This window comes from Myxocyprinus asiaticus, chromosome 4 (genome assembly GCF_019703515.2).
Source record: "Myxocyprinus asiaticus isolate MX2 ecotype Aquarium Trade chromosome 4, UBuf_Myxa_2, whole genome shotgun sequence".
In the NCBI taxonomy this organism is placed as follows: domain Eukaryota; kingdom Metazoa; phylum Chordata; class Actinopteri; order Cypriniformes; family Catostomidae; genus Myxocyprinus; species Myxocyprinus asiaticus.
Window position 1 is genome coordinate 38,926,202 of NC_059347.1, and position 110,116 is coordinate 39,036,317.

The window sequence follows — 110,116 nt, forward strand, 5'->3', positions numbered from 1 at the left end:
CCTCCTCGTGGTCGCGATTAGTGGTTTTCGCTCTCATTGGGGTGCATGGTAAATTGTACGTGGATTGCAGAGAGTAGCATGAGCGTCCACATGCAGAGTCTCCGCGGTGTCATGCACAATGAGCCACGCGATAAGATGCGCGGATTGACGGTCTCAGAAGTGGAGGAAACTGAGACTTGTCCTTCACCACCTGGATTGAGGTGAGTAACCGTGCCACCATGAGGACCTACTAAGTAGTGGGAATTGGGCATTCCAGTTTGGGAGAAAAAGGGATAAAAAAAAAAAAAAAAAAATCATAAATATGCAAAAATATCTGCATAATATAATGTGTAAAGCCACAGTTTATGCCTGGGTCAAAATTGACCCGGAACGCAATCGATGTAACAATTGTATAAAAATGGTTATATCTCTTACATAATTTCTTTTAAAAATCTGAAAAATAAATAATTATGCTAATTTTGGTAGTCTTGACAAAGTCACAAAGTTTGGTTCCTATACAAAAAACTATGTGGCATTAAAAAATTATAATTTACCTCTACCGGGTCAAAAAAGACCCGAACACAGTAGGAGGGTTAAGCTTCAGCTATTGAACTGCAAATGAAACTCAAATCAAAATCATTAATTTCCACCAAGTTTCAGAGTGCTCACTGACAAAAAGGAAGCAAAATAGTTTCATTGGTGATTTGGTGAGCATGTAAACAAACAAAAAGCCTCAGTGAGTGTTGTCTTTGAGGCTAAAAGTGAACTCAAATCCACAACATATCCATGGCTGTGCTCTTTCTCACAAAAAGACTGCATTGTGAGGAGATCTTCTCTGGTTCCTCTTAAACCTCTCTAAGTAACTACAGAAAGATCTACATGTACCAGCAGTCAAACCCGAATTTATCTGTGTCTAGCATTTCAATACAGAATAACATGTTGGTGGAGTGCAAGTGCAGAATGTTTTGAAGTGATGGGTGAGAAGTGAGCTGCAACTGATGAACTCTTAGATGGTATATTAAAGCCAGTTCTCTCTTCATTTAGTTTTTTCTTTCATTTATACTGAAAAGGCTTCTTGAAGTTGTCAAAGAATATGTGGGATTAAGGTAATTATAATGCATTCTGCTATAAAGATTTTTTTAAATGTTTTCTTTCCTTTTCCTCTCCTGAACACCATAGACAAGATTCCTATTAGAAATAATCACAACATAGCCATAGGAAATCATCTATAATATAGTTGAGAATATTTGTCTATAATCCCACTGTGTATTTTCAATGGTCTGTGCAGATGCCAGATGCCACAGTTTGTGCTGTTACTGCAGCCAAGATATAACATTACAGTGCCACCAGATGGGAAATAGAGTACATTACACTCACAAACTACATAACACACCACAGCATGTATGCAGATCAAGGAATGCAAAAGCAAGCCATTCTCATCAAAAACAAAGCAGCAAAGGCATATAGATAAATTAGAAGATAAATAATCTTTATTTGACATGTCTTTCATATATATATATATATATATATATATATATATATATATATATATATATATATATATATATATATATGTATCCACAATTAATATTACCAAGGTGTTAATGATAATTCTCAGTAGTGGGTGCAAAGCTCCAGCCAGTTTGTGCGCAGGCAGAAAGACAGCTGTCCAGTAAGAATGGATCATCTCACGACACACTGTACTCTAATGAGATTAGCTTTGGAGTTGTCAGAAGGGAAACTTCATTATAATCTTTTGTTTGCGTTCCTGATTGTCTACCATTTATGTTTTGTATGTTCTTGATTGCCTCTAAAATAGAGCAAAATAAATTGTTACAGCATCTCAGGAATTACAAAGAGAGCATTCGTAGTGAACAATCAAGTACGTTTCAGAATTAAAACATTCAGTATTTGATGAAAATCTCCTTCAATTTAAAATAGTATGTAGGAGAAGCACCAACACAGGAGTTCAAGAATGTCAAAAAATGTCAAAAAATATGATTCTTCTTTTCTTTTTCTTTTTTTTTTTTTTTTTTTTTTTTTAAATATTAATTGAAAATTAAAGTGGACATCCAACTTTCTGCAAAACACACAGACATTTCATATCTCTGGAGGCACAGTACCCACACCAAGCCCTTCAAGAGAACACCTTCATCATCCAGCCTTGATAACTGGACATCACTCTGTGTAAACCACGCAATGTTTTTTTTTCTGCCCCAGAACAAAAACAAATAAACAAACAAACAAACAAACAAAAACAAGCAAAAAAACTACAAATCCTAAGACCCAATTTAAGTTGCAAAAAATTACCATAATCAAATATTATCATTATTAGCACTCTATCACTCTTATCTTTATTTTACAACTTTTCAACTCCTTAACTAAATTTAAAAGACACAAAAACCCCTGCAACCTTTAAAAACAAACTGTAACAATGAATAAACAACCTCCACTATTCAAAAAAATATTCTCGATCCTCATTACTTGAGCGCAGGGAAAAAATTGTTTCAAGCTGTTCTCTTCCTGTTGAAGGCGTTAAATTAAAGCCATTATTGAAAAATTAAATATACTGTATATGTTATTAATTATAGTAACAAGTTTCCATGCAATCAGGTATTTATTTTTTCTTCTGTACAGAGTTCAAGAGATCAGTAGTTATTAGCAAGGCTGTACAAGCCCACACTTTCTATTGGTTCAGATGCTAGTGTGCGATGTAGACATGTTGAATGAGGGGCCTTACTGCCTTGTGTCAGTACGCTGACCCTAAAGTTATACTGTATGCGAATACATTAGAGAACAGTTCTGAATTAATTGCCATTGCAATAGCTGAAGATGTGAGAGCACACTGGACACAGAACTTGACATTAACTGAGTGCCAGGGGTGGTTCTAGAGGGGGGTCCCGAATTAAAGAGTGAGTTTTTTCCTGAAGCCTACAATCCCCCCCCCCCCCACAGTCGGACGATATAACACTCACGCACCACCATCCCCTGGTTGGACGGAATTTCGGTGCCACCACAGACTGATCACGGACCCTGACCCTGCCCGGCCCCCCCTGTAAAAAAAATCCTGGCACCGCCCCTGCTGAGTGCCTGTTTTAATTGGCATTTAAACTGCTCACATTTGTTAATGGCAAAACAGGTGACCGTAGTAAAGAGGAATGGGCTAGAATGGGCTTCCAAAATGGTCTATTTGTGACAGAAGGACAGTCACACCATTGTCACAATGTTACAATGAATAGCTTAAAGAAGAATCACAGCTAATAAGCGGACACAGACTCTCCACACAGCGGTTTTACCATGGCAAGCATAATGACACCAGGCACAGGCAGTTGGTTTGCCAATCTTTCTGAAAATTGCACACCAACATTTACCAACAGATCATGAAGGCATATCATACCCTTAACAGCAAAACTCACCAACTAAACCACCTGGGTTCTTTCAGTCGAATACATTATTATTACTTTCTTTTCTTTTTTTTAAAGTAGCGAAGTTCAAGATTGCACGAAAAGCACTAGCGGTGACGAGTCCTCCCTCAGTGGAAATGAAGTATTAAGTGACAATGTTCAATTAATGTTCCACTGTGTTAAGAAGAGGATGTTTATGATAATGATACTGACTGGAATTTTGAAATGGAGAATATGGGGGAAAAAAAAGGAAAAAGTCAAGTGGCAATGTACAGTAATAACCACAGAAGAAAGAAGCATACTAGGTACAGTTTAGGAGGGGGGTGGGGGGTGGGGTTGGGAAGCGTATGAAAGTACATTCAAGTAAGAGCCTTTTACTCCATTATGAGAGCGCATGTGTTTGTGTGTCTTTGTGTAAGAATGAGTCAGATAATGTTAAGCATCAAAGCTGTACCTACAAGCAATGCTGCAGACCTGGATTACTCTTCACATCAATAAAACAAATCCCTTCTTTCCTTTCTACCTCTCCACATCTCCTCAGAGTCCTCTTACTCTCTCACCTGCCACTGTTGTCCATTGATATTAATACTTCTGTGGCAGGTTGCACCATGTTGATGTACATGCAGTACATCATTTCTAGTGTTAAACTGGAGTTAATTAAAAAATAAAATAGAAGAGGTAAAGAGGAGAATTCTGGGATGGAACAATTCACCCGCTCCCTTTATAGTTTAGGACCAAATTACATAAATATGCTTTAACAGCCTCATCTCAGTAAAAAAAATAATATATATAATAATAATAATAATAATTACAGCTAAAATTAATTCCATAGGATTGTCATGAGCGTTTTGATGTTAACTAATGAACTTATTGTGTACGGATCAAAATTCTCAGGCTATCAGATCTGATTTAGGATATTCTACAATAGCATGCAGACTATGTCACACCTAGCTAAGTCTTGATCTAAATAAAAATGCAGGTTTTTATTCAAGTGCAATAGAAGCCTTGTGTAAACAGTTACCTAAATGAACCTTATGGCAAAGAGGAGGACCTCTCAGCATTGGTGGTGGCAACCATATTTGTACAGTGCACACACACATATCTCGCTGAGAGTGCATGAAGAGAAAATGGAAGAAAAGAGAGGAAGGAAAAGAGAAACTAGAGCAGACCACTCAAGAAACTGGCCATTCTGTCCAAACACAAACATTTACACACACATTACAAGATAGCTATCTCTATCCTTTTCCCCCCCTCAATGTTCATCTCCATTCTCTATCAATGAAAGTATATCCATGGCCAAATTATGATATCTTGGAGCCCAAAAGTCAAAGTCCAAAATCCTCAAATGTTTAACCCTCTTCTGTTCCCTCAAGTGCTCCAATTACTGCCCTAGTACAGTATGAACAGCAAGTATGAGAGAGCTGAAAAATGCCAACACACATACAAGCACAATCTCTCGCTCGCTCTCACACAAACACACACACTGTAACAAACTACAAGCCCTGCTTGTTTTTAGTGGTGGCTGGACATACAGCAAAGACACTGGAGGAGTGAAAACAAGGGGTGTGAGGATGAGTGTGTGAAGAGCATTCTTAAAAGCTTGGAGGAAAAGGTGGTGGTGGGGCGGGGTATGTTAATATGTGTATGGAGGAAGCTGTCCTAGAATTTCAGCTGCCGACTCTTCCTGTACCATTCTTCCTCTTCAACTGCAGACAAAAAAAAGAGAGGACTGTTACATAGTGTCTCCAGGATATTAAGATGAGATGCTCATTAAGCAATACTGAGACAACAGTTAAAGAAAGGTACCTTTTCAAAGATGAGAGGAGAAAGTTAAACTGCCAGACAAGAAACAGATCAGAAACAAACAGGAGAAATGACAGAGTCAACATAAGAGCATTAGAAATATTACTGAGACTGGAATAATAGAAATAGTCACATCAACATCGACAACAACAACAGTGACAAAATTTTGGCCAGGTAAAGAGAGGGAAAAATTTCTCTGTAAGCAGGCTGTACCTTCTAAATGGTGGCGGGAGATATACTTTAGTGCCTCATCCAATAGGATGACGGGAATTGAGATCTTGAGGACTACGATCCATTGGGACCAGCGTAGTGGAGTTACCTGGAAGATGAGCTGGGGAGCGGGAGACAAAAAAACAAAACAGTGAGAAATAAATTCACTTTAGTGTAAAAAATGAGTTAGCAAGAACACTCTGACATCTAACTGGTTTGCAATTGTTATCACACATTAAACTGGTTTAAATCAGCTCAAGTCACTTTACAGGGAATGATCAGGGATATTAGTCTCAATCACTATTCACTTTCATTGCATCTTTTTTTTTTCTCATACAATTAAAGTAACTGGTAACTGAAGCTTTCATTATACCATCTCCTTTTGTGTTTCATGGAAGAAAGAAAATCATACAGGTTTGAAACAACATGAGACAGAGTAAATAATAACAGAATTGTGTTTTTTTTTTTTTTTTTTGGTTAACTGTCCCTTTTAACCTGTCGCAATTACATAATCGCCTGATCACAATTACAGTACAAGATCTGATCATGATTATTTGAGATAAATATTTAGATTTTATATTAATATTTAGAATATTAGTATTCATGCCATTCTACACCTGTGCAATATTTACAAAGCCTTAAAGCAAAGCATCCAATTCATTGATGTTTTTAAGTTCAGTGTGAATAAATGACTTTTTAATGTGTCTGAGTATTAAACTTGCACTGAAACTGACATGAACAAAATAGACAATTAAACTGTTAATGGCAACTATTTGTATGTCAGTTAATTGCCAGGCGAAATCAAATGTTCGTGACTGCCCAATTGAGGCTTATTCCACTAAGTTATGAAAATATACAGCCCATTTGTGACATAAGTCAATCTAATGAGGGGAAAGAGACAAGTGCAGATGTTTTATATGCATTTCACTCACCGGTAGAGGCTCCACATACAGGATGAGGAAGTGTAGAGACAGTGAGAGGATTATAGCCCCCAGCAGCCATATATTCACCCAGGGTGGCATCCTCAACAGAGACTGATTCTCTGACAGGCTGAACGAGAAAGGAGTTGGACTCAGTCAGTGGCCTTGCAGCTAAAATGACTTAAGTGTGTAATTAGGTCTACTATTTTTAAGCATTTTAGGTAAATAACTCAGGAGCTGTCATACAACCAGCAAAGCTCTGCAGAGCTCATGACACATCTTAAAGATATTTTAAAGAAACATTAGCTACACATATTCAGAGTACACAAACTCCAATGATGCACCTTTGAGGCAGTACTATCACAATGGCAGCAGAACCTACCTGTTAAGAGAGTTGAACATCTCTATGGTAACAAGCACAGAGAGAGCCATGGTGGTGGGGTAGCGTGACTCAAAGACCTCACAGTCAATGCCCTTGAACATGGGGTTCTCATCTGTACACTGCATGAAGTGACTCTACAGAATAGAGAAAAGACAGTAAGACCATGTTTCTAGAGTCAAAGCAAAAAGGATAGTACTTAATTGAAGGAATTTAACTTTTATAACAACATATTAGAGGTCTCCTCCAATTAAATTTGATGCAGCATGGAACTAAATTTCTGATTTTATTTCTTTCAAACGGATATACTTCAGATTCAGATTTTGGGCCCTACTGTATTTTAAGAGCACTAGCGTTAAGCACAGCGCTATGCCAAAATCAAAAGCGCAAGTCAGTGGGCATGGCCATGAAATTTTGGTATTTTCGTGCATACATGAGCTAAGTCTAGGCGCATGGAGGTTTGGTGAAATTGCACGCGCAACACGCAAATGGGCAGGATTAATTGCAATTTAGTTCTGAGGTTTTCTCCGGTTATTATTCCATAGTCTGCATTCTATAATATAGTTCATTCCCTCAAGCACCAGTGATATAAACCAAGACAGCACATTCATAAGAAGTTGGTAGTGGAAATGGACGGTATGCAATGAATTAGAAGAATTAATTTTATGTTCTTTTGTGCATTAAAATGCATCCTTGATGATTGTCCGGACTATTTCTATGACAGTGACATGCTCCTTTTATAAGCACAGAAAATTTTAGATACTCCTCAGAATTTGGATGTAGGCTCCGTTAAATTACAGAGAATGTAAGTATTATTAATCATTTTCATTTACTGATACACAAATCATGGCTAGTATTAACAGTGATTGTATCGGCACGCACTTCACTTCTACCATTAAATTTTAATAAATTAAATTAATTTATTGAAACACGAAAAACGAAAATATAATCAGAATAACGAAGTGGTCAAAAAAATCATAGCCTACCAATTCCAAACATTTTACTCTCTCCAACTTCTTCCACCGGCCCGTTTTGCAGTGGCTTAAAAATCACTCTTTGACAACAAGTGGATAAATACCTTTAGACTTACAAATTAGACCATAAATACAATTGTAAATTTAAACATAATAATAATAATAATAATTGAAAAATAAACCATGACCTATAGATAGTTTAACAAAAATCTCATAAATTTTTTTTTTTCCATATAAGACTCGTATAAAACTCTGATTGTCAGGGACATAATTTGATGTTCCCCTATATTTTCAGAGTTTGGACATGAACTTTATTACCACCTGCTAGTGGAATCTCCAAACTGCAAATGCAGGAACTGAGTTTAAACTTTGCGCTATGTTAAGATGTGGTTTTCAAACGTCTTAGTGCAACAACCTATTTCTCAGGAAAATAGCAAATTGCACTTTGCGTCACTTCATTAACAAAAAATACACCCACAGATTGCGCGCATACACCCACAATAGCGCAAACGCTCCCACCCACGTCCACTTGCACTTTGCGCGGGCACGAAAATTGTGATTAGAATTAGCACTCTCACGAAAATTGGATAAGACGCTGTGCACAGGGGCAGATTATGACTAGCAAGGGCCCTGGGGCCAATTTTCTTTTGGCAAATTTTTAAATGAGCTATGAGTCTGTTTTGGGATGTTTGTAATTTCAAACTTCAGCTGTCAAAACTTTCACACAAGCCCTTTAAAGGTGTTGTAAATGATTTTAGCGTTCTGAAGCTTTCACGTGACTGAGCTGTTGAATAAGCCATGCCCCCTAATTCCAAAACCTGCCCTCCAAAGATTGGAGACCAAAACATTTTGAGACCAAAACCAAGCAAAAGAGCAGCATTGTTTATTCCCGTGGCTGTCAAATTCAACATTGGCACAATAGCACCCTCAACTGACAAACATTATGAATGTGAATGAACATCAATGACCAATATCCTCAATGATCTGCATCAAATACAACACTATGAGAGCAAGCAAAATGATTGACATGTGAAAAGCGTCAATGTTCACGGCCCACAGACACATTTTTGTTTGCTGTTTACAAAGTCTACAGCTGTCACAGAGACCGGTGAGATATCTGAGGAGACTTATTTCATTAATATCTTTAAGGGAGTAGGACATTTTTTTTGCATACTTTTCCATGAAAAAAAAAATCACTTACAGCACCTTTAATCTGCTTTAAGATGCCCTCATCTTTCTTTCTTACTGTTAAACCTGTAAAAATTACTAACTTCAAGCATTTAAAACTATTTTAAACTTTCAGACAAGATTTTGTCAGACCAACATTATAGTTTGTCTCAACAAACTTTATGTATCTAGTTTAATCAGTACTTTAATCAACCACACAAAGTAAAATATCAATGTTTCCTCTTTCTCAAAGTTATTTTTTGTAATGCAGGGCAAACATGCAATTGTAGCAATGAAGCAATGAAGAGTATAATAAATGTTTTTGTTCGACAGCCATTTTATACAAAGAATAAAGCTTTACCCTATAAAGATTAACATATGAAATAATAGTCAGAAAATTATATTTTTCAAACCTGTTTAAACATGTTTTTCGATAAAATACTGAAATTTGGCGCATGCTGAGTGACTCCAGCCAGGTCTCCTAAGCAACCAAATTGGGCTGGTTGTTAGGGAGGGTAGAGTCACATGGGGTAACCTCCTCATGGTCGCTATAATGTGGTTCTCGCTCTCGGTGGGGCACGAGGTGAGTTGTGCGTGGATGCCGTGGAGAATAGCGTGAAGCCTCCACACGCGCTATGTCTCAGCGGTAACACGCTCAACAAGCCACATGATAAGATGTGTGGATTGACGTTCTCAGACGCGGAGGCAACTGAGATTTGTCCTCCGCCACCCGGATTGAGGCGAGTCACTATGCCACCATGAGGACTTAGAGCGCATTGGGAATTGGCCATTCCAAATTGGGGAGAAAAGTGGAGAAAAAAAAATTATACTGAAATTTAAAGCACATGTTGCTTGAATTCAATAAATACATATTTTGAAATATCAGTAACAATATAAACTTTATTGTTAATTTTACTTTATCAAAATCAACAAAGATTTCAAATAAAAAACATGAGTGCATCAAAATATGAAGGTAGCTATTTTGGAAATTATGTTACAAGGTCTTCTACTTCCAGAAGAGCATGGAAACCTTCACCAGGTGGCTTTATATGATTAAAGGCTAAAAAAATGTCATTAGAAACAGGAAGGCAAAAGGGTCCTATAAGAGGGCTGGGGGCCCTCATAGTCACAGGGCCCTGTTGAGGGGGCCTTGTATAAGCTGTGGGGCCCACATATTTAAGCATATACAAACATTTGTTTTCAAAGTTGATGAGCCGCGAAACCTTGCAGCCCAGGGCCCCCCGGGTCCTTGGTTGCCAAGGGCCCCTGGGCACTGGCACCATTGGCCCGGTCCATAATTCACCTATGGTTGCGCACGGTTGTTGCGCGTAGCGCTGCACTTTACACGCTCAAGAAAATACAGCCCTAAATCTTTTAAGTCACCACTCAAAAGTGTTCAAAGAAGTCCTTGTTCTACACCAGATGTAGGTAGAGATGGTCAGTGTTAAAATCTTGTACAGTGAATGTCACATTCTTTATGGATAGTTTAAATAGTTCAATATTCAGGAAGTAAAGTTTTCATTTAATGTTAAGCAACAAAGACAAATTTGGCATTTAAATGTAATCACGAGAAGCATTCATTGGTGCTTTAAGATTTACTTTATGGTGCTTAAATCACAAAAATGATTCTGCAGTAAGTATATGCAACTGGTCATTTATTTATTTTTTACCTTCTTGTATGACGTTATTTAGAAGAAAAAACATTTTGTAAAACATGGTAAAAAATATTATTATTATTAAAATATACATTATTATTATAGTAAATAATAATAATAAAACACTCTGGCAAAAGGACTTGCAAAGCATATCTACAAAATTTGACTAACCATGACTTCACTCATAAGAAACAGAAAGGCTTCACCTCATAATACTTGATCTAATATATTGAGTATATCAGATGCAAGGGCAATAACAGGAAATCACTTGACCCACTGATGGCGATCATTGTGACCTCTGAGGACTGATCTGATATGTGAGAGAGCAGCTGTGTAGATCATCCTGTGAGACCTGAACTCCCTGACACTAAACAGCTGTATATTATTATTAAGAACAATATTAAGAATGTTATATTCAGAGAAAATCTCGGAGGATGATTTAAGCTTGTAGTTGCATCAGTCCTTGCTTTTTGTTAAAGGAATAGTTCACCTGAAAATACAAATCCTCTCATCATTTACTCACACTCATTTCATCCCAGATGTGGACGACTTTCTTTCTTCTGCAGAACACAAACAAAGATTTTTAGAAAATATCTCAGCTCTGTTGGTCCATTCAAAGCAAGGCAATGGTAGCCAATATCTTAAAGCTCCAAAAAGCACATTAAGGCAGCGTAAAAGTACTCCATACAACTCCAGTGGTCTCCATGTTTTCAGAAGCGTTATGATAGGTGTGGGTGAGAAAAAGATCAATATATAAGTCCTTTCTACAATAAATCTCCATTTTCACTTCCACATTCTTCTTCTTTTGTTTTTGGTGATTCACATTCTTCATGCATATCACCACCTACTGGGCGGGGAGGAGAATTTATAGTAAAAAGGGACTTAAATATTGATCTGTTTCTCACCCACACCTATCATATTGCTTCTAAAGACTGATTTAACCACTGGAGTAGTATGGATTACTTTTATGCTGAATTTATGTGCTTTTTGGAGCTTCAAAGTTTTGGCCACCATTCACTTGCATTGAATGGACCAACAGAGCTGAGATATTCTTCTAAAAATCTTTGTGTTCAGCAGAAGAAAGTCATATATATCTGGGATGGCATAAGGGTGAGTAAATGATGAAATTTCATTTTTGGGTGAACTGGTTGATATGATGCTGGAGGACGGATTAGAAGTATTAAAATATATGCTGACCAGGGTCGGAAATTAATGGGGGCTCGTGGCAAACATGCCACTGAATTGAGTTCCAACTTTTTATTAAGAACATCTTCTATAGTTACAAATACATCGCATTCTTCATTTGATTTTTTGCTATACAATATTTGTCGCGCGCCGTCCATTGTGCAGATGTCAGTGGTGGATCCTCACACCATCGTGTGCACAGATGGGCACTCCGCTAAATTTCTGTGACCGTTTGCTGCTCTCATTCATAATAAATTGTCCTACTGAATAACAAGGGACTTTAGTAACACTATTGCTCCCTGTGCTATACTTCCATGCCCATCTAATTTATGCTGCTATCTGTCTGAAAAGCCTCCTCACTTGCTAGAGGCCAAGTGCGGGTGGGATAGATGTTATATAGTAAGTTAATCAGGTATGAGAAATCACAAAATACAATGTAAACAAATGCTACAATATTAATAATAATATGAATATGTTAATTAATCTGGATATGTTAACCCTAATGTTAAATAAAACTTTAATAATAATATAATAATACTTACAGATTATTACCACTTTTACTTTTTTTTAGTTAAAACTCTGACTAATCACTAACCACTAAGTGAAATTTTTGACTTGCTTTATTCAGTTGGCATGAAGGACTTGATAACAGTTTTGTTTAATAAGCTCCTCATTCCAAATTTGGAAAAATGCTGTCATCTCCTCTGTGTCGTCGCATTATATTAGTTTTGTAGACTATGTTAACTTAACCAATATATTTGGAAACAGAAGAATGAGATAAAAAAAAAAGTGATTCTAGAATGTGTTTAATTTACAATTAAGCACATTATGCAGTGTAGAGTTCAGACAATATGTAATTATTGAAACATGCCTGATGACGTATCTGAAATATTCCCAAATTAAATTAGATTAAATCTAATCAAAATTGGAATCAAATTTAACCAAATTAAATTGGGAAATCAATGCTAATATCCAGCCCTACAATTTTTTTGGGTGATGTTGATTTAATTTTATTGGTAACAGCCTACAGTAGCTCATTATTCAGACTGAATTAATTGATTAAATTAAATATTTGACATAAAATGATGACAGAGATTTGAAGAAGAAAAAAAGACCTTAAAAAGAAAAAAAAAATGCAAATATTGCCCTCTAATGAAAAGTTAATTTCTTACCCTGATGCTGACAGTAATCGAAAGCATAATGTGTATAGTCTCAACTCACCAGCTGATAAAAAGACACCTGTGGCCCCTCCTCATCAAACAAATACCACCAGGTGGCAGCACTGACAGTTCCTAGACCCACGTATCCTACAAAAACAAGATTACATTTACTCCAGTGAGGTTTAATGTTTCAAAGAGGTGATTGCAAAATACTATTATAACAGTCAATAACAATAGTCAGGGCTATTACAATTTTTGACCATGAATTTCCATGAGTTTTCCATGAACGTTTCTGTTGTGTGTGATTACAGGATAAGGATTTTTAAAAATTATTCAAATTATGACCAATTCACCAATGAATAATTCAGACTGATCAGTAAATCTTATAAATACAATTTTACTAAAAAAGAACGATTTGTTCACAAATCGGACATCAGTACTGTTTGCAAGCAAGCTTTGCTCTACTCATGAGCAATATCTAGATGGGTCTTAGTGCATAGCATAACTAGAAAAATTTTAATTTGCTATAGAAATTTCAATGATTTTCAGATTTTATTAATTTACATTATTTTTCCAAGCCTGGAAGACACAATTTTAAAATTCACTGATATTTTTTAGGTTTTCCATGACCGTGGAAACCCTGAATAGTTGACACTAACAATGGGGATACTGTGCTCACCACCAATGGCCAGGTATCTGAAGAACAGCCAGCCAGAGATAAGAGACTCTTTAGGGTTTCGGGGAGGCTTGTCCATGATGTCCAGGTCTGGGGGGTTGAAGCCCAGGGCAGTGGCAGGTAGACCATCCGTCACCAGATTTACCCACAGCAGCTGGACAGGGATGAGAGCCTCAGGCAGACCGAGGATGGCTGTCAGGAAAATACTACGAGGAGGGACAGAGGAAACCCATGTGAGTGTGAAGATGGCTATGAAACTCAGGCTCTCCACTAATCAGGCTCTCACTCACCAGACAACCTCTCCCACATTGGAGGAGATGAGGTAACGGATAAACTGCTTCATGTTGTTGTAGATGGCTCGGCCCTCCTCTACCGCGGCCACAATGGTGGAGAAATTATCATCAGAGAGCACCATCTCTGAGGCTGACTTGGCTACAGCTGTGCCGGAGCCCATGGCTATGCCAATTTCAGCCTTTTTTAAGGCGGGGGCATCATTCACGCCATCACCAGTCTGAAGAAGGGAAAGAGAACGTAAGAAAGGCACATGTGTAAACAGACACTTAAGAGCATTTCACACTACACTTAAGAGAGGGTTGACATTTTAAAAACATGGGTTGAGGGCACTTTTTAAACCCTGGTTTAAATCAACGTTGACTTTACATTACAATGTTCATTGTAATATTAACCTTGAGTTCTGGAACCCAGCTCCAAAGGAACTGTGGTGCCAAAGGTTACAGTGTGAAACAATGCAATGCAAGGCCTTATTAAATATTAGAAACAGTTAAACTGTTAAACAGTGAACTTGTGCTATACTTCCATGTCCAATCCATGCATTAACCTCATAAATATGTAAATAAGAACATTAACCCAGAGTTTACAAATGTAGCGTGAACTTCACAAATCTGACTACCAAGGATTAATAAACCAGGGTAAAAAAGTATGAACAGTTTGGAGCAAGACAACCCAGGATAACCTTAACCCAAGTATAAGAATAATTCTGGGTTAACAGTTTTGTGTTTGAAAAGCCTGTTAGAGGACAAAGTATATTTAAGATGATAAAAGTGGGCTTTCAATAACAAAATGGAGCCAGCTTTGAATGAGAGTTTGCAGTTGATTGCGACATTGCTGGCATCTACTTTTTAGGAAGTGTTTTGACCGGGACTTGGAGACTGAGAGCATCTTGAGCATCTTGACATTTCCCAATGGTTCTGTAATTCTTCTTCTTCTTTTTTTTTTTTAAATCTAACATTGGCTATCACTGCCATAACCTTTATCACATTAAAGTTAAATTAATGTGTCAATTTTGACTTCATGTTTATTTTAAAGAAAGTTAGAATCCAAAAACAGTAAAATCTGATAATTTCTCATCTTATCTCATGTAAAATGCAATTTAGAAAGTTTGGGTGCTTTAACATAGGCTTGAGGGAGAATTATGAAACCAGCTGCTAACCACCGTCTCACCATAGCTGTGATCTCATCAAAGGACTGTAGATAAGCCACGATCTTTGACTTGTGGGCAGGCTCGACACGAGCGAAGCAGCGTGCCCTTTTCACAGCTTCTCGCTGGGCCTCTGGAGTCAAGTCATCAAACTCTCTGCCTGTGTAGGCCTTCCCTTCCACATCTTCGTCTTCACTGAAAATGCCGATGCGCCTGCAGATGGCCACAGCGGTGCCTTTGTTGTCTCCAGTGATCATGATGACACGTATACCTGCTTTCCTGCACAGCTTCACTGAGCCAATCACCTCCTTCCTGGGTGGGTCCAGCATGCCCACGCAGCCAACAAAGGTGAGATTTGACTAAACAGATGACCAAAATAGTGGCAGTTTATTTTGCATGCAAACCCAGACACGCACACTCACATACATGTACAGTGACACTTTATCTGCATTTAAAAATGTTCCGGTAATTGAATTAGATAACAAAAAAATAAGTAAAGAGGTATCTGCAGACAAATAATGCTAGGCCTTTTATCAGAAGTTACTTCACTTTCTGAGGCATTTTTTTGTAAATAACTGGTTCCTATGTCGATTGTAGTGAAATCAGTTTGGTGTCATGGCAAAGTTATCACAATTCATGTGATTAATTATGGACATGTTCCACTAAGTTTGACATCCAGAAAGTACAGTAGCCTATATCTTGTTTTATCATTTAAAACCTACAAACTTCTTTGTGTGAAATGTGTTGCTTGTTTACTTGTACAGTAATTTCTTTACCACACATGCCACTTTTTTTTTCTTTCTTGTTTTATAATGCCACAGATAATCATAATGTACATTATAACATACACAGTCCAATAAGTTTCAAAACAACCGGTAAGCTACTGTGGTAAACAATCCAGTGTACAGATGACTTCAATACAAAGTTTCTAAAACCAGATCCAAACTCTCTTTCTTACCTCGTACTCCGAGAACTTGACAGCGTTTTCCAGGTCCATTTTGTCATCAGCAGGGGGAGAATCTCGTGTGGCCAGAGCCAGGCAGCGCAGTGTGTCCCTGCCTGTCCCCCAGTCTCTGATAGTGCTCATCAGCTCATCCTTCACCGCTATGGTCAATGGAACCCGATCTTTGCCAATACGCACAAACTGACAGCGGTCAATCACACCCTCTGGAGCACCCTAAGCATGGAAGAGGAAAGGAAGGAGAAAGGAGAGAGAAGCAGGTGTGATGGATGCTGCAAAGCATATTTATTTTTATTACTACAGTGGTTCCAAAGGCATTTGAAAATTTTTGCTTAAGCCACATTTAAAATATCAGATAGTCATTGCATTAGAAAACAAAATATCAAACCAAGTAGCACCTGCAAACAAATAATGCAAAATCTTTTTCTCAAAACTAACTTCACTTCAAAATTCACTGCCAATTCTTACTGTTGCCAAGGTAATTATTATTGGATGTATGAAGTTCACACAGGTGTCCTTGTAAAGTAATCAAATGCGTAGCCACATTCCAGACAACCAGGATGTGTCTGAATACTTTAGTCTTAATTTTAAAATGTTTTGCTTGAAAAGTGTGTTTGTGCCATCTTGCTTTAAAATGAATGCCATTTGGTGTGATTTTTTGCTATATTATGTAATGATGTTCTTACAACTAAAATATTTGTCAAAAGTGTCTAAATACCTTTTGGGACTACTGTAGGTATAAGATGTTTTTGCATGTGTGGGTATGTTAAAAATACCTTGACAAACATTTTGCTCTGAGAGTTCGAGCCATTGGGAGTGCAATACACAGACATGGACTTCCTATCTCGGGAAAACTCCAGTGTGAACTTTTTCTGCATGAGCTGTCTGATAATCTGGGGGAAAGAAGGAACAAGAGAGAGATACATGAAGTATGTTAAATCAAATGAATGTGGAACACACTGTGAGTGAGCTGGGTAAAATGTAATTCTCAGCTTTTCTCTAGAGTTGCCTTTACACTGCACTGTTTGTTGTCACTGGTTAAGAACAAGTGATGGGAGAGAAGTCTTGATGCGTTCACGCACGCACATACAGGAATTGATAGGCTCTATGAATCACTGCACTTGTCTTCTGAAATGAGTTAAGCCTTTAACCATTCCTGATACCAGAGACAAATGCAAAAATTAGAGCAATGGCTTACATTTTTCAGATAGATACATTTTTCAAAGCTGTAGTCGTAGTGTTACTAGTCTCCAACAATTTGTTTGTGAAATCAAAGGCACAGCTTTTGTTACAAATTTATCGGCTTTGAAACATTATTGTCAGACTTAAAATCAGCTGTGTGGAGAGGTGTTCCTGTAATTATGTATAACCTGCTTGTGTGTGTGTGTGTGTGTGTGTGTGTGTGTGTGTGTGTGTGATTACTATGATGCAAAAACGTTATTTAGCCTTTTTACTTGTTCGCTATCTGTCAGTTATTGAAGGTCTGCATCCATGTCACTTAGAAATATTGCTGTCTGGTGGACATGTTGGATGGATCGGTGTGGAGGACCGACTAGTTGCTCAGACAACTCACTACCACTACCAATATTTATAATATAGATTTTCACAAACCTAGTGGGTTTGAAACTGGCATTCATCATTTCCTATGACCCTCCACTTTTGTTAATAATAAAATAGAAAAAAGCACCCCCAAAAATTTAAAAAGCAGATTTAATTTTCACTGATGTAAGGGTATTGTTTTGCCACTAGGTGGAAACCACCCCCAGCACATCAGGAATGAGAGTATTTACACTGCTCTATCTACATGTTCTTGTTCTATCTGTGTTGCTTCCTCTTTCTATAGCAGTCTCTTCTTTTAAAAAAAAATTGGAATCAGATAACGCTTTCATTTACCCGACAGATGTTTAGATAAGCAATATATGCAAGGGAGAAAACCAGTGACTCCTCTTAACATTCAAAGCTAAAATCAGATCGCTCCCAGCTCCTCTGAGAATAACATGACGTCACCCCTCAACAGGGTTCCTGTGTTCTGTCCTCCATAGCTTTATTAAAAACATCTAACTGCCCTTTCATCCATCCATCCATGCACCCATCCAACCATCTGTCATCTTTGAAAGGTTGCCCCCAATACATACTGTACTGACCATAGAAATTAAATGTCTATTTTTCTTTTCCATGGAGCAGTTAAGTCTTGGATCAGTGTGGAAATTTTAGTTAACCTCTTCATAAACTCGCCTACTTATCTAAATATTATGCTTTGCCTCTGGGAGTCTGTGTCATTGAAGTTTTATTTTTATTTTTGAGGAGGAAAATTTAGGGGTCTAAAAGCCAGCGATGCTGGTCATTCACTCTTACAGAGGAAATTGCTTCCCAAAGGGAAAAAGGGAGAATGGGTCAAGACAAGTCCACTGTTCCTAGTCGACTGTCTCTGCTTCTCCCCCGGCAATACTGTGGGACATCTGACTGGTTTATATAAACATTCACAAGTGCACATATAAATGCATACCCACAAACATACAGAGCCAGTGGGCACTGAAACAACAGTGCCTGCAGGGTGGCACTGTGCTGCAGGTCTTGCTCTGAATTACAGTTTTACTTCATGTTTGCTTTTCTTTTTGTTTAGATGTACTTTTACTCTATGTTGTTTTGTATGCTTTGTAAAATGCTTTTAGCTCTGGAAAAGTGCTATATAATGTAGTAGTAGTAGTACAGTACTGTAGTAACATGATCTCAACTTGGCCGACCCGCTCCATGTAGAGAAAAAAACGTTTTGTTGGCCAATGATATGACTGTAGCCTTCATCTTGTGTGTGTACATCATTTTCATCACATTTAATCATTTATGTCTAAAACTTTTGAAATTATGAAAATAATACTGGGTGCACCTTTAATGCAGACTCTGATTTACTGTTCACTTACATCTTAAACTTGTCCCCTTCTGCCTTTCAGAAAACACATATAAAAGGATACCATCTCTTTCCATTTCATTTAAATATCCTGCCTTTCTGTTATGCACCACAGGCTTTGGTATCTCTCACATTTCTCACCAAAAGCCATCCCCCCCACCCACCCCCACTTACCGAGTTGCATGCTGAAGCTCTGTCCACTTTGCTGTGTCCAGAGAGGTCGGTTTTAAACACATTCATCTTCTCCACCAGCGTTGTGAGTGCAGTTTCTGTGGCCTCTCCCACTTTCTCATACACTCCTTTGGCCTGCAGGACAGTGTTAGCACAAAAGGACCAAAAATAAATATTCAGTCTCTCATTAGCACAAACAACACAAAGTACACAGCAATTACACAATGCTTTATCATACAAGGCTGGAGTTACGCATTCGTTATCACACAAAAGCAACATACCATCTAAAAACACTGGCATATAGTCACGCAGCACCAAATAGTTTATTTATGGCAGTGTACTGTTCCTCATGGACATACTGTGCACACAGAGAGCAGTGGAGAAGAGAGAAACTGCTTTTTGATTGCCCATATGGAAACAAATGTATGAAAATAACAGATAATTTGAAAAGGACTGTGAAAGGATGTCTAGTGAAAACTGAAAATAATTCAGGCCCCTGTCAGTCTCAGCATGGCCAGTAATTGGCCAATCTACAGACCCTCCGTGTGAGTTTGTGCGTGTAACTTACGGCAGCAAGGAAATCCAACCTCATCCAACTCTGACTGCAGCAACAAAACATAGCTAATATCCTCTTGAAAACTTCTATACAGTTAATATCTTTAAAGCGTGTCTGCACCTAAAGATAAACAATCAGCTAGTATGTTAAATGGACAGCCACTCTAACGTTGTAACACTACATTCAAATAAATGGCTCCAGTTTTAACATAGATAAAGTTTTATTTGATTCTCTGAAATTCACAGTTTACTTTATGGGTGCTGGTCACTCTTCTGAAATATTTACATTATTCCAGGAAGCAGACTGCCATGTTAATGGAACATGGCATTACATTACCTGCGTGAAGTTGGCCCCCCACCCAATGCAAAACGTCGGCAAAATAGTCTCAATCGTTTGTGCTGGTTTGTGCTGTAAAAATTTTCGTTTGTGTTGCTTCAGTTTTTTAGATATTAAAATAATATTTATAGGTCATTCTGAGGTCACTCAGCCCCCCCCCCCCACCTGCTCCAAATTCACCCAAAATAGGCTCAATATTTTGTGCTTCGTTTGTGCTGGTTTGTGCCGGTAAAAGTTTCATTTGTGCTGCTTCGGTTTTTTAAATATTAGACACTGAATCACAGGCGAATTATAAAGGCTGATATTTATTGAATACAATACTGACAGAATAAAATAGATCACTTAATGGTCACAAAAATCAAATATAGGTTAGTAGCAGTCTCGGTCATTCTGATTACTATATATTAGGCTACTATATTATATATTTCTAAAATAGGTCTATCTTGTTTTGTGTGTAGTCAGTACGATTTATGAGCAGTGAGCATTTTATTTCAGGTTTGTCATTTCAATCTCTTACCAAAATGTTGGATGAAGATGTTTTAATACAACAACAACTCCTTCTTATCAATGTTTTTGTAGTCGCTATGGTGTTTATTAAAAAAACTTATTGGTGTTCAGACAGCAGCAGCTCAATATTCATCTGGTGTCTGTCGGACTCTTTTTCTGTCACTCACTTTCGCTGAGCTCTGGGCACGAGAACAAAAGCGCAAATCTCCTCGATGTGAACACACTTTTAGAGTCGAATTGCCGAAGTCATTCTGTCAAGACTTATCATCACATCATTTGTTCAATAAACAATTATCTTTACTTCATTCACTGGTCTTTCCTGATTGAACTTTATTTATTTACATGGAGTATCATCTGCTACACTTCACTGCCACCACTAGGTGCAAGTGACACTTCTATTCAAGATGCTCTTGTGGAAATTAGTGTAGAGTTAGTAGAGAAAAAGTCGATATAAATCAAACTACAAAAGTCGTTACTAAATCAAATTTCTGGCCAATGTAAGTACAATGTTTTAACACTGTCAGTTACTATATTATTTGTTAACTTCAAGAATAATGGTACAACATTCAAGAGAGCTAAGATTGTCAATGTTTTTTGAACAGAAAACTCATTGCTAATACTAATATATGCTAATTACAGTTGCACATGTGACCCATGTTAGTTTTTTGAATACATTGTGCATCTAGGGGTCAACATTACCATATTGGTCCTAATATAAGATATATTATCCTTATATATTATTACTATATTATATTATCCTTATATTCGGACCAATACAGTAATACATGAAAACAAGTTTATACTGAACATGACATTTTTTGAGACAGGATTGTTTAAGTGGGTAATTATGTTTTGCTTATGCCAGATGCCCAAGAAACCAGCAGTAGACAGAGATTCCATTTTCACTGTCCTGTGTTCATCAAAATAGGCCATAGTCCAAAATGGCAACATAGCTACTCCTAATCAGAGCATCTGGACAGAGCTTAGTAAGCAGCTAGAAAACAAGATCACTGCAAAGGCTCTATACACTTTTGTTAAATTAAATAGACACAACATCTGGACTGCTTTAGGGTTTACTCGTGAATGTGATCATGAAACAAATGGCAGTAGTGATGACACTGATTTTGTGCCAGGGTCCCTTTCACCCAGACCAAAAGATTGCTGGACTTTTGATCTTGAAGTTCCATTTCAGAAATTGATTGAATTCATGCCTGAAATGGTTAAATACAACAAGTTCTCTAAAACACAAAAAAGGGAATACACAATTTTAAGCCTGGCATCTGGACACATGTGATAAATCATGACATGTTTTTAAGTTTAAGTTTTTAAATGTCCATTATTTGTGTTAATGGATGTTCGATAGTACACAGTAATTACATTTCAAAAGTAAAATCATTTTGGCTTGATTCTTAATTCATTGAGTCACGAGTTTCCACATACATATATATATATATATATACATACATATATACATATACATACATACATATATATATATACACACACACATATACACATATACATATATATATATATATATATATTCACACATATACATATATATACATATATATATATAAAATACTAGTCAAAAGTTTGAAAACATTAAGATTTTTTAATGTTTCTGAAAGAAGTCTCTTCTGCTCACCAAGGCTGCATATATTTGATCAAAAATACAGTAAAACAGTAATATTGTGCAATATTATTCCAATGTAAAACAGTTGTTTTCTATCTGAATATATAGTAAAATGTAATTTATTCCTGTGATCAAAGCTGAATTTTCAGCATCATTACTTCAGTCTTCAGTGTCACACTATCCTTCAGAATTCATCCTAGTATGCTGATTTGCTGCTCAAGAAACATTCATTATTATTATCAGTTGAAAACTGTTGTGCTGATTTTTTTTTCTTTTCGTGGAAACCATGATACACAACCATTCAAAGGTTTGGGGTAAGTCATTTATATATATATATATATATATATATATATATATATATATATATATAAAATAATACTTTTATTCATCAAGGACACATTAAATTTATCAAAAGAGACAGTAAAGACATTTATATTGTTAAAAAGATTTCTATTTCAAATAAATGCTGTTCTTTTTACCTTTCTATTCATCAAAGAATCCACACAAAAAATGTATCACAGTTTACACAAAAATATTAAGCATGCAAAAATGGTTTTCAACATTGATTAAAAAATAAGAACCATTCTTAATAATTGAGCACCAATAATAATTGATAATAGTTGAGCACAAAATCAACATTTTACTATGATTTCTGAAGGATCATGTGACATTGAAGACTGGAGTTTTGTTTTTTTATTTATTTATTTATTTTTTATTATTATGCCAGTCAAATTACAAACAATGAACATGACAATAGTCATTCCAACACATAGTATAAAATATAGAGCATATATAGACTACAAATAGAAAAAAGAATATACAGTATAATCTATAAAATAAACAATACAAGTAAAATAAAGAAAAACAAAAACGAAATTAAAAACAAACAAACAAACCATTGAAAACTGGAGTAATGATGCTGAAAATCAATTTTTTGAAAATAAAAAAAAAACAGAAAACAGCTATTTTAAAGTGTATTGTTTCACAATATTACTGTTTTTACTGTATTTTTTTATCAAATAAATACAGCCTTGGTGAGATTAAGAGACTTCTTTCAAAAACATTTAAAAATCTTAATGTTTCCAAACTTTTGACCTGTACTATATAGGCCTTACACACACACACACACACACACACACACACAAACAGCCTATGTATGTATAAACACAGAGCTACAGCAAACAGATTATGGTGCCTGTATTTATGACAATGTTAATATTACTACTGTTATTCACATAACTACATACAGTAACAAGTAAAAACACTTACCTTGGAGTTTGTTACATTCCACACATCCTGTGATCCGCTGTGTCCGTTAAAAGTTGAAAACGCACAGTGGATAGGTAACAGTTAAGTGAATGCGACTATTTATGTGATTTGGTTTGCCATTTGGATCTTACCGCGTTACTTCAACTGTATTGTTAAAAAAAAGACAGTCGCAAAAATGAAACTTTTACTGGCACAAACCAGCACAAACGAAGCACAAACGATTGAGCTTATTTTGGGTGAATTTGGAGCATGTGGGGGGGCTGGTGACGTCATCGCCTATAATTCAATGTCTAATACTTTAAAAACCGAAGCAGCACAAATGAAACTTTTACCGGCACAAACCAGCACAAACGAAGCACAAACAAACGAGACTATTTGGGGTGAATTTGGAGCATGTGGGGGGGCTGAGAGACCACAGAATGACCTATAAATATTATTTTAATATCTAAAAAACCGAAGCAGCACAAACAAAAAATTTTACAGCACAAACCAGCACAAATGATTGAGTCTATTTTGCCGACATTTTGCGTTGGGTGGGGGGCCAACTTCACGCAGGTCATTACATTTACATTTAAAAAAAACAACATGGTTAAATTCAATACATAGTTTAATGTCCTTTCGCTTTAAAAGACTTGCTTAATATGGTTGTCTTTAACACATTACCTCTCTAGAGATGTTCTTTCAAAGATAAGAGTGCTTTCAACAACAAAACAAGCTTTAAAATGCATCTTTGGCTTGTCCTAACCTGCACTGTCCTTTACCCTACCTGACAACCACGGAATGCACATGATATTACGCAATTCAGTAACCATGATACCACAGCAATGGCACAGAGGTGAGAAATACAAGCCAAACACGCAAAACAAGTGAACTAAAAAGCTGTCTATGCCTGAGGAACAAATGGTTCACACTTTAGCAATGAGAGGAGGACAGACTCAACAACACTAAATTAGACACTTTGTTCAACTCAAAAGGGTAAATATGGTATCGGAGTCTTGAAAACAAGAGAAACGGGGAGAGAGTTATACACAAATCCACACGCACACTGCTGACCTCATTATAGTCCAGTGAGGAATCATTGCACAGAGAGCAGATAGTAGCCAGCTCCACTAGACCATCATAGTCTCCACACTGCACTGGCCTATCTGCTTTCAGCCTAAGGGAAAGAAAGTTAATACAAGAGTAATGGAAATTATTATGTTGGATACAAACTAAGTATCCAGAATGAGTGTTAGATTATTTATGGGAGGTAAACTTGACACAAACAGAAGCAGGGCTATCAAATATTTTCACATGTTTTAGAGAAGATCAAGGCCTCTGAGTGTGTGTGTGTTCTTACACTTGTCCCTCTGGAGCATAGGTTGAGCCAGTGATGGTGAACTCATGCAGGGAGCAGCTGGTGTCATCAGCCTTATTAACCACAAACATCTAAAAGAGACAGAATGGGGAACAAGGCAGAGAGACAGCATGAGTAAGATACAGAGTCCAGATAATAACATACTATAGGATTTCCACTTCTTTTGACCAATTCATTTCCATGACTTTTACTTTACTGAATAATTTTTAATTAAACAATAATTTGTTTAATTTTTAAACATAATTTCATATAGGATGTACTCACAAATAGCAATTTCTTGCCAATGAAATATTTTAGAGAATTTAACTCACTTTTCCAGACCATGAAATCACAATATTAATTTTAAAATTTCCTTCCAGACATTGGAAACCCATAAAGAAAAACATATTTTTCCCTCAGTTTACCAATTAAAAGTGGTTGTTATTGTAATTATCTTATTGTATTTCTGCAAAAATAAAACTTCACAAAAGTGACAAAGGAAACAATGTCTAGAGAGGAATAAGCAAACTTTCTTGAAGGTATCTGAAGGAAAAAAATGATAAACCCAGAATAAACCCAAAACATTTCTGGCTCCACACAATCTGCTCTGGGTTTTCCTCATCCTCCAGCCAATCAGATGCAGAGCAATGATGTCAAGTCACACTGGAGGTTGGTAAGTTCCTATGTTTAGTGGCCTGGCACGAGCTCTTCCCTGTCTGAACCAACACACACTAGACAACTGCCAACAGGCAACACTCACAACAATAAACTACTATCTGCCTTAAATTTCTGCTCATGTTTCACTTGACCAAATAAAATCAGATGAGGTGAAAGTGTGCAAACAGTCATTTTGCCCATGTTTCAGCTGAAAATTTCCCAGCTTACAATAAACAATACTTTTGAACAACAAGGGTAGGTAGAGAGTTCAGCCCGACACATCAGACCAAACACATAATGCAATGCGCCAGTGCTTTTTAACATGTTTGGGAGCCTTTGCTATGACATTCATTTCACTGAAATAAGCCAGTGTGAGCAGTGCCAGCCCTAGGGGAGTTTCAGCAGAGAGAAGGGAGATCTTATTTCCTTGCTGTCCCCTTTCTACAGTAAGCGGGCATAGGGGTAGATGAAGCAGGTGGATGGTGGAATGGAACTGATAAAGCCAAATTGGCGAAGAGCATCGATCATAAGCCCCAACTTTTTGTACAGATGACAGCTTTGAAATGGAGTTGTGTGTGGTGGGAATGAGAGAACAGCACAGCAAAATGTTATCTTGATCTTGTAAGGCAGCGTAATGTTTCTTATGCAGTAGGTGGAGTTGCTGAAATATGCTTTATCATGGTGAATATGATGGTTTTGGACAGCATCTTAAAAGCTGTTGTGGTCAAGCTCAATAGCCATAGGGATGGTAAAACACACACAGAAAACAAACAGAAAGGCTGTTCCATATTGGATATCACATCTAAGCGTATTCAGCGGGAGATGTGGATGTAAACATGGACACAGCACACGAAAGTGAAATCCACATGTTTATAAAAGAACTGTCTGCAAAATAATGCAAAACCAACACGTCTTTATATCGCATTGTGTAGGGCTAAACAATCCATCTTAATAAAATCAGAATCAAGATATGACCTTATGTGAATATTAAACTGCAAAGTGCTGTGATTTAATTAAACAATATGCACATGCACCCGCTACTCTTGCGCAGCTCTGTTCTGTTTCCCCCGGCTGCGAGAGCTAAATATATCAATTACCCTAATGACTGACTAGTATTGGCTTCTTTGTAAGATCTGGATTAGTATAAATTTTTCTCTGTTTTTATTTGTATTAATGCATAGTTAATTTTATTTGATTTTTTCCAAAAGAAAAGCATTGTTTTATATAGTTATCTTATTTTTAAACCGTTCTAGGAAACTTTTGTGAATGAAACAAAATATCAATGTGTCATACCTGTTATTTGTAGCATTTACGACTAATTGATTACTAATTTGTTGATGGTTAAAGTACTCGAAAAAAAAAAAAAATACGATAATAACCAAGTCGTCACAATAGAACTTTCCCCTAAATGAGTGCCGTAGGTTTCATGTGAACATTTGGAGGTGATGGGGGAACACGCCTTCACCATCACAACCACCAAAACAAAATCTATGCCCCTTTTAAAGGAATATTCAATCAAGTTAAACTCAATCAACAGCATCTTTGGCAAAACATTGATTACCACAAAAATGTATTTTGACTCGTCCCTCCTTTTCTATAAAAAAAAAAAAAAAAATATCTTAGTTCCAATGAGGCACTTACAATGGAAGTGAATGGGGCCAATTTTTTAATGTTGAAATACTCATGGTTTCAAAAGTACAGCCACAAGACAATGTGGACTGCCCGATGGCCAGGGGCCAGTCTGAGAGAGATTTGGGCCAGTTGGTAGAACTATCACTTGCCTGATTGGGCCAGTGCTGCATTTATAAAGATAATGCAAGCAAACAACAAGCGAGAAAGCGCAAAAATTACACGTAGTGAACAAAGTCTTCTAACCGAGCAAGCGTGATAATATTTATTATATTTGCATGTGGCTCTCTCTCTCTCACGGCCCAACCCCGCCCTCCTCCTCGTCACACTCCTCCCTCCTTTGCCTCAGGCCGGGGAACCTTTGCAGGGGGGGAGGGGAGTTGCCCTTTTGGCCCCGCCTGCCGGCAGGCTTTTTCCCACCTCTCTAGAGCTGGGGAGGGGGACAAGGGGAGGGAAAAACAAAAACAAAACAAAAAAAAGGAGAGGGAAAGGTCAAGGTAGAGTGACAGTGTGTGTGAGAGAGAAAGAGAGAGAGAGAGAGGAGAGACAGAAAAAAAAACTTGCTCGCCGGTTCCCAGACACGCCTTCGCCTGGTCCTCTATCACTCCTCCACCCTCTGGCGGACGACAGCCGCTCCTCCCCAGGTGGATCGGATCAAGTCCTCAGACCCCTGGTGGATGGAACACACTCCACATTTTGGCGGCCGGTAGGGAGACCCTGGCAGCGGCTCCACCGCTCCAGGCGGCCGGCAGTGAGCCCCTCCCTCCTTCCCTCGCGGACGGCGGCCGTTCCTCCACGTCCAGGCAGCCGGCAGCGACTCCTCTGTCCCCCGGCAGACGGCCGTGGCTGCTCCTTTGGGCACATGGCAGTGGTGAGGACTCCACGACAGCGCATCCCTCCTCCTTCCCGGGCTTTGGCACCAATGTAACAAGGTTAAAATGGAAAAGGAGGCGGCAGGAACCGGCTGAACGGTCAAAATAATATTTAATGAAACAAAAAGACATACAACACAAACGCACACACAGCAGCTGCGTGTGGCTCTCTCTCTCTCTCGAACTGCCGCATCCCGCTACACTTATTCCTCTCCTCGGCTAATTAGCCCGACTGGGGGCCGGGCATGCGTAGTCACGGCCCGGCCCCGCCCTCCTCCTCGTCACACAAGGGATTCTTATGTTTTATTACACTCAGCCAACAATAAAATCTTTAACTCCGTTACTAAATCTTTGATCCTGCTTGTGAAAACACTACACATGGCCCTAAAGTTGACAGTATGACTAAATGTGTGACCGAAAACCCATTATTTTCTCCACAGGCCAAACTGACAGAACTCTTCACTGAAAAACCAATGTAAATGGTAGGACGGCTGAGGTTAATAAGATATATGTAGGAATTAATATCTGTGAAGTGCCTATATGGGATTACATAAGGCATAAATCATATCTGGCAAATAATAAATGTGAAAATTTTGGGGGGAAATTGTCTTAGAAACGTAATATATACAGCTCTGAAAAAAATTAAGAGACCACTGCAAACTTATCAGTTTCTGTGGATTTACAATTTATAGCTATGTGTTTGAGTAAAATGAACATTTTTGTTTTACTCTATAAAATGCTTACAACATTTCTCCCAAATTCCAAATAAAATACTGTCATTTAGAGCATTTATTTGCAGAAAATGACAACTGGTCAAAATAAAACAGATGCAGTGTTTTCAGACCTCGAATAATGCAAAGAAAACAAGTTCATAATAATTTTTAAACAACAAGAAACTAATGTTTTAACTTAGGAAGAGTTCAGAGATCAATATTTGGTGGAATAACCCTGATTTTCAATCACAGCTTTCATGCATCTTGGCATGCTCTCTACCAGTCTTTCACATTGCTGTTGGGTGATTTTATGCCACTCCAGCGCAAAAATTCAAGCAGCTCGGCTTTGTTTGATGGCTTGTGAACATCCATCTTCCTCTTGATCACATTCAAGAGGTTTTCAATGGGGTTCAGGTCTGGAGATTGGGCTGGCCATGACAGGGTCTTGATCCGAAGGTCCTCCATCCACACCTTGATTGACCTGGCTATGAGACATGGAGCATTGTCCTGCTGGAAAAAACAATCCTCAGAGTTGGGGAACATTGTCAGAGCAGAAGGAAGTAAGTTTTCTTCCAGGATAACTATGTACATGGCTTGATTCGTGGACCACCGGATCAAGACCCTGTCATGGCCAGCCCAATCTCCAGACCTGAACCCCATTGAAAACCTCTTGAATGTGATCAAGAGGATGGCCACAAGCCATCAAACAAAGCCAAGCTGCTTGAGTTTTTGTGCCAGGAGTGACATAAATTCACCCAACAGCAATGTAAAAGACTGGTAGAGAGCATGCCAAGAAGCATGAAAGCTGTGATTGAAAATCAGGGTTATTCCACCAAATATTGATCTCTGAACTCCTCCTAAGTTATAACATTAGTATTGTGTTGTTTAAAAATTAATATGAACTTGTTTTCTTTTATTATTATTAGAGGTCTGAAAAAAACTGCTTCTTTTTTTGTTATTTTGACCAGTTGGCATTTTCTGCAAATAAGTGCTCTAAATGACAATATTTTTATTTGGAATTTGGGAGTAATGCTGTCAGTACTTTATAGAATAAAACAAAAATGTTCACTTTACTCAAACACAGCTATAAATAGTGAATCCACAGAAACTGATAATTTTGCAGTGGTCTCTTATTTTTTCCAGAGCTGTATGCACAAATAAATTAGCTTCAGACAATTTTTTTAAAGCCATTATGGTAAAAACAGCTATTTCTTTCTTTCTTTTTTTTTTTTTAGGTCAATGAAAATTTTGGCAGGACAAGTAAAAATCTGAACCAATGGCCTGACCAGGCCAGTAGAAAAAATCCTTAGTGTTGAGCCCTGCACAAGATACTAACAATATGCAAGTAAATATGATTTTAGTGTGATAAAATCACTTACTAACCTTTTCTGTGTAAAGTTGTAGCCAATTTTACAACCTCGTTCCTATGACAATATAATGACAACAAACCCTAAAACTCCTACTTCTTGTTTAAAACAGATGCCAGTTAATTGTGGAAAACACAAAGCGATCTGCAGGTGGCAGCAATCAGAGGGCAGGATCATGCCCCAAAGCCCTTAAAACAAATTTAATTACAGAGTTAGTTTGCTATACGGGAATGAACAGTCTCTTAGGCAAAAAATACATCTTTATAAAGTAATTCTTGAATCACCAGAGTAACTAGCCGTTTTTTTGCATCCAACCAAGGAAGTCTATCATACCAGGGTAGATGTATCCATTAGCCTTCCCATTCATCTCAGTGGCAGTTGCTTGGCTGGCTCAAGCAGCCCCAGAAGTGTGCAATCTGTATGCTACCATAGGTTCACAGGCACTCATTTGTCATGTGACTAATTAATCTGGAGTGATTAGTCCTGACAACACTGATTTGCTGATGAAAGGAAAACTGATGCTTTAAAATTCGCACATATAAATAGCCGGCCACCAAAAAAAGGGGGCACTTCTGAAACATCTACTTAAATATAATGTAATACCTGCCATTTAAAAGTTGCATGCAAAAAATTATTTTGTCTGAGTAAACAGATATACTGAAATGACCGTCAATGGAGAAACAGGCTTTTGTCAGCATAATTGTGCAGGTATGGCTTACTGCTACAACTAATCAGCCCCTTTCAACCCACACTGTGCACAAGCACCAATATGGAGTACTTATTTCTTTATAAACTATGATGTCAACATTATTAATATTATTGAAATATTTTGGGAACATTATACTTCATGAATCAAGATGACTTCTTGAATAGTTTGAAAAGAAGGCTAACTTTTCTAAGTTTTAAATGCAAGAAGCAGGATCTCCTGAACATTTCCATCACACAGGAATCTGTGCCACTCGATTTCCACAGTCACAACATGCAAACAGATTTTGTCAACTAGCGCTGAGGAAAATAAAAACCAGTTGCTTGACCAGTATCATAGTATATATTCAGACCTCTGAATGCTTGGTTCTGAAATCTTTATTTAATGAAAAATCTCTGTTCACTTGTAATGTCATCTTTAACTTTTTGTAGGCCTGCATAGCTCCCACAGAATTCAAACACACATCAATCACAAAGAAATACAGTGGAACCAGAAAGCATTTGGACACTTAAGCCACACTTAATGTGGGAGGTTACTGCATTAAATAACAAAAAAGGCATTTATTTAAATATTTATAAAAAGTAAAGCATTTCACAAAAAGAGTTTTTTTTTTGTTTTGTTTTTTTTATGATAAAAAATATATATATTAGACTATTAAGTTAAGTTAAAATTAAGACAAAGGTATTTGGACATTTTCTGGTTGTCAAATGTTAATGGAACATGTGCCCCTTGTTACTGTGATGAACTACACCTGTGGTTTACTCTGCTAGGACATAACTTAAATTTCTGCTTTTTTCTCACACAAAATTATCGAATGGCAAAAACTCCAACCCAAGGAACAATGTTGCTATATGTTGTTATAGCAACAGATGCCAAGGAACAGGGTAGCATGCAGAGATAAGTAGTGATGAGTGGAAAAGGATTTTAGGCACCTACACCTAACTACACCTAACTTCTCCTGATTTAGCAGTAACTTCCGCATTAGCAACAGTGACACCTGGATGATGTCCAATCTCAACAGGGACACATCATGTGGCTGAGGTAATGCTGGACAACACTGCAACAGTGACAGCTCTAATTCCAAGCCAGGATAATCATCTTGTTTTTCCCTAAGATAAGCCTATCTGCATAACACAGTTTGAGTACTTAACATTATGAGGCACAGGAGGTTTAACAGAATCTTCATCCTTTAGGTGCACATTTCCACAAGCTCAATGTAAAAATTGTTTTTGCCTTAAATGCTAAATGTCTATCTCTTTAATTTAGGGGCTTTTACGTGCAGAATTGTGTCACCTTGCTTCAGGCAGAGGCTGACATTTTTACCTGCTCCCCACAGAGAGTGAAGGATGGGAATTGATGGAAAATTAGCAACAAGGAATTGTGCCATCAGAGGCACTAGAGATGGCTAAATCAGCAGCAAGACTGCAAAAAATACAAAATATTCAAACAGACACCATGTACTGTTACGCTGTAGCTGTAATACTGCTTCTAAACTGAACTGTAGGTCAAAGCTATATTGGCCTTGTAATGCTTACAAGCTTTGTTTCACAACTTTTTTATTTTGTATTTATTTATTTGTATAGGGACAGTACAAAAACATGATTTCAGCACAAAAAAGACACATAGTACATAGAGATTATAGCACATGTTAATTTGCATCTCAGGTCCCTAAATAGGCTTTTTCCCTAAAAACAAAAAACAAAACAAAAACTGAATATACTAAAAAAAAAAAAAAAAAAAAAAAATACTAAACATTTGAAAATTAAAAAAGGAAATTATTAAATTATAAAAGTAAGGTTGCTTCCAACCCTGGTAACATGACAAATTGTCTACGAATATTAAAGGTAAAGTACATCACATTAAGGACTAATGAGTTCTTTGACACATAAGACACAAAGAAAAACAAAACAAAGTCTTCAACATGTGAGAGTGCGTGGTACACAATAGGTTTTTATAAAGACGCACGTCTGCTACCTGTGGCATTCCTAGATCAAGCTGCAGCAAATACAAAGAAGAGCGTGAATGGCATAGAAATTATAGAGAGTACAAAAATATGAAGGGAATTAGGGATGTCAGGTGGGAATCCCTTGCTGGGTGAGACTCGGAAGGCGGAGGGATGATGGAAAGAGGTTGGAAAGAATTTTTTTTTTTTTTTTTAAAGATAACAGAAACAAAAGCACAGCCTGCCCTGGACAATTAGAAGCAGGCAAAACCAAGCTTAATTTAACCTAGATTAAATGAATTGCCTTGAGAAGGTCATATTAAATATGTAATACAGTAAATGTAAGCTTGAAAGTGGAAAATATATATCTACACTGCAAATAATCTTATTCTTAATCAGTATCTCTCTTGTTTTCAAGTAAAATATCTAAACAATCATAAAACAATGTAAATACACCTGAAAAGCAAACTTGTGTAAAACTTATTCTAAGAGAGTGCATTCTATTTTAAGTGTGTATTTGGTTTTCTTCAATTTGCAGAATTTTTCCACTTGTTTCAATCTCACTAAATTTAGTAGGGCCTATGCACACAATCTTTCAAAATGTGTTAGATTAGATAGGTATTTCTCCATTGTGTATTTGTGTGACCTACAATAAGCCTCCAGTCTGCCCACTGTACTGTAGCCTTAACAACCGAAAGGTGAGGTGAGGACCAAGAAAATCCACCTGCTCTACTAAAAATGGCTTAGTGTCAAGTATATTACTTTTCAATTTATTGTCATTTGTTTCATTTAATATTTAGTCCTTTCAGATGGAAAACAATTATACATATAAATGATGCGATCCAAAGTGCATTTGAACAGCGGTGAAACACTTTCTTATGATGTGTTACATTCATACGAGCAGACAGAGAAGTTTGAAATAAGTTTGGAGCAGAAATGCTATTTCTAGCCATTTTACATGCAAATGTTACCAGGCACGATCATATTTTTTTTTATCAAGAAAACTCACGTTGGATCACAATTTCTTTTTTTCTAGTAAGACCTTTGATATTAGGGCAAAAATCATATTCTTGATAATCATTTTTGTATTGTTTTCCTGTAAAAATATCTAGAAATCCTTAAAACAAGATCAATTTGAGTTATCTTGTTTTAGAAACAACACTGCATAAGATATTTAGGTTTTTCAGAGAATGTATTTTTAACGTGCATTTTGTCTTACTGTACTGGCAGAGTTTTTATAGTCAAAACAAGTGAAAAAATCTACCAGTGCTGAAGAAGTAATCCAAAGTATTTAGAATATGTTACTGACCTTGAGTAATCTAATGAAATAAGTTACAAATTACATTTTACAGCATGTATTCTGTAGTGGAATACATTTCAAAAGTAACCCTCCCTCTATATATATATATATAAACAGATTTTTGATAACTTTGCAAATTTATTGAAAAGAAAAAAACTGAAAAATAACATGGACCTAAGTATTCAGACCCTTAACTCAGTACTTAGTTGAAGCACCTTTGGCAGCGATTACAGTCTCAAATCTTTTTGGGTATGATGCGACAAGCTTTGCGCACCTGGATTTGGGGATTTTCTGCCATTCTTCTCTGCAGATCAATTCAAGCTCTGTCAGGTAGTATGGGGACCATCGGTGGACAGCCATTTTCAGGTCCTCCAGAGATGTTCGATTGGGTTCAAGTCTGGGCTTTGGCTGGGCCACTCAAGGACAATTTAGCAGTTCAAATATATTTTATAACATTTTCAAGTCAGTATTTTCAAAGCTCTGTTTGTGGGCATGAATGAAAAGTAACGATGATTGAGAGATATACCTGAAAAGCCTGTTATTATATTTGATTCATGCATTTCAATGTGAATTATAGATAAATAATGTGAATTCAATGTAAATTGTATAAAATTATTTTGAAAATTGTGAAAACAAATACTCATTTTAAAATATCAGCACCAATACAAACATTATTATTACTTTTACTATATCTAAATCAGTAAATATTTCACAGCAAAAATGCATGTGTTTCACAATATGCAGGCAGCCATTTTGGAAATGATATTACAAGGTCTTCTACTTCCAGAAGAGCATGAAAACTTCCACCAGGAGGCAATAGACATCTAGTACATTCAAGTGATTTTTCTATTAAAGTTCTGATCATGTTGATGATGTAGCGAGTTTAGAAAATCATCTATCAAGGAGGATATGCATGGTGTTATAGGGTTAATTAAGGGTAACCACTGACAGGGTACATACGTTTAAGACCAGGTTTAATTTGGGAAATCCTCATCAGTGCTGAAGTGCAGAGTTAAAGTTGCACTATGTAAAAAAATGTTGGTTAAAAATGAACAAATTGCAATTATTGGTTGAGTACATAAACATTCAGTGTTGAAAACAATGTTCTTACCTTACCCCGATTCAGTAAGGTAAGCCTATATAAATTATTTGTATTTTGAGCTGTCGGGTACGATTTGGTGTGAAATTGTTGGCTTATGACGTACATCCTTGTGTCATTACGTAATATCTGTGAACATAGGAAAGAAGAGCTGGCTGTCTCGTTCCCATATAAACAGTAGATGGTGGTAATGCACTGTTTTAGATTGAGAGTAGCCGTTAAAAAGAAGAAAAAACTACAGTTCAGTTCAGTCACACTCACAATGTTTCGGACAGCATCGCAACAGTCTGGATGGATGTTTATCTGTTATCTGTTTGGTGAAGTTGTTTACCTGCTTTAATGCTTGGATATGTTGACTGTTAACTGTTATATTGCATTTTTAAGCATATTATTTTCATGTTTAATAAAGTATATTTTATTCCCATCATTACTGAATCCTCGTTTTATGTTTTTAGTTTACGGTGTTATTGTGTGCATTCATAGACATACTATTTTAGTATTACGTTTCACTTGCATTATCAAGTGAGGTTGTACAATATAATATAAAAATAATCATGTCTTCCACTGAACTCGTATCATCCATATCACCAGCCATATCATGAGTATCACCTCTTAAATTGATAAGTGTAATGCAATAAAAACATTAATAGTAGATAAACACTTGGAAATTATATTAAAATATACTGGTAGTGATTGAGGTGATTGTGTCCCTTGTTCTCTATGTAAAAGTGCTTTTGTGCAGTGTCAGAAAAGCGCTGTGTAAAATTCATTCATTCAAAATATGTGAATACGTGTGTTGTTTATCTTCATCAAAGCAAGTCATATTTCAGTTTTAAATGTTTAATCGTATAACAATATATCAACATGAAGAGCACGTTATGACTCCGGCTCTGAATATCTCCAGTCATGATCACACACAGGCAAAGCTCATATCATGAGATTCATCCGACAGAAGAGCAGTCCTGAAACACCAATCACGTTTAGTGTTCTTCTGCAAATTGCTTGCAATTAAGTTTTAACCACAGATGTCGCTAGAGAGCACAAAGTTACGTAGTGCAGCTTTGAAAAAATTAAATGTCCTGGTGTGACTACATTGCTCACCATAATGTTTGAGATCTGTGCAGGTCTGGGATCAGTGTGGAGGGCACAGAGTGAGCAAATATTTACCACGTCGCAGTGGGACTCTTTCCGAAAGGTTCCTGGCACTTGCGGGGGATTAAGCAGCTTTAGCACATAGGGAACTCCCTGCTGTTAAACACAGTAGAAATTTCGGGCAGACACACATATCCCAGCACACACACATATACACGTGCCCTGGGGTATTTCAACAAGGGATACAACATCCCCACGCCATGAAACATGATTAAACTCAGCAAAACACACACACGCCCACACATATAGACACAAACATACAAAGACCAACGTTCTTTACAAACACTGAAAACAATGGCAAAGATGACAATGGAAATGCTAGGGACTGTTTTATATAAAAAGTGTTCTGGAAACAACAGCAAAAAAAAAAAAAACCTGTTATGTGACTACAATATTACAATCAAAATTTTTCAATTGAAATCATAAAGGTCACAAGACCTGAAGCGAGAGATGCAAGGAGACTGATAAATGAATAAAAGGGTGGAAGAAGCAGACCATAGAAAGAAAACAAAGAATTCATTATTCAAGCTTTTCCTGCTCTCTGCTTTACAAAATGCATTGAAACAAATTTTCAATTATAAAAAGATATATAAAGGCCTGAACTTAGAACCAGGTCTTGTGTGACTGTAAACAGGTTTGGGTCTAGCTGATGGGTCTGACAAAAAGCTTGTAGTCTCGATGGAGCCACGTCTACAGTGGCAGAAGACTCTTATGTGCAGCAACATAACGGGAAAGATGTTGCAGTTGAGCCCTGCTGACCTGTCTGTACAAGTTTTGAGGATTTTTTTACTGCATACATACACACGCATACAACTTGAGTGACTAGTGGACTGATTTACACAAGGAGGACTACATGTCCTGGCTCTTTGGTACAACATTAAAGGAACCACAACACTACATTGCTGTTCAAGGGTACCTTTAAGAGATTATCTGTCTGGCATATCAAAGAAACTTTAGGTACTTGAAGGGCTTTACTGGTTGTTTAGATCAGTGTTACTATCAGAAATAATTAATAATTATTTCTGTAGTTATTAATAAATATTTAAATTAATTAATTGAATCTAACTCATTAAAACCTCATATGGGGCTCCAGTAAATGTAGTGTGCTATGTTTAGGAGCAAGTTTGGTTATTAGCAATAATTAATAATTATCAAAGATAATTATTAATTATTAAAATCAATAGAACATTGATGAGAATCAATGTTAGCTTTTTTTAATCCTTTAAAGCAACAATTATCAAAGATAATTGTTAATTGTTAACATCGATGAAACATTAATTAAAATTAACACTAGCTTATTGATCATTCAAACTCAACAATCATCAAAGAAAATTGTCAATTATCAAAAATCAATAGAATATTAATAAGGATTAACATTGACGGGGCACCACCCTGAAATCAGGGACTAATAACCGAATAGTAAAACAGTCTCAATATTAGATTGTTTTCTTAGGAAAATCGGCATCCGAAGAATATCGATTTTCGGAAAAAAAAAAAACAATGAATGAAGGTTTGAATCCGAGCACTGACATCCCGTCAGCATGACACAGGCGTATGCAAAACAAACCAAAATACTTCTCTTTGTAATATAAACAAAGTTTATTTATGCAGTAATATCAATTAATAATTAATACAATGCAGTCAATAAACTTCCGATTTACAACTACAAATTAAACAGTGATATGATTAGATATGGAAATAATATAATCCTATAACACATAAGGTGTGTGTGACAGTGTGTGTGTGTGTGTGTGTGTGTGTGTGTAGTGTGTGTGTGTGTGTGTGTGTGTGTGTGTGATTAGTAAGAGAGAGAGAGAGAGAGAGATGAGACGATTAAGTGACAGCCTTAAACTGATTTCGCGATAGCGGGAGAGAAAGCAGCTGTGCTCATCACTCAGAGACGCGGTTTTACGAGAGGGGCTCGTAAAAGTCCTGCGTTATTTGACTCTTTAATGGATGAACTCAGTTTCTGTTTCACCCGCAATGGCGAAATTTGCACAATCCAACTTGGTTGGACCACAGTACAGCAAAACAAATTTGTGATAATTAATACCCTGTGTATTAATAATGAGCGGACATGGCGGTCCGTAAACTGTACAAGCAAAAACCTTGAAACACAAGAATAACACGCTATAATATTCTATCTCTGCCCAGACGTAACCTCTTACTTGAATCGCATGAGGACACAGGTAGAATGTGTTTTCCTCCGTCCTTTAACTTTGACCCGGTTCCTTGAGGCTCGGGTGATGACGGGAGGCCGTTTCCTCGCTCTGTTGGCGGGCGGTACGGCTGCTGATTTTCGGCGGGATGGCGGAGAACTCAGAAATGTCGACTTGATTGAAGATGGAAGAGAAATCTTTAATCTCTTCACTTCTGTAGGCAAACAGATGAAGCTGCGAATTGCTCGGCGGTCTCCTTCGGATCCGTTAGAGTAATCTCAACTCGTCCAGCGAGATGGAGATTGTATGGCTACAGTTTCAAGTCGGACATTACTTCCTTATGCCACGAGGTTGCACCTGAGAGCAGCAAAAAGCTACGTCTATATTCGATGAACGAAGTCGCTGGAAGTGAATTCTGGAAGCATTTCAGAATTATTTGAACTCCTGATGATGTCATGTTTGAGGGACGTTCTGTTGTGTGCCTCATCCAATAGGAGTTGAGAATTCGATCCTTTAGTGAGCAAGGCTTCATGGATTTGTAGTCTGTTTTGGACCCCCGTAGTTTGATTTTGGCGCGATTTTTATCAGTAAAATTTACGACTTAGAAGGTGGGGGCTTGAGTTATGTTTTTATGACTGTTAGGCCTGCCTTTGTCTTCTATCTGAATACATGAGGCCCAACACTAATGACTAACGCATTGAACATGACCACTCTGGGATGTTCAAGAGTCTCTTGGCCAGAGTGATGGGGCTGAAATGATGATTACATCACCTTAAAACATAAGTGGAAAAGTCATCAAAAATGCTGATATAATTGTTTATTCTGACGGAGTTAGCTTACTGTGTATTGCATGTGTATCTGGCCACAGACGGCAGGGCAGTGTCAACACAAACATGGGTGCTTGCTTTTCTCTCTAAAGAGAACATAAAGATGTGACAGTGGGAGGAATGGAAGAAATTCTATGGAAAACAAGCCCACAATTCAGTGGTAGTGCTTATGGGTTTGTCATGGTCAACTAGATAGATAAGAGATGATACACAAACCAACTGTTTACATGTAGGCAATAGACCATATTCACGTTAGTGCCATCTTTGATAGACTTACAGTCTCTTCAGTGCGCTGTACTGCAGTTTAAAGTGTTTTTGGATCGTTCCACAGACAAAACATTGATAAAATATCTGTCTAAGAACATTGAGTATACAAAGACCTCCAGACAACATGAGTTGTGGAAAATCAGATGTGATCTGGGAGCTTTATACAGCTTTATACAATTCGTGCCATTGAAAAGATGATAAGTCTAGTCTATCCCTCACAGCCTCGTTGTAATTCCCATTAAAAAAGGGAAAGATGGCTCTATTGTGAATAAAGTCTATACTGATAGGTAATACTGGGAACACTACAGGTAGGTACTGAGCTTTAGTTTACAGGTACAGGTGAGTAAGAAGATAACTAAACAGGCAAGAAAGATAATGGCTTCAGTGGGGTTGAAACAAAGTTGCAACCCCATGTCTCACTTTGTTGCTCTTTGTCTGTAATGTTGGCTTCATAAAACAGCCTAGAAAGTCTTCTTGTGAATAAAACCCTAGCTCAAATTTTCACTTCTAAGACAAGAAAAAAATGTGTGGAAAAAATACCATAGACTTACTGTACACTGAAAGAGGGCTCTGAGCCATATTTGGGGAACTGAATATCAAAAAGACTTGGGGATGGCCTTTTATGACTTGGGACTTTGATCAACCACCTAGTAATGCCCTGGCCACCACTTAGAACACCACAGCACTGAAGCAATGACTTTTGCACAGGCAAGAACCACACTCATTTTCTCCAGAAAATGTGAAAGTCTAGTTTCAAAGTGCCACTATAATTGTGTACACTGCCTTTGAACCAGCTCTGGATTGATATTTGGCATTTGACCAGTTTGGTATTTCTAACTCTATCTCACCTCATGTTCTGCCTGACATGTTTCTCTGGTCTTCCATATGGCAGTCAGAGAAGCTGCAGCCATTGCATCACTCAGCTCTGTATGAGTGGCCCTGGAACAGCATCAAAAACCTGCTCTGATGGTTAACACTACCGTAACACCCCATCTGCCGGTGCTTCAGAAACTCTCTGGCCTGAAAGGTCTCTTTAAAAAGGGGGTAATTCTTCAAGCGAATCCATCACAAATCAAATTTTGGCTTGAAAATAGAACAGACTCTTAAAACAAACTCCAAAATTGGAGTTCACTGACTTGATGACAGTCGAACATACACTTTGGCTCCGGTTGCAGTAGAAAATAAATCACCTCATGTGAATGTACAAATAAAAAAAGAGGTCTTGCCCAAAAAGTTAAAAAAAATTAGCTGTTTTAAGTTACGTATCAAAAGAAAAACAATTAAGCTCACATAAGACAATATGTCAGCAAAAGACTGAGGATGAAAAATGAAGCTGTCATCAGCCTAGACATAAAATCAAGATCTGCCTGCAGACATCAGTTCTGACACTGAATGAGACACCAATCTCTGCGTCTGGCACAGACAGCAGCATCACTCACCCTGCAGACAGACATCTGGTTGGTCGTCAGGGTTCCCGTCTTGTCAGAGCAGATAACGGAGGTGCATCCCAGTGTCTCAACCGAAGGCAGTGAACGGACAATGGCATTTTTCTTGGCCATGCGACGGGTGCCCAGCGCCAGGCAGGTGGTGATAACAGCCGGCAGACCTTCTGGTATAGCCGCCACAGCCAAGGCCACAGCTATCTTGAAGTAGTAGATGGCACCTCTGATCCAGGAGCCACCATGGACAGGGTCGGCAAAATGGCCGATGTTAATGACCCAAACGGCAATGCAGATGAGGGAGATGACCTTCGAGAGCTGTTGGCTGAACTCATCCAGCTTCTGCTGCAGCGGAGTCTTTTCTTGTTCGGTGGCTGCCATCTGATTACGGATCTTTCCGATTTCGGTGGAAACGCCAGTGGAGACAACCACACCGATCGCCCGACCCGCAGCAATGTTTGTGCCCTTTTGGAAAAGATGAGCACATGAATACATTAACATTTGTATGTATGAGTACACGGAACAAAGCCACCATAAGACCTTTCAAATCTACATTTACACTTTTTCTGATCTCTTTACAGGCTTGTATGGAAACAACAACAGCATCAGAGGTTCCTTGTTTGTCCCGTATAATTTTATAAAATGTAGCTTGGAAAATCCATTGACTTATGTGGAGTGTAACTTACTTGGCCATAATGTCATTAGGGACATTTTCCCCTAATGCAAGACTACATCTTTCATTACCATGATGTGTTGGAAAATGTGTAAAGCTGCATTTTAAAAGCACATCAGCCAAGTAGAATTTGTTATAAGTGGCCAAAGAAGACGACAGAGGCAGACGATATTAACTCTGATGTTTAGGATTATGACTACGGCTGCCACGATTATGCAATCATGAAAATTGACAATTAAAGCATTCAACTTATGTCTACTCCTGTTCATCAATGGTTTGTATTTACAATGTGTTTTTGCAGCGGTTCAGTGTTAACTGGTTGACCAATCTCAGACCATGTCCGTTTTACAATGAAATGGCAATGACCAATCAAAGATGCTTTAATTAGTCCACCAACCTATAAGTAATGACAACTGATCCTAGTGCGCAAGTTTTAAAAAGTCTGATGCCCAGATGCTTGCTTTACAGTATGTTTCACCTCTGTTCACTGTGGCACACCAAAATTAATACTGAAGAAACATCCCCTGACACTTGAAAAGAAGCTGTAGAACGAAATTGAAAAGCACTTTGGAATTAGTCTGAATTCATTGCATACTGTGCCGCTCGCTTGCAACGCAGATGGTAAACGCACTGCAAATGAGCAACGCAACAAAACTGGAATGCTCCCGTTCTAATCGAGGCATAGACGTGGTGTAAATAATTGATTTATCATGTTGATTATGAAGCTTTGTTTTTAATGAGAGCATTCCAGAGAGTGCAGAATTCTGTGTGGAGCATCAGTGAGCTCCTGCTGAACTGCAGGGCTCAAACAGTATAAACCTGCAGTGACAGCAGTCATTGTAATGGGAGGGTTTGTCATGTTGCTCAATTTCTGTGTACAATTCATAATTTTTTTTTATAAATGTTTAGTTTTGTCATGTTAATAATTAGGTCAATGTGAATTTGATTTGTTCAAAATACTTATTATGTAATTCAGCTTAACTGTTCTAAGCTTGTTTTGGAGGTGTAGTCAACATAAAGAATATGGCATTTTTCAGGAATCACCGTCATTGTTATCGCATCTGTAGATTTAAAATTTTAACGAATTGCACAAACTTAGATCGCAAATGGCTGTTTTTAATTTCAAAAGTGCAACTGCTGAGGCCAAATATGATCTAATGATGATCTTACATGAACAAGATCACCACTGAAGATCTAAAGGGATGAATAGTCACCTGTCTCGCCACCACAGAGCTTACTGAACGCAGTAAGTAACTTGGTCAATTTAAATCGGCTATTAATACGTTTGAATATTGAACATGTCATAATATTTACTGTACAACCAAAAATTTAAGCAGTAATTTAGCAATAATTTAATTTAATTTCTTCTATAGCACAGATATCCATTTAAAATAACTTTATTAGGCTTAAAATTACCAAACATTATTACAATATTTAATGCTTAAAAGAAACTGGAGCGCACCATTGAAATCTGCTACTCTGAAGAACCGCATGGTCGCCTACTTTGTGACGTCACTGTAATTTAATCTTTTAATCGACAATAATAATCGTGATACAATATTAAGGGCAATAATTGACAATTATTATTTTTGTCATAATCATGCAGCCTTAACAATCACTCACTAGATCAATAATGACATCTGAGGTGTTCCCTATTCCCAGAAGATGTTAATGCAATCTAAGTGGACTGAGAGTGAAAAAGGGCATTTCTGCTCAGAGGGATTGAATGATGACAAATAAACAGAGACAGGAAGAGTATATTTAGACTAAGTGCAAGAACAGAACACATAAGATGTATTTATCCAACAGTCTAAAGACATTCACCAAACTAGAAATACAAAGAAAGAAAATAATGAAATAAAGACATAAAGAAGAAAAGTGATTGTTCTATTATACATTCACTGATGTAAAGCTAAGTGGAGGGTACATTGAAAATGTACATGAAGTAACTTATCGCTTATGTAGTATGCAAATGAGAAGTATAGTTCTGCTCTAAAACAGTAAGTAAAGTGCTTACAGAAAACAGCATGTTCTTCTTATCTTGATTGACAGCTCGAGGGTCTGGCACAGGATCAGTGTGTTTGATAACAGACACAGACTCCCCTAAAAAACACACAGGCAGTTTTAAATTAAGTGACATTGAGAAATGGATAGATTTTTATTTTATTTTTTTACTTCTCATCTAAGAAGTCCACTGTACCTGTGAGGATGGACTGATCCACTCTTAAGGTGGTGGATTTGATTGAAGTGAGTCTGATATCTGCTGGCACCTTGTCCCCAACTTGAAAACAAAATGGGGCAGTAGTTATTTTATCAAAATGCAGGCAAAGGCACTCCTACCTTACTGATGAATGCGAGACAGAAAAGAAAAGGTGAGTAGTACAGATGCCTGTGGTTATAACTGCAATCATAAACAGGTAATAAGACAATTCAGTCATGTCCATGCACTGGACAGCATTCATTTAAGGCTGTTCTTGACCTCTTGTTTTCCAGGTAAACACTTATTTACAATAGACTGAGGTCAAGCTACTTGGACACAAAGCCTGAAGCACAGTGAAAAAGTGACTGAAGCAGAGAGAGAGAGAGAGAAAGAGCAGTAGTGAGACTACAGTAACTCAAAGACTAGGAACACTAGAACACTGGTCAATATCCGGCTGATGGGAACACAACGAGTGATCAACATTGGGTTCATCCACTACATTACCAGGAAAAAAAACGTGTTTATATCACAAAAGTAACAAAAACATGAGGTGGGAAAAGCCCAGGCAGTTGGATGAGACAGAGTCAGTTATTGTTTTCAACTGGGTTTTGAGTTCTTGAAACCATTTAGGCTTTGTACAGTACATATTCTGTAGTAGCTTGTTTTTTTTATATACACCCATCACACAAGCTGCAGTGACAAACATGATCTGCTTGTGTATTCACAGCTCATACTCAGAATTATACAGCAAATCAGAATCTAAAGTCTAGCTTATTAAAAATCAGCAAGAACCAGAAATTAGGCTCTTTCTGAAAACTGCACTAAACATCACTTTTCCCAATCTATTTGTGAACAATGGCATGGTATACACATGTAATGCTCAATAACTAGGCCTGCATGGAATCTGAGCCCACATTGTTCCATAGAAAGCTCTGCAGATTTTTGCATAATCCAAATGCACAAAGTCCTGTTTTCCCTGCCCCTTTGCATGTTTTTTATTAATAAATAAATTGGTTAATTTGATAATGTTTTTAGCTAAAAGTGATAATACTGTAGTGCTCTCGACTTTATTACACATTTTACTATATTTAAATCCATTCCACAGAAAATAAGGTTGCAGACACTGTGTGGGTCTATTAACAGTCCTGCTTGGTGTGTCAGTGAGACTCATCCCCTTTACCCACTGTAAAACAGCTCCTGAGCCAGGACAAAGAGGCAGCAAGGGCACTAAACAGACATTTTGTAGCAATTAGTGACCCTTCAGCATCATCATAATTATATTCCATTTAAACCCCAAGCCTTAGCTGGAGCTGCCTGGGGGCAGCAAGGCATGGAAAAGAGCAGACACACTTCCCATTAGTATATTACACACTATCTGTTAGAAAAACACTGCATGAGAGGTCTGATAGTGTAGAGAAAGTTCCCATTTTTTACCAATTCATTTCCATTATACTTATGATTACTGGATAAGGATTTTCAAAAATGATTTTATGAAGACCGCACTTACAAAAAGCTATTTCTAGCCAATGAAATATTTTAGAGCTGAGCATAACTAAAAAGATCTACCGTACATTTACAATAGCAATTTCCATGGCTTTTTGAGATTTAATTAATTTCCATGAATTTTCCAAGCCTGGAAATCACAATTTTAAAGGAACTGTTCATCAAAAATGAACATTCTGTCATAATCTTCATGTTGTCTTACTTTGAAGCTTAAAAAGGATCCAAGAGTTGGTCCATGAGGCTCATGTATAATTCAAGTCTTCCATACAATAGGTTTGGGTAAGAAACAACCCAAAATTAAAGTAATTTTTCAGCTTGGAATTTGACGCATGAGTCACATGTACTACTTTTTGATACAGTATTTTGGGTCTTTTTTTATGCTTTAAAGTGAGTCATTGTGCACTGCCATTGTATTAAAAAGACAGCTGGTGATATTCACTAAAACGTCTACAATTTACAATTTTGGTTGAACTAAGTTCTCTGACATTTCCAGGTTTTCCATGACCATGGGAACCCTGGTAGAAATAACAAATTGTGAAGGAGTTGAATGACCTCTTACCAGGTATCAAATCAAATCAAATCAAATCAAATCAAATCACTTTATTGGTATTTTACAGGACAAAAGGGAGAATCAATATACTGATGGCCTATCTCTCTGCAAATCATTTTCTTAGTCACTGTCATCTTGCATAACAATATAATGCAAAATATCCCCCTCCTTTATAACTGTTTCACACTTTATCTCCTATTCTGCTCATCAGACATGATTTCTCAAACTCAGCCACACTGTCTCTCGTCCTCCCACGTTGTAGGAATGGCTAACATCAGCCTGGGGTCTCGGCAGAGAGAGAGAACAACCCCATCAAGGCCTGCTCCGTGTGGGTGTGGGATAGAGAGGGCATGGTGGGCAGGAACCAGATTCCACTCCCAGAACAACAGACCTCTCTTTTCCTTTCTTCTACCTTGCACTCCTGCGGCACATACTCTCTCTCTCTTCCCCCACGGCGGTGTCTCCCACCCGCTCCATCTCACTGTGAATGGGTACTGAACCCATCTAAATGCTAATGTGAGCGGATGAAGTTTTCCTCCATACCAAGCAAGAACAATGCAAAGTGAGCTAAATATACACAGACATTATGACAGTAGATGCCAAGCTTCTGATAGCAGAAAATAGACCGGGTGGACACCGGGCATAAACCTGATAAGAACGGGTGACGCATGCCTTATTGTAAATGTGAAATGGTGTAATAACAGAGGTTGGTGAGTTAAAGATATTTGTGAATGCTGATCAAATCTGACCAAGAGCCTGTGGTAAAGACTGAATAATGATGATATGGCTTAAGTGTTTTCCTCTAAAGTGAATTCCTTTTCAAACACACATACAGAGTTGAAGCTTCATTTTTACTCATCCCGAAGAAAGGGGCAGCCACCAAGTGACAGAGCCACAAAGAAAACTGTAAAAGCCATGACTGAACTCTTCCCAAATCTTCAGGCTTCTTATAAACACCCACTAGTGCAGTGGGAATGTTATTTTTGAGTCTCCAAAACAGCTTAGGGAAAGTTCCACTTTGGACACTGTGATCACCGCAACCATAACGTTGGCCTAACGCTGACACACTGCTGGGCTGACTGGAAATTAAAAGTGTAAATAATTCTATAAATATCAATAGCACTCATGCATGCAAAAAAAGAGAGAGTGGCTGAACGCTGTATTTTCCGACCTCCAATTCTCTTGGCGGTGGTCTGCGCCAAAAGTTCCGATGGAATTGCCACTAACTGATGGTGGATGCAGGAAGGACTCCACAGTGAGGAGAAGGGAATGGTGAGGCTATAGAAGAGTGAGTGGGTCGTATTTTTGGTTACCATTTATTTTGGGTGATTGTTTTTATTTTTATTTTTTTGCTGTAGTTACCAATTGATAGTTCTCACAACCTTTTTCCAATGTGGAATTTTAATTCAACCTCTAGAAAAAGTGAAAGGGTTTTCAAGTTAAGGCTGTTGTGTGTTTGTTTACACTTGTTTGATAGTGCTTAGCAACAAGATTATGTCATTGAAGCAGTGGAGTTAGATAGAATACATTTTGAAATATTTCATACGATGTAGTTGACAACACCTCTGTCCTGCCAGCACTTCCCACTTACTGAACACGACCTGTTAAATGCTACAACTAGCATGTGTGTGTGACTGTGTCTACACCTCGTTAGTAGATTTTGATGGCTATAAACCCAGACAGATTTGAAAGAGATGAGCTGAGAGCCATCTCCCTTTTCCCCATTGTCCATGACTGCAAACTACAAGAAGATCCATGGAGTGCCAGCCATTTCCACCCCTTCAGACCTACAGAGTGAAAACACCTCTACTCTTCTCCCACTGGACTGATTCACTTTGTCTAATTTTTGTTCAGTTTTTAGGCTGGGAAGTGCTCAAGGCCTCAAGATGAGGAAAATAAAAAAGGGTCTATTTAAATGTTCTGGAGTCCTATAGTAACTATGTTACACATTGCTACACAACAAAGAGACAAGATAGACCTTTTTTTCAAGATAATCAGAGTTTTTGCCCTTAACATGCACAAACTGTGACAAGCGACATGGAACAAGACATGTCTGTTGGTTGCTTTGTTTCTATTTCTTACATTGTACTGGGTAGCCCTGTCCACATTGAAATCTCAATGGCTCAAAGTATTGCTCAACAAAGGGGTATATTAAACATCAAATATGGTTTGATTGGCTGTGATTTTGTCACTGTTGCATTGCGTGGTGCCTCTGTGGACGTGGTGCCCCTGGGCATGTGCCCAAATGCCTGTATGGTTAATCCAGCCCTGGTTTGATTCAAAGCTCATTTGAATGTGAAAATAATGAGTGGCAAATTTGAAGCATGTCTGCTGCAGGGGTTTGCAAGAACTCTAGATTTTTGTAAGGGTTGTACTTTATTAGGACAGTATTATGAGAAGGACTGATCCTAATGAAACTATGGAATGTGGTGAAATAAGGTATTTCAATGTGTTCGGATTGATCTGGAAAAATCTGGACTGAAAGTGAAGTAAGGTAGCTATTTAACATGTCTGTCAGTCTGACCTTAGCATGGGAGGGAGTCTGGGGGCTGGTTACCATGGTGACATGCCCTGTAGGTGTCAGGGGTTGTCTGACAGTGTAAGTGTGTGCGGAGGAGAATCTGGCCTCTGGAATGTGGGCTTGTCAAGGCATAAAACCAGGTTCTGCACCTTAACAAAGAGCTGCTTGTTACCGCCATGCTAAGACATCTTATCCCCTCACCTTTCTCCATCTTCAGTTCTGCCCATCTCTCTCTCGATGCTGTTTATCGCTTCCTCTCGCTCATATGTCTTTTACACTTTCTCACTCTCGCCCCGCTCTCCCTTCTCTGCCTCCCTCACACATCTACATCTTCTCGTGTACACTCACTCACTCTCACTACCCACCCCCCCACCCACACTCTCTCATCCCCTGTCTCTGACATTTTCTACTCTCTGGCTTATACTCCCATTCACAAGTAAACAGCGATGTGGCCGTTGCTATGTTTCTGAATGAATGCAGCCACTCTTGATCATGAATCTGAGAATCTTGCTGTGTTACTTTGAGGATTTTTATATTACATGTCCTATCTTTCTCTTTGTTTTCAGCAGGGTATTGTTCTAATAGCAAAAAGCAGAGCATCCCCTCCTCCATGCCATCTCCACTCCTCTCTTCAGCTCCTTCAGATCGTTAGTTTATTTGTTTATTATTCTTTTAATGCCATGTCAGCATCAATGGCTATTTTCATGGCAAGATCAAGGTAAGTAAAACAAGACATACAATAAAACTCCTTATAATATTACAACAAATTTATCCATTTGACATTTGATAAAAATTCAAAAATTTTTCCTGATGAGACTTGGAGATTGTTAATAAGTACAGGTTTAAAGAAACAAACGCTGATTACTTTAAAGCCAAGACCCTGTCTATAGCATTTACTATATCTGTGTGTATGTGTGATGCACAGATACTGTGTTGGTCAGGCCATAACAAAATGACAACAGATCTATTTTTATCTAAGTGTCTACATATATGTTGGCAGGATCACCAAAAGAGAGTGGGCATGTGTGGGTGTGTGTGTGTGTGTGTGTGTGTGTGTGTGTGTGTGTGTGTGTCAAATCCCCAAGAAAGATAACATCCCTGAAGACCCTTCAACTTGTAGAGACATATAATTATTACTAACAATATATAAAGTGTTCATGAAGTGTATTCTCGCACGCGTTCTTCCATGGCTGCTGGATGCAAATATTATTTTCCCCGGTCGAAAAGCGTACATTAAAAGACAGGGAATGAATGAACATTTGTTCTGTTCTAAGACTGAAATTGATGACTTTAAGCATGAGTCCAGCAGGTTTTATACTGTCTTCCTTGATTTCAGTGATGCATTTGGAACTCTTGCTCATAACATCATGATCAGAGCACTGGAAGAGATACAGTTGCCACAGGTGTTTATTGATCTTGTGAAAGACATTTATAAGGACTCATTTATACAAGTCATTTGTGGTAAACAACTTACAGACCCAATTCCTATTCACATAGGCATAAATACAAAAGAAGTTTGTGCTGGCTACTAACCAGTGGCTGAATTGGATGTATCAGTGTGTGCCACCTGACGTGATTTCACCAGACCCTGTTCAGGGATATGCTGATGATTACACAACTCTCATTACGTCAGGAGAGTGTCATAAAGAACATGCTTTGCAAGACTCTTTTCTGGAATGGTCTGGCCTGCGAGTGAATGAGTCTAAATGTGCTGTATTTTATGAGAGGAGTGGGGGGTAATAGATGGTATCACTCAAAGTCTGATAAACAATCAATAATCAACCTGTACGAGTGTACTCTAGACATGAGACATATACATACCTAGGACACAAATTTTATGTGGCTGGTGAATGGAAGGAGCAGGTTGATGAAATAATAGCAGAATACTCAATGTGAATAGACCTGATTGATTCATCCCCGCTGCCACTAGGTAGCACTGTCAAAAATACGCCATCTCTTTGCAAACGTCCACATTCCAAGAAAACAACTCCATGCTATGAATGATAAGACTGTGCATGTAGTAAGAAAGTGGATTGGCCTGAACACACATACCACACGTGACATAATTTTCCACTGTCAACAGGAAGGTGGCTTGGGAGTACCTAATTTTGAATGGAGTTACATCATCACAAGGCTTTCGCATCTGCTGACTATGCTAAACAGTGATGACAAAACTGTACATGAACTTGCAAGAGCATCACTGTTTTTAGACCTTAAGCAGTGCAAAGTCACACTTGCTAGAGAGCCTGAATCCACCTTTTTGGGGTTTAAGAAGAAACCAAGTGGTAAACTAGACACACACTCTGCTGGCTTTGGAGTCTGGTCTGATTGGCCTGACCTGAATGATCTTTGCTACTGGACAGGTGTTAGTTTGGAGTGGAAACGGTCCTCCTCTGAGACACTGAAAGTCTCAGATGAATTGATAACTGACCCATTGGCTTCTGTCAGGGCAACAGAGCCAAAATGGAACACTGTACCAGCTTCCAGAGACTAATGCACACAGACATCATTAAGACTTGTTCAAACAGCAGCAAAAGCTTCACTGAAATGGACTGAAATTGCAGGGGAAACTGCAATGTCTCTCTTCAGCTGATCACTCAGTTTCTCACTCAATATTGAGAAATTCCGCAATTGATGAGGAAATTATTAGCTTCACAATAAAAGCAAGACTACAAGTCTTGCCAACAAGGCTGAATCTCTCTAATCTGGTTTCCAGACAGACATGTCTCCAGCTGTTTACATCACAATAATGAAGTAACTGAATCCTTGAGTCATGTATTAAATGGGTGTCCAGCATATAAGGGCCTTTACATTGCCCAACATGACAGAATTGTAGATTTGTTCACTGAAAACAATACCTTGTGCAACCTCTGCTTCTGGTATATTTAAATACTCTTCTGTTAAATCTGACATGTTTAAAATGTGTATAAATCCTGATGTATTCTCAAACTTAACAGCAAACACCCCAGATGTCATCACTGTAAACGCGATGCTACAGAGAGTATTTGTGCTGGAAGTGGGGTGCGCATTTGACCATAGTCTAGAGGAGGTCTTTTTCCACTAAACCGTTTAAATATCAACCACTTGTTCAGTGTATTAACAACATTGGGTAAGTGTCAACTCTTAATCTTTATTTTTGGGAGTCTAGGTCATGTACACAGGCTTGCAGTGAAGGGGTTACAGGTTACAGGTATGTCCAAAAGGAAGGCCAAACAGCTGGCCAGATATTGTTCTGTATCAGCCATTATTGGTAGTCGCAGTGTGTGGAGGCGGCGCTGTTATTTGTATCCTTAATGCTAATGATTGAATACTGACGTGTAACCTGCAAGTTTCTCGCAAACATGCATCTGAACTAATTATGTGCTTTTTGAATTTCTATGTCGAGTGGATATAAATAAATATTTAAAATGTGTGTGTGTGTGTGTGTGTGGTTTATGAGGAATTGTTTTTTAGGTTACAAACTGGTAATTACAAGGGTATTATGCTATAAATATGGTTTATGAGGACATTTCTAGTGTCCCCATAATTCAAATCGCTTAAAAACATACTAAACTATGTTTTTTTGAAAATGTAAAAATGCAGAAAGTTTTCTGTTTAGGTTTAGGTGTAGGTTTGGGGATAGAATCTATAGTTTGTACAGTATAAAAACCATTGTCAAAATCATGTCTATGGAGAGTCCTCATAAGGATAGTGCGTAAGGCACTGGCAAACCTGCAGCCACATCAAGGTGGAGAACAGTTGGGACAGACAGCTTATAAAAAAAGGAGGGCTGCATATTTCAACAAGAGGTGAGTGTGATGAAGGTAGAGTGAGAGAGGAAAAGAGTGCTGTAGTCACTTTCAGGTTTATACAAAGAACCAATACACACATACACATGTGTACACACAGATTTTTCCTGGTTGTCTCTGCTTGGCATCCCTGAACTCACAGAAAAGCCACTTACGTAAGAGCCTGGGATAGTCCTGCTCTGCTTTCAACTTATTGGCAAGGAGCCCATTCTCTCACTCACACACACACACACACACACACACACACACACACACACATAGAAACCTGAAAGGCTCCTGTTCAGGGCAAAGAACTGCGGTGAAATGCACACTGGGCAGCCACACATGAGCCAGTGGGAAGATGGGGAAAAATGACAGCCAGTGTTTGTGTTTTTTTGGGGGTGTATCAAGAGGTGGTGATGACTAGGAGGAAATAAGCACCATGCCACCTCTCCTGTGTATTATGTCATACCACATGGGAAAATGTTCAACAGAAACCTCTAAATCTCCAGAGTATCCAAAGTTGGAATTGTTCCCTGTATTGTTCCACAAACATCATCTTTCTGCAGATTTGAGTGTCCTTGATGTTTTATTTCAAATGGACAGAGAGAGATTGTTTGTTGGAAAAAAATATAGAGAGCAAGAGAGAGAGAGTGAGAGAAAGAGAAAGAGAACTGGAAAAAACAGAAACAGGTCCGAACTTACCAGAAACCTCCACAATATCTCCAGGTACAATGTCTCGAGCTTTGATTCTCTGGACGGCTGTGCGGTTCATGCGGTACACTTTGCCCATTTCTGGCTCGTACTCTTTCAGAGCCTCGATGGCATTCTCTGCATTTCGCTCCTGAGACCACACAAAACAAAACATAAATACACAATACATCAGAATGACTAGGCCAATATTAGATGTAAATAATATTAAAGAAATGTTCTGGGTTCAATACAAGTTAAGCTCAATCGACAGTATTTGTTGCATAATGTTGATTACCACAAAAATGTATTTCTCTACCCTCTTTTTCTTTAAAAAAACAAAAATCTGGATTCCAGTGAGGCACTTACCATGGAAGTGAATGGGGCCAATTTTTGAACGTTAAAATTGTCACTTTTTCAAAAGTACAGCCATAAGACATAAACAATATGTGTGTAAACATAATTTAATGTGACAGAATCACTTACTAACCTTTTCTGTGTAAAGTTTTAGCCAGTTTTACCACTTTGTTACATGACTATGTTCTGCAACCCAACTTTTAACTATAAAAGCGAAACAGTACAAATATACAGTATTGTGCAAAAGTCTTAGGCCCTTTATATGTACATTTTCACAAAAACATTTGTCTTAAAACAGTCATTTTATATATTCTGCTTTTAGTGTATCAGTAGGAAATATCAATTTTACATTTCAACATTCCCTTTGCAAATAGAAGAACAAGGAGACCTATCTACAGAAGATAGAGCCTGGATCTAAACATCATTGAGTCAGCCTGGGATTACAAGAAGAGCCATAAACAATTGAGACTAAAGACCGATTTATACTTCTACGTCGAACCTACGGTGTAGGCTACACGTAGCTATGGCTGCGTGCACCTATTCAAAATTTTACTGTGCGTTCCATCCATGCAGATCACAACAGTTGTGATTGGTCCACTTTAACCAGAGACTGCCCCCCAGGATGATAACAAGGATATCTGAGGTATCGTTGCATTTTATCCAAGATTATTTTAATATCTCTGCATTATATTACATTGTATTTGGACTCGTGACCATTAAAGCAATTGTCTCAATAGGGAGCATCTGCGATTTATTTTTATTTTTTATTCTGTTTGTGTTTCATGAACTTACAAATGAAACGCGACACAAATTATCTGTTTTTCTCCGGGCCTTTACTTCATATTAATTTGATATGTGAGTGAAATGTTTTGTATTCTACTCCCGAACTTCCCGATCGTTTGTTCCCATTTTTTTGACAGTATGTTTGACAGTGTGTGTACAATAAATGATCATATTTCATAAGTTATGAAAACGGAACCACTACTAATTTGACAGCTAATTAAAAATCACCTGGTAAGAGTTTGACACATTGCCTATATGCATTGTAATCTTTAAAACAACCATTTTGTGTTACTCAGGTGAGTAGGCTTGTTATTATCAGCATGGAACGTCAGAAGTATGCCAAAATATTTATGTATTATTATTTAAGCAACTCAAGAGCAACCGTACAGCAATTTCCTAATTTTCTGCCTGGAATGCAGGCAACATGTATAATAAATAATATGTACTGTACATAAATTTCAACATGTTCACATACTTTGAACTCATTTTTGATGCTACGCTAATTTAATAAATACTTTTGAATCCAGAAATTACATTGATTGCATTGCTTGTTTATTTATGAAACATATTGTTAGCATTTTGGATGTGCAAACCACATATATAATATGCAAACCAATGCGTTACGCGGAACCTACGCCGTACGTTCGACGCAGAAGCTTAAATCAGCCTTAATAGATAGATGAACAGTGGCCGTAAGCCGTAAGTTCTCCAAGAAGCTTGGAACATCCTATCTGCCAACAATCAAGAAAAACTGTGTCCAGGTGTACCTAGGAGAATTGGTGATGTTTTGAAGGCAAAGGTTGTGACACCAAATGTTTATTTAGCTTTTTTGTGTTTACTGGACTTTGTATGATGTTAATTGATAAATGAAAAGTATTTATGGCAATTTTTTTTTTAGACATCCTCACTATGAAACATTTTTCACAAGTGCCTAAAACTTTTGCACAGTTCTGTATAACATACATCATCATATTGGTTGTCGTTCTGAATTAAAGTTTCAGTCAACTAAAAGCCTTGACAGGATTAATTAGCTAACTTTAGAAAGTAGTTTGTAGTCTGTTGCTGTGCCTTGCTACTGCTCTATAAATGTCAACTGCATGTCATGTATGAAAGTCTGACAGTTATTTAATAACAATGTTCAGGAACAGAAGTCAGAGTAGTGGAAGTTGTGTACTGTATGTCACGCTAAACAGCGCGACACCAAGCAGACTCATTCTTCTGTGCAGACATTTCTCATTGAGATGATGAATTAGATGATTAGCTGAATTTCTTTGTGGCCCTTCAGTTTCTCGTTGCACACAGATGGCCCACACACACCCACCTGCCATACTCCAATGACAGCGTTGGCCACCAGAATGAGCAGGATGACAACGGGCTCCACGAAGGCTGTGGTTGACTCCTCCCCATCCTCAAACAATGCCAACACCTAATGAACAAACACAGCATATATTACCCCTAGCTCACCATCAAAGCTCATAAAAAATTCTTTTTTTTTTTTTTTTTGGTTAGCCTGGTCAGGTAAGTAGGTCAGAGTTTTATTTGCCATGCCAACATTTTCACAGACCCCTCCATAAAATATTAAAAATTTTATTTTAAACAGCATATTTTTATGTGTATGTAATCATGAAATGAAGTTTTCTTAACAAAACAAACAGCAAATACTTTAGTAGGATGTTTAATTTGTAAAATGAACCGGAAAATATACAACTATAGGAATATCCATGATAGCAATAAATACATAAACACACTTTTGCTAAATAACGATGGAATACGGTGCAAAATATTACTGATATTTTCATAATTTTAAACTCATTTTAACTGATGCTGTCAAGACAAAGTAATTCTAACAATTTTGATCCTCATCTACACTGACGGCCAAAAGTTTGGAACAATGTTCAGATTTTGCTGTTTCGGAAGGAAATTGGTACTTTACACCAAAGTGGAATTCAGCTGATCACAAAGTATAGTCAGGACATTACTGGTGTAAAAAAAACAGCACCATCACTATTTGAAAAAAGTCATTTTTGATCAAATCTAGACAGGCCCCATTTCCAGCAGCCATCACTCCAACACCTTATCCTTGAATAATCATGTTAAATTGCTAATTTGTACTAGAAAATCACTTGTCATTATATCAAACACAGCTGAAAGCTATTTGGTTCATTTAATGAAGCTTAACATTGTGTTTGTTTTTGAGTTGCCACAGTATGCAATAGACTGGCATGTCTTAAGGTCAATATTAGGTCAAAAATGGCAAAAAAAAACAACAAAATAACAAAAACAGCTTTCTCTAGAAACACATCAGTCAATCATTGTTTTGAGGAATGAAGGCTATACAATGTTTGAAATTGCCAAAAAACTGATGATTTCATACAAAGGTGTACACTACAGTCTTCAAAGACAAAGGAGAATTGGCTCTAACAAGGACAGAAAGAGATGTGGAAGGCCCAGATGTACAACTAAACAAGAGGATAAGTACATCAGAGTCTGTAGTTTGAGAAATAGACGCCTCACATGTCCTCAGCTGACAGCTTCATTGAATTCTACCCGCACAACACCAGTTTCATGTACAACAGAAGACTCAGGGGTACAGGCCTTATGGGAAGAAAGAAAAAGCCTCTTTTGAAACAGAAAATCAAAAAGAAAAGGTTAGAGTGGGCAAAGAAACACATACATTGGACAACAGATAATTGGAAAAGAGTGTTATGGATCTTAACCCCATTGAGTTTTTGTGGGATCAGCTAGACTGTAAGGTGCGTGAGAAGTGCCCGACAAGACAGCCACATCTATGGCAAGTGCTACAGGAAGCGTGGGGTGAAATGTCGCCTGAGTATCTGGATAAACTGACAGCTAGAATGCCAAGGATCTGCAAAGCTGTCATTGCTGCACATGGAGGATTTTTTTGATGAGAACTCTTTGAAGTAGTTTAAGAAGTTCTGAACATTTTTTTCAAATTGTAATTGTAATTTTTCATGTTATTAATGTCCTGACTATACATTGTGATCAAATGAATGCCACTTTGGTGAATAAAAGTACCAATTTATTTCCATAAAAGCAAAATCTGTACATTATTCCAAACTTTTGGCCACCAGTGTACATTGTGGATCAGGATAACATTATCTATCCATTACACATATTTAAATAAGAAGAACTGGCAACAACATAGTTGGAAAAAAACAACAAAAAAACAACAACAACAACAACAAAAAAAACACGTACATTATTTCTACATCACTTTATTTGGAGTATCTCACAAAATCAAAGTAATGAATGTCAGAATAAGAAAAATCTAAATTCTGAAAAGAAATCAAAGAAGCTGATGAATAAAAGGTTTTGTTAGGATGTTAATGGTTGATTGTCATTTGTTGAACCGCTTAAAAAGTCCAACTGACATTCAGTAATTGGCTAAATTGTTAATTCTGTAATTTTTTTGACAACTATGGCTAAGCAAAACATTGCATCACTGGGTATAAATAAGCCCCTGAGACAGGCAGCATGTTAGGCAATTAGCTCTAGATTCCTTAGAAAAGTTGGTCTTGAGAAGCTTCATGACTTTAGAGCCTTTAGGTTGGGAGTTCCTTGTTCCTATCCTTCAAGCTACCAAACCATGCACATAACATCCTCATGTTCTTACCGACATGCTAATATGTCCTAATATGTCCACCTAATTATTTTTAAACATTTCACAAACTTTCATCTAGCTGCTTTAAAAAATGTGACTGCTTTTCCATTTCGCACATATTTTGAAGACTGCTTTGAGAAAGTAAAAAAAAAAAAAAGAAAAAAAGTGATATAATTTCAACTACTGTTTTAGAGTAATGATTAGGTGATAATCATCAGCAACACTGTATCTTTCATTACCATCATTGCAATAAATACTGCTTAACATATCATTAGTTAACATACATTTAACAAGTTAAAAATGTAATGAAACCTTGATTTAATACATTCTCATAAATTCACATGAATGTACATTAACTTCTGATCTGTTAAGAAATATATATATATATATATATATATATATATATATATATATATATATATATATATATATATAAATAATAAAAAAAAAAGTTAATAAATGGTCTTAATCATTCCTTAGGAGAACTGCCTTAAATGTGCATCTCTAAAGAATTAAAGTATGGATGTGTGAATCTTAAAGCATCTTTTCTTCTGAAGATTGTACTAGCACATGAGTTTAGTTTTATCTGTAGGACTCAACTGTAACACTGTAATAAATACTACAATAAACAACCAGCCTCTGTCTGTATGAAACAATTAATAGATCACCCACACCCATTAAAATATTCCAGTAAAACTATGTCATCAGGTACATGCCCTAGGCAATATGTAGAGATGAGTTGGGGGTGGGGAGCATTTTCAGAAAAACCTTAAGTGAGTATCTTACAGAAGCTAAAAGCAGTTTGTATAATTTGAATAATAAGGTAAATACTATGCATGGAGCCTGAATCAATTTGGAATGGATGTGATGGCTTAAATCTTGCAGATCACTGAGACAACCTTGAAGTTTACTTTGACAGTTTTCATCTGCTTAACTTTACATCAAAGACTGAAACTTTCAGAGAAGTTTGAAGGCTTTAAAGTCCAATATTGTATGATTTCTTTAAAAGGTTGGAGTACAGGCAGAGAACAGTTCACCTATATTGACTTTGTAGATGTCCTAAATAATTCATTCAAATTTGAAAGTGAGGGAGAAAGGAGGAGAAGGGCAGAGAAAAAATGTAATGGAGGAAAGAGAGAAAAGAAAGAATGGAGGGAGGGCCGAAATTGTGTAACCATAAATACACAAATAATATTTAAACTGTGAATTCACAGCCTTTCAAAGATATCCTCGCAATGTCCTCTTTCATATTCTGTATTCATACCGCATGCTCTCTCCTTCTATCTATACCTGAGCAACAGCTCAGTCACAGAGCAGTCTCTCTTTAACCTTTCATTACTAACTGATGGGTCCCACACAGAGACTTGTTTAAGTCACTGAGGAACTGGGAAGATGGGCAGGCAAACAAGGAGGGAGAGTAAATGCAGAGACCAAAAATAGTAGAAGAGTCCAAATAAGAGAAGGATGAGGAGCAAAGCCGAATCCATAAAACAAAACTTGTGAAAGAATGTATACTGAAAATTTAAAATACTGCAATATTGAGATAAGTCACAGAGTAGCTTAGAGTTTAGATTAGGGCTAGTCAACTGACACCCACAGGCCAAATCTGGCCCGCCAATCATCTTTATCTGGCCCTCTGACTGATTTTCAATAAAACTGCCTTGCCGTCTGAAATACCAAAGTGCACTCTGCGCAAAACTCAGCATTCATAGGTGCGGGCCAAAGCAATCAGCGGCGAGTTTAACAACGCTGCTCAGTGGCGCGTGCAACAGCATTCAGCCGTCATCAGTTGTCCAGACTGGAGCCCGTGTTTAAGCTTTTCTGGCAATAGTTTAGTTCCACTGCTTGCAAAACATGGATCGCACCATTTAGGTGAGCATTTGATTGCATCTTTTTCAATCAAATGTATTTATGTAAATTGCTTAGTTGTGTGGAGTGCGGTCAAATCTACAGATGTAAAAAAATTATCACCGCAGTTGTTATAGGAATGTTGTCAGCACATATGCACATCTTATGCAACAAAACATAAATCGATGATGAAAACCTGTTCAGGGTCTGTAGTGTTTGTAAAAAAGTGATAACGTGAAACTGAACCTGCAAATATCCTGATTATATTTGGTTTAATATACAGATGTGAGTCAGCCTTCTTAATCACGGACAGCATCAACTCAGTTTGTTCTTCTTTTGCCAATGATTATCTGCACAAATATCTGGCTCCTGCACTGGCTATTATGTGCAAATTCACAATATTTGCAGGACTAATTTCTTCTTCACTGAATAGGATGATACTTTATAAAGAAAATGGAAGATTAGTCATTTTTTTTTTTTTTTAAAGAAAATTACATTTATTAATTCTTAAGCAAACATGACAGTTCTATATGGTTGTTTTCATATGTGGGTTGATATTGTGAGAGGGCTTTAGCAAATTTAAATGTTCCTCCTCAGTTTTTATAATTTGTAAACAATAGCCCTAAACTGTTAAAATGATTACTATATTTTGTTTATTTATTTTTTCCCAAAAGGTAAAGTTGATCAAAAATTATTAGTGTATATCATGTTTGTTCTTCAGCCAGATCTTATGAAGTTTACATCTGGATAATCTGGCCCCCACAATAAAGTAGTTGAAGAGCTCTGGTTTAGATCATAATGCGCAGCTTTTTTTGTTAGCCCGGTCAGGTAAGTAGGACAGATTTTTATTTGCTATGCCAGCATTTTCACAGACCCCCCCCCCCCCAAATTCTGTTAGTCATATCTTCTCACCTCTCTCCTGAGAGCCAAAACCTCATGAGAACTGCTCAGCTGAAGCACTTTTCTCATTGAAGAGCCTATCGGCAGCCCTAGTCTCCTTACCATTTAAATACAGGAAGTCAATATATTGTTCAGGTGACATTTTCTCTCATGCTCTCATGGTCTGTGTGGCAGATTCTTATTTTATAATTTAATCTAAAGCTAATGAAATTAAACCAACGTACAGTCTGTAAGAAATTTGCTGAAACTGTGGCTGATACTACAGATACCACTGTAGAAACACACTAAGATAGATGTGGTAATAACAATAAAACAGTATACAGAAGAAGGAATGGGGAAAAACAGATATAAGAATGTGATAAAAGAATGACTAATGACAAACAAATGATCAGAGAAGGAATGAAATAGAGCAGAGGCAGAAAGTAATACAAAACGTAAAGCAATACATTAATGCGGCTAGTTAATCTGAAATGAACACTTAAGTAAGAATGAGTAGGCAACCATTTCAGATGTCTTGGGAGCAGCAATCGCATGGCTGCCCATGTACTGTGGATCTGTTTGTTTCCATCCAACAGTGTTCATTCCCAGCACATGCTGTTCTATGAGTCAGGCTATCATACTATCATATCACTTGTTTAAAAACACAAAATAAATAATAATAAAAAAAACACTATATTTTTGTCTCCACAGCTCCACTGTCGCTTAGATACAGATGGCTTTGTTCATGCAAAAAAGTCAGGAGAGCAGAATGCAGAAGATTTTAATATATTCAAAAAGGCACACAAATGAGTTCAAAGACTGGACTGATCTCCCCAGAGTATTTCCATTGCACCATCGCTTTTGTCCAACACACAAACGCACCCTGCTTTCTGGGAGGTATAATGCAATAATTTTTTTATCATTTTCAAGTGCTCCACAGGATTCCAGTGGTTGGAAGACTGCTGCTCGACTTATAGAATTTAACCACAGTTGAGACAATAAAAAAAGGAGGTGGATGAAAGACAGAATGATAGATGACATAAGCAGAGCTCCAAAAGATGATGTTCTTGAGGTTGACTCTGAAGGCAAATGCATGGAAACAAAGAGAATGGAGCAAGTACATGTGTGTCTGTTCAACACAAAGATCATGGAGAAAGCGGCTAATGTGCATTTTAGTGAAATTAAGAATAGTTGACTGTCTGTTCCATTGTGGGTGAGTATGTGTGTGTGGCCATTTTATATTACTCTCTCAGAATGGCGGGGGGCTGGAGAGGTTCGGCCATGGCCCCCTTGTCTACTTGAAGTCAGACGGAAAGTTCATAAAAAGGTAAATTCATAAAAGGCAACAAGAAAAACAGATTGTTCACCAGTTTAACAAGTCAGAGGCTTGGAAAGTCTGGAGTCCTGCTCAGCAGTACCACAGCAACACAATCATTACCTCACAGTATAAACACCACACCTCAACCTAACTCCACAGGGGCAGTCCCATGAATCTACACTATTTATGCAAAGTCAGCTATAAGATAATGCATATGGCGCATGAATGTCATCTTTAAAGACTTATACTTGAATTAACCGGATTATTGAGACCGGACCTGCAGGTGTTAAAACGCTGTGCTGCACTGAATTTGTTTAGTGCTTTCTTTCCGAGTCATAGTGGAAGAGATGGCGGAGTCCAGCTCAAGTCTCTGCAGTGAAAATCTTGATTGGTAGTATTTGCCAATATGGTTATGGAAAAATGAGTGCTTTGACTCCAAGTCACCTCATTCATTTACCTGTGTGTTCTCTAGTAAGCACGAAATCCACAGAGGTAAATGACCTTAAGCCACACAAATGAGTGCAGACGAAGGTTTTACATAAATCATTTGACTAAAAAGACAGACTTTTAACAATAAGAATGGGATATTGTAAAGACAAGAATACATGGGATAAATCTCACCTAATCTCTCCCTCTCTCCCTCTGACCATTTACAAGCATTTAGTGAAAATTGAGGTTAAAGGTGTAGACATGAAAACTAGATAGTGGCAGTTTCTAGTTCTGCATTACCTCACCTGCTGCATGAACTATACCTGTGATTAAACTTATGGTGAGGTCTGGTTGTACTGTATGTTACTATTTATTGAGTATAGGATAAAATGAATGTGAAAATTAAATCTCAGAACCAGAGATAAAGTCACTTACAAAAGACACACAGGCTGCCAGCAGTAGAATCCTCACAAGCAGGTCCTCAAACTGCTCCACCACCAACTCCCACAACGACTTACCTGTGAGGAAGAAAAATAAGAGAACAAGTGACTGGTTGACTGATTGATTGATTAAAAGATTTTAAAACATTCCTACAAAAATGCTTTGCATTGGATCTTCAACATTATTATGAATTAGGGTTAATTTTATAAATACCTGTCAATATTATGCATAATTATAATATATTAAATATTTGATGACATCTGGGACTTGTTTGCACCAGGACTTTTGGAAAACCATTGCATACAAATATAAACCTGTGCATGTGTTTGTGTGTGTAACAGCAGAGTTTTAAAAGTGTACCTCTTTCTAGTAAAACAGAATGACTAAGCCTGTGCTAACGATGCAACCCATAAAGAGAGAATTGTAACAACATGATGGAAAGATCAATATTTACCTTCTTCGGCTGGGAGCTCTGTCAGTCAAAACACGGCGAGGCAATTCGTAGTGGAATGAGAGGAAGGGTGCGAGGGAGAGAGAGAGAAAAAGAGAGAACAAAACAGAGGGTATTCTGTTAGAAAGGCCACATGGTAAAACCGTTGTTTAAACAGTTTCTTTTACATTAATACGGTGTTGCCTGTGATGGTGTGAGCTGGATTGATTTTATGCTTGAATGTTAAAATACACAGTGGCACGCAGCGCAATACTAAACCAAAAGATTACAGATTAGTGTAGGCAATTATTGATTTTGGATTAATGGACGCCCTCCTGCTTCGAACAGAAATTAAAACTTTTTGCATGTATCTGTATTCTGTCATTTCAGACACTGGAATCTCTGAAAAGATTCCAACATTGTAAAAATGAACTGCAGTGGTCCACATTGTCAAGGAACAACCCATTTTCTTTGATGTGCCGCCTCTATGATCAGAGCAGTTCAGTACCAGATATTCTGAATTCCAAGATCTGCCTTACTACATTGCAAACATAACCCTAAAGAAGCCTCAACACATTAATACTGATCATGTTCCAGTATATAAAATGCATCAGAATATAAACTATAAAATGAATTGGCTTTTGTGGTTGGATCACATTGCCCCTTGTGGCAACATTGAGAAGGCAATGAGTACATGCGGTATGACACATTTATGAATGCAACATCCCACAAAATCAAGCTAGCCTAGGTTGAAGCATTCATGCACTTGCATAGAGTATGTTTCAGCCTTTTAACATTTAAAGTAATGTGGTGTTTGGGCTTGTGTCTAGAGTCACATAATAAAATCCATTGCAGGTCTTGTACATGAGTAAATAGCAGGCTAAAAACGACAACCAAAGAATATCATCTGTAGTGGAAAATATACAGACGGAACAACAACTGTGATGCCGTTTGTTTGATGAAATGTGCTTCCTCCATCGAAGAGGGATATTTCATGATGGAACAAACATTTCTGGCACTGTGCACGAGTCATATGACATAGTTGAGCTTTGTGGCCTACACACTGCTGTTTAGTCATTTCTAGAGGGTTCTCAAGTCAGAGCGTGTGGGAGCTGAGGAGCATGAGGAGAGTGGGAGGGGACAGAGCTTCACGGCCCTCTCTCTCACACACACAAGCATCATAATTACAACACAGATGCCCTCTTTGTTGTGGCTCAAGTATGAAATCTTGAGAAATCATAGCTGTTTAGCGTGCGTGGCCATCTATGTGGGAAAAATGAGGAATCATTAATAGGCAATACGCACATGTGCTGCCATCGGTGTGATTACTGCTTGCTATTAGAGCATTAAACAGCATCTGACAAACAGGGACTTTAACTAATCACAACTTTTAATATTAGTCTGACAAGGGTACACTTAAGTAGGCAAGAACACTATGTTTTTGGTAGATAACTCATGAATGGACCAAATATAAAAGCACAATGGAAAATCCTTGGCACCAACTCAAAAGTGCTTGTGTTTGTGTATACTCGAGTCAAGTTTATCCTTGCCTTTGCGGATACTATTAAAGTTCCCAGCCATTCTGCTCAGGGTGTAAGCCTCAATCCATATTCATTCTGATAACCAAGAAAGGTTTCTGTTGCAATGGCATTTGTCCATCTTGGAATTACAGAAAGAAAGAGGTCTTCCCTTATTCCATGCTTCAATAACAGCTCTCCTTTCCTCTCTCTTTTTCTGTTACAGTAACTGTTTACTCGAATTCATTTGCACCATAGACATAGGGGGAGGCTGGGAATGGGGCAAACCATCTGTGACGTCTCCAGGCCTGAGAATCTCCTGAACACAAACACACTCACAGACAGGCTCTGGACTGCAGATGGGAAAAGTCTTGGAGCATGTGCAGTGGAAACCAAGATGAAATCCGCTCGTGGCAAGAGACCTGTAGCATTGTAGACCTGTAGAATTACATAGCAGCAAAACATCAAGATTCCCATTTCCCATTTGAAAAGAAGGCACACGGCCAAGCAGCCTTTACACACACACATGGCCCTTCAATGACTGAATTTCCACCAACACTTGGGGGAAAAAATAGCGTGAGGAAAAACACAAGCAATTGTGGCTGTATATTTACTCATTAATGTTCAGTCTTATTCAGCTTCTTATAGGTTTTTTCATAACTGAACAAGCATGAATGGAGGGAATGAGACTTCATTCAGATGTAGAAGTGAATGATAGGGAGGGAGAAAGACATATGGAAGAGCATGTGTTCTGCTCTGAAGAACAGCAGAGATTCTCCTCTTCATCTTTCTTCAGGCTATGAGATCAGTCTGTAGTAAAGAGCATGAAAAGTTACAGTTGAGTGCTCTGTGTAAGTGATATAAGTGCAGAATTTTGAACTATTTAACCATTTTAAATTCCAACACAGGATTTTGAATTCTAGTTTCAATTTGTCTTTTTCAGGGTCTGTATTGCCGCCCTCTACATAACGAGTATATCACTCTCATATGCGACCAAGTTTTGTGCTATGCGACTAAAATATGTGTTGTTTTTTTTTAGCCATTGGTGAGTAAACATTCAGATTTAATTCGCCAGAGCTTGGGTTGTGTAGTGACGAAGAAGAACTTGAGCGCCACGATTCTTTTATTGAATAAGAAGCTGGATTCAGCCTCGTCTATTACAGCATGTTGTGTTTCATGAGTGTGCGCCCTGAAGGAAATTGACTTTATTTGGCAGCAGTGGGTCCAGATCTGTCACCATCGCTTTAGTTCAGCCGTGAAATGTCACTGACATTGCATTTAATGACGTCAACTCAGACTTTGGTTAAACTTTTCCCTGGACTGTTTTCACAACATTCTCTGTTTTAAAGCATGGCTACAGACCAGAAACGCGCCTGTAGGACGTCTGTTAGAAGGTGTTGCAAAGATGTGTAGAAGCGAACATTTGTAGATAAAAAATATATAAGTATTGTTTTGTTTCTAAAAATAATCAATCGTTTGCGTTCAGAAAATTTTTATTTGTTGACTGGAGTCGTGTGGATTATTTTGATGCACCCTAAATATGTATTTTGGACTGTCAAAAAAATGAGTACATTCACTTGCATTGTTTAAAGGAGGAGGCCTGAAATGAAATCCTAAAAATCTTAAATTCTGTTTTGATGAAGAAAGAAATTCAGATACATCTTGGATGGCCTGAGGGTCAGCAAATTTTCATTTTTGGGTGAACTATTCCTTTAACATTAGTTAATGCACTAGGAATTACGGGGGATCATCTAGGCTGAACATTTTCTAATGTCTGGACTGCATCTGCAGGGTTTTATGATTATACATAAAAATGGTTCGATATGCAATGAACACTTTAAATGTGAAGATACATTTCATGATTTCACTGCATATACCATGTCAGTAATATACAAGTGTTTCAAAACTTTTGACTGGTAGTGTATATACTGTATGTAATAAGTGAGTAAATGAAAAATTTGTCTAAACAGACTATCTGGCAATTAAATATTTCATAAATAATATAACAATACAATTCTTTAAAAATGCAGTTCTTTGAAACATGCATATAGTTTTGTTTATTTGTCTCATATGTCTATAAAATCCACTTGTAACATGCAATTTAAAAAAATGCCTGGTAAGAAATCTAACTGGCTGGTAAATGTTTTCATTTCACTGGCTGGTGGGCTTAAAAGTTAATTTCAGACCCTGGCTCTCTATCAAAACACTCAATACTATTAAATTAAATACTTCAATTGATTATATAAAAATATTTTTGTATGTTTAAAAAGTATTGTTAATCATATTAATATAAAAGTTTTAAATTATTATTTTAAATTATTATTAATTTATTATAGAATTAATCAAGGCAATTACTTTTATTTTAAGTATAACCACAACTGGTCCAGGATGGTTACATGAGCTATATGCTTCTGTGAGAGAGCAGATGTCAGTGGCACAAATAGCAGGGTTGCTGCTTAGAAATCCATCAAGCATCTTGTATGCACACCGTCCTGGTGAGCGAGAAACTGGTATGGAGCAACAGCCAATGAAATGTAGAGAAAAAGGCATTGGGAAGCAGGGGACAAAAAATAATTAGAAAATAAAAACACCACCCATGTCTCCTGAATACTGCTGTCTCATTATTTTCAGCTGCCCAATGCCAACAATCCCCCCACCCACCCACAAATGTTTTTTGTACCACTTGTGAATAAGGGCCCAGAACACTATTTATAAATGATAAAAAATTACAACTCAGCTCAGAAGCTGCATTGAGACACCTGCCAAGCTCTAAATGGTGTAAAAATTTGCCTAATTCACCTCAAGGCACCTTTTACCATAAAGTGCTTTCACCTTTCTGAATCCTGAACCCAATAACATTGAGCTGCTTACGATAAGTACAGTGGGTTCCCCTCTAATTCAACATGATATTATGTAAGAATAATATGAACTCATCTAAAGTCTGTTGTGGAAAGAAATCACCTCACAGACCAGCAGTGTTCCTCCAGTAGTGTGGAAAAAGTGGGTGGCAGGGCAGTGGGAGTAATTGCCCTGAATTTCCCTGTCTGTCTCCAGGTGTGTGTGTGTGTGTGTGTGTGTGTTTGCCAGGGCATATTGTTACTTTACCTCGCTCGTTCTTGGTTTCCGCGGACAAATTTGCCCTGCCTACAGTATATACAATGATTTTGGACATTAAAAGAAAAACTGATAAACTGACTTGAGATCAGTGAAGAAGGGGTATTTCTTAGTGAGAAACAACTTCTCTGTAGGCAGTGCTGGGCCCAACCACAAGCCTGGACACAAACCTGTCCTTGGTAAATAGATGGAGTAAGGAGTGTGGGAGAGACAGAATGAGGGAGGGATTCCCCTGTCAGGGTGTGCCAGGGATTCCCTCAGAGTCATCTGGGCCATGCCTGCCTCATCTGGCCCAGGCACAATGCAACAATGTGACTTCACCCTGCTCTCACACATAACAAACACACAAACGTACTGTTTGTTTTCCTCCTTTTAAACTCATCTTTTTTTTTCAACATGCTTTCTTTCTTTCACAACCACACAGTATATGAAAACAAGTGCCAGTCTGTTAACACGGCAGTCAGTGGGAGAGGGAAACACTTCCTGGAAACAGTTGCCAACAACACTCCGCCTGTAACATCTGTACACAGAAAAGTAGGAGGCTTTACAGCATTAGAGAGCAAAAGCATTGTAGCACACAGAAGGCTGCAGTCAAAGTGTGGCCCAGCTGTGCTCACAGCAAACTTAAAGGCAACACGAAATCAAAATGGACTCTATTCACTGTCCCTGGTCTTACTGTGCAATATTCGTCATAACATGATTTCCACGTTATTCTAAAAAACATAAAGTTTTTTCTAAAAGTTTTTAAAATAATATTTCGTCAAAATGTAATAACTTTCTCTATCTCTGCCAATGCGACCAAGGACGCAACGGTGGTAAAAAATAATATTGCCACGTTACAGTTAACTGTGAAGGCCATTTCATCTTGTCCTTAAAATGTTGCACTTATAAAAGGAAACTAGATTTTTGACCATTTTGACTAAAGGGATAGTTCTCCCAAAAATGAAAATTCTGTTATCATTTACTCTCCCTCATTTCATCCTAGATGTGTATGACTTTCTTCCTTCAGCAGAACACAAAGGAAGATTTTTAGAAGAATATCTCAGCTCTGAAGGTCCATAAATGCAAGTGAATGGTGGCCAGAAATCTGAATGTCCATATATCACATAAAGGCATCATAAAAGTAATCCATACGTCTTCTGAAAAGATCCAATCGGTTTTGGGTGAGAACAAACCAAAATATAACTCCTTTTTCACTGTACATCTTGCCATTGCAGTCTCTAGGCATGATCATGATTTCAAGCTCAATTACACTGATGCATGCGTAGAGATGGCGCAATAGGAAGTGTGATAGAGCTTTAAATCATGATCGCCAAGGAGACTGCTGTCAAGATTTATAGTGAAAAAGCAGTTACATGTGGGTTGTTCTCACCTAAAACCGACTGGATCACTTCAGAAGACATTGATTAAACCACTAGAGTTGGATTACTATGCTATGGATTACTTTTATGATGCCTTTATGTGATATTTGGAGCTTCAAAGAAATGGCCACCATTCACTTGCATTGTATGGATCTGAGATACAGAGCTGAGATATTCTTCTAAAAATCTTCTTTTGTGTTCTGCTGTATATGGGATGGCATGAGGGTGAGTAAATGATGAGAGAATTTTCATTTTTGGGTGAAATATTCCTTTAAGGTATATCTGATCTTCATTAATCTTGTGTCTGGTTGCTAGGGTGTCCTGAGTGGTTGCTTGCTGGCCCAAGTCAAAAGAGCACACCCTCAAGTCAGTATGATATTCGGGTCCCTAGATTATTTCTTAAAAGTATGTGTCCAGTTGCTTGGAAAAGCACACCTCTTAACAAGCCACGTAATAAAAAAAATTAAAAACATGCACCACTTATAAGAGAATAATATTTTTTTCTGATGTTCCAAAAACACACACATTTGGGTCTATATTCTGAGCACTTAATTTATTTTGTAGTAGAAAACCAAAATAACTCTATGAAAGTTTTGTGAATACAGCACATTAAACAGCAGCAGAGGGAAACTGAACTATTATAGGATGCAAACTTAAAGATGATGTTTCATATCTTCTTTCATTTCTGTTTCTTTCCTTCTCTCTCAACCATAAAAACATTTAGTTTTAAGAGTAGTTGCCATGACCACCTGGCTTGTAGACAAAGCTGGAAACAGCATATCATTGGCTGACGTGGCTGTTTCCTGTAGGAGTGTCAACATTCACCCAAAATAAAATGTTATGCAACAAATCCTACTCTTGATTTACACCCGCTTCAACTATAACGACTCTATCCTACTATAAATCAGAAGTATAGTGACTCCCAATATATGAAGGTGTTGTCTGACTTCATGTGAACTGAGTCTTTTGATAAATTAACATTGAAGGCAGAAAATAATTCCCTGACAATTAAAAAGTAGCCTTTAAAACAGCAGTTCCAAGCCTCCTTTATCTTCCCAAAATAACTTGGAAGGAGCTCAAATGTAGTTGTACCAGAGTCAGTGACTATGTTTACATAGACACCAGAAAGCTGCTTATTGCGAGAAGGTGGGTTATTCCGAGAAAACAGCATTCCGGTTTACATGCATTATATAAGTGGCATCCTCTTTCCTCCCGCATACATATGGCTCGGTCAGTAAGTAGTTTTCTCCACAGCAACGTAATTTTCCCATGACGCTTGTGTAAATAACAAACATGGAATAAGAGGAAGACTTTGCTATTTCATTCTCCATTGCTTCACTTTATTTCCAGATATTCCAAAGTTGTTGCTTGCTGTGTTTGTTTCCTTCAGTTTCTATCACGACCTGTAGCAGAATTGCACTGCAATAGTGGGGTGTCCCTCATATATAAAACTTCAGGATTCCCCCAACGTATGAGGGCATACACGAACGTGAGAGCCAGTCGATATTTTGCTTTTGTGTGCATAAATGGGTATAGTTTATAGTATATGTGATTTTCCCACTGTACTCCCAGAAATGCTGAATTCTTTCCACTGTGTTGACTTGTTGTTGGGCTCCTTATGACTTTTGTTTTCCGGTCTGTTCCACACACGCACACTCTTTAAACACCTGTAAGAATGTCGCTTGTGTTTACATGACCACATTAAGCCGCTTTCTCTTAATCCCTTAAAGGGGTCATGTCATGAGGAATAAAATTTTCCTTGATAAATATAAGAGGTCATTCGACTATAAAAACATACCAGTAAATTCCAGAACTCAAAACTTAATCCCCAATGCAACAAAAGCATTTATTAAAACAAATGCCCCATTCTCTACTTCCGCAACTTCACTAAGTCACTTGGGATACTCATTAATTCAAGACGACCTCTACAGCAATAACATCAATGCCTATTTTAATATCATCACACCCTTGGTGCTCACTTGGCTCATTATTTATTTAGTTTTAACGCCATGTCAGCAACCAGTCTATTCACATGGCAAACAAAGGTTCATCAATAAATATTTACAATATTAAATAAGACACTTAAAATTTATACAAGATAAAAACTGTAAAATCTGTTCAGATGGTACTTTTAAAAAAATATCTATTAAACAAGTCTCTGTATAAAAGCGTTGTCTGATAGTTCCAAAAGTTTTACAGTTCATTCAAATGTGCTTGATGGTCACAGGAGTTTGGCAAGGTATACATATGGGAGGATCTTCACCAGTCAGTAAAAATGCATGTGTTAGTCTTGAATGACCCAGTCAGCATCTGGTAAACACTATTTGGTCATGCCTAGATTTAAAATTTTGAGAGTAATTTCTTTGAACCCTGGGGTTTATTTCATATAATTTATTGCTGTTGCACTCATTCCATTCTGATTGCCACTTACTGGTGATATATGAGTTTATTAATGGCCTGAGGTCAGAGGGTGGTATCAGACATTCTGAGATCTCCAAGTTTAATGCCTCTGTTGCAGCCATATCTGCTTTTTCATTTCCTGCCAGACCAATATGTCTCAGCACCCAACAGAGTATAATGCTGAACTCCTTCTTCTGTAATCAATGTATTTTAGTCAAAATGTTTATGATTATGGGATGGATTCAAGTGCTTGAAGGCAAGAATTTGAGTCTGAAGCGATTAAAAAGTTTTTTCCTCGACTCTGCTCAATGTTTTCCAGTGCCAGTAGCAGCGCTCGGGCCTCAGCTGTGAAGATAGAGCTCTGTTCTGGAATACGTATGCCATACTGTTGATCTCCAATCACTACTGCTGCTGATACACTGTTATCCGTTTTGGATCCAGCTGTGAATACTGAACTATGGAGTGGGAAACTACATTTCAGTTCCAAGAATTCCTGTTGATACACGTTGGGAAGTGTTTCTGCCTTTTTTAGTTGTGCCAATGCCATAATAATAGTTGGTTTTTTCAAGGCCCAGGAGGGAACAGGCAAAAAATGATACTGTCTTATGTTGTCCAGTTTGATGTTCAAATTCTCCAAGTATGGTTTAATCCATATTCCAAAAGGTTTGATCGCTTTAGGTCTAGCTTCATACAGATAAGAACATTCTGACTGGAATACTGGTGTAAAGGCCGGATTACTTATATTTGCTTTGAGTTTGACCACATATTGTAAGGCCAGTTTCAGATGCCTATTCTGGAGGGAAGGTTCACCAGCTTCTGTATAAAGGCTTTGAATGGGACTTGTTCTGAAGGCTCCAAGAGCTAGACATATTCCCTGATGGTGTATTGTGTCAAGTGTTCGAATGTATGACTACCTTGCCTGACCATACACAATACTCCCGTAATCCAGTCGGGATTTAATTAATGTTCTGTAGAGATGTAAAAGAACGGTAGTGTCCACACCCCATTTTGTATTGGCCAGGACTTTTAAAATATTCATTGTTTTAAAAAAAAAATGTTCCCAACATCTTCATATGTGGGATAAAGGTGAATTTATCATCACAGACAAGGCCTAAGAATTTGAAGTCATTTACTACTTTAATGGGTTCTCCCTCCATAAGGTGTAAGGATCGGAGAGGGCAAAAATGCATACATAATTGCTTTGTTTTGAAAAATCTGAATCCGTTCTTTATTGACCAGTTGTTTATTTTATTTATGCATAGTTGTAGCTGTCTTACAATTATATTCATGTTTTTCTCTCTATAGCATATGCATAGGTCGTCAACATATAAACTTTGAAAAATATGGGGGTCAATAACTTTGATTATACTATTGATTTTGATGCTGAATAAAGTCACTGAAAGAATGATCCCTTGTGGAACTCCTAGCTCTTGTACATGTGGGTTTGATAGTGTAGTTCCTGCTTGAACATGAAAACGTCTATTTGTCAAGAAGTTGGAGATAAAGATGGGTAGGTTGCCTCTGAGCCCAAGTTCGTACAGGTCTTTGAGTATTCCATATCTCCAGGTGGTATCATAGGCCTTCTCAAGGTCAAAGCAGACAACTACAGCATGTTCTTTTTTAATGAAGCTGTCCCGGACAAACAATTCAAGTCTGATAAGGTGGTCCAAGGTGTTTTTGCCTCTTCTAAACCCACACTGGTAATCACTAATCTTATACTCTGATTCCAGAATCCATATCAGACGGTCTTTGATAATTCTCTCAATGATTTTCCAGAGACAGCTAGTCGGAGCTATTGGACGATAGTTGTTTACGTCAGAATGATCCTTACCTGGTTTGGGGATGGGAATAATTACACTATGCAACACAGTGTTTGTTCCTGGGTAGTAAGTGTTATTTCTTCATTGCTTATGCCTCAAAAGTATAGAAAATTGTTATTATTCCCCACAAACTTTGCTTTTGTGACCAGGACAGTGATATTTTGAAATTTACCAATTTCCAATGAGAAAACGGGTGAATTTGTGTCTTTTGACTGGCGATGTGCACTACAGTGCAGGATGATAAACTGGATGTGTGCGTCTTGTGAAGCAGTCATAAAAAGAGTCTTTGCCAAGGAATTGTCACTGAAGGATATGGGGCAGATAAAACCCTATTGAACCCGATCAAAAACATAAGTAAACAGTTCCATTCATTATTATTTCAAATGTCATGAAAATCACCTCAACAACACAACGGCTTGAGGCTGTCTACACAAGGCGTGTCGACATGAACTTTCTGAAACATTTCTTTGTGTTGTTGGCAGTAGTAGCGCCAGCGCAAAATGGAATGGGACACCTGTTTGTTTACTGTTGGAGTGACAAGCCACAACGGACACTTCCATGGTAGACAGCATCATTGATTATAGCGTCTGGTGTAGACAGGGTGTGAGTGTTAACAGTTGTGCTTGAAATGAATAGTGTAACATATTCGGATGCAATGTGTTGGATGTGCGTTGTGTGTAAACCGTGAAATATACATTTCTAATGTTTTGGTGCTTGTTTATTCTCTTCCGACTGAGTTTCAAAAATGGCTGAATTTGAGGGGCTGCACGCTGTTAGCCAATCATAACAGAGGGCGTTTACACTGAAGTTTAAAGGAGGAGCTGAGGCAAAAATCGAGCTTTTCAGAAAGATGGGCAGAGACAGGGTAGAAAATTATCATTTATTACAAAATGATGATGTTTTGGTAAAAAAAAAAAAACTTTACTAATATTATCAGTGGTCCTCAGGGAAGATAATGAAACAATAAAAAAAAAGAGCATTTCATAACCCCTTTAAAGGGCATAAGGAAATCAGCGTTCTTAATTACATGATGTTTCAGAATGCTGCTTTCTGCTAAAACCATGGAATAAACTGTTTTCTTAAGTGCATGTAAACATGGTCATTGACTTCTGCAAAGGTGGCACAGAAACTGCATCTGAAGTGGCTAGAGGTAGACCGATATATTGGTTTTACTGAATAATCGATGCCGATAACTGTTTTTTGGAACTATCGTTTATCTGAAAAAATCTAGGCCGATAGTTGCCGATATTTTATTTACATTTTTCCCCTAATTTTTTTTATTCCTTATCAATTAATCTGATCTGGTGAAATATATACATACAAATCTCTTCACCTGGTGAAAATATAGGCTTTAAAAAGATACATTTGGTAAATACTTGCATACTGAGCATTATAACTGAGCCAAGTATCTATTATTTCAAAATAAGAGTCCCTGGTGTGTTTCCGGCTTGTTTATAGTTTAAATTCCCACGTTTTGCACCAAATCTTAATTTCTCCGGTTATTATTAGGATTTTGGTGGCACAATATACTGCTTTTGGGATTTTATAAATTTTTCTAGAAATCAATTTTTTTTTAAACTATCGGACGATTAATCGGTTATGGGACATTTCCACCAGCTTAGTTATCAGTATCAGCAAAATCCAAAATCGGTCAACCTCTAGAGGTGGCATTTGTGTATTTACACAAACTGTTTAATGCTGCTTAGAGGTGGCATTAACCAGAGCAGCATCAGAACTGCCTTTGTCACTAGTGGCTGAGGTGGATCAGAGCAGGCATAATTTAGTCTGGCTTTTGTGCAGCATTGCATCATTACACAGGAATTTGAGCAGGCACAGAGCAACCTTAACTCAGCTGTGTAAAGAGGCCTTCACAGTCCTCATAAAAACTAGAATACAAAGACATTTTAGAGCTACATTACTGTAAATCCATTATTGTGAATAAACAATAGACTTATCTGTGTATTCATCTGTGACATTCAAGAATATAGAAAGAGTAGTAGTAACATGTAAATATCACACACAAAATATAAAGAATAAAAGTAGTGGACAATGCGTGTGTGAACATAAACAATATTCTTTACTGAAATATTAAACATGCACAACCTCATATTAAACTTTAAAGTCAGGTTCAAGTTGCCCTGAAAACACATGTAAATCATCATTCAAATAAATCAGGCATCGGATAACATGAGCTCAATTTTGTTGTATCTGAGTTGGACATGGTGCCAGAAATCGCCAACATTCACTAAATTAATGACTTTCCAATTGCTTTGTTGCTGCAATAATTGTATATGTAAAGATTGTGAACAGAGCATGAGGCAACAGCATTAGTGTAGTTAGCATAAAATTGTTGTTCTAAAGTTCACGTACTATGCTGAACTGTTGTGAAGTACTGCATGAGGCCATCAGGACACAGGGCTTCAGAGTATGAAATATGGAAAAGAAATTATGAGTGACTTCCACTTTAACTTCAAAGAGGTTTTCTCATAACAGTGTAGAAAAGAGATGAGATAGAGGGAAAGAAGAAAAATGTAGAGAAACAGCTCACTGTAAACATATTATGGGGCTAATAATGACCAAATTTAGAATCCTTCATTTCATGCAAATCATTAATTTCTGGAATAAGACAGAGCGGGTTTAGCCAGAGTTTGCTATAAACATATCGAGTTGTGGAGCAAGATTCTCTCCAAAGTATTGCTCCACCATGACAGTGATTGACTTGTACTGCCTGTAGTGTAGAAAAAGGCTGTTTACACTAATGCTCAATATAGTGCCCCTTGCAACACCTACCTGTGTTGTGCTCTGAACTGTGGCCAGACACATTTCAGAAAACAACAATGACAAAAATCAAGCTTGCATAACTAGAAGCATTTGCATTCTCGTACTTGGGTAGAATGTTTCAGGCCTTAGAGATTAACCAGAACATGTCTGCAACAAATACAAACTATGCCTCTTTATGCATTTTCTTTCTTCTGCCTGGCATGCAGATCAGGCAAAATATGTCAGCTAAAAGAACAGGACTATGTGCAGAAACATCACTCAAACAAACTAGGCAGACATATAGAAACATAGACATAAAAACATTTCTTTGTTTGATCACTAAGAGTAAACTAAACACATGCAAACTGAGCTAATTATCATTAAAATGCAAACACGTATGAAAGACACTACACTCAACTATTTAAAATAAGTCAACTGAGTGGTTTGCCACAAGGAGGTGATGCTGCCAGCAGAAGTGGGAGGTAAGAATGAGCACAGTGACGAGTTATGGGATCACACAAACACACACGCCAGGCATGGCTGCCACTCCATAAGATGTGCTAACGATAATGCTCTAACTTTAGTTTACTTCAATCACTCCTTTAGGAGCATGAAAAAATATTTAGAGGCAGTATATTCTGCATGGTGATTTTACACACACATGCTTCACAAACACCTCAGTATTTCACTTCTGCAGATTTTGTTGCATGTATAAAAGCAGAATTTATGTGGTTTAGTTTTAGTACAGGTGAAACAGCAACAAAATTATAGTTGGCTTTTGATGCAATGCTTGGAGAACCAGTGGAAAATGCACCACTTGTAGAGCTGGCGCAAGGCGTTTTCTGTGGTTTGTACTAGCTGACGATATTTTCTTGTGGTTATGCTAATACAGTAAGCCTACAGAAAATAGCTAAGAGTGCTTAAGAGGATGTAGAAACAAGTCATCAATTAAACATAAACTATGCTTATCAATGAAAAAATATGCTTACAGCACTAAAGAAACTCGAGTGCTTGTTTTTATGAGCACAGCCTTATAGGGAACTGATTGTAACCCACTAGGCCTAAACTGCTCAAGTCATAGGAGAAACTGTGGCATTTTACAGAATGACCATCATTTTTAAAGGTTTTAATCAAACCAGCAGCTCAACTATCAGTGTTGAGATCTGTTGTATGAGGAATGTGGCATTTTGTTTTCTGGTCTGGTGTAATTAGGGAGATTTGATGAGGAGGAAATCAACAAAAAAACATCCAAGCAGAAGTCTGCAGTTTCATGCATTATATGGCATACAAAACAAATTCAACTCTCTGAAAAAACCAACTCTGTTTATATTCAATACAAGGCATTTTGAGAGCATCAGAAAAAGTGTGAGGGAGAAGAGTGGGTGGGTGTGTGTGTGTGTGTGTGAGAGAGAGAGAGAGAGAGAGAGAGAGAGAGAGAGATGTAAGAGTGAAAATGAGAGTTATAGACTTTTTCAGAGTAGCTCCATATTAAATTTTTGACGGGAAAGAAAAGAAGGCTGTGAGGGTCTTTCGGTCCCAATGGGTTGTATGTTACTTAAGGCTACATATACATTAATCCGAAACTGCGTTTTCGAAACGCTCTCCAGCCACACTGCCGTTTTAAAGCATTTTCCAAAAGTTGCTTGTCCACACTGAAACATATGAAAAAGCTTAAATCCCCTTACTGTGCATGAGAAAAATTGCCTTTGCATGTATAGTCTGAAACACACTTGTCTTCGTGTTCAGTCCCCAGACACCAATTCCGAGTAAACTTCCCATCGTCTTTGAAGGAATGCAATGTGAATGTTGTACAAAGTAACATTTATCATTAACAACACTATCAAAATGAATATCAGGCACAAAAGCACCGCTATAACACAGGGTAACATCTTTATTGTTTAGGTTGAATGGATCACATGCCTGCGTCACATGACAACAAATATGTCATAGTTTATAGATATATCAGTTTTCCCAGTCCACACTACAACACAAAGACGGCATTTTCAAATGGGAAAGTGTTTTCAAAAAGCTCTGTTTTCGCTGACAAAAACGCCATCTAGTGTGGATGGAGGGCAAAAATGTAAAGAAAAGAATGCGTTTTCAAATGAAAACGTATTATGGTGGACATGGCCTAAAGCGGCAAAATATTGATAAAGCATCGCTCCAAAACACTCCAGAAACGCGAGTTATGAAGATTAGATCTGGTACTTTTATAGAAAGTGCATGCCTTTCTGGTAAGTCTATCACTCATAGCCTTGTTTTCATTCCCGTCAAAAACTGAATACGAGTAAGGTCTATTAGAGAAACAGCAGTGATACAGAGACATTAACAGGGTCCTCAGAGACTGGCCACACCGTCAGTGTGTGTCTGTCTGGCATGCCAGCAGACTGTATTGTGTACAGTTGCAGTCACTGTCTACATAGCATACTTCTGTTATGTTAACTGCCAGTGCAGCTTTACAAACACACAAAACTCACACACATTAGAGCAAAAGTGCTCTTCAGCGAGGCGCACAAAACTCTGCACCGCAAAGATTGAAAAACCAAACATCCTCTATAGAGTCCTTAGAACACAGCTGTAAGCAAAAAAGCCGCTGCTTGCCTTGCACACTCACAAACCATTTCAGCAGTGTAGGAACAGATGTGCAAATGTTACAGTGTCTACACTAAAAAATTGCTGTAAATTTACAGCCAAATTCCAACAGCAATCTACTGTGATTCTTAAATACATAAAAATTTTGCATTCTGGGAGATCAAGAGCAGGCTCACTGTGAAGTGACTAGTTTTACGGTAAACAGCTGTTCTGTGCAAGGCATTAGGGGAAGATTAACATTTAAAATCATGATATCATCTTGGTGAAAGCTATAGTGACATTTTGAAATGTATATTTAAACCCCCACCATGAAATTTTTTGTTTCTGGCACGTGGTTAGTGTTCATGATGTTTCTGACCAACAACTCTGTTCTTTATCATCTCACATCAGCCTGTCTCACTTGTTCACTTGTCTGTCTAATGAGAAGTCAAATTAAAAAAATCAACCTTAGAAGCAATTTACATATTAAATGTTCAATTTTGCCAGGATTGAACGGTGTATTTTTTATGAAAAAAAATAAATAAATAAATTAAAAAAAAACAACAACAACCTGTACCACAGCATTGTGGGTTATAATGGTGAAATACCCATAAGCCTTTGCACTTGAATAAGTATGTATGCTTTGGCAAATGCATTGGAGCTACAAAAATTGTAAAAAAAAAAAAAAAAACAAACAAAAAAAAAACAACACGTACAAAATTATTTATTCAGACTTAATAAAAGTCTTAGTTTAATTAGTGTTGTTGTTTTGTTATCAATAGTTGTGTTTTGATTGAAGTCACCATTATGGTGATTAGTGATCTCTTGAGCTGGCACCTTGGACCTTCTTTATTATTATATTATGTTCTTCCAGCCAGTCAATTTACATTTAAGTAAAAGACAAGTTGTCGCACTGTGCTACTTGGAAGACAAAACCTAAGGTCAGCCTGAATGTCTGATCCTACCTTGCAAATGGCACTATATGTGGCAATAGTGATGCATTACACATAAAAACATAAAAGCAAAAACAATAAAGGATATTTCAGCAAAATGATATCAGCAAATTGAGCGTTTGATGAACTTACAGCATAACTCGAGTTGTTATCAAGACACACACAGATATCAACTCTCGGCATACAAAACGCAACAGTGGTGACAATTAACAAACACTTTTACGTAAATAAGTAAGAGCTGAACATTAAAATCCAAGTAACTTAGACTACAACAAAAACAACATCAAAATAAACCAGTAAATATGAAAAAAAAACAAAGTAATTTCTTCATGCCATAGTGCATGCTGGGAACATAGCAGTTAATTTCAACAACAGTATATAGTATGTAATTTGTCAGCTATATGCTGCTAAATTACAGTTATATACTGTAGCTGTAAAAACAGTATCTAGCTGTTAATTTCAGCAACAGCAAGACACCGTTAATTTTACAGTAACATGCTGGCAACCCTGCTGCCAGTTCTTTACCGTTTTTTGACGGAAAAATCTTTAAGAGTGTACTACAGGCCAATGTGAGTCTAAATGAGCCTGATGCAGCGGAAGAGAATAAGATTTGTTGATCCTTTTCAATAGCAAACACAGGACACCCATTTTTTATTAAAGCAAATGCGGATCATCTCTACCCCTAGAATTGCTCTGTGGGAAACACATGCCCAGTTAACCAAATGGATGAGTTAACAGACAATAACTTCAACCCCAGAGGCTCCACCAGTTACAACAGCCTCTAACCATTGGCCTCCTTCTGCAGAGAGGTGAACTACACAATGGGGATGACCTCAATACAGCACAGCACAGAAATAAGTGCTGTAGAATCTTCTACATATTGAATCTACATATTGTTTGTTCTACTTAGTGTTTAACATACTGGCATTAATGCAGTGGTTCTCAAAGTGTAAGATGGGGCGTGCAAAATTTTCCTTGTTTCAAAGGGGGGTGTGACCAAAAAAATTGAGAACCACTGCTTTAATGTCAATTAATGAGGACAGGTTCCCTCCTTTTAAGAAAATGGCCATGAAAGTGGCCATAACTTCACAAAGAAGACTGCAGAAAGAGAAGAAGAGAGGTTGACTTTGCTGTGATACAGGAAATAGACCTGATTTCAGAGATCCTTTCATAACTTACAGATCTGGATATGTTTTTATGACAACTTCTACGTAAATGAGAGTTGAGTTTAGATAGATAAAGCAGACTCTAAAAGTGTTTTCATCCACAGCAGGAATAGCTCCATATTCAAATTTGTTTGCATACTCATTTTGTTTGCAGCAAATATTCACGCTTGGGGTGAAAAGGCCTTAAAGAAGCAAACTAACTGAATTTTATTACGCATTTATTACAACTTCCTTTTTGCACTAAGGCCTGTTTCACACCACAACCAAAAGCAGCACATATTCTTTTCGTGCCCATGTTAACAGGTTAGACTATTCACACTGGGAACGTGAGCAGCGTATTGTCGCATAGCAGGAGCATACCAGACGTGACAGTGAGACAAGAGTTATGGAGCCTATTTTTGCTGCGTGAAACGTGCTGAAGCGAAAATGCACTATAATCCTATTTAACCATATAATCTTTTGCAGTGGTCAAAAAACATATGTTGGGCCTAATGCAAATTCCACAAGCAGTGACAGGTACTACACAAACACACTTTCTGTTCAGTAAAACTGAATTAATCCAGATGATTTAAGCAGTTTACAGCAACACTTTGGGGTTTGTGTTCCTCTCAATTTAGATTAATCACCATGTGCATGTAATGTGATTCCACAATGATCTCATGTAAATTTTGATTCCACAATGATCAAGTTTGTAACAATTCTCAATGGCTAACTCCCCATGATTATTTTATCATTTATGGCTGTTAAAGGAAATATTTATATAATAACCCAGAAATCACTATCATTTTCTGAATAAAGCTGAAGCTCTTTGCTCACACAGCAAAAGCACTGCCATTGTGTAAGCTCATCACAAGCCTGCTGCTGAAGTAACGCTGCATTTTCTTATAGGCGCTGCCTTGGCATGCAGTGTGTAAAAGGCGTAATAGGTAGAAAGATGTATAAGATTCATTTGGAGAACAATTCATCCTGTTATTGGTATGTTAGTATGTCTAAGCATTCATGGTGTTTTAGTTATCATTTCAAGGAATGCCACTAGGCTATATCTTAAAGAATGCTGGAACTTTACAAGGGGTATCCCACAGAAGAAAAGGAGAAGGATGGTGGGGATTTGGGAAGGTTGATGGTGGGGATTTGGGAAGGTTGGTATTCTGATAATGGATTTAAGGAGCATCATGCAAAAGTCTGTGTCAGAATTATCTTGAAGGGGGAAACATGCTAATATAGTACAATAATGATTTATGGTAAACAAAACCTATCTGCATGCATTAACAACGTGCCAGCATGTCAAAGAATAATCTCAAAAGGGTTTGGTGCCTTTCCCACCCACACATACACAAAACAAATAAACAGGCCTTGCACAAAAGCACTCTGCTACACAAACAAAATGGATATAAACAATGCAGTGCAACAAATGGGGGGGGGGGATTGTCTAACTGCATCAGGGAGCACATGCAAATGAGTTACTTATTTGAAACAAAACAACCATCAAAAGCCATCAGTGTTAATCACAACACCTAGAGCTTGATGTCAACTTAAGAAAGTACACCTTTTAAGAATAATGAATGCATTTCTAAACAGTACACGTATATAAAACATATGTTTAAAAAGCTAAATCAGATAAACATATACAGTAGCAATGTTTAACACTGAGGGGTGCAATAAGGTAAAAAAGCAAAGGGTATTCCCTGAGGCTTTCCGCTGCATGTCAACCAGGAAGTTGACAACTCAAACCGAGAGAAACACAATCTATGAGATGTTACTTTTTCCATGAAGTAACTGTTGGCCTCAGGGTACGCTAAACCTCATACAAATGGTTGCTGTGAGGTCTTCCAAATCTTGTTGCAAAACAGCTCAGGCCAGACACAAACCACCATGCAAATTTTCACTGTACTCTTTATTGTATCTAGCTTATGTTCAGTGCGGCTGTAGTTGTTACAAAAATACTTTCTCCGATCAATAAAGTACCTGTCCATTCATCTATCCAGCAAAAGGCAACGGTAGTCGCCAAGTTAAAATCGCAATATTAGCTAAAATAGGTATCTAATACTATCTAAACAGAGTTTAGCTCCCTCTTTCATATCAAAACCCCTGTGCACCTTAAAGAGGAACGTCATTTAACCTCCTGAGACCCGAGCATAACTGCTGTGTGCATGTTCTGTTTTCCCTTTTGATTTGTAACTAGTAGCCCCTAATAATAAACATGCAAAAAAATAAAAAATTATTTTGAAGAGCAAATAGTTTTCTAAGTTGTGAAATTTTAAATAACACGCTGTAGAAACAGATTTTAATTTTCCCATCAAATTGTTTATTATGTTTCAATGAATGTTGATTATTCATGTTTTTAAGACATTACAGGCATTACAGCTGATTTTCTGTAAAGCTACTTTAGAACAATGTGTATTGGGAAAAGCACAAACAAAAAAACATACAAATATTTAATAATTCCTTACATTTATATAGTGCTTTTCTAGACACTTAAATTGCTCTACATTGTATAGGAGGAATCTCCTCAACCACCACCAGTGTGCAGCATCCACCTGGATGCTGCGACGGCAGTAATAATGCACCAGTACGCTCACCACACACCAGCTACTGGTGGAGAGGAGAGTAGTACAGTGATGTAGCCAATTCAGGGATGGGGTTTATTAGGATGCCATGATAGATAAGGGCCAATGGGAGGAATCTGACCAGGACACCAGGGTACACCCCTACTCTTTACAAGAAGTGCCCTGGGATTTGTAATGACCACAGAGAGTCAGAACGTCAGTTTAACGTCTCATCTGAAAGACATTGTTTTTTTGTTTTTTTAAACAGTATAGTGTCCCCGCCACTATACTAGGGCATTAGGACCCACACAGACCACAGGGTGAGCACCCCCTGCTGGCCTCCCTAATATCTCTTCCTTCAGCAACCACAGTTTTCCCCAGAGGTCTCCCATCCAGGTACAACCCTGCTTAGCTTTAGTGGGCAACCAGGCGAGAGCTGCAGGGTGATATGGCTGCTGACGATTTATTATTTGACTTGATGTTACTTTTATGTTACAACGTTTTTTTTTTTCTACTTTGGTAACAAAATCTCAATGTTCTCTCTTTACACTGTCAAACAAACAAGTGATAGCCAGTGCTGAAGCATCTTATCAATCAGAAATTAGCACAAATAATTCTGATTCAAAGTAATGGCAAGCATCACCCAATCACAATGGCAAGCATCACCCAATGTGACAAGACTGCAGTATACCCAACAGACTCGTGTAGCACGTGCAAGCCATTCGCGCATCACGAGCCGGCAGCGCTTCACTTTCAGTTAATCACGCGAGTAAACGCGCCTGCTTTGCTTCGGTCAGGCTGCGTGAATGACCTACATTCATTGTTTTATTAGTTTCTTTTTGCTTTCAGAACAACACGTGATGTAATAAGGAAATCACCACTATTAATCCTTTTTTCCAACCCAGCATATAGGTACACCGTCCTTAAACCATAGTCACACTCAAAATTACATTAAACAATTAAAAGAGAAAACATAAAACCCACATTGTGTGGTTCAAAAATCTGTGTCTGTTCAAAATATAAATTAAACTTGGAAATAAAGTTTTAGGATTTTGCAGGTGCGATTCACTGAAAAAGGCCAAATATTTGATCGGCTTGAGATGCGCGAATGGCTTGCACATGCAGCACGAGTCTCATCACACTTTAATAGTGTTTAGCCTCATGAAAACACACTGCGTGATCATGAGGAAAGATTACATCAACATACAGATTGGAATGCAGGTGCATTTCATATAAATAAAATAGCCTGCTCCTCTCTCGCTGTTGCTTGCTAGTGATTACCCCTCTGCGTGAGTTTGAAAAATGTATGACATAAAAAAAGAAATATTTAAGATTCCACACAATTTCGAGATCAGTAATCAAATAAGCAAATTTGTGGCATTAACTGTGTTAACTCATTTTTAATCAATTAGGAAAAATGCAAAACAGAAATATTTGTGGATTCAAACTTCGGAAAATCACATCCATGTGCATGTTTGGCAAAGCCATTGACCAGGAAAATAAAAAATGGCAATCCATGTCAAAAAGGTTGCTGACCCCTGGCATAGCAAAGCAAAACACAATGTCCGTGCAGAAGGACGTGGGTTCGCACAAGGTTAAAGATCTTTAAAGGAGTTTACTGATACAGCAAAGAAAGTCCAGTTTAAGTTGAATGTTGCTGAGTGTGTATGTAATAAGTAAATAAGTGTGTCGCTTGATCTGACCCAAGTGGAAAGTCACGAGACGTTGTGCTTATGCAGCAGTAGAGACTGCAGGGAGGTCAGATGCGATGGGAATTCTTCATTAGTCACTCTGAGCCAAATCTGTACACCAACACCAGTTCACAGCGGGGACACCTGTGTCCCCGTAAACATCTCTTGAAGGGGCATGGGATGCTAGTACTTGCAAAGTTTGTAATAAATGGTAATTCTGCTATGTTTTGATTGTTAAAATGGAAGCATCACCCTTTTAAATTTGAATAACCAGGCATACGGGAGTTGTACGAATATCTTAATATCCTATTTATCATGTTTTTGAGACACGAAACCTACTCCATCTGCACAGAGATGTGTTCAGAGCCACTGAAATTAAGTGTATTGTAGATAAGATTGGACATCAGGGAAACTTTGATAGAGAGAAGTGAGGTCTCTAGGCAGTCCTATCGAAGCCATGACATGCAGGACGAAGACAGTTTATTTCATGCCACTGCCATACTGCAGCTACACCCCCCCAAATTACATGACTCTCCTCGTAACACACGCACTCTTCAGTGTTACTGTGTATCAAAATAAATCATGCACTGCACAGCTATGATCTGAATGAGTAACGTTTCGAAACACAGGCACAATGATAAGTGTTCATGTACAAACAATATATTCTCCACACCAGTATAACAACATTATGTATTAAAAATGTACTGATCGTTTTCTAATCTAGGCTAAGAGCAATTCAGACTTTGTTCAATACAAAGCAAAAACTGAATACTCCTGTACAATAGTCTTCCAGAACACTGATTTGGTGAAAATAATTAAGTACTTTTGAGCATCTTCAAAAATAGACTGCAGTAGAACAATGTAACCTGAAGCGCACTGTTTCTCCATTAACATTTTGTCTCACTGAGGAAGTAGAAAACTTGTTTCTCAAGTTCTATAATGTTGGTCACCAGTGCATTATTTAGCTCTTTATCTCTTTAAACAATGCTTCCTGTTCAAAGGGACAGCCATTCCATGTACATGTTAGATAGCCTACATTTTTGAGCCAAAAACTTCTGCAACTGATTGTATGTGGGAGCTGATGGCTCAGAGTGATGGGTAAAAGAAATTCTGCAGTACATGTACACTTGAATCTGCATCCTGTCAAGTTGCATAATACTGGTGCTCAATGCTATCTCAACTGAATGGTTTTCCACTCTCTGAGACTGATGGCCAGGTCCGTCACAGAGGACAAATCGATTCTGATTTGCCATAATTTAAACTAAGGGGTCATAAAAGAGGGTGAATGGAAAATGCCACTCTCACTGGTCATAATGTCCCAAGGCTTAAACAGTCATTGCAGGATATCTGGCAGATATCACTTCATCTATATGGCACTGGCATTGTAATGAAACTCCCTTACATTACCAATCTACTGTTGAAATCAAGATTGACGAATTAAGACAATAAATTACTCTGTCACGATTATTTATAGCATAAGCTTTAAACAAAGTGCTAATGATGTGTGTAAAGGTTCATCTCAATAAAAACCTAAACTAGGAAAGATTGGTGAGTGCCCTTGAAACTGCATCATTCCAGCAACGTACTCCACTGCACCGCATAAAGCTGGCATCTCGATGTTATTGTCATTTTTCATATGACAAACAGAAGAAGAAAAAAAAAAGCGTTTGAGCCATTCGACAGAATAACTTTCTTCCGCTGGAGGGGATGCGTCGCGCTGCGCGGATGAACAGCTCCACCGGCATGATTTATGCATTTCATTCATACGCAGAATAAACATTTATAAACACCACTAGTGAAACACACGTTAGATTACATACCGTTTGGTCCATATTTTTCTGAATTAATTTTCACTTGTTCCAGCGTGAGTCCAGTGTTTTCGTTCACACCGAAGTTTGCTAAAACTTCTGATGCGGATTTAGTGTGGGTGTTTTCCATCTCGAGGAACTGTTTACTACGAGCACTTGAACGGCATGTATTTCTGACAAATTACACCGAGGTTACGGACGGGCTCTGAGAAGTCAACCAATCTTCACCGAGGTGCTGCTATCTGACCGCCAAGCGGAGGTGGTAGTCAACGCAGACGTCCACCTGCCCCTTCTGCAAGCCGCCTATTTGAACCCGTGTACCTCCGTGAGTCCAGAAGCTGCTCTCTGTGAGCACGAGCGATGTGAATGCGCGCGCGCTCCGAGTTCTCTGAAGGTGCGCGAGGTTCCCGCCTCTTTTTCCGTGAGCTCGCGTGTTTAAGCACCGTCCGCGAGCTCTCATTGGCTCGTTTTACCTGAACGAAGAGAAAGGCTCATATTTACATTGATACACATACGAGGAGAAAGAGTGCCGTAATCGAGAACTGCGCCAATCTAATTTCCATGTCAAGAGAAGAATAAAACGGTAAGCAGTGTGTCGTGGATGAAGGAAGCTGTCGAGGTTACTGTGAGCAACGCAGATGACCTCACTACCCAGCTCGCGCACGTCATCTATCACTGTCAGCTTGTCCAACCATCACGGTTGCAACTTGTGCCTCTGATCTGATAAATATATCTTGCAGATAACAACCATTAACCGACCATTATATCTGAAATAAACGTTTTCATACTTAAGAGTCCTTTGACTTTTACAAACTTCTTTTTTATTTTTATTTTTTATTTTTTTTAAATAAAGTTGCAAGGAATAAACAATTAAGAGATTGAGCAGGACAGAAACAGTACCCTTTATCTGCCTTTTTTTGACCTGAAACAAAACCATAGTAATACAAAGTGCAAAATTATTCTCAGATTAGCTAAAATAATGAACTTTTAAAGCATGTTAAAACAGAAGAGCTGCCATGCAAGGAGAACATTATTAAATCAGCAGTGTACTGCAGAGGGGAGATGGATTTAGAACAAGGTGCTCCAGTTCTTTCCTGGCTCATAGTTTCTCCTCTGTCCCTGTGCAAAGCCTATAAATAGAAAATATACACTGCTAACTAAACTTACATTAATACAAGAAACTTTATGTTACATCATCCTTGCCTGCAGAAATGATAGGAGATCTTTAGACAAAATGAGGTAATCATTAGGTCAAAGCTGGAATCACAGAATAAATTGACCTCTCAGGTGCAGTGTCGTTTTGCAGTCCATGTCACTGCTGCCTTTTGCATTGATGGTGAATAGGATGGCGATGAACAGGTTGAAGTAATTTTAAGCAGAACAAATTACTTAGCAACGCTAAAATGAACTACACCTTGCATTGTGAAGACACAACAGATATTTTAATGCACATAAAACTCTACCCTGTAGTTATGCTTCTGTAGAGTAATGCTGTGCCTTAACAATGTCTTCTCTGAGAATACTGTGGGTACCCTACTTTAAACCCTTGCCACTAAACACAATGTGCTTCAGAGGGCTAAATTTATCACAGAATGGCCCAGGTCATCAGCTTCCACTCAAGTACAGGAGCTCTGTTTAGACAAGATTACTAAAACTTAACTGTGATTATTAAGTTCAGATCTGAAGCAAATAATAGCCCTTTACTCAGTTATGATGTTCTTTGAAGTTACACTGTTTTCTTGCTTTGGGTATAGCCAAAAACTGTACTCAAGTCAAAGTACAATTACTTAAAAAATATATATACTCAAATAGAAGTAAAAGTGCTAACATAAATAATTACTTGAGTAAGAGTAAGAAAGTATCCAATTAAAAGAGTAATCAAGTAGTGAGTAACTTTCACAAATGACATAATGGATGTTAACTCCCCTATATTCCATTACATAATACACATTTAACATGTATTACAGAATTATTATTATTATTAATGGAAATTCTGTTATCATTCACCAGCATGTTGTTCCAAACCCGTATGACTTTCTTTCTTCCATGCAACACAATAAGGAGATTTTAGACAGAATGTTAGTCTTGGTCACCATTTACTTTCAGTGAATATGTTTTTTTTCCACTATATTTTGAAAGTAAATGGTGACCGAGACTGTCAGTTCCTAACATTCTGTCTAACATCTTTAGTGTTCCACAGTGTACAAAGGGTCACATGGGTTTGGAACAACATGAGGGTAGGGAAATAATGACATAATATTAAATTATGGCTGATCTATTACTTTAAAGGGCTAGTTCACCCAAAAATGAAAATTCTCTCATCATTTACTCACCCTCATACCATCGCAGATGTGTATGACTTCCTTTCTTCTGCAGAACACAAATTATGATTTTTAGAAGAATATTTCAGCTCTGTAGGTCAGTACAATGCAAGTGAATGGGTGCCAAAATGTTGATGCACAAAAAGCACATAAAGGAATCATAAAAGTAATCCATATGACTCCAGTAGTTAAATCCATATTTTCAGAAGTGATATGATAGGTGTGGATGAGAAACAGACAAATATTCAAGTAATTTTTTTGCTAGAAGTTTTTCTCCCTTCCCAGCAGGGGGCGATATGCAGAGAAGAATATGAATCACCAAAAACACAAGAAGAAGAATGTGAAAGTGGTCTATTTCTCATCCACACCTATCACATCATTTCTAAAGATATTGATTTGACCACTGGAGTCTTATGGATTACTTTTATGCTGACTTATGTGATCTTGAGCTTTAAAATGTTGGCACCCATTCACTTGCGTTATATGGACCAAAAGAGCTGAGAAATTCTTCTAAAAATCTTCATTTGAGTTAAGCAGATGAATAAAGTCATACACATCTGGGGTGGCATAAGGGTGAGTAAATGATGAGAGAATTTTCATTTTTGGGTGAACTATCCCTTCAAGGGCTCCTGTCAGATCTGGATGAATTTGTCAATAAGAAGAGAGGTTTGGAAACATTTCTATTAATTATTACAGTGAAAACGTGAACAATGTCCCACAGGGACATTATATATAATGCTGAATATAAACCAAAGCAAGACCATGTTTTATTAAACCTACTTTCGGTATTTCATAGCTTTTATTTGTTAGTTCAGTGTAGTTACAGTTTTCAGTGTCGAAAGAATTTAGATAATTAGTTCTGTACATAGTACCGCCGCTCCCTAAACGCAGAGTACGCAGCCTGCGGAGGGCACCATGCACAGAAATGCTGTCTGTTCACACTCCAGTTGTCAATTACACGATCGACAGAGCAAAAGGCATTTACACTTAACGTGGATGTTTACATGGATTTATACAGTTGATCACCCCGAAGTAGCTGCGATAGTTTCCTGTACTCCCACGAGGGTTCAGGGTAAATGCGTAAATACTGCTTATGACATGCAGGACGTGGTACAAAGTGCACTGATATATTGCTGCAGATTTAAAAATGTACTTAAAAACTGATGTCTCAAGAGCCCATATTTACAGAATCACCCTGAAAATGACCATCACCATGTCACAGAAAAGCCCGCTTTATCATTGAGCCACTACTTACCTCAGAGTGCTGCCTTAAGTTGGAGCTTCAATTTTAATCTTGAAATATCCTCTTGTCTTGGTGTTAAATGGAGGCATCGCATGGCAAAACGATTCTTTTTTCAATGTGCGGAGCGAAGAAAGTGTTTCACTTAGTTTGAAGAGTTCGATGCTGCAGCAGTGATGGACTCAGCTTGAGTGACAGTCTGTGACAGCGCGCGCAACTGTGTGAACTTCCGCTGTCGTAAAAGTCCCATTCAATAATCTCTCAATAATGCCGCCCATTGTAACGAAGTAAAAGTAATTTTTTTTTTATTATAAATCTTTTCCCAAAAAGTTACTCAAGTAAATGTAATGTATTACTACCCACCTCTGACTGAACCTGAAAACTGCCTTTAGTCAGCATCATTGCACTGGTGGTGATCAGTATTCAGACCACTTTCTGCACTTGATCAATTCAGTTTAGATATTGACTCCATCCAGAGGCAGCACCAGATGGGGCGCTAGCCGGTGCTTAAGCACCTTCATGAATAGGCTTAGCACTCCCATAGCAACCCCTAAAATTTTGTAGTCCACGCATAGTTCATTCCAAAAGGATTGTTTAGTGTTAAACAGGTTGAAGATTAGCGGACAGTTGGTCAATTTATTAAGTGATGATGAGCTGTGTCCTCAATAACACACGGAAGCATCTCCTCCATAGACATCCATTTAAAAAAAAAAACTCACCAGTGTACCGCCATAGAATGTCTGTGGGGCCGCTGCATTATGCTATTTTATGCGAAGCTTGTAGGCTCCCCTTATTAAAAGGGTTCTGGGAAAACATCTACGCGACCTATGTACATATTGACCTCAGTATGTGCGTACGTACGTTTGTAAAAATAAAAAAGCCAATTACATTACATGCTTAGTTCAACCAGGCGTGCAAAATGGACAGGTTTCTCACCAAACATCCGCGGTTAGAAGGTATTAATGTCAGTACAGAAATGCCAGAGTGTGATGTTAATGTCAGCGCAGAAGCAACTTCAAATAGACCTACTCCTGAAAGTAGTGATACGGAGTGCGAATTTGAAGAGCATCCAGTGACCTCTTCAATTAGCAACATCACTGTGCCACCAGGACCAGCAGATATCAGTCAAACTCCAGAAGAAGGCCCGCAACGCCCGATGCTTCAAAAATATCCTGCTAGAACATTTGGGCCGCAGCAAAGAAGTTTCAATAAATGCTGGTTTGAACAGTTTTCTTGGTTGGAGTATTCCATTTCAGAGGACAAAGTATTTTGCTTTGCATGCAGGTATTTTTTGAAACATGCACAGAGATACAACTGTGAACCAGCACTAACATCCATTGGCTTTCAAAATTGGCCTGAAGCTACAAAGACACTAAAATCTCACGGTGAAACTGCAGGACACAAAAACGCTTTCGGGGCATGGAGCGAATTCAAACAGACCAAAGAAACTGGCTCAAAGATAGCAAGCTTACTGGATAAAGGGACATTCAGCAAAGGTACAAGAGAATAGGTAGTGCATGAAGGCAGTTATTGAGAGCTTACGCTACACTGCATGCCAAGGAATTGCACAGCGAGAACATAAGGAGAGTAATGAGGGTGATGAAATGTCAAGAAGCAGAACTGAAGCAGAGTTGCTTCATGTTATAAGCCAGTTCAACCCAACAGTGCCAAGAATGCACATCATGACATACAAAATGAAGTTTTCTTGATAATGGCAAGTATGTTGTGGAAACAAATCAGTGACGAGGTGAAGGAAGCTGGCTGTTTTCCAGTAATGGTTGATGAATGCAAAGACATATGTAAGAAAGAGCTGTTGTCCGTGATGGTTTGCGCAATGAAGCGGTGATTGAAGAAGTCCTTGACTTCACTCCAGCAGAAGGTTTGGTTGCTGAATCAATACTGAAAAAGATTCAAATGACACTTAGCCAGTGTGGCACTGATATAGGCACCTGCGTTGGGCAGTGCTACAACGGCACAGCCGTGATGTCTGGCTGTCATAACGGGGTACAAGAAAAATTTCGTCAGCATGTTCCTCGAGCCTTGTACATATACTGTCATGCACACAGGATGAATCTAGTATTAGTGGATTGTGTGAGTGCAGTCAGATTGGCAGCTGAGTTTTTTTAAATGGTGCAAATGCTGTATAACTTCTTTTTTGGATCAGTCATTCACAACATTTTTATAAAAAAAACAAAACAGAAAGAACTAACACCAACAGAGAAGCCTGTCGAGCTTAAGAAATTATTGGACACTCGTTGGGCATGTCAGTATTCTGCATTATGGGCCATAAAGAAAGCGCTCCCAGCCATACGTGCTACACTACTTGATGTAATCAGCCAGAAAAACCCACGCAGGAAACTTGAGGCAATGTCTCTGAATGGACTCATTGACACACAGTTTGTCTTGCACCTAACATTGTTTGAGGATCTTTTTAAAGTGACCAAGTTCATGTCGCATCACCTACTGTCACCTGACCGTGAACTTTCTTCAGCAGGAGATTTAGCTGAGTCTGTTATCACTACTATTTCTGAGAAACGTTCAGAAAGTTCATGGGAAGAAATAAAAGACCGTGCTCAAGATATATGCACAAATATGAGTGTCACTGCAGTTAGCCCCCGGTATAAGAAGAGACGGCCACAGGGACCATGTCACTTACAGGACTTTTTTGCGTAAGCAAATACAGAAGGATGCAAGAAACCGATGACTTGGATAATGCACAAAAACACACATTTTATCTCATTTCACATTTTGACAGACTGCAAACCATGAACGAAATGAAAAGACGTTTTTCAACAGAGGCGAATGATGTGCTGACTGGTGTCTCAACAGTCAATCCTAAACACAAGACATTTCTGGACAAGCAGTGTTTATTGCCAGTGGCCTGCTATTATGGGATAAGTGAGAAGAACCTGGATGCAGATTTGCACCAGGTTCAGTGGCTTCTGAAAAGAAAAGAAGAGCAAGGACACACCATTAGCAGCACCCTTGACTTTCTCATGCTCATGAAGCCATATAAAGATGCCTTTATGGATCTGTATAAACTGTTTGCATATCAGTCACGCTTCCCATTACAAGCACAAGCTGCAAGCATAGTTTCTCTTGTCTCCGGTGTCTTAAAACATACTTGAGGAACAGTAGCGGGGATACCTGGACCAGCAATTTAGCGGTGTTGGCCATAAACTAAACAAGAGCAAGGGCTCTTGATGTTGAAAAGATCATTGACATCTTTGCCATAACAACAGATGCATAATCCTGCTGTGAAAAAACTGAGGGTGAGTAGGCTTTTTTATGTCTGTGTTAACACTTTGTTATGCTGCATTTAGAGAGTGCACTTGCTGAGTAAGTAGTTGGTGATGTTGTGCATGTTGCTTTTCATTTGTGGTATCAGTTTTACCTTTATAACCACACACACACACACACACACACACACACAAACTAAAAGGCAATGATAGTGTTAAAACAACTTTTTAGTTATTGAAGAAAAATGTTGAAGGCATGATTCGTGATGCAATGATGTGTATGGTGTTGGGTTGTTTAGCGATCGTGAAACGCGTTGCCATGTAGTCTAGATGCCATGTAGTCTAGTTGGGAAATTAGCACTCCCTCTTAAGAGTGATGCACCCTCATAGCATCTGAGGCCAAAATTCTCTGGCACCTCCCCTGACACCTTCCTTGACTCCACATAGAATTAGATAGAGGTCTCCCTGGGTTAAGCCAGTGGCTTGAAGCAGCTCACTAATACAGATTGATGGATCAGATTGTCTTGTTGGAAAGGAATGTTAATAGGACATCATTGGCATCGGTTACCACTTCCTATTTCCTATACAAACAGGTTTGGCATCAGAGTGTGATAAGTCTTTCAGGAAATCTGAAATGACTCAGCATTAAGTTGCAGAAACCTCTTCTTGTTAACAGTTGCAATGAGCCAGTTCTCCCCTCCATCATTTCAGGAGTAAACAAACCTATTTGTTTGAGGTCCATGTTTGTGTGTGTGTGTGTGTGTGTGTGTGTGTTTGAGCTTGTTTAAAGCTTGTTACATCAGTCCAAATGCCATGCCTGTCACTACATTGGGGTTTGATTGGTCCAATTTATTTGACCACACAATTTGAGCATGGATCCAAGAATCACAATGTCTGTTTGTGTCTCGGTGACCACAAAAATTCATTTTGACACCATTATACATTTGATTTCAAACCAAAGTATATCAAGCCAACCTCCCCTTAAAGAAGAAAAAATGGAAGGGAAACCCTTGAATGCCAAAGCCCTTACAGAAAGGATATCCTTCCCCCTTCTCCCTAACTCTTAACTTTTACCACACTGGCATACAATGGATGTCTGTGCGAGTTACAGTTTCAGACACACCAAATTTTCCACTCAGGTTTGTGAGCCTCCCAGCTGCATTTGCCTTCAGCTCGGCTGGACTCGCCATCATTTTGCATAATGGAAATCAGTCCAGACCCTAAATAGGTACAATAGTTTAATTCTCTTGTTTTACTATTCTGGACAATAAATACAGAGCTTTATATACTTTATGTCCCCTTATTAAAGATGGCATTTTAATTTTAATGCCAAAATATTAAGATGAAAAAGACACCCTTTAGTAAAGTTTAGTAAGAAGTGATCAGCAATAGCATTTTAAACCCATCAATTGTACTGATTGGAAGGAGCTGCTGTGATCTGCTACAAGCACAGGACTGTGGTACCTTCACTGACTTTAACTCAAGGAGATCAGGACTGAGACTAATCCCCAGACTGCAGCAGCTGCACCTGACAGAGAGAGAGAAAGAAGTAGAGATGGATATATAGAGACTGCGCACATTCTAACATCCCATACACTCTATTCAATCTCTCAAAAAAACCTGTATTCCATTTTTCTTCCCCTTTTTCTTTGTCTCATTCACTCCCTTTCTCACTCTACCCTTCTCTCTCATTCTGTCACACACAGAATCCAAGCGCATCGCATCTGTGACGCAGTAGTCATTTCACAGAATGGTACCAGGGGATGCCAGTGCGCCGTCTGCCAGTCTGCCTGACGGGAATAAAAGATCAGAAAGGGAGAAGGGAAAGAGGATGAAAATGATTGGAAAGTAGAGGGAGGCAGAAGGCAGAGGTTTGTCTGAATTACAGAGCCAGGATTATGTATGATCCACAAATGTAGTCGTCTTTTAAGTATGTTAGCCAGATGAGATCACAAAACCTGAGGATTAAAAATTTATATTTTCAAATTAAGAAAATGTGGAAAGGGAAACACAGTGAGGAAATGGAAAAAGAAACCAGAGAGACCATATGAATGGCAATATGAATAAAAATGTAGTGCATTTTCAAATGCTTTATGAATGATGTGAAAACACACACTAACACTTTTCATATCTTCATTCATCATCTTTTCTTGCTCCATATTACACTTGCACAGTGAGTCACATTTCAGTGCTTTGCCAATCTACCAGTCATTGCCTAATGAAATCAAACAGTCTAAAATGAACACTATAGCAGTGAATGCTGCCGACTATTTAAATGCCAGCCAATCAGATGGTCCATACAAGTAACATACCAAAACAAAACGTATGCCCCCCCCATCTCATTATGGTTATCTTGTTCGTTTCAGTCCATTTCAAGTGTCATTTTCCCCCAGAGGCAGTAGCACTTACTTTATATAGGAAATGAAGAAAGTTTATAGAAAATGAAATGAATGCACATACTTAAACTGTGCACCACCAATTATACATTTTCAAATTGATTTTTAAGTCATTTTAAAGCTTTCAGATGTGAGAAGGTCATTAACTTCCAATTTACCATTTTATGTCTTCTGCTTGGAGATTACAGTTCAAAGGTTCAAAACTGAGTCCTGTGCTATATTTAAGATTATTAGCACTCCCCAGTGCAAGATATCACGCCCTTTGCTGAGTTATCATTCACTCCTAATGGTCTGTCAGAAATGAAGCACTGTAGTAAGAACTATCAGGGTTTCAGGCTATGCACAAATGCTTAATGTAAATGTTACCACATAGTAATGTAAAGTATTACAAACGCAGAAAGAGCAAGAGAGAAAGAATAGAATGAAGGGCGATATATTGTGTGGACAACCACTAACATATAACACTGTATTTTCATAATGCACTGAAAGATTATAAACAGAGAAAATCTTCTGCACTGCATTTCAATAAAACATGAAAAAGAAAAATCACAATAACCTCAGCACCAAACAAACCGAGAGATTTTAAATTAAATCAGTGTTAATTATTTGTATCTAAAGGTATGCAGTGTAGAAGGAACATGTGCAGAATGCATGTAGTACCTTGGGTGTTACTCTGAGTCAAAGTAATACTCCTCTTAGAAGAAAAACAATGAACATCTAAAGTCCTAACAAATGTTTTTTGTTTTCTAAGGCATATGGAACTTTTATTAGCCTACTATGATAGCAGCTGTAGTTAAACCTGTTTATTCATTGTACTGGAGTGTTTTTTTTTTTTTTTTTACTAAATATAAATACACAGACCAAAACACTGTTGTTTATCTGCTTTGCAATGAGTGCATTGTTCAAATAGGGAATAGACAGAGGTGAAGATAAACAGGGAGACTCAGTGAGAGAAAAAGTGAGTAAGAATAAACCAAATTGTAAGACACAAAACTGTAAGAAAAAGGGTGGCTATAAGAAAAAAGAGAGCAGCTAAGGCAAGGTGAAATCAGGGATGCAAAAGAAGAAAAGAGAAAGTGTGAATGGGAAGTGCAGAGAGAGAAATTGAATTGGAACTAGTGTCACTGATAGCTCAGCTCATACTGACAGAAGGGCCCAGTGGTAAAGAAAGGGCATAGGTAGATATCGATATGTATAATTTACAAAGCCAAAGCTGCTTAAGCTGGCCAGTTGTAAAATATTTTTATTTATTTTTTTTTTTATAAACAACTGCACATTGCACTACTAAATCTGCAGGAAAAAGGAGAAAGGCAAAGAAGGGCATTTTATAATCAGGCAGAGAGAGACAGACAGAAAGGGGGTGAAGAATGTAATTTCTGCACCACTTATGTCACCAAACGGAATTGAATAAATGAAAAAATTATAAATTTTTCAAACAGGTTTCCGGAGTTCCCCCCATCTGCCATTGGTTGGACAAATAGATAGTTCCACCCCAAGACTCAAGACATTGGTTGAACCAGTGTTTCTGTGGCTGGCTTGTCAGGATCCTTAAACAAACATAGCAATGTTTTAATAGTGCCACAAAGTGACAGTGTTCACACTTTTTGGTAAAATTACAGTATTTACCTTTAATTATGTCCTTTTTTATGTTCCCTATACTCAGTATTTTCTTGTTACTCTTTGTTTTTCCTTTATGGTCTCTTTAAGGCACCTACAATGCAAGCGAATTGGGCCAGTCCATAAACATTAATGTTCACACTTTTAAAGTACACACAAATATAGCCACAAGACATAAACATTGTATGTGTTTACATGATTTTAGCGTGATAAAATGAGGGATTTAGCAGCGATTCAGCATTTACCAGATTACAGGGTTTACAGCCTTTATGTCATCATGACAACAAAGTTGTAATATCCAGTTTTCCTGACCAACCATTGGACACCGCCATGAAGACGCTGATTTTTCTGGTTTAGATGTAGTAAAATGAATTAAGGCTCAACATGTGCAGTTGTTGACTCTCATAACAGCTTGAATAATTTTAACGTAACTAACCTCGGGCTGTAGCTTCATGTCATCTACCCACTCTCTTTAAACTTTGATGGGTGAGGCGCTGTCAAAAGACGGTCTGTAAAGTATCGGCACTATGCAGCTACATGTTTTTTATTTTTATATTTTTTTGCCGATTTTTACAAATTGTATACATTAAACATCACATTATCCGCTAAGAATATGTGCCAGTGAAAATCACTGAAAAACACTGAAGACCGGAAGACGAAAACAAGCTTCCAGGATCAGAAAGGAAAAGCATGGATTAGATATAACTTTGCACGGATAAGGTCTGTAAGCCAATATATCACACTAAAATCATGTTGATAAAGCTTCATTTGTATTGAAGATGGAAGATTCCTTTAAGTAGTGCTTATTGTCAGTTCATGAATCCATGGTCAGTAATATACTGTACAGTACTTTTCCTGGTTTGTGAAATATTATAAATACTATATGTCATGAAAAATTTCACTATAAATATTAATGCTGGCCACTTTTGAAAAACAACTAAATTTACTAACATAAATAAATATAATATATGCATTGAAAATTTGGCCCCCTTATATATCTAATTAGACATCTTTTTTCTGGAGGTAGATTTTAGAGACTCAAAAACCTGTGACTTATCCCCCAGTGCAAAAGTCATAGGTTTATCTCTCCAAGCTCCTGAGACTGAGACTTAAAGGAAACTTTCTAATTGCACTCTAAATCCCTTTGATTACCTGCCTTATTAAAAGAGCATGCTCACAAGTACCCAAAGGAGGAAGCATGTCCAAGTGATTAGTGTATCACACCCTGGCTTGTGATCCCGTCTGTCAACTTGTTGTCAGTTTACAAGGATCAATGTTCTCTGTGCTTCCTCTTAAAATGCCTCTAATCTCTAATCCTTCTCTTATAGTATCTATGTATAATTTTATACACGTTTTTGTGTATAATTTTTTTTTTTTTTGTCACTCATTTCCTTTATCTTCTTTCCATTTCTTACTCACTCTGTAGATTATGAGTGTTTCCTCAGTCATATAATTTGTAATAAGGAACAGGCAGCTGCTTCTTTAGTAGAAATCTCCTCTCCACCCTCAGTTTAATAATTCTCAGCAATTTCTGCTATTAATTCAGCCTGACCTGCCTAATGTACAGACTCCATTCATTTCAGTCTCAGGTTTGCTACCTAGTATGAGTTTTTATGTCATTCTTTAAAAAGAAAATAGATTAAAGTTTGAAAAATCTCTTTTTGACTATATTGTTAGATTCATCTGTATGCATACTGTGATTGGTCTTTTTTCTTAAGCCATCTTTAGACTGCAAAGCTACACTACACTGGGTAAAGAATATGCTTATCTGTTTATTCATCTACAGTTTATTGCATATTACTCTCAATCTTTGTCTCCTTTTCTTGCATAAATATATGTTGGTTTAGGAAAATCATTGTGACAGCTTTAAAACAGTATTTTGAAAATGTCTTTTCCAGCATTTAGATGGTCAGTTATACAATTTAAACTCTTAAAAAGAAAAACAAGAACAGACACAACTGTACATGATAATTATTTTTGTTATAATAAATGATGTCTTGAGGAGCTTTGACTATGACAGAATTAGTAAGAACAGTTACAAGACTTGGGGTACTCGAGTTCGCGTTGTCCAATTTTAATGGACTTGGACTTGTCACGGACTCGGATGCATTTTTACTCGGACTTGAGACGGACTCAAGGGCCTTTGGGATTCGGGATTCGAGTCCAGCTGAGTCCATGACATTTGTGATGCAATGAAAAAAATAATAATAATAACAAAACAGAAATTAATGAACACATCTCTGTCTGCATGCAGCTGTATTAGCCCCTGAAGTTATAGACGTAGCCAGAGTTGTTTCACTGTGTTCAAGCAAACATACGCACACACACATACGCACGTGCACAGGCACATTCATCAGTCAACCAATACGCTTGAATGTTACTACAGAGACAACTGTATAACATCGACTACCGCGGTGGCTGGCACGACAAAAACATAAAGACAGGTATGTATCCAATGTAATAGAAACTAAACAAGGTAGTTTCACATGACACGGGACCTAACAACTGGTAAAATTGTGTGTGGCGTTTGTGTAGCCAAGACAGTGCTCGCATTGCGGTTTCATCGTGGTTAAAAACTTAAAATCAAGAACTTAAATGAGTCAAGTCACCCACATCATGTCTCTCACAGTTTACTAAAAACAGCATATCGAATTAAAAATAGTATTAATATTGGATATTAAGTCTTTTTAGGCGTAATGTATCTACACATGTAGGCTTCTGTAGTCTCTTGTGGTTCACGCAGTGCTGTCAGCTTGAACTGGTCCATAATAACTTGATGAATTAACTGTGTAACTTTTTAAATATTCGGGGGAAAAAAGTATTATTGCTAAAGCAGACAGCAACTCTAATCAGATAAACAGCACATATTTATTATTGATTGACTATTTTCAATGCACTGACGAGCTGCTTAAAATACATTCTTTTACAGCATTTATCCACCATTCACAACATTCAACCATGCACAATAAAATATTAAGATATTTTGGGCAGTGAAATATTTTGTTTATAATTTAATTATAGACTATAAAATAAATGTATTATTCGATGACAGAGTTTGTGTATGAAGCTAAACTTCATGTTACGAGATGAATTTAGTTTTTATTGTAGGTTAAACCACCGGATAACTTATGCACGTCTTTTTTTAGCCTACATATCTGACACTTTTGAAGGACAATTCTGTTAAATGTTTGACTCAAAATTATTATTCTCCATGTTTTTGCAGTTAAAGAAGAGCTCAATGAAATTTTCTTTGGTTGGTATTTAAAGATTTCAGACTGATTGCAGACCAACGTGGCTGCCGCTCAAGCAAATATCAATTATTATTATTTTTTATTTATTACACGAACGCATCAGGGATTTAGGTACATGAGCAGCATGCAGAACTGCCCTGCATTGTGCGGTTTCCTGCAAATTAACTAGAAAATCTTGTCTGTGATGACATGGCCCTAATATTATCAGTTTTCCAGTGTTTTTGGATGTAGTATTTGCAGTCAAATCGTGAGACGTAACTTCGCAGCGAGTGCTAATTACTACTGTGTTGACTCATTTGTATGTACTGTTTTTTTCCCAAATCAGTCGGCAGATAGAGAAAAAATATTAAGAAATCTCAGTATAGACTATTATTTCTTTAGATAGGGATTATTTTAAATAAAACTAAATTAAATTGACAAATTGAAAATTAAGTAGAAATAAAAACGTAATTAAAATTCGAAACATAATAGCCTTGGTTTTAATGACTGACGCAGTTTAGTCTATGTTTGAGTGGAGGGGAAAAAGCAACAAATAATTGAAATGTCAACAGAAAACAATAAGAATTGTGTTGAAGGACAGTTTTGTTTCTGTTTATTTCTGTAACTGCTGATCTCCTGGGATTTTTACGCACAACAGTCTCTAGAATTTACTCCAAATGGTGCCAAAAACAAACAAAAAAACATCCAGTGAGGGGCAATTCTGTGGATGGAAATGCTTTGTTGATGAGAGAGGTCAACAGAGAATGGCCAGACTAGTTCAAACTGACAAAGTCTACGGTAACTCAGATAACCGCTCTGTACAATTGTGTTAAGAAGAATATCATCTCCTAATGCTATTCTGAGGCGGGTTGGCGCTGTTTTGGTGGCATGAGGGGGACCTACACAATATTAGGCAGGTGGTTTTAATGTTGTGGCTGATCGGTGTATATATATATATATATATATATATATATTTATATTTATATTAACTGAGGACTTTCTGAATAAGGAACAATTTGTAGAATTAATGTGTTGGAAATTTGTTTTTTGTTGGATGTTTAATTTGCACTGTGCAGATGGTCATCAGAGCAGAAAAAGTACAGTATATACAGTACAAAAAAGTCATATCTTGTTCTTTTATCCATTATAGTGGTAATGGAAGCCTAAGCGATAATTCTGGCAAAGGATTCGTAGAAAGCATTACATCATTCTATTCTGACATCTCATCCAATCATGATCTAGCCAATACCTTATAAGGTCCCACAGCTGTCTCTCATTGCTCTTTATGCTGCGTTGCTTTCAACCACTGCCACCCTAACACCTCCAGTTTAGGTCCCATCCTGCTGTAAGGGGTAAGCTCCTCTCCCCTGCCTTCATTGCCTTCCAGCAGGATCTGATGGTTCGAGCAAGAATCCTGAAGCTGAACTGAAGGACGGGGCTTACGCCAAGGGAAACTAATCTATCACTAACTCATGTTATTGCATACTATAGAGTCCTCTGAGAGAAAACTATATTCCATAATCCTCTAACTTACTCTTTTCTGGATCAGTTTATTATAAACTTCAGTCCCTTAAAACTAAGAATAGAGAATGTTTTGGAATTAGAAACAGAGAAGTTCTAGAGAGTTAGATATAAAACATCTTAGGCGGATGTGAATTCTAGAAGCAGATCAGGTCCTCTGGGAAGTGTCATTTTCTTGGCTGTTTGACCTGTTTTAAAAATGTTATCTGGTTGAGGCCTATGCTGGGACAAGAGACTGAAAAAATAAAATGTGTTGTGGGTTCACATTTAAGGGTTTGCTAAGGTGTCTATCTAAAATGTGTTGTCCTTGAGTGATTCCTTTGAGACTCTTGGCCACTGTGTCAGTATTTACTAAAGAACACTTCTTGTGAATATAATTTCATATTGGATTGTTTCATATAAATTGTCAATGTAAAAAAATGACTGCAGCAATTGTGGTTGTCTCCAATATAACATTAAAGGGATAGTCCACCCAAAAATTTAAATTATGTCATCATTTACTCACCCTCATGCCATGCCAGATGTGTATGACTTTCTTTCTTCTGCTGAAAACAAACAAAACTTTTTCGAAGAATATCTCAGCTCTGTTGGTCCTCACAGTGCAAGTGAATGGTGACCAGAACTCAGAAGGTCCAAAAAGGACATAAAGTCAGCTTAAAAGTTAAACCCCAGTGTTTAAATCATGTCTTCAGAAGCGATATGTTAGGTGTGCGTGAGAAGCAGAGAAGGCAATAACAAACAAGTGATAAATCAATCGTCAGTATATTTACATGCAAAGTCATAATCAAACTCAAGTCTTCATTTTTCTGTCTAAGTATTTATGACACACTGCATAATTGAACATTTGAAGGAAGCACCTCAGCTGAAGAAGTGATGTAGACTGTGCATGCAAAACCAAAATAATTTTTTCATTCGTCCATGTATTGAAGAATGTTCAGCTCCTTGAGTTGCAACAACATGAATGTCATCTCCTCAACCATCCCAAAATGTACATTCTTAGTGCTTGCCATGGTTCCTCTACCTTGTTTGTGTTGCGTTTGCTATATACAGGTTGTGTCACCTCTGTCTTTCGGACCTTCCGCACAATGTCAAGGCCAGTTGTGATCTGATTAACTTGAATACAAGTCGAGCTACAGCTACATTGTCTAGGTCTGTTAGACCAACTTAGCAAAAATTGGAATGCTGGGCTTTCTTTTAGTAATGAAAGGGCTTTAGTATGAGACTTTATTATTTAGCATTAGTACTTTAGAGACTTGAACTGATGTGAAGGAAGAATTAATTTCAATAAGCAAAGAGGTTATCTGTTCTCAGCCCTGTGATTGGTAGGATTATATGAACAAACTGATTATAAGTTCTCCATAGGAATTCTTTGAAAAGGGGTGGAGCTAACATAATCAATCATATATAAATCATTAATGAAATGAAGCGCACATCAACAGTGATTCTTATACTGTAAATAATAACAGAAATTCTATGTCAGAGCCATTTAAACAAAACATAATGTGAATATGCTCAATGAGTTTGTTGTTTACTCTTCTGGTCCTGAATGCTTGTGCACAAGTATCTCACACAGAGTTATAGCCTATATAAAACATTCAGTAATAGAATACAGTGATATATTACTCACCTTTTCCACCAAAATACGGTGGAACAGAATTACACTCAAGTCAAGCAAGGATGATCCAGACAACCAGCTCTCAGGTCTGCAGACATTTGTTTGTCCTCAAAGGCAGGGAGCTTCTCCCAGGGAGGATGTGTCCCTCTGCAAACAGAATTCAAGATGGAAAATCAAACAAAACTTAGCATGCAAAAATTATGCCAAACTGAAGATGAGAGTAGAAAATGTCCATGTCACTATCTGACTTTTCTTGTTGTCCTCTTTTAAATTATTGTAATTCACAGTACCCATAAAGAGTTAAATTTTGGTTTCAAGTTAGACATTAGAAAACAAGGGCATTTATGAGGGAAACAACATTGAAAGATTATTTATGTCCATGATACTGTAATTGATATTCTGAAATGCTACCATGCCTTGGGCGGGGCAGTAAACTAGACTTGTCAGAAATCTCATAAAGTAAGATGAGATTTACATTAGTTAAACAACACTTTATGAGGTCAATAAAATAATATTAGGAGAGGATACAGAGAGATCATATATTAACTTCCTATATTTTACACTCAGAGTAAAACCGAATACGCATATACTGTGTGTGTGTGTGTGTGTCATGTGTATTTTGTTGGTTCATGTTTTTAATGTCTTATTTTGAAATTTGTTTCATGTCATGTGGTTCCCTTGTCATGTAATTTCATGTTTCCCTTCATGTTCATGTGTCTTGTTTTCATTGGTTGTTTGTCTTGTTATCTTGTTTAGAGTTCTTTGTGTTTATTGGTTATCTTTGTCATGTGTTCTCCCATGTCATATATTTAACCCTCATGTTTTCCATGGTCCATTGTCAGGTATTGTTTGTGAATGTAGCTTTGTTGGATTATTCAAGTTTATGTCTAGTCTAGTTATGCCAAGCCAAGTTTATGATATGTCAAGTTCATGTTTATGTTTATTTATGATTATAGTTATGGTTTTGGATACACTGTTGGAATAAATTTGCACTTGGGTTCTTTACTTCTTCATCATCGTCTTTGTCTTTGCCAGTGGCAGTAACATACGTTACAGAATACCTGACCACAATATGAACCCAGCAATCCAGCTTCTTTGACTTCACCAGGGAAATCATCCCCTGGAGGATTATGTGGAGGAATTCTACGCTCTGGCCTTCAAGGACTGTTTCAGATTTGGACTGAATGAGCCCATCTCTTCTCTGATGCCAGGCGGTCAGAGTACCCACAGCCTGGCTCAATATATCGACCTCGCCCTGCAGATTATTGGTTCCACGTTCACCGTGGGGGAGGCGGATGCCGAGCCAGAGTTCCACGTCATGGCCGCTGAGCCAGAGTTCCACGTCATGGCCGCCATCTTTTGCCCTGGATCCTCAGCCTGACAGCCATGCCTGAGCCTGCTCCATGCCATGTCACAGCCATGGCTGATCCTGCTCCACGCCACGTCACAGCCACGCTTGAGCCTGCTCCACACCACGTCACAGCCTCACCTGAGCCTGCTCCACGCCACGTCACAGCCTCGCCTGAGCCTGCTCCACGCCACATCACAGCCATGCCTGAGCCTGCTCCACGCCTCGTCACAGCCACTCCTGAGCCTGCTCCACGCCACGTCCAGCTTGCCTGAGCCTGCTCCACGCCATGTCACAGCCACGCCTGTGCCTGCTCCACATCGTGTCACAGCCACACCTGAGCCTGTTCCACGCCGTGTCACAGCCACACCTGAGCCTGTTCCTTGCCGTGCCACAGCCACGCCTGAGCCTGTTCCATGCCATGTCACAGCCACGCCTAAGTCTGTTCCACGCTGTGTCATAGCCACATCTGAGCTATTGGACCTGGAGATGGTTCCCACCCTTGTACCCACCTTATGGATGTTTCCTCAGGATCAGACAAGGGGAACTTCCGACCCTCCGAATTTGCCTAGACCCTCCGAGCCCTGGACTCTGCCTTGGTTTTCCGTGCTCTCAGTCTCACCTTGGCTCTATGTCCCTTTGGCTTCACGGGGTCCCTCGTCCCTCCATATATGCTTCATCAATCTGAGCCTGTGGCTCCACCGGGGACCTCCTTCCCTATGGCTCCGCCTTGGTCCTCAGTCCCACTGGATCCGCCTCTGTCCTCCGATCCCCCAGCTCCACTTCGTTCCTCCGAGCCTTGGGCGCTACCTCGGTTCTCCGAACCTCCGGCTCCACCATGGTCCTTCGAGTCGTCGGCTACTCTCTGGGCACCAAGTTCCATGGTGTCGCCCGTCAAGTCTCTCACTGACTCAGCCCCTCAAGTCTCAAGGCTTCGCCTCTCGAGTCTCATGGCTCCACCTTCAGCTCCCTACAGAACTTTGAGTTTATGCCATGTTTTATGTGTTGGTTCATGTTTTGGGGCGTCGGGAGCCGCCCCTTAGTGGGGGGGATATGTCATGTGTATTTTGTTGGTTGATGTTTTTCATGTCTTATTTTGAAATTTCTAGTTCCTGTTTCATGTCATGTGGTTCCCTTGTCATGTGATTTTCATGTTTCCCTCCATGTTATGTGTCTTGTTTTCATTGATTGATTGTCTTGTTATCTTGTTTAGAGTTCTTTGTGTTTATTGGTTATCTTTGTCATGTGTTCTCCCATGTCATGTATTTAACCCACATGTTTTCCATGGTCCATTGTCAGGTATTGTTTGTGAATGTAACTTTGTTGGATTATTCAAGTTTATGTCTAGTCTAGTTATGCCAAGCCAAGTTTATGTTATGTCAAGTTCATGTTTGTTTATTTATGATTGTAGTTAGGGTTTTGGATACAATGTTGGAATAAATTTGCACTTGGGTTCTTCACTACTTCGTCATCGTCTTTGCCAGTGCCAGCAACATACGTTACTGTGTGTACATATACAGTATATATATATACACACACCGATTAGCCACAACATTAAAACCACCTGCCTAATATTATGTAGGTCCCACTCATGCTGCCAAACAGCGCCAACTCGCATCTCAGAATAGCATTCTGAGATGCTATTCTTCTCACCACAATTGTACAGAGTGGTTATCTGAGTTACTGTAGACTTTGTCAGTTTGAACCAGTCTGGCCATTCTCTGTTGACCTCTCTCATCAACAAGGCGTTTCTGTCCACAGAACTGCTGCTCACTGGATGCTTTTTGTTTTTGGCACCATTCGGTGTAAATTCTAGAGACTGTTGTGTGTGTGAAAATCCCAGGAGATCAGCAGTTACAGAAATACTCAAACCAGCCCGTCTGGCACTAACAATCATGCCACGGTCCAAATCACTGAGATCAAATTTTTTCCCCATTCTGATGGATGATATGAACATTAACTGAAGCTCCTGACCCATATCTGCATGATTTTATGCACTGCTGCCACATGATTGGCAGATTAGATAATTGCATGGATGATTGTTGGTGCAAGATGGTCTGGTTTTAGTATTTCTGTAACTGCTGATCTCCTGGGATTTTCACACACAACAGTCTCTAGAATTTACTCAGAATGGTTCCAAAAACAAAAAAACATCCAGTGAGCGGCAGTTCTGCGGACGGAAATGCCTTGTTGATGAAAGAAGTCAGCAGAGAATGGCCAGACTGGTTTGAACTGACAAAGTCTATGGTAACTCAGTACAATTGTGATGAGAAGAATAGCATCTCAGAATGCTATTCTGAGATGCGGGTTGCCGCTGTTTTGGCGGCAGGAGGGGGACCAACACAATATTAGGCAGGTGGTTTTAATGTTGTGGCTGATCGGTGTGTGTGTGTACACACATATGTAACATTGCTCGGTGATCCTAAAGTAATGTTTTTTTGTGAGGGTGAGAACTTCTGGACAGCAGTCAGTAGGGGGGAAAGGGAAAGCAGTCATCAGTCTGCTTTAGTCATGATTATAGCTACACTGTTGACAGCAGAAGAGAGAGGATACTCATATTAGCCAGGACTATAAACACTATAATGTGTCAGGAAGCCTGGTGTTTTTTATATTTATTTCTCTTTTACTCAAAGTGCTCTGAGCTCAAGAAATTCACCACAGTCTGATAAGGCTTAAAGGTATATGCCATCTTCTGACAGCTGTTAAAGGGTTAGTTCAACCATAAATAAAAAACTCTATCATCATTTACACACCCCCGTGTTGTTCCAGTGTAGACTTGGCGTATTGCAGTAGCAAAGTGGACAACCATGAGAAACCTATAATGAAACCTTTCTGAAACTAATGACAAATGGGATACCCTACAGTTTTGTGGACTTCACATACATGCACAAGTCAAGGCCACAAGATCACATGTCCACAACAAGTGTGGCATTTGGGACAGGGCCAAACTAGTCTGAGGTACTTCAGTATGTGTCCCTGAGAGTGTCCCCCACTCTGTGTTATGATTCATGTAATTGTTGACCATTTTTTTTCTGGCTGTTGTACACTCTTTTTCTCAGGCTGTTTTGCTGCTCTCAGCATTCTCAACAGTTGGTATCAGTGGCAGGTGCTTTGTGCCATATGACATGTGGGAGTTTTTCAAGTGAGATAGGCCTAGTCCAATGTTTTGCTGGCTCAGTCCTATTTGGAGAGATATAGTATTGTGCAGCTGTTAGGGAGTGAAATTCATAATTGGCACGAGCAACATGATCAGACGGGAAGTTGGTATGGCGCTTTGAAGCACTACCCCCAGTGGCCAAAGCAGAAAGTGCTTTTAAATGTATGGCACATGTGAGCTCCATGTTCTGTGTGAAATGCCCATATAGATGGGAGCCAAAAGCAATTTTTAATTTAAAGCATGTTTTTAGCTGTAAAGGATGTAATATATATATATATATATATATTACATCCTTCAAGAGGCACTTTAGCGACTGACGCTAGAGGCTGTAGCCTTTAGCCTCCTCGTTAGTGCGCTCGCCTCCCATGCTGGTTGACGCCAGTTCAAATCCCGCTCTGAGCCGGTTGAGCACGACTGGTTGCAGTGGTACCGTCACCTGGATGGGAGTGAGGTTTAGGGGGTTGAGTGTAACGGGAGCCAGCTGTTACGTGATAGCTGTGCAGTGTGTGTAAACCTCACTCTCCTGGTGCTAGAGCAGAGATGCCCAAACTAGGGCCCGCGGGCCAACTGCTCTGAACTTTGATTTGGCCCGCCTTGAAGTATATGACAAGAGTGAAAAAAAAAATGCTATTGGCGCAGCTTTTCATTGCATTAATTTAGCAGATTGCAGAGGAATGTTTTTTTAATTTTTATTTTTTTTTATAATTAAATTATAAAAGAGAGGAACAAGGGCAACTTTAATATTTTAATATAAAACAGTTTGCAGAGCCTGAAATTCGGTGCAGGACTGTGGCTATTGCGCACAATTTTAATAATTCCCGCAATTTCCACGTTCATATTCTCGCACACTTTTATTCACTTTATAGTGCAGCTGCAAATTAGTCTCTATATTTCCAAACCAATAGATACAGATGAACAAATCAAATCAATAAACTTGTTTTTGTATCAAACTGTAATTCCAGAAGCTGTGCAAATAAATCCGCTCTGTCTCTCCCTCGCTTGCTCTCGTGCAGCTGTCAGCAGTGTCAGAAGTGTGAGTGCACGAAGTGAAAAAGTGCTTTGTCACAAAGGTACTGAACTTAAGATGTTACAGATGTATAAACCTTTTTTAAACCTGTAAATATACAAATGGTGTTACACCACGTCTCCGTAAGCGCATGACACGATAAAACTATATCGTCCTGTTTGTAATCAACAAAGCTGTTTACATTACAAGCGTGTGACGGCGAACGCCTTTCATATCTTGGCGCTCCCTCATTTCAAATCTGGAGATATGCGAATCCGGAGAAATAGCCAAAATATTTGGAAATACGTGAATGATTTTTATTTTCAGAAATAAATTCCAGCCCCTGAGTTTCTTATAAAGCAATGTTCTCTTTTGGCCCACGGCCCTAAATCAAGATTGATTTTTGGCCCTCCATAGGAAAAAGTTTGGGCACCTCTGCACTAGAAGCTGTAGCCTTTAGCCTCCTCGTTAGCATGCCTGCCTCCCATGCCAGCTGACGCCGGTTCGAATCCCGCTCGGTGTGGGTTGAGCAGAACCAGTTGCATGTAGATTAACTACTTAGTCATAAGTTATAAGTAGCTTGTAGCTCTGAAAACATTTTTAAATGTTTTTATACAGTTTTAATACAATTTTAAAATAGCTTCCCCAAAACTGCTTTGGAGCAGGGCTCTCCTCTCCTTCTCATCCTCCTTCTCTCTTTTCCTCCTCATCTTCAGCACTCTCTCCTTTCCTCTCCTGTATATCCAGCTGGTTTCTTTTCATTGTGGTTTCTGTGATATTAAGGCAATGGGTGGGCTTTCAATCCCTGTTTTTAGTTCTTTCACTCTCTTCCTAGCCTCAAACTACCATTACAGATGCAGCACCAATGACTCAGCCTGCTTTCTTACATCTTACACCTCTCACACACAAACAAACAAACTCATACACAAACAACACTCCCTGACACATGCAA

At 38.1% G+C, this 110,116-nt stretch overlaps 1 protein-coding gene across 2 annotated transcripts; it reads right to left on the reverse strand.

The window, feature by feature from the left end:
- Positions 1-323: 323 nt before the first annotated feature.
- LOC127438173 (sarcoplasmic/endoplasmic reticulum calcium ATPase 2-like) lies at positions 324-87,034 on the reverse strand. 2 transcript variants are annotated; one of them, XM_051693541.1, is made up of 22 exons: positions 86,487-87,033; positions 62,792-62,809; positions 62,332-62,414; positions 55,122-55,226; positions 52,676-52,814; positions 43,630-43,710; positions 43,447-43,532; positions 40,757-41,221; positions 24,631-24,719; positions 24,345-24,447; positions 18,991-19,122; positions 16,688-16,804; positions 15,909-16,127; positions 14,974-15,309; positions 13,803-14,023; positions 13,516-13,718; positions 12,898-12,983; positions 6,699-6,832; positions 6,329-6,446; positions 5,400-5,517; positions 5,190-5,218; positions 324-5,089 (listed from the first exon to the last, which is right to left on the reverse strand). In XM_051693541.1, the coding sequence occupies exons 1-21, from the start codon at positions 86,602-86,604 to the stop codon at positions 5,214-5,216; spliced, it is 2,976 nt and encodes a 991-aa protein (XP_051549501.1). In that variant the 5' UTR covers positions 86,605-87,033; the 3' UTR covers positions 324-5,089; positions 5,190-5,213. The 2 variants fall into 2 exon arrangements, with proteins under 2 accessions (XP_051549501.1, XP_051549493.1); XM_051693533.1 differs by lacking the exon at positions 5,190-5,218 and having other exon boundaries at positions 86,487-87,034.
- Between the last annotated feature and the right edge of the window lie 23,082 nt (positions 87,035-110,116).

Coding starts and splice junctions, on each gene's coding strand:
- LOC127438173 (XM_051693533.1), bottom strand. CDS start 86,604: ATGGAAAACACCCACACTAAATCCGCATCAGAAGTTTTAGCAAACTTC. Junction 24,720..40,756: donor ACCAGATGTCTGTCTGCAGG/GTGAGTGATGCT, acceptor TGTCTCTTTTAG/ATGTTTGTGGTTAATAAGGC. Junction 13,719..13,802: donor AATGTGGGAGAGGTTGTCTG/GTGAGTGAGAGC, acceptor CCCTCCTCGTAG/TATTTTCCTGACAGCCATCC.